Here is a 124,156-nt window from a genome sequence, read left to right as displayed (position 1 = left end):
TGAGAGAGAGAGAGAGAGAGAGAGAGAGAGAGAGAGAGAGAGACACACAGGTCGAGTATCCCGTATCCGAATATCCGTTATCCGAATTATTCCGAAAACCATACATTCCAGAAAGTGAAGAATTTTTTTTTTTTTTTTATAAAAACTCACTGGGGACATATGTAACAGCACTACTGAGGACATGACATGTAACTGGCACTATATATGTACAAGACAATGATTGCTTGCCATTCAAATTCAGTATCTGAGATAGTACACAAATTTTGTTTCATGCTTTGAACAAATAAAATATATTTGTGTGTATTTTATGTGGTAATAAAATATATATGTGTGTGTGTATTTTATGTGTTTATACAGCATAAATGCAAGATACTTCAAAAAACATCATTGAAATATTAAAATATTCCAAAATACGGAATAATCCGTTATCCAAAATTACACACACACACACACACACACACACACACACACACACACACACTAATGCTTGCCCCTTCCAGGGCTGTAAACATTTAAGATGAAAATTGTTAATCCTGGAATCCTAAAAATTCTTACAAAATAAAATGCCACCCAAAATATTTACTTTTGGTAGAGATGGCGTTATCATCACGTGTCATTCTTGTGTGAAAAGCTTTAGCCAATAAATATTTGTGGGTAAGCTAAATAGTACTTATTCTAAACATTTTCTCCAAGTACAGTGCATTGGGTAATAATCACAAGGATAGGGCGTAAACCGAGGGGTCCCAAACAAATATGCAAAAAAAAAAAAAAACAGACAAACAAGCACCCCCTCCCTTTCAGTGGATATGGATCATTGGCTAGACATCAACTAGGTCGACATGCATGAAGGTGGACAGGGTCATTAGGTCAACAGACAAAAGGTCGACATGGGGTTTACAGTTTTTTAGCCCGAAAGTCGAAATGGACACTAAAACATAGCACTGTGTGCACTTGCCAGGATGGTAGGGCATGAAATACCGCCTGTCGGCACATGTTGGCTCAAAAAGAAAAACTGCTTATGCTTACGATAATTCATTTTCTTCGGAATACTTCACAGCAGCCTTTACAATGTGTTTAACCCCTTCTTCCTCAAGTATAGACAGGTAGATTTTTCCTAGGATCTTCCTCCTTCCTACATAAGCCAGCTCCTCCCTCTCCTCCCTTAGTCTTTGACTGTCTCCGCTATAGATCCTAGGAAAAAACGACAAATAAGGGAGGGATAATTATGGGCTGCCATGAAGTATTCCGAAGAAAAGGAATTATCGTAAGCATAATCCGTTGTTTTCTTCTTCCTACTTCATGGCAGCCTTTACAATGGGATGTACCAAAGCATGAATGGGAGGGAATACTATACCTAGGCCATAGCCTGACTTAGGACCTTTCCACGTCCAGTGCATAGTGTCTGGAAAACGTGTGAATAGATGACCAGGTTGCTGCCTGACATATGTCTCTCACTGACACGTTCACCTCTCTTGCCCATGATACTGACATTGCTCTAGCCGAGTTGATGTTCGGAACTTGACGACCAACCTTTTTATATGCAAATGTAATGGTTTCCTTCAACCACCTAGAAATGGTCTGTTTTGATGGTGTGATTCCTTTCCTTGCACCCAAAAGGGACCACGAACAATGAACTAGTCGACCTGAAATCCTTCGTCCTGTCCAAATATATTTTCATGGATCTGACGACATCCAACATATGAAGATTCCTCTCTCTATTTCTCATTTGTTGGGCTTGGAAAAAAACATGGTAGGATAATTTCCTGATTAAGGTGAAAAAATGATACTATTTTAGGCAGAAACGCTGGATTTGTTCTGAGCACCAAATGGTCATGAAATTTTTTTTAAGTAAGGTTCTTTTGCCCACAGAGCTTGAAGTTCTCCTACTCTTCTTGCTGATGTGACAGCCACCAGGAAGACAATTTTCCATGTTAGAAATTTTAATTTGCATCTATCCATAGGCTCGAATGGGGGTAACATGAGGGCATTCAACACCAAATTGAGATCCCATTGAGGGACAATTGATTTGATTCTTGGACGTAGTCTCCTGATAGCTTGACAGAACCGTCTTATTAACCCGTGATCTGCAAGTCTCATGTCCAATAGGTTGCTTAGCGCAGAGATATGAACCTTTAATGTAGCCACTGCCAAGCCCCTGTGAAAACCATCACAAAGGAATCTCAATACCTGAGGAATTCCAGCGTTCATGAAATCACACTTATCTTTTGCCCATTCTGCAAAATTTTTCCAAATTCTATAATAAATACTTGACGACACCTTCCTTGCTTGCAGGAGGATGTTGATTACTGCCGATGACAAATTCTTGTTCTTCAGAATCTGCCTCTCAATTTCCAAGCCATTAAATGTAATTCCTCCGGTTCTTGATAATACACTGGTCCCTGCTTCAGGAGGTTGGGTATCAGGGGTAAAACAAATGGGGATGTCACCGACATGCTCTCCACTACTGGAAACCAAGCCCGTCTCGGCCAGTACGGAAGGACAATAATGACTTCTGCTTGTTCTTCCCTGACTTTCTTTAATATTCTATGGATTAATGCAAACGGGGGGGGGGGGGGGGGGGGACGACACATAACCCAGACTGCACTGCCAACTCTGTGACAGGGCATCCACTCCTGATGAGCCCCATGCCGGGTATCTTGAAAAGAATTTGGGAAGTTTCTTGTTCATGGAAGTTGCCATTAGATCTATTTCGGGTTGTCCGAATTGATCCACTATGGTCTGAAAAACTACATCGTCCAATTCCCATTCTCCTGGAATGATGCAGTTTCGACTTAGGAAGTCCGCTACCTGATTCTTCTTCCCTGAGACATGAAGAGCTGATCGAGAGTAAGTTGTCCTCGGCCCAATCCATGATGTTCTTTACTTCTAACATTAGTGATGCACTCTTCGTACCCCCTTGATGGTTGATGCACGTTACCATGGTAACATTGTCTGAGAAGATACGAAGATGTGCCCCACTGATTTCTTTCTGAAAACTTTCGATCGCACGGGATACTGCCCTTAATTCTCTTAGATTGGACGAACATTCTGCTTCTTGTGGGGACCACAATCCTTGGCAGTTTTTGTTCAAGAAATGCGCTCCCCATCCTCTTGCGCTCGCATCCGTTGTGATGACTTTGAACTGCGGACTTAATAGCGAAGAAGTTCTTTGACGCAGGCGATCGCTTTCCCACCATAGAAGTGATTCTTTTACTGAACAAGGAATTTCTATTATTTTGTCCATGGCGCATTGACCTCTTGAATACTTTAGAAGAGCCCACTGGTACGGTCTCATTTTCCACCTTGCCCAAGGTACGATGTCGATGGCTGAAACCATCATTCCTAACAGGCTTAGTGCCACTCCTAATGGGACGTATCTTCTTGAATGGACCACTTAAAGCAATTCCTGCATTCTCTCACACCTTCTTTCGGATAACGATATTTCGACTTTTATTGTGTCTATTTTTATCTCCCAGAAACTGTATACTTTGTGACGGTGTTAAATGACTTTTGTCCCAATTTATGAGCCAACCGTGATCTTGCAGAAATTGTATCACTTGTTCTGATGCTTTTACTGCTTCTTCTTTTGATCGACCTGCTATTAGCAAGTCGTCCAGATAGGTCCAAATCATGATGCCTTTCCTTCTGAGACATGCTATTAAGGTTACCAGAACTTTCGTGAACACTCTTGGTGACGACGTTAGGCCGAACGGCAAACATGTGAATTGGAAGTGCTCTTCTTTGATACAAAATCTCAGATATCTTCGGTCTGCTTCTCGAATGGGAACATGGAAATAGGCATCCCTTAGATCTATGGATACTAGATAGTCTTTTTGCCTTAGACACATAAGGATTGTTTTTGACGTTTCCATATGGAATTTTTTCTTCCACATGTTTGTTGAGTTTTCTCAAATCTAGAATGGTTCGGAATCCTCCGGACAACTTCTTTATTACGAATAACCGGGAATAGAACCCTGAACCTTCTTCTGACAGAGGGACTTTTTCTACTGCTATTAATCCCTTTAAAGCTTATTTCTCCTCTCTGGATACTGGAAGTCTTGAAACCAAAAATTGACTAATTCTTGGCCTTGTAAGGAATTCTAAACTATATCCGTCTTTTATTATGTTTATAACCCATTTGTCTTGAACCGACTGGGTTCACATTTTTACAAATCCTTGTAATCTCCCCGCTACTGGCACAGATTCCATGGGGGCTGGACAGTCATTGCCTCTGAAAACCTCTCCTAGCTGACTGACGAAAAAATGCTCTGGAGGTTGCTGGAGCATATCTGAATACACATGTATTCGACCGCTATTTGTATGTGCGTTAACTTTTTACGGATTTGATCCCTAGGAGTTTTCTCCTGAAGATCATCCTGTAACGCTCCACACCACAACCTAAGAGCTCTGGATATAGATGCAACCGCAACTCCAGACTTCATGGATATGGAGCTTGCTATATGCAACCTTTTGAATGCATTCTCCATTCTTTTATCCATAGGGTCTTTCAGCGATGCTCCGTCTACTAATGGAATAGTTGTTCGATTAGACAGCTCAGCTACTGCTGCGTCTACCTTTGGGATGGCACACCATTTCAGAAATTCCTCATCTTGTACCAGATACATACGATCTTACCTTTTAAACGTACCCACTCTTTTATCCGTATTGAGCCATTCTTTCATTATAATGTCTTTAACAACCTTGTGCACTGGAAAACACCTTTTCTTCTTTCCTCTATCTTCAAACAACGCTTCACTCTGATTTGCTAGGTTCTTTATAATTTAATGCTTTATATAAGTTCTTCAGAACTAATTCTACCACTTCTAAATCAAAATGACGGTCCTCCTCGACCAATTCTCCAGATTCCACACTTGAAACACATGATCCATGATCATCAGAAAAATTCTGTGCTATAGCTTCATCATAGCTAAGGCTAGTCTGGGATCTAGACCTCTTGCTATTAAACTCATCTTTAGACACAAAATTCTTTTTCATCCAATCCATCATGTCATTTAACTGATCTGAAACTGATGGTTCTGCATCTCCCTGCTTTGAACACTCCACACATAATGCTTCTTCTGTATCTCCAGATAACGCCTTATCACATGCTATACACGATTTATTCACATTCCTCTTCTTGCACAGCTTCTTCCTAGGTGCAGGAGGCACACTATAATAAAAGACAAATAGAAAACCCTTACTAACTACCATAGAAAAAAACTCTTGCTATAACCAGTTCTCTGTGAGGACCTACCTGGGCAGCAATGTAGATAATTTCTGAGAGGCTTCCTCCATAATGTCCAGCGCAGCGATTACTCCAGACCACACTCCTGTGAGAACCGCCATGCTGGTTTGAACACAGCGATTTTTATAGCCGCTGCTAGCCCCAGCGTGCGCTATACTTCCAGCTTCCATACAGCCCTGCCGGAAGTGGTCATAGGACACTGACTGCGGTGGAACGCATCGCCCATCCGACGTGCGCGTCATAGCGCTGCTGCTGGAACGCATCGTGACCTCACTATCTGGCGCCGCATGAGCCCGGCCGAACGCCACGTCTCCGTGCTGACCTGCGGGATGCCACCACACTCCCAGCCAGCAAACAGTAACCAGTAGTGCTTATATGAGGCTCTATCACTCTTTCCTTCGGTATCGCCGCCGGCCCATACCAGATGAAGGGAATACAAGGCTCCGCCATTCCCCATGCTGCCCAGGACGACTGCAAACTAGCCAGCAGTAAGTACAAAAAATAACAAACCTATGCTACACTATCTGCCTAGACAGAGGAGACAGGAAAAAGACTAAGGGAGGAGAGGGAGGAGCTGGCTTATGTAGGAAGGAGGAAGAGGAGGAGGATCCTAGTAAAAATCTACCTGTCTATACTTAAGGAAGAAGGGGTTAAACCCATTGTAAAAGGCTGCCATTAAGTAGGAAGAAGAAATAAAAAGTGAAAAAGCCCATGCTGACCTAAAGCATGTGTCGACCTAATGACCCAGTCGCCCTTCATGCAAGTCGACTAATGCTTGTAGACCTAGGGACCTTATCACCTTTCAAAACCTAGAGCAGCCTTTATTAAAACGGTAGGTGCATCCGGCACTCTCCAAAAGAGTGCTAATGCTCTTGTGCCCGCAGTGGGAAAAACAGCGGCACTCTGAGTCTTAAGCCCTATGTCTGTGACCACCATTTGAACACATCTATACAAATAGATAGATATTAAAGAAAGAGAGATTATAAATAGGTCTTTCTGATAATGTTTTAGATTTGTGAAGACCGATGACCATATCCAATAAGTGCAACGGAATATGCTACCCTATATAAGAAACTGTAAATAAATATACATATAATCACAGCAGGTTACAGGGGTTTAAAAGGTTACAATTTATTGCAGCAAATGAGAACAAAGGACATAAGACACTGGATAAAAGTCCATATTCAATTCCTATTTTAAAAAGCCACTGCAGTATTGTACAATTTACAGCATAAATAAAAAGGCTCTGCAGCCCGATAATGACCCCACACCAAACAGAGCGCACCAGTGAACATTTATCCCTGCGGTTTCCTACAGAAACATACTGCTATTGCCGTGTGAGAATTTGGTGTTCAGCTCTTTAGATTTCCGGAGCAAAGCTTTTTTCTGTGCATCGTCAAAGCGATTAACTTGTAAGTCTTGTTCTCTGTCGAATGCTCTTCTTTCCTTAGGTTTGTTTTTATCTTCGTCTGCTTTCCTCTTTAGCTTCTTACGATGCAGATCTATGAGAGATTCTGATCTTTTGGAATCCTGCAGACAAAAGAAGCTATTTATATGCACTGCAGAAGCAATTTCATTATTTTATTTCAAATACAATGGGCACCCTTATGAAATACATCACCAACAGGGACCAATCGGTCATGCGTGTCGCCATTGCCCGCAGTGAAAGCCAGTGCTTCCTGCTAGATTGTGGGGCTTTGCCTTTAAACAATAGGAAAAGCCCCACTCAGCACACATCGCAGGTGTACCGCAATGTTAGCTGAGAGTCGGGTCGCCCTGTGTGTACGGGGCTTTACTCAGAAGGTTGACGTTCAACCATTGTGCATCCTCCTACACCAGCCCTCCAGATGTTGATGAACTACACATCCCAGCATGCCTTGCATCAGTTTCAGCATGGCCACATAGCAAAACTAATGCAAAGCATCCTGGGATTTGTAGTTCATTAACATCTGAAGGGCCGGTGTTGCCCAGCCCTGCCCTACACAAACAGTGGCTCGGAGGTGCCACAGAGTGGGAGTGTCAGCACAATTCTGGTGACTGTGATGCTTACATATATCTGCACAACTGCTGAGCACGGGATCACAGCTACGATTTCATTTGACGTGGTCAGTGAATCAGGCTCTATTTGTGGTGGTTCTTTACTTGCACAATTTGCTCCTTAGTGCATGTAGTTCTAAAACTACTTTACAGTTTTGAAAAATCTATTGCTGTACCCAGACATAATAAAGACGCTGACAGCAACAACTATGGAGAAGGTGTTGAATGGTTTAACAAAAAAGAAAATACATGTATTCAAAAATGTTGTTAAAATATTATATGTTGGGTATTACCTAATTACAGATACTATGGGGGATATTCAATTAGTTTCATTTTTTTTCGTTTAGGAATTTTTTTTTTTTTAACTTATGACAGCTTTCACCGCTATTGAAGGCATTTTTCACCTTTTTTTTTTTAGCAAAATAGTGGTGAAAACGTATGGAACGGCGGTTAATTCGCTGGCCGAGGTGTTTCACCACTTACGAATCGGCACTGCAATTGAGTAGGGAGAATCCCATTTAGACCCAAAAAAAAAAAGATTAAAAAAATATAAGATTTTTCACCTAGGCAAAAAAAAAAAAAAAAATGGCACGAACAGAATATCCCTGTATGTTTTGAGATTATGAATTCTCTTATTTAGAATGAAAATGAAGTTAAGATTTCCAATGAAGACAATATTAGTTGAATAACGTTAACACACTTCCTATACATGCATCATATTTTTCCACAATTACTTACGTTATAGGTGGACACTTGGTCTGTCAATCGTTTATCTCTTTCCGATACGTGTACTTTTTCTTCAGCTTTACTGCTCGAAACTTTGGCTTCTTGTTTTTCCTTAAAGAAATTAGCAGTAGTATATTAGAACTAGAACCATTTAAATATTCTGTTTTAAGATATAATCTTGGATTTTATGGTAAAAGACAGACACTATGTCAGTGTTTTTCAACCTTTCAACTTGCGACACACCAATCAAGATTTAAAATTGCCAAGGCACACGAACAGACCACCACACGGAAAACACACTGGTTCCCACAGGAAAAAAAAATACAATACAATACAATACAATGGCCCTCACATGAAAAAAAAAACAAAAAAACATTCAATCACATTGTGTTTTTCCTTTTTGTGTTCTATGAGGACATGACCCCCAGATGAACACAGTACAGTCTGTTACAGGCTCAGCTTATTGCGGAACACAGGAGACTCCTTATGCCAATTGTTGTAAGTGCCCTCATATGAATACCATACAAGTCACTGCCTAGCTGCCATTATGTTCTCCTAGGGAGCTTGCGGGGACAGTATAACAAAACACCTGAGCAGCTCCTCACCTTAGCCCAGTCACTCGTCTTCTCTAAATTCGATTCATGTCCCATGCAGTTTCCGGCCAGCTTCTCAAGCAATGTGTTTTTAAACAAGGACATACTAACACCATTGCTATGTGAGAGGGAGCAACAACAGCCGCTGCCAACCAATAAGGATTAGCAGACAAAAGGAGTAAGGGCCAGCAGACAGATTTGTGCCTACTGAATTGGGTTGTCCCATATGCCCAGGATACAGGGACAGGACTGGAGCAGGAAGGGAGCAGTGAATAACAGTTGAACTGGTGTGGATATCTCTAAATCTGGAGGAACACTTGAGAAAAGATCAAAGCAAACTAGTGGGCCACAGCAGAGTGGCTGAAAAACGCTGCTCTAGATCACCAATTCCTATTGGGGGACTAGTATGGTTCTGTAAGCATGCTCTTTTGTGCTCCCATTCTTTTATTTGGAGTGTTCCCTAATATATGGTATACAAAACTATGGAGGACCCTTTGTTCAACGAATTGTTAGTCACAGTTCGTTTATCTGCAGAGAAGAGGTCAAGGAAATATAGTTTATCATATATTGAAAATAGTCACACAATTACATAAAAGCAGTGTTTTTAATTACAATTTTCATAAATAAAAACTGTACAGAGGTGTCCTCATAACCAAGCCTCAATACCACACACGACGCCCAGAGATACGGAGTCTACCCGAACAGTATAACGTGCTGAATTTGAATCTTATTCACACTGGACTAACTCAGAGATACACCACCCAATCTGTACCACAGACAATTGGGCTCTGACTTTAACTGCAAAGGAATTAGTTTTAAATATGTACAAATTCAGAGTGGAACTTGGGGTGAAAAAGAGCAGTCACTGCTGCACTGTCAAGATTCAAACTCATTTGCCAAAAATTCACACATCGGATTGGTGAGTGCAGTCTAGCCAAGTAGTTGTCTCATATCAGTTATTTTTTAAGGCGAGTCAGATGTACAAATTAAGGCCCATACAGACTGGGCGACTGAGCTGAAAGTCGCTCAAAAACAGCAGGTTTGAGCGGCTTTCAGCTCAAAGCCGCCCAATGTGTATGGCCCGGCGATGAGCGCTCCCGCAACATCGATGGGAAAGCCTTTCATCTGCTGGTTATACCAGCAGATGAGTGGCTTTCAGGACAGTTTTGCATAGCGCTCCGCTAGGCAACGCCGTCCTCCCTCAGTCGGCGCCGGGCAGGGGGAAAGTCGCTCAGTGTGTATGCATTGAGCGGCTTTCCCTGCAGCGATGAATGCCATCATCGCTGTTCATACACACTGGGAATAGTCGCCCAGTGTGTATGGACCTTAAAACTTTTGGGTCCTGGCACGACGAGAGAGGCTGCTTGGCATGATTGCAGCCACAGAGTATGATGACACACCTGTACCTGTATGTTACGAAGCGTTGTTCTTAAAAAGGATTTTTAAGAGCTCTGTACCTCCATAAAGTTTTATTTGGATACAGACTTCAATTACTTTGTTCCCTACATTAAATTAGATATACATTAAAAGCCTTACAGTCACATTCATCTTTTTAGACCTTGGAATGATGAAAAGAGGACCAGCGTATTGATTTAATTTTAGATCTATTGCTTACAAAAAAAAAAAAAAAAAAAAATTTGTCTCCAATTTGGGATTATGCTCATCTTGAATATTGCCCCTATTCAGTGCAGAGCAGATGGTTGTGTATAAAAGTTAGAGCACACAAGAAAAACAGAGGATGCAGGAGTATTAACAAGGTCTGTCCAGTACAGTTGCATACTTTGGTTCTTCTTCAGGCTTATATACCCGGAGAAACAATAACTAGAGCAGTTATAGCAAGCCCTGACAAAGCCACACGCGGACTACGTCCGATGCTTCAGACTAGCTGGGAAAGTGGACACAATGACAAAAGCATTTGTTCTATGTACTGAGGAGTAGCCTGTAACATAATGGGCAGTATTCAATGAAAATATTCATGGCGTGCAGCGAATCCTGTTTAGGATTCGCTGCACAGTCGCCGTGTTCCGGAGCCTTGCTGTCCCCCTATTCAACGTCGCAGGGGCTCGCTGCCCCAGACAGCGAGTGTGAACCGGAGCCTGAGGACGGTGGCAGGCAGGGAGATGGAAGTCTCCCTGCCTGCCCCAGAATGTATGTGGGGGGGGGGGGGGGGGGGGGGAGGTGGGCACAAGCTGCCCACCGGGATAGCCAGCAGGGGACCAGGTATTCACTGCACCCGATCGTACATATGTAATGATCGGGAGCAGTGAATATATGAATATCTAATGAGCGGCTCTCGGCCCCCTGTTGGCTGCTATGTGTAAAAAAAAAAATTTTTTAAATATGTATTCATGTGCTATAAAAATAGCATGCCCCTTCTCAGAATAAAATTCCTGATTTTTTTACACCAAATGTAAAACAACAACTTTATTTTCAAAGTTCACTTTCCACTTCACCATGAAAAGATGGCGATTTGCTACACGGCGAAAATCACTTAGAAAGACGGCGAGTAGTGCACGTTGAATAGGGTGATTCGCTTTCTGACCCCCCAAAAAATCACCTTCCAACGCGAAAATAGCACAAATTTGCCGTGAAACAGGGCGAATTATCCTCATTGAATACTGCCCTATGACATAACATACAGTATATCGTATAGTAGCATAGTGAATAATTAGCTACTCACTCTTGTTTTGCGCTCTCTGTCAGCAGGGGTGTCTGTCCAATCAGATCGGTCACCAGACTTGTCATTAGCCTTCCTCTTGAATGTTCTTGGCCCCAGGCCAATTTTTGTCATTTCTGGGGGAAGCTCAGTCATCCATGACTCTCTTGCAACATTCTTGGGCCCATCCTTTGAAACAAAGTAAATACCATTTATATACATTTTACAGGAAGCTAAATCAATGGCTTCCTATTCGGAATAGAAAACAAGTTTTAGTAAGATTTAAACAGTGATAGAGATATATGGGCCAAATGTGGCCCGTCACCTGCTAAAGTACACCCCCCCCCCCCCCCCATTCTTCTGGACAGATGTGTCAGGAATTGAGATATGGATTTTACTTGATACATAACTGCAGAGTCACATGATGAGCAAGTAATGAAATCACAGGAGCAGCACTGCATGGACAGACCACAGACATTTGGCAGAAGGCTTATTTTTAAATACACAAAAGGAGTCCTGTGCATGCATACATACATACATACATACATACAAGGGGTGCTCTGCTAAAATATAAATATATCAAATGGAAAAATAACCCTTATTTACTTCCTGAAAGGCAAACTGTGGCCACCCATTTAAAATAATTTTGTTAATCTGGCACACAAAACAAAAGTTTGGACACCCCTTATGTCATACTAGTGGCGGTTGCCATATTATTCCATGGAACCGAGGACTATTCACTGAGAACATAAGCAGAACTGTTCTCAATGTCTTGCTTTGAATAGTTTGAAGCAATGCGTAAATCAATGTTAGAACTACTGATTAAATGACACAGAAAAGGAACAGATCCTTTAGCAGATTCACCTTACGTAGGACTTATCTAGGAGTCAATTAAAGCAAGCAGTCCTATCGGCCCAAAACCGTAAACGGAATGGCATAGCAGGTAAACAAATAAAAATGTCATGACTGCGGAAGGAATATTGTAGCATAATATAGTAAAACTTACATCTTTTGCAGTAAGTTTTTGTTTCATTTTCAAGGCGCGACGCTCAAAGTCGTCTGCAACGCTGGATTGCACAGGACCTTTTGCAGGAACTGGGCCAATAATGTGGTCTTCCTCCTCATCATCATCATCATCCAGATCGGATAGCTGGGGAGAAAAAATTATATGAGAACAAATATCTTATTCGTACAATTAACGAGAAATGCAAATACATATTAGAATAATTTCCCAAGCCAAAAAAACAGCCACAGGCAGCAGTAACTATTGTTTTTTTCCCTACATTTAACATGAACTGTAATAATTAATGGGTACTTGTGGACAATCACGGCTCCCACGATGTGCATCGCATAGCAAAAAATCGCATCGCATGCGATTTGATCGCATGCGTTTTTTAACAGAAAAGCATCCAAATGCATTGAAATTAGTATCAAACATGTTCAATGGCCCCCAAATGTCATTTTTGAGGCTGTACCACCCCCACTATCAACGCAAACCCGAAGCGTGGCGAGCGCAGCGAGCCCACGAGGGGCGGCGGTACGCGTCCTACGACCTTTTTCATACCCCCACTATCCACGTCGGCGTGGAGTCGAGAACAGAAAGTGTGGCGAGCGCAGCGAGCCCCACGAGGGGACACGGATACCATCACAGGTATACACAACCCCTCGCGGGCTTCACAGGTGTCCGCGTGCGCGGGCCACGCTTCGGGCTCGGTGGCTCGCCTCACTTTCTATTCTCAACTCCACGCCGACGTGGATAGTGGGGGTAATCAAATCGCATGAAATGCGTTTTTGTAAAAAAAATGGTTAAAAACTGCAAAAATCGCATGCCACTATATGGCATGCGATGGCAGCCGTGATAATCCACAAGTACCAATTAATGTTCTTGCTATTCGCTCCTCAACCACACTCACCCAAATGAAGGAATATAAACTTACTGACAATAGCAGGGCATGGCAGATTTTCTACCTCCTGATTGGCTTGATGCCATCCAAGTGTATTTTATGCCACAGACTCGTGTCAATTTTAGTGTGATGTGGCTTAAACACAATCCATGAATACAAAATCATGGAATAAAAGATTCAATTTTTATATTAATAAAAGATGCATAACTAGCAGTGTGTTATGCGTTGATCCCTGGGGTGTCAAGCATACTGAACGTGGAAAACAACAGAATAGGGGAAAAAAAAAAAAAAAGGGTGGGTCCACAGGACATCCCCCAGTCAAATCAGGAGGACAGTATTTTTTTGCTCTCCCCTCTCTTCCAGTACACACACTGGTCACACAGAGAAAGTGGGAGGAGAGTGAGGGCCTCTTTCCTCTCTGCTCCACTGGACACCGTGCAGCCTGGTACAAACCATGTCCAATACAAACTACTGAATTCTACAAATGGTACTAATTATTATTTAAAATTTATGAAAATTTATGAAATTCATATATTACAATACATTTTGTAGATGGGTATGGGTCAGAAAGTCGACCACAGGAAGGTCAACGTGCATTGGGTCGACATAGGCCTAGGTCGACACCTGAGGAGGTTGACATAGGTTTAGGTCAACACAAACATTAGGTCGACAGTCAAAAGGTCGAGATTTGACTTTGTCCCGAATGTTAACATGGACACCATATCGGTGCGCCGCGTCCCCTTGCATAACTCGCTGCACTCATCATGCTTCGGGCACGGGGCCTAGCTATGCTTAGTACACTATTCTATTCTCCCTCCACATCCTAGTGGATGGTAGGGCATGAAATACCGCCTGTCGCTACATGTCGGTTAAAAAAATAAAAAACACTTTGAAAATCCCAATGTCGACCTTTTGACGGTCGACCTTCCCCATGTCGACCTAATGCTTGTGTCGACCGTTTCAGCCTAGGCCCATGTCGACATTCAATGGTTGACCTAATGCATGTTGGCCCAACGACCGTATACCCTGTAGATTTTTCTTTATAAGCAGCATCTGCTAACTTACAATACAGCAGGGGATGCGGCCAGTAGGTGTGTAGGTCGACACAAGAAAATGGTCAACATTGTTAAAAGGTCGACATGAATCCCCCCCCCCCCCCTCCTTAATTACAGCATGTGGTGTAATACGCAAAAGGCATTACAAGGTGTGGCATAATGTGTAATGGGCATTATGGCATGTGGTATATGTGCAAATTATTGATGCGCGCCTTTGGCACTCATGGTCGCTAATTTTTAGTTTTTCTGGTACCTACAATTTCATCCTGGCTCCTAGAAAGTAGTCGAGCCCTGACAAGCATTAATGTGGACTATTTGTTCACAATACAAATAAGTAAAACTCTAATCTTTATACAAATTTGATGAATGGCGCATTTTTTTGCACGTAACTGACATTTTTATTATTATTTCGTCTCAGCCATTAGTAAGCAATAACTTTAAAGTAGAGGCAATGTTAGGTGTAGACCAGCAGGGCAAAGAGTCTGTTCCGGAGGTAAACTGGCTCCTAATACAAATCACATGGTACAAAACGAAAAACTTGGGGAGACAAATTCTTCAGCAAATGTATCACAGTTGATAAAAACTGAGAAGATCCAATATTGTTCTATTTTCCAGCCTGTAGTCAGAGCAGTCACACTCAATCGCTGGGTCATATTGCAACTTTATAGTACGGATGAGGTGTATCTACTTAGTCTGCAGTCCTGAACACTCAGGTCCGAATTCACCCCGGTCCCAATGGTAGGGTTTGCGCATGTGCAAACCCCAGGAGTAAACGCCTTTGGCGAGTTTCACAACAGTATCGGTGGGAACAGGGAGGGCATGGGGTTGACAGAGGGGAACACCCTGCTTTAAAACCAATTTTTTTTTATTATTTTTAATAGGGTGTGACTACAGGTACAACACTGATATATATATAAAAAAAAAGCATGAATGAGTATTCCACAGGAGATTACTGTAAAAGCTTTTAGTACATGGCAACAATAAAATTGTGCAGAAGCCTCAGTTTTCTACATAAATTTTACAGGAAAAAAAACCCCACAAGAGAACACCAAAGCATATATACACAATGGAACCAACGGTCACACTATATAAGAACAGAGAATTTTGCGTTATAAGAGATGAGTCGTTGTCAACTACAAAGAAAAATAAAAGATTCTCTCAAACACTTTTTTTTTTACAGTGCAAAGGCCCCCATACACCATAACTATATTGGACCCTAACGTCCGATCTCGACGGATCGTCTGCACATGATGCGTATTCTCGTTACGATGCGTGGTTCCGCAGGTCGTGAGGTCGGCCTTAAAAATCAGACAAGCTAGCTTTCATTGCCGTCCTAAACAGATTGTATGTGCTTTTTAAGCACATACGATCGCTCTTTGGACAGATCCACAACCTGATTACGATCAAGTCATATGCAGGACGTCCTTGTGTATGTAATTTTTTTTTCCGTCAGTTGTAGCCCATCCACTTTTTGCAGAAGACACAGCCCAGCAATAATTAGATAACAACCTATAGGCCACATACTCACAGCACATATCCTATTTCATTGTGCACAGATTCTCAATACAGCTTTTCAGGATGGAGTTCTCCTTGACTAAAGATTTAACGGTACTTGTTTCCTAGAACGGCCACAATCGTGAGTGATCGTGGCTCTTAATTAAGGGACACGATCCTCACGATGTGGCCGATTTTTAACAATTTTTTCACTTTGATTGACAGAAATCGGGTCGATCGGTCGGTCGCGACCAATTAAAATCGGCCGCGATGCGACCGACCGATTGACCCGATTTTTCCATAGACTTCAATGTTAAAAAAAATTTTAACATTGAAATCGGGAGGATCGCGTCGGTCTTGTGCCATTATAATGGCACAAGATGAGATGGACTTGATAATGGCACAAGATGAGATGGACTTGATTAAGTCCATCTCACATAGGGTAAAATGATAAAAAAGGTGAAATGGCCAAATATGACCCATTTCACATTTTTTATGTGCCCGCCATTACCCCACGATAGACGTCAACCCGAAGCGTGGCGAGCGCAGCGAGCCCGCGAGGGGCGGCGGTGCGCGTCCTCCGACCTTTTCATTCCCCTACTATCCACTAGGGCGTGGAGTGAGAATATAATAGTGTGGCGAGCGCAGCGAGCCACCGAGCCCAAAGCGTGGCGAGCGCAGCGAGCCCCGCGAGGGGACGCGTATACCTGTGAAGTTAGACGCGTCCCCTCGCGGGGCTCGCTGCGCTCGCCACGCTTCGGGCTCGGTGGCTCGCTGCGCTCGCCACACTATTCTATTCTCACTCCACGCCCTAGTGGATAGTAGGGGAATGAAAAGGTCGGAGGACGCGCACCGCCGCCCCTCGCGGGCTCGCTGCGCTCGCCACGCTTCGGGTTCACGTCTATCGTGGGGTCTAGCCCACTTAGTAACATTTGGGGGGGCAATTTAAAATAATCAGGTGAAAAAAAAAAAAAAAAAATCGGCTGAAAAATCGGTCGATCGGATCGGTCGCATCGTATGCGACCAAATCGCATGCGATGCGATCGATCCGATTTTTTATCTTACGACCACAACGATCTAAATCGTTGTGGCCGTTCTAGGAAACAAGTACCGATTTAACACATTCATCTGCAAAAAACAGTGCACATCTTAAAGGGAATAATTGTGGCAGCCACAGAATGCAATTATACAGGTTATTGTGGCTGTATAACATACGTCAGAAACAGCTGCAAATATAACAGTGTATGCACTAACAGGCTGTATACGGGAGATGGATATTGATGATTAATCCTTCTCTGTATACTCGCACCATCGTAAGCATTAGTAGAGGAGATAAAGCCTTATATTTATCTCCTCCGTACTCCATAAAATGACAATGTACATCTCAATAGGGGTGGGGCCTCACATAGAAGGGGAGTGGTCGCACAATAGTACCCCCAGTTCAAATGACACCACAAAGTAGCGCATTCTTATTCGCATTACACAGGGGTGTAGGATGTCAGGTCTACACCAACTAGGTCGACAGGCAGTAAGGTCTACATGGGTCAAGGGCAACATGTGTCTAGGTCGACAGGACATTAGGTCGACAAGCATTAGGTTGACATTGGCAAGGTCGACAGTCAAAAGGTCGACATGGGGGTTTTCACTTTTTTACCCGAATGTCAACACAGTCGACATGGACACAGTTTGAAGTGCACTGCATTGCTCTCTATGCTTTCGGGCACGGTGCCTGGCCAAGCTCAGCACACTATTTTATTCTCCCACCATGCCCTGGTGGACGGTAGGGCATGAAATAAACACGTCGGCTCAAAAAAAAAAAAAGTGAAAAACCCCATGTAAACATTTTGACTGTCTACCTAATGTGTCAACCTAGACCCATGTCGACCTAGTGGTGTCGACCCAATGTCAACCTGAATAAAACAATGCAACATCACAGATCTACAAAAAAACAACAACTGGTAAATGACAGTGGCCTCACCAGTTTTTTGTGGATATGTGTTATTTACTGATTTGCCCTGTGATGCACATCTATTAGCCTGCATGTACAGTTGGATTGAAGTCAACCCGTTCCAGGCATTATAGTTGTTACCATCTCTTTTATTACAGCTTTTTGGCTTCCTGGATCTGCTCCTGGTTTATCCATTTGAGTCTACAGCCAACATTGCTTCTCAGGGAGTAGGTGTTGTATGCAGAAGGGAGGAGCCTGCTCTCAAAGAAGTCAGCATAGGTGCCTTGGCTCCTGCGGACCCTCCTACATCCCAATGTCACCAGGATGGACAAAAGAGAAATACAGTTTCTTATATAGATCAGACGATTCGGTTGCGCTTTACAATTGTAGACAGTGATAAAACAAACTGGGTAACAACAGGAGGGCCCAGTTGCAAGCTTACAATCTATAGGGACAAAGGAGGGAAACACAAGGACAGGCACCAGTAATAGCATAGCAGTCCCACCAAGTTACAAGTCCAGAAATACATAAGTGCCTCAGAGGGTTATGTGTGTAGAACTTAAATACGATAGGCTTGCCTGAAGTGGTGAGTTTTCAGGAAACACTTGAAAGTTTGGAGGCTAGTGGAGAGTCTTATTGTGCGTGGAAGGGCATTTCATAGGATGGGAAAAGCCCGATAAAAGTCCTGCATTAGTGAATGTAAGCTAGTGATCCGTGCAGAAGAGAGATGCAGATCTTCCACAGATCTCATATAGCAAGGGTTGGCAATAAGTGGCGCTCCACTTGTTGATGGAACTACACATCCCAGCATGCCTTTCCTTAGCTTTGCTATTTGTATATTCTGCAACTGAAGCAAGGCATGCTGGGATGTGTAGTTCATCAACGGCTGGAGGAACACTTATTGCCCACCACTGCCCTATAGTATGAATTGCAGATTAAGTTTTATAGAGTTAAAACGGCAATTCATAAATGAATGAAAACAGTCGAGATGATAGTAGACATCAGGAGAAAACCAAATGTCAAGGTCCCACTAGTAATTTCCAACAGAGTGGTGTCATGAGTAGAGGCCTTCAAATTCCTTGGGACAAAAATCTCTTGCAACCTCAGATGGGAGCCCATCCTCTATTAGAATCTGGTATAGAGGGGCCAATGAATCTGACAAATAAAGCCTGCAAAGAGTGGTGAGGACAACAGAGAAGATTATTGGGACAGACCTCCCCCTGTAAGGGAAGAATACTTAAGCAGGGTCAAGAAGCGAGCTGGGAAAATCGTGGTGGACAAAACTCCACCCTGGCCATAACTTGTTTGATATTCTCCCACCAGGTAGATGCTTCCGGTCTATCCCTGCCTAGACGTCAAGAACCGCAAAAACCTTCTTCCCGACAGCTATTCAGCTATTGAACAATGTACTCTAAGATACTGTTAATCTAAACACCTAACTGCTCTGTCTAACCTTGCAAATCATAACATGTGAATTGACATTTGTATGCTCAACTGAAACACTGTATGTCCTGTTATACCTCTTGTAACATGCTTAAAGCTGCACTGTATACACAAAAAAAATCCTAGTATACATGGCCAATAAAGTGATTCTGATGATTCAATTACAGGGATTGATGTGTACATTGAGGGCATTACAAAAAACATTTTTTTTACAAAAAAAAAAAAAATTAAAATGGAATGAATAGGCTAATGTGCCGGGTCAGCAGATCATGTTGTGTCATCATCAATAATTCAAAGGACACAATAGAATGCTGTAAAATCTTGACTTCAGTAACATAAAGAAACCACTTATGCTGTAGGCAATGCAGACTTAAGCTATTGGTCCATGCAGGGGACCCAGAGATACTAGGATGTATCAGGCTCCCTGATTTCTGTTGCCTGACCAGTCTATCTAGTGGCAGTCAATTATAATTCATAGCTGAATTTGTGTATTCAAATAATACACAGACTGGCTGCAATCTCTGTAGTCTCCATCTAGAATCAAATGGTCTTTAAACTTCTTGTAAAATTATTTTTTTTGTGGACATTAAGCACGGTTATTATTTGGGTGCAGAATTCCCTTTTGCATTGGGAAACTAGAACTGAGCCACAGTAAAGTAGAATATAATTTATTACGGTTTCTTTTTAAAGGTCAGAGACATAGTGGTTTCTCAGATCCCTGGTGCTTTTCAAACTGACAGATGGGAAATGAAGCTGAACAGTTCTCCAAAACCCAGTGACAGGTGAATTAACATTTCCCTCCCATCCCCACACTGGGAATTAAGGCAGAATTCTGTCAGCGGGAGGCAGTATAAACAGATACATGCAGACCAAAAGTGCTGCAGTTTGTGTGCACACATATGGGCTGTGCAATATGTTGCAAATATGGATTGTGTGATTTTAGCTATCGATATTGACTATATATATATAGCCAAAAATAGATATCAAAATACTTTGAATTGCACCATGTTTAGCTGCATCAGATGTGCAGCCCCAGAATCAAAAGTAGAAATAGACTTTACTGTACAATCTATTTCTACTACCTGCTCAACGCAGCATGGCCCCTGTTCTCCAACGTACACACTCTCTTTTTTAAAGTACATAAACAAGGTTAGAAAGATATAATTTAAACCCCCCCCCCATGGCTCCCAAACTGTGGGCCTAGGAAGCGGGTTGGGATCATTTGGTCTACAGCATAATGGTCGATAGTCATTAGGGCGACATGGTTATAAGTCGAAAGGTCATTAGTTCGACAATATCTAGGTCGACAGTCAAAAGGTTGACATGGGGTTTTTCACTGTTTTTTCTTTTAACCTAAAGGGCATGAAATACCATCTGTCGGTTCAAAAAACTGTGAAAAAACCCATGTCGACCTAGATACTGTCGACCAAATGACCGCATCCCTAGGAAGCCTGGGGTATAATGAGGCACTTGCAGGGGTGCCTGAGGTTGGTGATAAAGCACTAAATCACATTATGTATCACAATTTAGTAGTCAAAGTGCTAGTAGCTGCCAGTGCTAGTAGCTGCCAATCATGAAACATGTGGACAGTCAGAAGCACACTTTAACCCCTTCCCGACATTTGACGTACATTTACGTCATGGTCGGGATGTACTTCCCGACACATGGCATAAATGTACGTCATGCCATTAAACTGTCACCGCGTCTATAGACGCGGTGACAGAGGGACAATGTCTGCTGTCCCTGACAGCAGACATCTTCCCTCATTGCCCAGGGGGGGCAGCGATGCCCCCCCCATCGGCGATCGTTGCAATTGGCTGTTCAAATGTGAACAGCCAATTGCAGCGTTTTATGAGTTATGTGTATAATTTTGACTCTGCTGCCCCCTAGTGTCCAAAAAAAATAAAAGGAGGTTGAAATAATGATTAAAACATAAAGTATACATATGGTCTATGTTAGTTATTAACTATTTTGAGTGGTATGATTATTTGTCTCACAAGCAGAAAATTTAACATTTTGCAAAATGTTCAATTTTTTTACGACATTTTGGTATTTTTCAAAAAAAAAAAAAAAAAAAAAAAAAAAAAAAAAAAGACTGTATCGACCAAAATTTACCACTAGCTTAAAGTACAATGTGTCACGAGAAAACAATCTCAAAATCACTGGGATAAGTAAAAGCAATAAAAAGTTATCCCCACATAAAGTGATACGTCAGATTTGAAAAAAAGGGCTCTGTCAGGAAGGCAAAAACAGGCTGCGGCGGTAAGGGGTTAAGGCCTTTGATTAAACAAAGTTTGGGAACCACTACCCTAGGCTCATGTGAAGGAACAATCACTAGTTCTATATTATTTACTATACAGCATCCGGGTCTCATTCATGACAACAGTTGTAACACAATCTGTGCTGGTTATGTTTTTAAATAAAATATTTATGTGCTGTACTTAAACTACAATGAAAACTAAATAGACGTCGCAAACCAACCTATTGGCATATCCAGCATAAAAAAACATTTTAGTTTATTTCCGTATGCTGCTTGTTGCAAACAGATGGGCACTTGCAAAAAATTTAACATGGGACTTGAACCCATGACCTCAGGGCTTTGAAGCAGTATTGCGAAACATTACAGCAGCCGTACCATAGCATTACTGCTTCAAAACACTGAGGTCAACGGTTCAATTCTCATGTTTTTTTTTTCTAAAAAGCTACACTGTAAACCATGAGTCTTCAACCTATGGCCCTCCAGATGTTGTGAAACTACATGTTCCAACATGCATTGCCACATTTTTCCTATAAGAGCATGCCAAAACTGTCAGGGCATGCTGGGAAATGTAGTTCCACAACATCTGGAGGGCCACAGGTTGAAGACATGTGCGAGTAAACACAATAACATATACTTATGTAAGTATGTAAATTTTGACATATATATATATATATATATTCTATTTTTAAGTAACTGAGGCCCTTATTCTAGTTCTAGTTCACTCTGACAAAATATTTCTAAAGGTGTGTACATACGGGGACTATATTGGGTGAAAATCGCTGGGAATATGGTCGCTGAGCGACCATATTGCCAGGGATTTGGAGTGCTGCTGGCGATCGCCAGCTGCACGCTACCGTGTGCACTCCTTAATGGTCGCTAGAGCATGCTCCTGCGACCAGCGACTTCCCCCGGCGCTGAGCAGGATGTCAGCGCCGGAGAGATCGGCGCTGCTGCTTCTTCCCCCCCTTCCCCGTGACACATACACAGCGGCAGCTGCTGTGTGCACGGAACGTACGGGGGCCATGTCTGACTAAAATAATAACAACCCCGGCAGCAGTGTGTAGCCAATACACCCCGCCCCCAGCATACGTCACAGGGAAGGCGGATCCATACCATGCAAGCTGCCCCCCCCCCCCGCCACGTGCCGCTTCTCCCTCCCTCCTGCCTTAGTCTCTGTCTCGTCTCTGTACCCCCCTGTAGCAGTGTCTCCTTTTCATCGCTGATGAAATGGTGACACTGAGCAATATGATTGCTGGCGATATATTGCTAGCAATATATCGCCAGCAATCATATTGCACCATGTGTACACAGCATTAGATGGACAAAACCATATGCACTGCAGGTGAGGCAGGTGTAAAACCCCACCCAAATCTAATTATCTCTGCACAAGTAACACCTGCCTCACCTGCAGTGCACATGGTTTTGTCCATCTAAGAAATATTTTGTCAGAAAGAGTGAACCAGAATAAGGGCCTCAGTTCCTGCTCAAAATTATATATAGATATATATTTCAGCAGGAACTGAGGCCCTTATTCTAGTATATATTGACAGTATATATATATTAAAAAGGATCTATTGATTTTGAAGATTACCCAGTCGAGAGGGCTCCTGCTTACTAATGTTTGGAACCTTGCATTAATGACAGTTGAAGCTGATGAACTGCACATATTAAAGCAGGTTTCACATTATTCATGCCTCTGAAAATCAGGACAGTTGGGAGGTATGCATTAATACATTCGCGTTGCGGTAGGTCTCTGTTGGAAAGGACTGGAAAATCTGAATGCTGTTCGAGTCACAGGGGGAGATTCTCTAAGAATCTCCGCCCCCCTTCGCCGCCCATCGCATATTTAATTATCGCATATGTTGTAACATATGCGATAATTAAGGCAAAGGACAGCTCTTGCGTTAAGAGCTGTCCTTTGCGGTGAGAGTCGCCGGGTCCCAGCAGGTCCCGGCGGCTCCCCCCTCCCTCACATACCCGGCGCTGCTACTGCTGCGCCGGGCTCTCCTCCCTGCACCGGAAGAGGATCAGGGAGGAGGTCACAGGTCCGGGCAGCACAGCTCTATGCTGCCCGGACACAGGTGAGGGGGCGATGCGGGGCGGCGGAGGGTTGCGGTAGAAGCCCATTGGCTTCTATGGGGCATCGCCAGATTTTTCTGGCGATGCCCCCCACCGCGGTAACCCGGCGGGGGAAGCTTACAGCATCCCAAAATGCGGTAAAAACCCCGATAACGGGGTTTTTACCGCATTTTTCGCTTAGAGAATCTCCCCCACAGTCCTTAAGGTAAAACACTTACTTGCGATGCTTACTTACAATGCATATGAAAGGTTCTTTATAAAGTTCGGTTACATTCCGATAGCATGCATTTTTCAGTAAGGTGCCACGATAGTGGAATGATAGATACAATTTGCAGACTTGAAGAGAAGAGACATTGTCTATCTAGAATATTAAACATTCCCCTAAAGTCCAATCACACACACACACACACACACACACACATATATATCTATCTATATCTATATGTGGAATACGGGGTGTCATCATGGACAATAAATTGTTGATGCAACGTAAGCAAAAACGGAAAAGAGAAAAAGATCAAATAGGACTGAGGTTAATTTACGTGTTGAGTGCCCAAAAATTAAAGAGGCTAATACCATATATACTCGAGTATAAGCCTACTTTTTCAGAACATTTTTTATGCTGAAAAAGCCCCCCTCGGCTTATACTCGAGTGAGGGTCCCACTTGAGTATGAGTTTTCCCAGTTTTTTGTTGTAAAATTAGGTGCCTCGGCTTATAGTCGGGTCGACTTATACTCGAGTATATACGGTAATTTATTAGCAAAACACGGCTGAATTTTTTTTTTTTTTTTAAGTATAAACTTCATATCCACCTCCCAATCTTGTATGGAACCAGAACAGTGTGATCCTTCATGAAAAAAATATATGAGCATGGACATAAAGTAGTAGCAGAAATACTAATTGGACCAAAAGATAGTCAAATTAAAAACAGACTAATTTGCTTCCTACCACAGAACTTATTCTAGTTCACTCTGAGGCAAATTCCTTTTCAAATTGACAAAACCATGTACACTGCAGGGGGGGGGGGGGGGGGCGGCAGATGTAACATGTGCAGAGAGAATTAGATTTGGGTGGGGTTTTACCTCAAAGTGAAATCTATATTGCAGTGTAAAAATAAAGCAGTCAGTATATTCCCTGCACAGAAACAAAATAAGTCGCCCAAATCTAGAAGGAATTTTCCTCAGAGTGAACCGGAATAAGGCCCTAGGTTTCTAAAGCAAGTCTCAGGTGCTCGGTGAGCAAACCTGAATCAGGCCTATTGTTGGCTGCACTGGTTCCAGCACTCAGATTATGTAATTCCTTTTTTTTTTGCCAAGAGCCCACTCCTGCTGAACTCTCTATGGAACACCAGGCACATCCACGGACCCCTTGGACCTGCTGGGCCCTAGATGGATGCCTAGGCTGTCATGCAGGAAATCCAACCCTGATATTAGGTTTGAATCTGCAAAAATGTTTCAAAATAATTTCATTTGTAAATGAAAACAAAAAAACTTTGTAAAGAGAACATTTAAAAAAAAATACCTCATAATTTAATATATAAATAACTGTAGGAAAATATCAACCATTTAACACTTTCTTTTGTATGCCAAGTACCATATCTCAGTAACGCTCAATCCTTATGCTCTGTTCACACTGATTTTATTAAGACCAGCAGCTGTCACTTCTTATTAACCATACAACTCTGTTATTTCCAACAGTTTCCAGACACTGCATCTGGCCATGCCTAGAAAAGGATGCAGTCATATGCCAATAAACATGAAGCGGTTCAGAAAGAGCAGTTTTCTGTGCATTATTTAACCCTTTAAAGTGCCAACATCTCCGTGAAATCTGGAAAATATCCACAAAAAATGCCAGCTTCGCTCACATTTGTTATATAAATTCAAATAAAAATGTTGTGTTAAAAAAAGATATTTCCTATATTTTTCAAAAAGGTAAACATTACAGGTCATTATGATGACTAAAAAATGCTTGCTTACCTTTTTTCACACCTATTTTACAAATTGACTTGGTACTCAAATGGTTAAATTCATTACGGACAGACATAGGCAGCTGTATAGTTGTTATGTTCTAATACATTTTGCAGTCTAAAGTCCCTACTAGACTGCAAGCTGTCCTAATGGTAGTAGCTAGGTAACCGACATCAGTGTGCAAAGAGTTAACAGGATTCAAGTAACTTGTACAGGACACTTTCTGCCAGATGAAGGTCAGTACACAATGAGACCGTACATCATTGTTTCTCATTAGTGCGGGCATGACAACACGCTAAAATCCTAAATGAAATCGAATGATTTATTAGCTACGTGGGACTGATATTTGAGCTAATCAACAGTTACTTTAATGCAGTGTTACCAACTGAACATGAAATACACCAGTACTGTAGATACTTTGGCTATACAGTATGTACATAAAACCATGCAGCTAAGTCACTTTAGAAATCTTGTGCAGATTAGATTTGTATGTGTAGAGATAATGGAAGGAGCCAAAGGGCACGGGCATACTGATGCTTGTGATGTTAAATGGCATAATTAGTACACGTGCATTAGATTTGTATAACTATGCAGATTACCAATAAAAAAAAAATATACAGAATAAAATTGAATGGTAATAGAATAAGGAAAAAAGGAGGGCTGTTTGCCAAGTGATACAGGAGAAACATGGAGAGTATAGAAAATAAATAAATAAAAAAAGCCCTGTAGCATCATTGCCCCCTATGTTACGCCACCAAACCGGTATAAATGAACATACATGTTGTTCATAAATATATTTATAGAATACCTTATGCTTCATGTCTGAAGAGTCTCCATTGTTGGAACCATCCTCTGTATCTGAATTTGGACTTCTAAAACCAGGTGGTAAGGCAGGACCTAGAACGGGCCTTGTACAAAGAATGAGATCTGTTAATCACCATAAATGGCACTAGTGACTGGCAACAATCAGACAGATATAATAGTTATAAGTTATCTGAAGTATTATTTATTACCAGTTATTTATATAGCGCGCACATATTCCGCTTTACAGTTACTATTTGAACATTCACATCCGTTCCTGCCCCAGTGGAGCATACACTCTATGGGAGTCATTCTGGTTTGTTCCGATGGGGCCAGTTCCGTTTACACTACTATTTTTAAGTTACTTGACTATTGTTGTACATTTTATGACTGCCTTGAGCAAGGTTCTTTTCTGACTGAAACGTTGGCAGGTCTTTCTGTATTTACCTCTGAATAAACCTTAGATCCTTTGGTGTTTAGAATACTACTACAAAGTATGGTGAGTGCTGTATCCCCTAGGGGATTTAGTATGTATGTATGTATGTATGTATGTATGTATGTATGTATGTATGTATGTATGTATACACATATAGGCGCAACATAATTAATGCTTTGGAATTAGAGATTGCTCACAATAATAGACTTTGTTTCTGTGTGTGGAGTGAATACATTACTGATATCTTGTGACTGATCCACTATAGGGTGTCAATCTGAATAAAGTTACGCAAAGCACTTTGTTTAGCTATGTAACATTTTTTACACATCTATGTTTCACCCCTGTGACACTCCTGACACATAGCAGCTACTAGCACTAATCTAATACTCTGTGAAACTTCACTTGCTACCTCTCACTAATGTGCTGCCTTATGGTGGTTTGTTTGGGCTCGCTTAGAGGTGTCCTATGCCTTAAGGTGCCCATACACTTGTCTGATTTGGGCCAATTTCACCTGATCCAGACAGATTCGGGCTGAGAAATTGGCCCAAATCGATGTGTTTGACAACCCCTCCGACCCGATGTGTGGTCCCGTGCACATCGCGGAGGTTGGACTGGCGGCACATTAAATCTATCGGATCGGACTCAGTGGCACATTGCGGGTGCTTTTTATTCGCAGGTGTGCCAGCGGTGCTTCGCACACACCCATGTGCAGCAGCAGGGACCGGGCAGTGGCGGCTGGGAAGCAGCGTCCCGGCAGTGGCAATGCGGGCAGCGGCTGTTGAGAGCTTGTAGCACTATTTGCCAGGCGGGAAGCGCTGTTGAATTTGGCATAGCCGCTTTTTACAAAGGGGTATAAAAAAATAAAATAACGTTTCGGCAAGGTGGCTAGTTAGTGCCGCAACACTCACCGCAGGTTACTATTCCCAACTGTAGACCGTAAATTAAGCAAATGTTGCGAATAGATGTATAAAAAAAAAAACACAACACACGTCGACCATGGTCATGTTAACTTTCTGCACCTGTCGACCATATGGAGTCAACCTATTAACTGTTTCCCTAGACACTATCATCCGGATAACATCCACATTGGCTGTATGAATGCCCACCTCTGTATCAGCCACTATGGCGAGTATTCAATCTGCCGATATATTTTGGCCAATGGAAAGATTGTCAATTTAGTATTCAATCCCGGCCGGGACTCGCCTGCTACAGACACGCCTCCCTATGGAGGAGAGTCCGTATGGTCAGAAACCAGCGTCGATTGTCAAATCCATGGCCATTTAGCGACAAGACGGTGCAGTTTTCGCAGAACCACACACTTTCCGACACTTGGAACATTGAATACCGATTGCCGAGATCATGCCTGAAGCTGGCAAAAACAGACGAGATTCTGACTGTCGGGACGTTCTTGACAGTGGGAATCCCAGATAATGATAATGTCTGATAATAGCAAATGTGCACTTTCATTATGAAAAATTAGCAGATCTATACATTTAAAGAACAGAACTACAGTATAGAAGACTATTTATTTATGAAAGTTGAAGGATATGTGCTTGCTTGTTCTTAGACTAGGAAAGCACAATGGGCCACTGAAAAAACGTTAACATAGTCGAAGATGAATTTAAAACATACCTTCCAGGGGAGTCCGATTGCTTTTTAAAACCTGGTGGAAGAGCAGGTCCAAAAAAATCATCATCTTCTGCCTTGTCCAACTTTCTGAAGAGATAGGAGTGTAACAGCAATCAGAGGGAAAAAGTCACAACTCTGCATGTTATCAGTCATAGTAAAAGCCCATACACACTGGGCGACGGAGCTGAAAATCGCTGCACTGCGCTATGCTATGGACCTTTACAGTACTTCTAGACAACTTAGTGCTGCAATAACCAGGTCAGCCACCATTACACCCGTACTTGTCACAAATGACTAAGCTCATTATAAAACTTTTCAGCAGTCAGTGACTACCAAAGTAATTACCAGTATCTGTATTAAGGGGATGAGATTAACATTCCGGCTATCGGCATGCTAACAGTCACAATACCGACACTGGAATCCAGAATCGTGGCCGGTAGACTGGTTCTGGAATCCCGATATCGATGAAGATGCCGATGCTGGAATCTCTATTGATGGCGTCCTGATTGTAAGAATGCAGGGCGGGTTAGCACTAGGCTGAGACATCACTACTAGTTCCAATCTTCTAAGGAACTGGTGGGAAATCAGGGCAGTATGGTTGCCCTGCAATCTTTGTTTCCTAACCTAGAGTACAGTAGAGGCAGACAAGAGAGCAAAAAAAAAAAAAAATCAAAAAAAGGGGGGGGGGGGGGGGGGGGGTTTTGCAGGGTGTATACACTTGTCAAGCAGTGGGGCAAATGTATTAAGCCTGGCAAAGAGATAAAGTGGAAGGAGATAATGCAGCGGCCAATCATCTCCCAACTGTTTCATATTTCAAACACAGCTAGTGCATTATCTCCTTCCACCTTTTCTCCAGTTTATCTCTTCTCCAGGCTTAATACATCTGACCCATTATTTGGCTGCATGACAAGTGCATATGAATAAGGACAGTGTTCTAATTAAGAAAGAAATGAGAATTAACGGTAGGTTGTTTGCTTTACTGGTAGAACGTTACTTTGGAAGATACATTATTTAATAAAGCTTAGACATAAAGGTAAACTACAAGAAGAAAAAAATGGTTACTGGAGATAAGATATATAAACTAACCTTGGTATGGCATCATTCCTCTCCTTATGGTGTGAGTGGCTGGTAGTGATCTCCTCATCACTGTCCTCTGACGAATCAGAGCTGTGGTTGCTCTGATACCCAGGAGGCAGTGCTGGTCCTGCAACTGTAAAGTGCAATCCATGTCAAATTCATTCAAATACAACAATAATGAGCATTCATCTACAGCAGTGGTTCTCAAACTTGGTCCTCATGACCCCACAGTTCACCCGACAGGTGCACTCATTACTGACAGACATTTTGAAAGATCCACAGGTGGAGCTAATTACTCACTTGATTCTGTGAGGAGACCTGTATGGGGTCCTGAGGACTGAATTTGAGAACCTGATATATAGTGCATGCACACAACACAAGGCACAACCCACTCTCTCAAAGTTGGGGCAGGATTTGAACAAACACCAGAGAGAACCATGCAGAAATATACATAAATAAGTAGGACTACTGGAGACTGGTATGAATTGTAATGGCATTTACGCTTACAACTATACACCCATCAGTCATAACATTAAAACCACTGAGAGATGAACAAACGTGTTACCATGGCACCTGTCAAAGCTTGGGATGTGTTAGGCAGCAAATGAACACTCAGGGGTAAATGTATGAAGCTTGAAGAAGTGAAATCTATCCACAAAGAACATCATGTGCAAGGTGATAATGCACCAGCCAATCAGCTCCAGTATGTAAATTGACAGTTAGGGGCTGAGTACATTCTTCTTTATGGGGCTAGACACCACTTCTCCAAGCTTCATACATTTACCCTTCACTTTAAGTTAATGTCAATATCAAGATCTGAGCAAATCTTGGACCAAATTGTGATGGCTGTACAACTAGGTCAGAGCATCTCCCAAAGGTCTTGCGTGGTATTCCTAGTATGCTGTGCCACGTACCTACAAAAAGTGACAGGTTGATGGTTGTGTGATACTCTAGGATGCGCTTGGAGAGCAAAGGCTAGCCTATCTGGTTCTACCCACAAAAGAACTACTGTAGAACAAACTGCTGAAATAATTATTGTTAGCTACTATAGAGAGGTGTCAGACTCCTGTCCACTGCCAAAAGTGCAGACAATGGGCATGTGAGCATTAAGGTGCCCATACACGATGCAATGATTCTTCGGAAAGCACAAGAATATGTGATGCACTGTACTTTTTGAACTAGATCGCATCGCGGGATTCAATGTCCTGCCTGCAGCAGGACGAGAAGGGGTGCGGCTGTACCCTGGAATCGGCGAACTGCAGCCTGGAGCTCGTCACTTCCCGGCAGAACGAGTCCGTCTGCTTGTGAAGTCGGGCTCGTTCTGCGAGATCCCCTGTTCAATGCTGTTGGGGAAGACAGCATTGAATAGAGCCCCGCAGCCATCTCCCCCGTCGAGAGATTGCTGCGGGTGATTGAATAACCCCCTTGGAGTTGCTCTGGGGACATACACAATATGAGGCAGGTCGTTTTCAGGTTATGGCTGAAGGGTGTACCGAATGCAATGCAATGCAGCTGTGGGCTATGCAGATGTGGACTTTAGGGAATTGCATCAGCTACCAAGACAAGTGCACGGGTGTACGGATGAGGAGGACTAATAAGAAACCAAGCGACTACATGAGGTGTACGTACAATGCTACATAAGAATGAACATACACACATTTCAGAAGGACTCTGCATTAGGCCCAGGCTGTCTGCAACATCTGTACATGAAATAAACTATTGTTATACCTATGATAAGAACCTATGCTGCCATCAAGGAGAAAGCTGCTAATACAGAGCAGCGACACGCAATGGTGTATCTGCCTGTACCCTCCCACTGGATTATAAAAATTTACCAAGAGAACCTGAACCAGCCGCCGGATACGGTGGACAAAACGCCAGCCTGCTGTAGTATATGTCAGGTGTATTGCCCTGTTTGGACTGCGCTTAACGCGGATACCGCCATTATCTGAGGATCTCATCAGTGTATCAAGGTGTAAGCCCAGGAGAATATTCCTCTAGCAGTGACTACCTTAGTCCTACCAATAACACATTGTAATTACCTTTGGATACACTGTACACCTACTAAGGTTCAGGAAGTATTACAGGACTGGGTACATGCTAGGATTATAAACTCATTACATTCTTTTGGGTGAGGAATTGGCTCTATTAATACATAATTAACTGTTATAATTGCATTTTTAAATTGTTAATTATGTGTCGATGGTTCTTATATAAAGATGTACAAAAAAAAAAAAAATATATATATATATATATAATGTTGGGTTTAGTACTGAAGCTGTGATAGAATTGCATTGTGCCCATTTTCACACATCTTGTCTAGGTAAAGCAGCTGCCGCTTATGGGATCTTCATTACCTGACAGATTGGCTATTCCTCTTCAGGTATCGCACAATTAAAAGGCATCGGTAGAACTCATCCTGTGACTCATGGATTAGCATTCCTTCTCGTGGCAGATTGTGAATACAAAAGGGACTCTTAACATCCAGGTGCTATTAGTTCAATTATCTTTATACATTATGTGTCTGACAGACAGCATTTAAATATCTGCTCTCAGTTGTCAGAAGATGCTCTAACAAACAGGATCCAAAATATGGAATACGACCACTGAAGGTCAACACCCTCAATATCAACATGGCTTTAGGTCGACACAAGCATTAGGTCACCAGCTGAAAGGTCGACGTGTTTTCAGATAGCACATGCTATTTGCTGAAAGATACAGTAGGCCATCTACCACAGCAAGTAATCCAGGCTAAGCCAGTATGACCATCATTATGTGCTATTGGTGTCATGACAATCAGACAATGCTTGAGGCAGCAAAATATGAAGTACAAGCCATATCAACACTGATATATGCAGTCACAATGTTGGCTGCTGAATCCAAAGGTTTGCAGCAGTTATGGGCAGTGGGAAGATGAAGGTCTAAATCAGGACAAGCCAACCTGTGGCTCTCGAGATGTTGTGAAATTACAAATCCCAGCATGCCTTGCCACAGTTTTAACACTCCCTTATTAGCAAAACGGTGGCAAGGCATGATGGGATTTGTAGTTTGACAACATCTTGAGAGCCACAGGTTGACCAGGCCTGGTCTAAATGATTGACATGGACCACTCTTGTGATAACTTACAATAAACATAAAAATGTCATAATAGATCACCCACATGTCATCAGTGGGACAGTACTGATGTCCCACCTGCGGTCTGTTGTGTCTGGCGGGTGGTTAGGGAGCACTCGGGTGGTTAGGGAGCACTCGGGGGTCACTGTGTGTTGGTAAACCATGAGTATCATGGCCACAATTGAGTCAGATTTATTTTCTACTTTGTTTCATTATTAGCAGGCAGGAAACCATGCCTTGGAAATGATTGTCGCCATCCAGCACCTCCAGCAACACTCAACTCTTTTACATTTCCCGTAGAGTAGAGACTTCTTGGTGGTTTTCCAAAGGTTGACATTGTGGCAAGCAAAGTTTGTTTGTGATCCCCCAGTTGTAGCTTAATATTCATTCTGTACAATTAATATTCATTCTAGATTTTTTTTTTAGCAACGCACCATGCTCTGCCTGTTCTTTTTAACAGGCAAAACACCAGCAGATGACTGGCCGGGCCAGCGATGATGCGGGAGCATGCGTAAGCACTCATCACTGCCCCGTACACACACGGGGTGGTTTTCTAGCTGACAACAACTCAAACGTATAAACTGAGCTGCAAAGTTACTTACTTCAAAAGGAAGGTAATTTTACACTGGTCATTAACTGCCCAAACATATAACCAGTGGATTCTTCTGGCCCCTACAGACCTTTCTTAAGAAGCAATGACATAGATTTACCTTTTGTACAATTCTCTACTTCTTAACGAGAATTGCCTATGTCTTCCATCACCTATTTACAGGGTGCCAGATGGCAGTCGCGATCTCAATGGTCAGTATACCAACACCGAAATCCCAATTGTTAACCTGTCCGACAGTCGCAACTCTAAGCAAAAGGGGCTATTCTCTTGCCAAGGATTTCAAGGTGTTCCCTGAAGAACCACATTGCCATGATCCTAGTAGTACGTTTATTTATAAGGCGCCGCAAAGTGTCCGCAGCGCTGTACATAGCAAACAAAAAAAACAAATTACAAGGTAACGTACAGGGTGTGTTGAAAGATACAGTATAAATAGGGGTATAGCTGGTAGAACTAAAATCAGCATCAGTTCAGGTAGGTGCAAGTAGGTGTCAAAATTGTCAAGGAGACTGAAGATGAAGTAGAGGAAGGGAAGAACAGGACAGGAGCACAGGTGAGGTAATGAGGTAGGGTGAGTACGTGAGGAAGGAGGGCCCTGCTCATAAGAGTTAACATACTAAAAATAGGTGGGTGGACGAACGAAATACAATAGGATAAGTAGGAACGGAGGGGAACGGAGGCAGGATAGGAGGATCAAAAGAGGTTAGAAGGAGGGATAGGCTAGTCGAAAAAAGTGGGTTTTGAGGGAGCGCTTGAAGGAGGTAAGGGAATCAGATAGCCTGATGGGTGGCGGGAGGTTGTTCCAGTGCAGGGGGGCAGCGCGAGAGAAATCTTGGACACGGGAGTGGGAGGAGGTGATTAGGTGAGAGGTCAGTCGGCGGTCAGCGATGGAGCGAAGAGGACGGGAGGGAGTGTGGATAGAGATCAGTGAAGAGAGGTAAGGAGCGGTGGAGCTGTGTCTCTCAGAGGACCCCATTTTCTAGTGGATTAGTAAATCTAGCAGACAGGCTAGTTGTGGTTGCATCTAGTTTAGGAAGCCAACTTTATTTCAGTATCTCTTCATCATCAATACACCATACTTTCTCATGTTAGCATTTGACGGACAGTTTTCCCCTCATTTGCAAGGTTTACGGATGAAATAAATCTACAGATGTGCTGGTAAAAACTAATTTTTCAAGCTGTGCTCTTTAAAAACAGCTTTCTGTGCTGATGTTTCTGTATATGTTATTAACCAAGATTACACATTAGCATAGTCACATTTTCCAGAGATTTCTTAAATTTCAAGGTTGCGCATTCAGGGAAATTCAGTTTGCTTTTGTAAATGTGCAAGCTGTACAATGTATTCTACTGAGAACCATGCTCTCTGAGCGGTCAATGGTTTTTGGAAACCCTATTACCCCTGGACCAGTGCAGGATGAGACCTCATAAGATCTCAATCTGCACCACCCATAAGCTGGAGAATAACAACATGTACGGCGCACTGTGTAGAGTGCAAAATGCTCTCCTCCTACCACCTGGAGGTGGGCAAGAGCATTCGCCATGAGTTTGGAGGGCACCATACAACACCCTGTATCGATGCAGTCTTATGAAGCTGTGCAAACTGCACAAGTTAATAGAAGACACAATGTAATGATCTTTGGGATGGGGGAAGCTCTTACAGCAGGCATGTCCAAAGTCAGGCCCGGGGGCCAATTGCGGCCCGTGCTGTCATTTTAAGTGGCCCGCAGCCTCCATCTGGAAGCAGGCAGAGCATCAGATGTGGGAAGCACAACACAGGACACTTAAGGTGGGGCCCCGGCGAGCGCACCTTTACCTTGCTGTCTGCTGCAGTGAGGAGGTACCGGCCACCACAGTCAGATGTGTTTCGCGTCCTACCCCTGCTGCTGCAATTGTATATCACCCTACTCCACAATCACAGTGACAGCAGTGTTTGGGGAGAGGGGCAGCAAGGGGGAAGCTTGCTCCAGTAACATGCAGAGCAGAGGAGGGCAGCAGCAGGAGCCCAAACATCTCCTGTCCTTGCAGTTTCTGCTTTGGCTCTCCTTCCTCTGGCTCACACAAGGGGCTGGGAAACATACAGAGAAGGGAGGGGGCAGAGTGGGGGACATACAGTGAAGGAGGGTCAGGGCTGGGGGACATACAGTGAATGGAGGCAGTGATGGCCATTCAGAGAAGGGGGGGCAGGGTGGGGTACATAGTGAATGGGGGGTCATACAGTTAAGGAGGGTCAGGCTTGGGGACATACAATGAATGAAGGCACTGATGGACATTAAGAGAAGAGGGGTTGGCTGGGGTACAGAGTGAATGGGTGCAGAGTGGGGGACATACAGTGAAGGAGGGGCAGACTGGGGGGACATACAGTGAAGGGGCAGGCTGGGGGACAGAGTGAATGGGGGCAGAGTGGGGGACCATTCTGATGTGATTAATGATTCAAAGAATGTCAGGCTGAATGGTCGGCCCCCCACACATTTGCACTTCATCCAATCTGTCCCTTGTCGCAAAAAGTTTGGACACTCCTGTCTTACAGCATCTTATATAGAAAAGATTGATAATGCAGGGAGACTCTGCTTAGACAAAGTATAGATATATAATTAGAGCACTCGTTTGTATTCTACAATGCAATTACGAGATTCCCGGTTACAGATATTTTCACTTCAAAAACAAAATTGCTACCTGTCATAAAAACAAGGAAGACACAGGGGTAGAGGAGGAATTTTATAATATACCATTTGTAGACTAATTTTGAAATAAAAGGTATTAACATCCATTAATATTGAGCAAAGATTAATTTATCACAATACCATGGACAATGAGGATATTATAAATCAATGTTCAATGCTGTCCATGGTGCTGGAATTATAGAAAAAAAAAAAAAAAAAAAAATTATATATATATATATATATATATATATATATATATATATATATATATATATATATATATATATATATATATATATATATATATATATATATATATATATATATATATATATATATAAATAATATACACACGTATATACAAATATGCTATGGTAACACAAAGAGCCGTTACCATGCAAAAAATTGGGCATGGCCTTTCTCCCACAAGGCCATGCCCCATTTTTAAATGGGTTGTGGCCTAGCTACAAGCAGCACATTTATGCTATGTGAAACCATCTTGTGACACCTCAGCTTCAAACTAGCAGCACATTTATGCTTTTTATAATCTTTATTTTAAACCAGCAGCCCATTTAATGTATTTATAACACTTTGTAACAAATTTATTTTAAACTTTGCAACCCATTTAAGCATTACAAAACACCAAATGATACATTATTCAATCTCCACCGATGTTTATGACAGTGGAAACATCAGCAGTAGTTCAGTTATTATTCCCAAACCGGAAAGCATAACCCAGCCCTCCTGTCTCACTAGAGAATTCAGCGGTGTGTCAGCATGGCGGGGGCAGGTGATGTCATCAGACCCTATGGGACATACCATTTCCCCTGCAACGGAAATTACGAGCAAGGTCACTCAGTGGGGTACTAGTTTAACTAGCCACATCACCATAACCTGGTGGCAACTTTGAGTTCCATGTCCTTCACCTGACTAAAGGTGGCCATACATCAGAAAGACCGGTCTTAAGCCCCGTACACATGGGGGAGATATATTGCTCAGCCATATATTGCTAGCAATATATTGCTCAGTGTCCCCTTTTCATCAGCGACCAGAGATGGTCGCTGATGAAAAGGAACCTCAGCCGGCGGTGCCGTAGAGGTAATCAGCTAGTCGCAGGAGCAAGCTCCTGCGACCAGCGATTAGAATGGGGCAGAAAACGGGAGCGCGCACCCGGCAATTTATCGCCAGGGCACACTCCCATCACTGGCAATATGGTCGCCAGCGACCATATTCCCAGCGATATCAGCCCCTATCGCCCCCGTGTGTACACAGCATTACAATCACGATTGTGTCCAACTTTCCCTTCAACTCCCTGGCAGTCATTGGTGGTTTTTGGACACACAACGTACTCACAATCAGTCATACAACCAGTTGAAATTGTACGATTGGGTACAATATCTTTGTGATGTATTGGGGCCTTTAGCTATGGTTCATGTGGTTTAAATACCCAAGGCTAGGTTAACTGAAGGTGATACAGACACAACATCAGTATCCTATATAATAAATACCTTACGCTGCTCCTCACCGCCCATACACAATACTACTGCATATAAGGGTTGATGACCCACCCTAGGCAAAAAGGCCTCGGTAACGTAGACTAGGGGGCAGCACACATGTGGTAGTTCTGTAATAGTCGCCCCTCACCTTCGTCTGCCTCTTCTTTGTCGTTACCGCAGCAAAATCCTGGCGGTAGAGCGGGACCGATCACATCCCGGGACATCTTGAACAATTTTTAGTTCATATATATGTGACGTCTCTTTAAAGCGTCGGCATTTCCGGCCCACGTATGTGACGTTTTGAAGCCGGCCCGTTACTGCAACTTTATCTAACGCGCTGCGCACGGTGGGATGACAGTCCGCTGAAACCGCTGGAATCAGCGAGGCCTCATCCTAATAAGAAAACAGAGTAGTATAAGACAATAGTTCCTTACTTGCTTTACGGCCACTGCCTCCCACGTGATCTTGTCTGCACTATCAAGGCGGCCATCTTTAGAAAGGGCTGCCCGGCTCTTCCAGCGATAAAACCGTTTAAAATATTATTAATTATGATGTAGTGGGGAATGCGGGTGTCATGTGTGATTGTAATTGATTGTGTGCGCCTGTGCGGGCCACACGTCACCCGTAGTGTGGATGTACCTCTAGCCATAGCTGTATATGGACGCAGTGTCCTAGCTGCTGTTGCTGCAGGACCCCGGAAGTGATCTCTAGATAGTCACACACGCCGCTAATTTCACAGCACGCACGTTGCTCATTGTAGCCTGGTACATACTACTACAGCAGCGGCATGGAGGGAAGCACTCACTACCCACCCCCTGTGCTGCGACCACCGGTGTTCAACGCCTGCCAGGGCCCCGGCCCGTGGCCAGCAACACCCCCAGCTCCTGCCTCTGGATTTCTCGGACATTGGCCGCCAGCACCTCATCAGAACCCCTGGTATGGAGGATGGAATCAGTGGAGCCCCCAGTACGATCAGCAGCCGTTCCCCAGCATGCAGCCGGGTGAGTAAGAAGAGAATAGCAGCATGGCACACGCAATGATATGTTAGGCGAGTGTCAACCCTTTTAAAACCTCTGTTATGATGGGGTACCCGAGGACTGGAGCTGGGAAAACACTGGAGTGTATTATAGTAGTATGCGAAGTGCAATTGGAACCTAGGATAAGCCTAATAGTGGGTATGGATAATACTTATTTTCATGGTATACTAGCTATACCAGGGATTGTGGAGATGGGGGGGAGTGCTCGCGCTGAATACTATCTGTTTCGAGGGGGCTGCTGGGCTGGAGTGGTCCAGGCTCCTAAACGTAAGTTATATAGTGGGTAGTTAACCTCGCGCTCAACCTCTTATAAATCACAATGGTGTAAGGTGGGTATAATGAGATAATGACACGTGAATTTCCTTAAAGGGATTTATTCTGCTGTACAATATAGTATGTATCAGAACCGATGAAAAAGTAAAATAAAGTAAAAATAAAAATAAAATACAGTGAACTGCAATATATCCTGAGTCCGTCTGGCCAAACCAATAGATACTGCACGGTGGTAAGACTTGTATCCTGGAGGGCAGATGGGCTACGATATAGCAGTGTGGATGGAAGGGGGTATGGGGGTAAACCTCTGTTGTAGTCACAGAGTGAATGAGGGTTGGAAGGTGGATTGTAGATGGTCAGCCGTTATGCACACACAGTTCTGGGAGATGGACTAACCACAGTGGTGAGAGCGGGCTGGCAATAAAGTTTGCAGAGTGGTGAAGTTACTGTGTATATCACAGAGTATATGTCCGATGGAAAGTAGGAGAACACAGTCTGTGGGGGGGGGTCAAGGTAAGAGGGTGAGTGTCGCCGGGGGCTGGCGTCCCTAACCACCCGGTGATACACCCAGCTCTTACCCGATACCTGTAGTTGTACGATGTTCTGGTCCCTCGCCGCAGTTCTGTCAGAAGTCAGCCGTCGGTTTTCATCGGTTCTGATACATACTATATTGTACAGCAGAATAAATCCCTTATACCAGGGATTCTCAATCGCAGTACTCGTCACACATTAACAGTGCATGTTTTCCAGGTCTCCTCACAGAAGCACAAGTGAAATAAGAACATTTTGTGGACATTTTAAAATTTGTTCGTAATGAATATATATGTGCACCAGTAAGGATTGGAGATATGGAACAGACATGCCCTGCTATTGTGTCACCACTTCTGAGCACTGGATTGGACTATAGGGATTATGTTAGAACTGTGTATTTAAATATTTATTGTAATGACTTCATTGGGCAGTTGTTGTTGTTTGTTTGACTTTCTAAATCTCTGCTTTTGTCTACCCTCTTCCTGTGACGTAAATGCCACACAACTACAGTAATGTGGTCCATACACCATCAGTAATTCAGCCAACCACTATTGGGTGACAGGCAAAAGGTCGACATACGAAAAAGGTGACCTGTATTGGGTCAACGTGATCAAAAGTTCGACATGAGTTTTTTCCATTTTTTTTTTCTATAAAAGTGTTTTTTTTCATACTTGCAAGGGGTCTTGGTACACTTATACGGTATCCATATCCACATGGACACAAAAAAAAAAAAAAACTCATGCCGACCAATAGTGGTTGCCCTATTGATTTGTCCTCCTAATTACTGTTGACCCTATGACCCATACCGAATGTCACAGCTAGACATCAATATGTAAGGGCCTGCATGTACATGACATTGTTATAGCACCTGATTGCTCAGCAAGTGACAAGCTGTGATCACCTACCCACTACTCCAGTTCTTGCTCTGGGTCCATCTAGTTCAGTGGTTCTCAATCTCTGTCCTCAGAACCCCACACAGTTCACGTTTTTCCAGGTCACCCAACAGGTGCACCCATTACTGACTGACACATTATTATAGATCCCAAGGTGGAGCTTATTATTTCACTTGATTCTGTGAGGAGACCTGCAAAACATGCACTGTGTGCATACCCTCCAACATGACCCATTCCATAATGTACAAAATACTCTGTACCTGGATTTCCCTGCCAGTGGCAGTTAGAGGTTTGACTCCAGCACAGTCCAAAATTGAAGGGGGGGGGGGGGACACATCAACTGTCAGTGAGTCCAAGACAGTGATGTTTGGGGTGGCAGTAGGTGTGGCTCCCCTTTTTGTATATTGGACATTGGACTGTGCTGCAGCCTCACCTCTGCAACTGCCACTGGCAGGGAAGGCCAGGAACAGAGCGTTTTGTACCTAATGGAATGGGTGATGTTGGGAGGTATGTGTGTGGGGTCCTGAGGACCGACTTTGAGAACCTGTATTGTAGTTAAATGTGGTCATATCCACTGTGGCTACAGTGTCTGTTGATTGAAAGCATTGAAAGTATAATTATATTGAGAAGAGTGGAATAAAAATATAGCAAAGTGAATTTGATATCTGTAAAATGCAAAATGTTGGTTTTGAATGCTAAACAGAACATTTCCATATGTACATTAGAGTTCTATAGGTGCCTATACACGTACCAATTACCCGGTACTTTTTGTGCTAAAAAAGCATTGTTGTGCATGCGAGGCAATGCTATTTTAGCACAAAAAGTACTGGGTAATTGGTACGTGTATGTGCACCTTAAGTTAATAATTCAATTGTTTTAATAGCCACAATAATTAATGGGCTCCCAATGGAGCAATTCTATTGGTCTGGCACCCATTTATACCCCTTTTACACCGCCGAAAAATCCGGGTCAGCGGCGGGTCAGACCCGGATCTTCGGCGGTGTAAATCCCTAACGCCGTGTCCCTTTACACGGGACTTCTACCCAGGTCCTGACCTGGGTAGAACACGGCTAGGACCTGGGTAGAGGGCGGTGTAAATGGGAACGCCGGGTCGGATGACCTGGCTCCCATTTACATGAATGGGGAACGTCCAACCTGCGGTCCGCAGGTTGGACGGATTGTCAGTCTGACACTGACAGCCGGCGCTGCTGTCTGCAGACAGCGGCGGGGGAGGGAGGTGAACGGATGCCTGTGTGCGGCATCCATTCACCTCCTGTCCAATGGCGTGGGGGGTGCGCGCGGGGACTGGGGGCAGCCTAGCAGCTTACCTTAGTGCTGGGCTGCCCCCAGCAGCGTTCCGGGTACGGCGGCGTCGATCGGCGCTTGAAGATATCGCGCTGTCATCTTCAAGCGCCAGGGAGGGGGGTGCGGGCGTTTTAAGCCCGTTAGGTGTAAATGCCCCTAAACGCTGGGTCGCACCCGGCTTCAACCAGGGTCCAAAAAGCCGGGTGCGACCCGGCGTTTTGGTCTAAAAGGGGTATTATTCTCTTGCTTGTCCTGCCTATTTAGACTAGGTTTAGTCACGTATAGCAGCTAAACCTGTCTAAACCCCTGGTATGGGCGACCAAACAGCAGAGTTTTTGCAAATTTCTGCATTCCACATCAGGCTGTGAACGTGAATCTGTAGAATTGGGTTTACAGAGAACGTGAATCTTTCCCACCTCAGTGATTTTTTTTTTTTTTTTTTGTTATGTACAATAGCATTTAAAACTGATTTATATTTTCCTCAGCATCCATGCTATAGTATTGCAATAATTTAATTTATAAACAAAATTATCACTTCTTTAGGTGTTGTAATGTGCCACAAAATAATAGAAGTTTATACAGTATACAAATGGTTCCGTACTCATGTTCTGGTTAGACAGGGAGGAGGGTTGTAATGCTGGGCCAAATGTAATAGGGTGAGAGTTTCAGAAAGTGAGAGATTTTGGGAGAGTTTTCCCATGTTTTTTATAGCAGCAATCAATTACACTGCAAAACCAGGTTAATTTTGCCATGTAGTTGATTGCTGCTTTAAAAAACATGGGAAAACTCTCCCAAAATCTCTCACTTTTCTGAAACTCTCACCCTATTACATTTGGCCCGCTGTCTACACATGGTGCAATAGCCTTGCTTTTCCATCGGAATCGAATTGCATAGTAAGCCACAACACGTGCATTCAATTTTGACTATATAGTACAGATCTGTACTATATGGTCACTGCTGCACTGTCGATTTGTATATTCGATTTTCTGCTGAACGGGAGCGTGCATCGGGATCGAAAGGTTAAAAACATGTTCCATCTCCATTCGATGTCTATGATATCCCGCTTCAATTTTGCCTATATAGTGAAAATCGAATGCCAAATTGTACAGTGTGTACACACCATAACATTGATGCTAAACAGATACAATGGATATGTGAATCTGGTTTGTGGCCCATTGTCAGATTCTTAATGGTATGCGTTCACCGTGTCTCTGTTCAAAATGTAACTTCAGGCATTACCTATATGTGCTTCAAAATGAATAAGAGAGGGGATAGTCTAGCATTTATTAATTTAGTCGGTACTCTTTACCTAGAATGGCGCCCGCGATTGGCATCGCGGGCGTCGGGGGTAAAAAATCGCGGGCACATAAAAAACGGGTGCGACGCGATGCCCGCGATTTTCCTGTGAAATGGCCCCCACAATTGTTAACGCCACCCCACGATCAACGTCAACCCGAAGCGTGGTGAGCGCAGCGGTACGCGTCCTCCGACCTTTTCATACCCCCACTATCCACGTCGGCGTGGAGTTGAGAATAGAATAGTGTGGCGAGCGCAGCGAGCCACAGAGTCCGAAGCGTGGCGAGCGGACGCGGATACCTTCATAGGTAAACGCGTCCCTTTGCGGGCTTCACAGGTGTCCGCGTCGCCATGGACACCTGGGAAGCCCGCGAGGAGACGCGTATAACTGTGAAGGTATCCGCGTCCCCTCGCGGGGCTCTGTGGCTCGCTGTGCTCGCCACACTATTCTATTCTAAATTCCACGCCGACGTGGATGGTGGGGGTATGAAAAGGTCGGAGGACGCGTGCCGCCGCCCCTCGCGGGCTCGCTGCGCTCGCCACGCTTCGGGTTGACGTTGATCGTGGGGTGGCGTTAACAATTGTGGGGGCCATTTCAGACTTGACGGTGACTATTTGGGCTCTGTGGCCCATTTAACATTGTTTCCTATGTAAAAATTGCGGGCATTGAACACTAAAATCGCGTCCAATCTCACTTTTAACATTGATCCCTATGGGAAATCGCGGGCATCGCACCCGTTTTTTAGTGCATTCGATGGTCGCGATGGGCGCCGTTCTAGGTAAAGAGTACCATTTAGTCTTCTCGTGTGTAATGGAAGGCTAATGCTGCTCCTCACCTCAATGGGATGGTGGGGCATTGTAAGTGTTTTGATGGTGCCCGTTGAAGCAAGTCGTTATGTGCCATGCGGGTGCGCACAGCTGTCATCGCTGACATTACTGTTGATGATGATGATCCAAGTACAATTAATGTCCTAGTTTATCAGAATTGTGTAATGTGGGTATGTGGTTCTGTAAGCTATATAATGTGCTTGCCCAAATGGTATAATTATCTTTCCGTCTAGAAGTATATCCCATTAATTTATAGTATAATTGTTAAGCCTGGCAGCAAAACCTAATATTAATTAAATCTGATGAAACTTGCTGTGTTTATGGAATTGGTCTCCAAGTTACAAGCCCATTTTGTTTCTTTTCAGCAGCATATGTATGTTTTATGTCAAACACTTGCTGTTTTACTGAAGACAAAACTGCAGTATCCAAGATATTTGTGGATTTAAAATGTCATCCAAATGACCTGAACAAATCTAATGAGAAATGCCATGGTGGCTTGTAACACTTCAGTAGCAGGGTTCTTATTGTGCTGTGAAACGATTGTGTTACTATAGAAACAGTGAGGGGAGTTTATGAAGAAGCTATTGTTACTATTAGGCATCTAATGTAATGTAACACCATTAATGTATTTCCAGAATCAGGTGGGCCTAGGTATTACGGCCAAGGCCATCACATGCAGGAAGGAAATGGTTGTCATGGGAACAGAGGACCAAAGGTATGTCATAGGAAGATACTGGATAAACCACGCCTCTCTGATGGCTCTACTTCTGAATAAAACTTTGTTCTTAACCCTTGTAGTGCCAGCATCTCTGTGAGAGAGAAGCAAAATATCTGCTAAAATGCATCGCTCAAATTTGTCATATAATTTCAAATTAAAAAAATGGGTACTTGTGTATTATCTTGGCGCCCGATTTTTTTAATGTCATTGTACAACAAAAAATCGGCCACAGTGCATGCGATGCGATTGGACCCGATTTTTTTTTAATGACTGTCAAATGCCACCCCACGATCAACGCCAACCCGAAGCGTGGCGAGCACATCGCTATGTGTCCTCCGACCTTTTCATACCCCCAGTATCCACGTTGGCGTGGAGATGATTTTATATAGTGTGGCGAGCCACTGAGCCCGAAGCGTGGTGAGTTGACGCGCATTACTTCACATGTATTCCGCGTCCCCTCGCCACGCTTTGGGCTCGGTGGCTCGCTGCGCTCGCCACACTATATAAAATCATCTCCACGCCGTTGTGGATAGTGGGGGTATGAAAAGGTCGGAGGACGCGTACCGCCGCCCCTCGCATGCTCGCTGCTCTCGCCACGCTTCGGGTTTGCGTTGATCGTGGCGTTGCTTTAACAAAGCATTTTACCTAATAAATAACCATCATGGTGGGTATACAATTAAAAATCTGGTCTGAGGGGCCATTTAACATTGGGTACAATGTAAAAATCGGGTCGTCGCATCGCATTGCATGCCATTGTAATGGCATGCGATGTGACCGATTTTTACATTGTACAAGGAACATCTAAAAAGCCCGAAAATCTGGTCCCATCGCATCTCATCGCATGCCTTAACTAGTGGCATGCGATGAAAAAATCGGGCGCCCAGATATTACACCAAGTACCAAAAGTATAAAAAAAAAAAAAAAGATTATAGTTCCCATATAAGGTAACAATTACAGATCATGATGAATAAAAATGTTTGCTTGCCAAGTTTCACACCTATTTTGACAAATTTACTTGGCACTCAAAGGATTAACATTACAATTTATATAGCATTGCATAATTTTTTTACAAATATTTTAACATTATATTTAAAAAATTGTATTCGGAAATGTATAACTCCTGTGCGAAGAGAAACAAATTCTTCTTCCTGATGATACCAAGGTGTATGTGAAATGTTATTGAGCCCGTGGTTTTTCAAGTACTTAGATGGTATACTGCATGCGCAAAGAGCTCTGTGTTTAAAATGTGTTTTTATTTAATTTTTCCCAACAGCGAAAGAACCGGAAAGAGCCCATTTTCACACACTTTTGTGACACCTGTGACCGAGGCTTTAAGAACCAGGAAAAATATGATGACCATGTCGCACAACATGTCAAAGTAAGACCTGAAGATCACAAATTCAGCCAGATAACGTTAGCTGTGAGTGCCAGCGGCTTTGTGGGATGTCTCAGCTGTTTTTTGTTTGAAGCCTACAGAGGTACAAGTGTGTGTCAGCTTATCCTCTTATAAGCACTGTGCAGACCATAGAGGCAATAATAGACCTGCAACCCATTCTTTGTACAGTATTCGTTGCCAGCATGTGCCAGCTAGGGCAATTGTTTCTGAACGTTTGATCTACTGTTACTATAGTGACTGTTGGATATCTATCTAGGAATAGCGTAAGTATGACTTTAATAAGTGACCTCTTTCTAGAATGTTGTTGCTTGCACATGGTTTGTCTTATTCCAAATGAAAGTTCTTTGCCCAGAAATTGGTTTCTTTGTTTGGCGTTATATACAAAAATGTCTGTCTGCCATTTACAGTGCATCACCAATGTGCTCTGGAAAATGTGACAGTTGGAGAGCTCTCCCTGTGCACACGCTGGTAGCCTGGAAATTGCAACAGTTGTTTGCAGCCACCACCAAGCAGGGTTTTTTATTAATTTGATTGGGGATTAAATGTTTTGCCCAGGACATATCTAGTAATAATCGAATACCTTAATTTGTCATTTATGTGCCTTAACTAAATGCAGTATTGTGTAATTGTCAGTATGTATGGCCTCAAAAAGATTATAATGTTAGATCACAATCTAGCTAAACTTAAGTTGATTAAGGTGTGTTGTCAATGGGGGTTATATTAAATGCAGTTTTGGCGAGCAGTGCCTATTGCTCACCATCATAGCCGCCTTCAGTATTCCACCCACCCCCCTGCACTCGCCATTCCCACCTCGCTGTTTGACAACCAGGCCCATGTACAGCTGTCAGACCTGCACAAGTAGCCTGACTGCCACTTGGTTTAGACAATGTTACAAGTTTGACCAAAGTTTGGTGCTAGGGGTTCAGTTTAAATAATACCCCTTTCCCACTGCAGGCTTTACACGTGTAAATGCCGTTTTTTTAGCCTTTTTAAACGGCTAGAGCTGCAGTGGGAAAGCTCCAGGTTGCTTTACACGGGTAACAAATACCGTTTTTTGTTACCCGTGTAAAAAGCAGTGTTTGTAACGTGTAGGAGCCGTTTTTTCGGCAGTGGGAAAGGGGTAGCCCTTTACCCGTTAAAAAAAAAACCGGCATGGGGTCCCCCCCCACTGCCGTAACCAGCACCAGGCTGGTATTAAAAAAATCAGGAAACCCGACAAATAGGGGTTCCCTGATTTTTTACAACCAGCCCCAGGCTCCAGGTCCGGGGCTGGTTCCCAAAATACGGGGGACAAAATGACTAGGGGTCCCCCGTATTTTAAGAACCAGCCCCAGGCACAACCAGCCAGCAGGGTAATGCCACAGCCGGGGGACACTTATTATATAAGTTCCCGCGGCCAAAGCATTAACCCTACCGACCAGTCAGCCTGGCCAGGGGCCCTGGGGGAGTGGGGACCCCCCCAATAAAGGGGTCCCCCCCCCCCTCCAGGACTTACCTGACCAGGCTGAAGCCTGGTGCTGTCCTCGATGCCCCTGGGCGGTGGGCATCGAGCTGATGGTATGGTGTAAAAAATAGAATAAAAACCATTGTCTTTTACTGGTGAACTATGAGTCCCAGCAAGCCTCCCCCGCAAGCTGGGACTTGGAGAACCACAAGTCCCAGCCTGCGGGGCATTAAAGGGCCCGCTGGGTCTTGTAGTTCCACAGTAAAAGAAAGAGTTAAATAAACACACTGACACACGTGAAAAATAAAAGTTTAATACATACATAACACATACATACTGATACTTACCTATCTTGAGCCCGTAGGTAGCCCTGGTCCTGATGTCCTGGTCCGTGTCGGCGTCTGTATCCATGTCGGCATCCCTGTCGGCGTCGGCGGTCCGGAGTCCGAAGAAATCCATTTGGGAAGCTGTGGAAGGAAACTATACTCACCTGTCCCAGCGCGACGTAGTCCAGGTAAGGTCTTTGCAAAAAAAACAAACCGAACACCCGAACCAAGCGGACAGCTGAGAGCCGCACGGTGTTTACATCGTGCGGCTCCGCCTCCCGAATGTCGCTATTGGCCGCCTTGCGGCCTAGCGGCTCCTGATTGGCCGCAAGGCGGCCAATAGCGGCATTCGGGAGGCGGAGCCGCACGATGTAAACAAACACCGTGCGTCTCCGTGTCCGCTTGGTTCGGGTGTTCGGTTTGTTTTTTTTGCAAAGACCTTACCTGGACTACGTCGCGCTGGGACAGGTGAGTATAGTTTCCTTCCACAGCTTCCCAAATGGATTTCTTCGGACTCCGGACCGCCGACGCCGTCGCTGACAGGGATGCCGACATGGATACAGACGCCGACACGGACCAGGACATCAGGACCAGGGCTACCTACGGGCTCAAGATAGGTAAGTATCAGTATGTATGTGTTATGTATGTATTAAACTTTTATTTTTCACGTGTGTCAGTGTGTTTATTTAACTTTCTTTTACTGTGGAACTACAAGACCCAGCGGGCCCTTTAATGCCCCGCAGGCTGGGACTTGTGGTTCTCCAAGTCCCAGCTTGCGGGGGAGGCTTGCTGGGACTCATAGTTCACCAGTAAAAGACAATGGTTTTTATTCTATTTTTTACACCATACCATCAGCTCGATGCCCACCGCCCAGGGGCATCGAGGACAGCACCAGGCTTCAGCCTGGTCAGGTAAGTCCTGGAGGGGGGGGACCCCTTTATTGGGGGGGTCCCCACTCCCCCAGGGCCCCTGGCCAGGCTGACTGGTCGGTAGGGTTAATGCTTTGGCCGCGGGAACTTATATAATAAGTGTCCCCCGGCTGTGGCATTACCCTGCTGGCTGGTTGTGCCTGGGGCTGGTTCTTAAAATACGGGGGACCCCTAGTCATTTTGTCCCCCGTATTTTGGGAACCAGCCCCGGACCTGGAGCCTGGGGCTGGTTGTAAAAAATCAGGGAACCCCTATTTGTCGGGTTTCCTGATTTTTTTTTAATACCAGCCCCGGCTCTTTCAGCCTGGTGCTGGTTACGGCAGTGGGGGGGACCCCACGCCGTTTTTTTTTTTTTTTAATTCCCCCCCCCCCCCTATCTTTACACTGCTTAAACGGGTTTTTAAACGGGTAAGTGTGAATGTGACAAAAACAGCTTTTAAACGGTAATTTACCGTTTAAAAGCTGCAGTGGGAAAGAGTCTTTATGGCTCTTACCCGTTTAAAGACCCGTTTAAAAAAAACGGGTCATTACCCGTGTAGGCAGTGGGAAAGCAGCATTAATCACAGTAGATGCAATAATGCCTGAAATTATAGGACTGAAATATACAATGATACAATAGAAATGTAATATAGATGGTATCAAACCCATTTCTAATTGTTACTTCTATCCTTAGAAAGTCTTTTACAGGTTAGTTTATCCTAAAATGACTGCAGCTGCTGTGTAATGTTGAGCTCACAGCAAGCAGTACTTACCATCCAGGTCAGATCCTTTCTGCGCTTGTGTTACCAGGTCACAATTTCAGACTGAATTGGAAGCGTGTTACCAATACTGCCACTACAATCGCTAGCTTACTAATGCTGGGAATGGAGAAGTTATTACCACAGATGGCTACTGCCAACGATTCTTAAGCCCCATACACACGGGAGAGATATATTGCTAGCAATACATTGCTGAGTAATATATTGCCCAGTGTCTCCTTTTCATCAGCGACCAGAGATGGTCGCTGATGAAAGGGAACCTCTGCCGGGGGTGCCGCAGAGGTAATTAGCTGGTCGCAGGAGCAAGCTCCTGCGACCAGCGATTTACAATGGGGCTGAAAACGGGAGCGCGCACCCGGCGATTTATCGCCAGGGCACACTTCCATCACTGGCAATATGGTCGCCTGCGACAATATTCCCAGTGATTATAGCCCCTATCGCCCCCATGTGTACATAGCATAAGTGCTAGAAGCAGCTGGCCAATAATAAATCCAGTAATTCTGATGCACTTTTTTTTTTTTATTCAGATCTATAAATTCACTTCTTTCCTCCATGTCAGCCACTAACAAAGGTTAGTAGCCCATTTTTATAAGTTTAGCCACCATTTTTTCCCCAAAATGGCTGTCCATTTGGATATCTATCATAGCTGCTCCTCTACTCCTCTAGGGGTGTGCAGAGAGGGTTAAATTTGGGTGAGTCTTTTTGTTTCTGTGCAGGGCTGCACATGTTACATTTGCCCCACTTGCAGTGCAACATAGAGAAAAATGTGCTTTGTGGTGAAGTCTGCCACAGGCGCTTAGTTAGGTGGATGTTGGGTCTGAGGTAATGACTATTATAGTGTTTGATTTGCATTGTCTTGCATATGTCAACATGTGTCATCATTTTAAAATCCTAAAGATATCCTATAACAAATTTTTATTTTACAACCCTACTGAACTAGTGACCTTTTGACTTACAGTGTCACATAGAAGGCTGCAATTTCAGAGCCCATGAGAAACTGGTACAATTTCACTGGAAAAATGTAAGTCCCAACAATTCCCTGTATGTTCTCGCCTTCGCTATATTCAGTACATAGCACCATGTACACATCACCTGCTTGTCATACAAGACTAATGGTCTAATGGACAGCAAGTGAATGTAAAGGTTACATATCCAGTTACGGACACACATGAAAGTTACAATCTCTTCATTAAAGGACGCGGTGCATGCTCTCATTGTTATACACATTTATCATGCTTTTTGCTGCACAATGTGCTGATATAACTTTAGATATAGCGGACATCGACTGTGTTGCACATCCAATACAATAATCCTGTAAACTATGCCGTTCAGACACATTGCTGGTACACACTGACCCATGTTCCTTGGATTTATCGTCCGTTCAGTCGAATGGCCAATCAATCAACCAGTGTAGATGCACCTGGACTGTGCAGGTTTTAAGGATAACCATACTTAAGCACAGATGACAATAAGTACCTCTGGTATTTTGATTGAGCAATCTGGGTTCTAGCTGTCATCACTGTACTTCGTGTGCCTTAAGGCTCACTATTTTACATATACAGTACTAAATGCATTGTAAACATCAATGCATAAGTAAAGGTAGTTTAGTCAGCGGTCAAATTTCCTAGATCAGTTTCCCAAACTATGCATGCTTGAGCACAGATAATCAGTACCTCAGTCAGTTTGATTGAACCAACTGGCCTCAACCATAGGGATCCTTAAAACCTGGACTGTAATGGAGGCATTTGGGAAACTGGCCTAGATCATTGTGTATTGCAGTTAATAAATGCATGTATGGTTTTAACTTAACTGCAGTGTGTCATTGTAGTAGTCTTCAATGTACAATATATTTTCTTCTATACCAGGCAGAAACCCCAGCAGCTTACTATCAGATGATCAGTGATCTTGTAGAGTTCTGTGAGGCTCATGCAATGTGTCACCTGCTGTTAAGCAAAGACTAAACTTTTTTTGTTACATTGATCTAATCATAAGTCAGTTCTAATATTGGGGCAGATGTATTAAGCTTTAACAAGAGATAAATCCAAGTGTGAAAAGGAGAGATAAACATCCAGCCAATCACCTGCTAACTGCCGTGTTACAGGCTGTGTTTGAAAAATGTCAGTAAGGAGCTGATTGGCTGGACGTTTATCTCTCCTTATCACACTTGCATTTATCTCTTGTTAAGGCTTAATACATCTTCAGGATTTCATATTATTGTAGGCCTACAAATGTGCTATAACCATGTAGGTGGAGTGCATTGTATTGCCTTGTTTTGAATGTGAAAAAAAATCTATTTTTAACCCCTTCCCGACATATGACGTACATGTACGTCATATGACGGTTGCGGGGGAATCAAGCCAGCTCACGGAGTGAGCTAGCTTGAAAGAGAGCAGGTAATGGCTGTATATTACAGCCAGGTACCTGCTCTCACGGCCACGAGCGGCGAGTTCGCAGATCGTGGCCGTTTAAACCTTTAAGCACCGCGGGCAACGCGCCCGCAGTGCTTAAATAGCTGATCGGAGGGGGGGCGCCCTGAGGCAGGATGTAATAGGAAGTGCTGAAAATCACTATGTTCAGCCATAGAGCTCTATGGCTGAACCTAGTACAGGCGATCACGCCCCCTAGTGGTCAAGTACACTAGGGGGCCTTGTAGTAAAAGTAAAAAAAAAAAAAAAAAATATTAAAAGTTCAAATCACCCCCCTTTCCCCATTTTACAAATAAAAATAAATAAAAAATAAAAAAATAAACATATTTGGTATCGCCGCGTTCCTAAAAGTCCGATCTATTAAAATATAACATTAGTTATCCCGCACGGTTAAAGGCGTAAACGGAAAGAAATTCCCAACGCCAAAACTACGTTTTTTGGTCGCATCGCCTACCCAAAAAAATGTAAATAAAAGAGATCAGAAAGTCGCACATATCCCATAATGGTATTAATTAAAAAGTACACTTCAGCCCGCAAAAATTGAGCTCTCACCCTGGTCCGTACGTGGAAAAATAAAAAACTTATAAGCCGCAGAACATGGCGACGCAAATTAGAAAAACCGTAAAATTTTCTATTTTTTTTTTTTAGTGGTAAAACGTAATGAAAACTATATAAGTTTGGTATCACCGGAATCGTAACGACCCATAGAATAAAGATAACCCATCATTTTAAACGAACTATGAACTCCAAAAAAACCGTAACCAGCGCAAAATTGTGGAATTGCGTTTTTTTTCCTTTTTACCCCACATTGAATTATTTCCTGATTCCCCAGAATATTATACGGTATAGTAAATGGTACCATTAAAAAGTACAACTTGTCCTGCAAAAAAAAGCCCTCATGTGTCTATATAGCCGGAAAATTAAAAAAGTTACGCTTATTTGAACGCGAGGAGAAAAAAAAAAAGAAAAGTTAACAAAAAACGCCCCGTCGGGAAGGGGTTAAGAACAAAAAATAAACAGTTAATTTGTCAACTTTGGGAAGTCACATTTCTAGGAAAGATATGTAGTCTAATGGGTCCCATACATCAGCAATTAATTGTGATCGCAGGTGTATGGGGCCCTTTATAATTCATGAACAAACTACCCTACTGTTTACAGTATAGCACCATTTTGTATTTCTTTTTAATACCTTATGTCACGGTTTCAATTGAACTTTAGGGAAGAGTTCAAAAGATTTCTAGTGTCACCTGTGGTAACGGTGATCTCTGCAGGCTAATCTTAGGTACTACAATTTATAAAATATATGCTCAAGTACATTCTCAAACAAATGTTTTATATGAGCTCAAAGACTCAATGCATTGTATGAGCAGTTCATCAATTTAGTCACAGATACATATAAAATATAGCAATATTAAGTATATTATTAGGGACAATATTTTATGGCCATAGAATTTGTTTTACATCTGTTATGGGCCTGTAGCCAGGGTATAAATAATAATGATATTGATATAGCACTTTTCTCCCAATTTGACTCAGTGCTTTACAGCTCAAAATACAAAACAAGCTTAACAGTAGATGTCAGTGAAATGCTTGAGTAAATAGGAACGTCTTCAGTCTATTTTTAAAGGATTCTATAGTGGGGGCTTCTCGCACTGTGCGAGGAAGAGAGTTCCATAGAGTTGGAGCAACAAAGTTGAAAGTTCGACCCCCAGATGAATTCAGGGAGATTTTAGGTACTGTTAGAAGTCCTTCTTCAGTGGATCGTAGTAATCGAGTAGGACAGTAAGGAATCAGAAGCTGCTGCAGGTACCTTGGGCTCTGGTCATGTAGGGCCTTGAAAGTGAGTAAGCCAATCTTGAAAACAATTCGCCATTTTACAGGTAGCCAGTGAAGGGAGTAGAGAATGGGAGTTATGTGGCAGGTGTGGGGCTGATTGGTTAATAGCCTGTCGGCTGCAATTTGTGCCAGCTGCAAGCAGTGCAATTCTTTTGATGGGAGACCCAGGTAGAGAGCATTGCATTAGCCTAGGCATGATGATATAAATGCATGTATGACTTTAGGCAGGTCTTCTGAGGGAATTAAGTGCTTGATTCTGGCTATGTTTCTCAGATGAAAGAATGAGGATTTGATTGTGGCTGACACTTGATATTTAAGTGTCAGGCCCCTATTCAAAACCCAGATTCCGCAAATGATCAGTTTTGTTTTTTTTTGGAATATAGGTACTTGTGTATTATCACGGCGCCCACGATATTCAGTCGTATGGCATTGTATTCCATTTAAAATTGTATACCATTGTATATGGCATACAATGCAATGAGATTAAATTGTGTATAAACAATCTTTAATTGTATAAGCACTATCAACGCCAACCCGAAGCGTGGCAAGCTCAGTGGTACGCATCCTCCGGCCTTTTCATACCCCCACTATCCACGTCGGCGTGGAGTTTATTTTATATAGTGTGGCGAGCGCAGCGAGGGGCCGCGCATTACTTCACATGTATTCCACGGGGCTCGCCACGCTTCGGGCTCGGTGTCTCGCTGCGCTCGCCACACTATATAAAGTCAACTCCGCGCCAACGAGGATAGTGGGGGTATGAAAAGGTCGGAGGACGCGTACCGCTGCGCTCGCCACGCTTCGGGTTGGCGTTGATAGCACGGGTGGCGTGGGGGTGCTTTTAACATTGTAAGCACCTATTACGGTGCTTATACAATTATTTATCTTATAGGGGCACATTTAACATTGAAAACACCCATTAGGGTGCTTATACAATTTAAAATCTTATAACCTTGTATATGCCATACAATGGCATACAATTTGAAATTGTATAACATCTGCTAACATTGCATCGCATCGCATACCATCGTATGCCTTATGGTATGCGATGCGATGGGCGCCGTGATAATACACAAGTACCGGAATATAAAAAAATACATTGTCTTAATAGAGCAGGGATAGAGATTATTTTTTTTTTTTATTATTATTTTTTTTCATCTAAGCTTTTCATTTTACGGTTACAGATGGGTTTAGAAATACAGATCTCTCCAATGTGTTAATGTAGTGTTTTCCTGCATAGTGTGTTACACCACAGTACACCAGCTTCTCTATAAAATGCCAATGTGGGTTTTTCCTTTTAAATGATTGCCACATCTGGCAGTTTCACTGGGATCTTACTGATGTCTGAAAGTTCCAGGCTACTAAATCTCCCCAAATGCCCCAGCTTGTGAGCATTATTTATTTATTTATTTATTTATTTATTAACAGTTTATTATATTGCGCAGCATATTATGTTGCGCCTTGCAATAGGAGATAATGATAAAACAAACTGGGGTATTAACAGACAGTCAAAGGTATGAGGGCCCTGCTCGCAAGCTGAGCATCATTGAGGAAGTCACATATCATTTTGCTCCAGAGCTGTACTTGGTTAACAATGGGTAAACAAGTCATTATAAATAAAGTTTTTCACATTCAAAGGGGGGAAAAAAGTTTGGCCTGCCATGACGATGTGAAATGTCAATATAAATTACTATCATGCCTCCTTTTCCAGAAGAGGTTTCTTTACAGCTAGAAATGCATTATTGAACACCTATATTTATTCTAGATGCATGGACCTAGAGCAAAGGTAATAAAACTGGACACACCAGACGAAATTGTAAAGTGGAGGGAAGAAAGACGCAAGTAAGTGTTCACTGCTTTTCCATCTGTGCTAGGGAAATTAAATTACCTAGGTAACAAACACAGAATATGAAAAACTAAACGTTGATGATTATTACTTTGGCTGGATTACACTAGCAATTATTTAACATTTGCAGATACAGGGTTTTTGTGACTGGTTATTAGTTGCTTCTCCCAGTGTGCACAGCTAGTGTTACTTGGTCAGCAACATGGTATGTTCTGTAGGAAGAGCAGTGGGACAGAAGACATATGGTTTATAACGGTGTGACTCATCCGTCTTTATATAGTCACAGAACTTATGCTTTTATTTTCTTACATTAAGAATGCATATGAGTCTTATAAATACCTAGCATCTATATTGTTTTGCGGTATAACTTTGTAATTGACAAGTGAGAACTTATTTGTTTAACAAAGTTAATTTTCTTATTTTTACAGTGCCAAGCTAATGTGGCAATAGACAGCTCTCTGTACATGATCTGAGAATAGCTTTCAAAACATAATTAGGGGCTGTCAAATACCGAACAGCAGTAGCCCCAAATTGGCTGTTAGTGCCAGCCCTGGCAGCTGTAAAACGCAAGAGCTACAGACTGTGGCCACATTCCAGCTGCATGCATTGTAACTAGTGCACAACTAGCAGGCATCTTACCCAGCTGTAGCAGTGGTTGAAGTGGTGGTGACTGACTAAAATAATAACATTAAAATCCATTCTTTCATTTTTATTCATATACATTCCTCCTCATTATAACCAATATGGTATGGCATTACATGTGCTCAAAGTGCAGTCTTACCTTAAACTATTCTACATCGATAGATGTACCTGTAATGTCTTGTTACACAGAAGTTCTAAGCGTAGTAGAAGGTTCAGCTGATCTCTAGTACTGTTAAATCCAGGCCCCTTCCTTCACCATAGGATCTCTTCTTTTTTTTTAATTTTTTTTTTTTTTTTGGCACCCCTAGGCCCCAAAAAAAGGTAGAAAAAAAATATTTTTAAATAGTTAGTTATATTGTGTTTCTATGTGATCCTGATGTTTTGTTATGTGGTAAAGGGCATGATTTGCTTCTGTTGGATGCTGCTGGCGGTTCGCGATCCGACCACCAGGCCCGCTGAATGAAGGCGCTCCATCTGTATTAGCTCAAACTCTACTAGATGTGGAAATGACTAATTACTATATATTGTAGGTTCCTGACATTCCTGTTTTTGTCATGAAGACCAGGCTGTTCTTAGAACCAAAAAAAAAAAAAAAAATATCGGCGCTAAACCCAACCACCACACTATGTTCTAATTGTCATACAATTATTGGGTATGGACTCTATACACTGCTGCACACAGATACTAATATAATATATGTACAGGTTTGCAACCGGTTCCTGCAGCGTTTATATATGGAAATGCTTATTTCCAAAGATACAGAAAAACAAAGAAAGAAGTCACATAGAACGTGCTGGAAACATTGTATATAAAAAAGAAAACATATTTATTACACTAATATTCACTGGCCAGTGATATGGTACACAATTAAAAGTGAAATTTAATTAAATTTACAATATAAAAAAACAAGCAGATAATCTGACACAGCATATAATTTTCAAGTGTCCCAGCGGGGATAGATGGTGTTTATAACAAGCACTGTTGCTGTTCCCAACTCTATGGTGTCCTCCTGGGGAGTGGCTCAATGATGATAATTCCACTATAAGGAAGACCGAGGCATGGGGCTCTCTGTTAGTTTGTCTGGCCAGATGCAAAAATTGTGATTGAAAAAGAAAGGGAGGTACCTCCCTGTACCTGCACTTTATACACCGGGTGGCTATATTCATCAGTAGTCCAGTTCTGGAAGCCCGGGCTCCTACTTTACAGCAGAGATATTGATCCTTTATGAGCTTAGGTGACAGAGGGATGGTACTTCAATATTCCAGAGATGAAAAGGATTGCTCAATGTAACAATTACATTGAGCAATCCTTTTCATCTCTAGAATATTGAAGTAAATTTAATTCAATTTCACTTTTAATTGTGTGCCATATCACTGGCCAGTGATATTTTAGTGTAATAGGTTTTCTTTTTTATATACAATGTTTCCAGCGCGTTCTATGTGACTTCCTCCTTTGTTCTTAGAACCAACCATCCCTTTAATCCCCAAGGTTGCTTTTTAGTGCCATCTGAATCTGAGCATTGTGAGTCTGACCTTGATAAACCTCTGAAGAAAAAGTACTCTCTCCATTCGCTGAACATTGTTTGCGCACTGCAAATTTATTTCCAGATGACCAGCGTATTGCATATTATTTGTCTATAAAGTCCCACACACTGGATGACTTTCAGCTGAAAGCTGTTCAGTTTACTTGTTTGAGCAGCTTTTAGCATGAAAGCCACCCAGTGTGTACGGGGCAGCGGTGAGCACTGATACGCTCAGCCGCTTGTCTGCTGGTATTACCAGCAGATGAGCAAGGGAATGGGCGACTTTCCATAGCGTCCTGCTATGGAAAGCTGTCCACCCCAGTGAAAATCACTAAAATGGGAGAAAAACGCTCAGTGTGTATGTGTGGTTTTCAGCCCAACAATTTTCCCCATAATCGTTATCCAATCACACAGGCAAAAAATACCCGGTGTGTGTGGAGTGGACCTTTATGGACCTCTGATGGCCACCAGAGACTTTAGCAAGTATCTAGAGAGGGCACATACCACCAGATCAGCGACTACTTCTTGAGCCACACGGCATGGGGCATCGGAAAAACAGTGCTGTGTAGCCACTTGGTCTTTGAAGAACACTGCCAGACAAGGGTGTAGAGGTAGCTTTAGGCTTCTTTTAATGTTCCAGCTTTCACAATAGATTAAATAATTGTTTTTGTGTAAAATCCTTTGCTCTAAATCCAGTGGGGGCATTTTATTATTTTTGTTTGGTTTTCAGTTCTTTTGGTTTGAAAGTTTTTATTTATTTTAATTAAGATTTTTAAGGGTCTATGTACTACGCCTTGGAGAGACATAAAGTGGGCTTAGATAAAGTACAAAACAATCTGTTCCTTACTACCAAGGGGGGTATTCAATGTCAGGGGAACGGCTGTTGAGCAAGCTCGACAGCCGTGCCCCTGTTCCGTTCTCGCTTTGCTCAACTTGAGCTCGGTGGTCGGGATTCAATGTCCCAAGCGGCGAGAAAGGGGGGTGGCCGCGAGTTAAGGAAGGAAATAGACGAGCTCCGGCCAGAAGCTCGCCTATTTCCGGCTTTTCTCGGCAGAACGAGCCTTGACAGCTTGTGATGTCGGGCTTGTTCTGCAGAGAACCCCTGTTTAATGCTGTCGGGGAAGACAGCATTGAATAGGGCCCCGCAGCCATCTTCCCCCATCGGGAGATGGCTGCGGGAGCACAACAAAGATTGAATACCCCCCCAAGTCTTAGTACATATTCCCCTTACTGTGACCTGGGAAGACTCCTGTCCCCTTTGTTTTTCTGGTTCTGTCGTTTGAGGCTCTGAAAGAATAACACTGAAATCCCAGTTGGCTTTCGGAGTTAAATTTAAAGTGAAAAACATGCAGTTATGTGCTCCATACCCCACTGTTGGCTTGTCCCATATTGTATTCAGAGAAAAGGTTTAACTTGAGTACAAAATCCTTTTATTTATATTTTTTCCTCCTTGATCATCTTATTTCTATGGATTGACGCACCTACATGTTTCTCCCCATGTGTGAATTATGTATGCTTTGCAGAAAATGTATGGCTTTGATAGGAATACTGAAGGCAATGGATTATTGTGGGCAATAGTTTTTTATAGAATGCTTAAATATTGGCTCTTATTGTACAACTGTCTCTTTAATGCATATGAAATTAATTCTTAATATTTTTATATACACATTGTACTACGGTCCTCAAGCCGCGGTTGTCATAGTGATGTGTAGTGCAAGCTACAAAATGACCTTTTACTCACCCATTCTCTGGGATAAGTGTCTACTTCAAGCCCTTAACAAGCCTTTGCGGTTTTTGGTTAATTTAACAGAAGGCTTTTCTATCAGGGGGAATAAAAGGTCTAGGTAATTGCATGTCTCCTATTTGTTATACTATAAATATATCATTTTTTTTTTTTGTGTTGTACCTTAGCCCCACAGCAGTTATTTATAGAGAAACTATTGTGTAGAACCTTGATACTTCATTCCTAAATAGCACAGTGTAATCTGAAAAACCTAACTTTCTCCAGTAAGCCAAATGATCTCCTATAAAGTGTATTGTGGAATGCATTGTCATATGAATGTGTCCTCATTCACCTATAGACATAGTCAATCCAAGAGGCAGGTGCGATTCTGCACTAGTCTAGAGAGTAGTGGAATGGCCCAATAATGGAACAATATATGATGGTTGTATCGTCTCCATATATCAGTCCGTAATTGTGAACATGACACAAAAGGACTTGTACCGCATTTTTACCTTTTTATTAGCCAGGGATGCAGACCTTGAGCATTTCACGAATGGCCTTGCATAAAATACAGGTTGGATAAAGCTGTTTACACCTTTTTGGGGGGTAATTGGCTACAGGGTAAGGACTACCTGCAAGAGGGAACATATATAGGATTTTGTGCTTTTGTTCCCTCAAATCCTGGATTTTATTATGGTTTTAGACTCAAATGTAGCTCTGAAATAGGTTGTTGCTTAGATAGGATTCACAAAGACGGTCTGGGTTTTTGTAGGTATAATCCACAAGTACTCTTCATACAGATAGAGCCATCCTCATCTAGCCCTTTAATTAAGTGAGCCAGAACTGTCGGACGTAATCCTATGCTTAATCCTCTAATGTATTGTATTGCAGCTGAGTACAATAGGCCTAGGTGAGCCATGGCTCTCCAGAGAAGGCTAGTTGAAGAAGGCTCCATCTGTATGTGACCTAGTACAGTAAATGGATGGCTTAAGTGTGAACAACCTAATGTTCATCTAGCACCTTTCAAAATCCATGCAGTTCCTCAGGATGTGGTCACTAAGTCTACAAGCAATACCTAGTTCACAAAGGTCATTAGATCGGCATGAGTGTTTTTTTTTTTTTTTGTAAGGTGTTTTTTCATACTTTACTATCCAACTGGACATAGATTGAGAAGCATGGCGAGCGAAGCACTACACTTATATGGTGTCCATGTCGACTTAGACTATATAGACAGGAAAACTCATGTCAACCTTTTTAATGTCGACCTAGTGACTGTCAGTCTGTTCTGTCGACCCTATGACTCACATCCAGTCCTCTTTCTTTCCTGCGGTGTTACTCTACTGTGGTGCTTCTAGCGCATTCTAATTGGTCTCTCTGCTGAAATACAAATCGGACTGCTAGGAGCACCGCAGCAGAATGATATCACAGGCAGGAACGTGGAACTGCATGGATTTTGAAGGGTGCAGAGTGCTAGACTAACCACTACAACCTATTACTGACGATGGAGAAAGAAAAAGTGGTGAATACACTGTCAATGTTAGGGGGGGGGGGAATTTACTACGGTGTGTATTCTACTTCACATGTGATGTTGCTATGGGCAGCCAATCAGAAACTACTTATTTAACATCCTCTAGAATAGGGCTGGCCAAACCGGTCCTCGAGATCTACCAACGGTCCACGTTTTCCAGTTCACCTAGCTGGTGCACAGCTGTAGTCATTAGTAACTGTCACATTCTCAAACATGCTGCATTGATTCCTACTATAGATCCACCGGGTGCCTGAAAAACATGAACTGTTAGTAGATCTTGAGGACAGGTTTGGCCACCCCTGTTTAAGAACATGGTAGACTGGATATGATTTGTTGCCCATAGCATCATCATTTGTAAAGTAGAATACACATCTTAGTAAATGTTCCCCACAGCATCTTAATTGCCTAGAGAACCCACAGCACCCGGCATTCCCAGGTGGTCTCCCAGCCAAGTACTGCCCAGGTCAAACACTGTATAGCTTCCAAGGCTAAATGAGATTGGACACATTCCATGTTGTATGTGAACTGGGTTATCTAGTTGGCATTCTCTGGAATCACTAAAGAGTTCCCAAGAATTGAGAGCGCTGTACTGGAGCGGTTTCTTTACTCCTACCACTGGAAAAGGAAAGCAGTGGATCTGCTGACAGCATTAAATGTTACAATGCCCTGTTATCGAAATTGCCATTGTAGGATTTTCATTCTTTATGAATCATTGATGAGAGGTGTGTTACAGTAATGCTGTATGTGTTATCTGTGTATTCTCAATTCTGTTTATACAAGTGGATAATGTAGCATGAGAATGCTATCGGTGTCCGTTCTGGAATCAAAGTTGTTTGCCTTCCTGGGGAAATACACTGTGGTTTGTAGATTACATATCAAAATTGTGGGGAAAAGTATTAAATTCATGAAATGATACATTTGCCGCTTCCACTGATCTAGGCTAGTAAAAGTAGTATTTGTAACTGATTAATGTTACATGTTATTGATAACCAGCTGTAAATATAGTAAAAAGTAGGGTACTTGTTTAGTTTCCCTTCCGGGTATGGCGCTCACCAAACTATCTAAAATAAACAAAATTAACTCTATGCCAAAGTAGATAGTTCATACCCCTGCTATCCACGTTGGCATAGATTTTAGATAGTGTGGCGAGCCACCGAGCCCACAGCGTGGGCGAGCGAAGCGAGCCCCGCAAGGGGACTCAGACGCATGGCCGCTGCCACCGTGAAACAAAACTAGTACCAAAAGTAGACTTCATTATATTTCCTATTAACATTCCATACCCGCTATGAAAATGAAATACATGTTATATCTAAGAGGTCAATCGATGTGTTATGCCAGTGGTTTTGGAAGCATACAGTTATAGCGAATACCAAAACTTGCTGATGGAGGTTTGCTGTGCTGGTAGGGTCCTTAGAGCCAGTTATCTGTAGTGATGTCTGGCCTCCTGTTCATGGATGGTGAGCGGCGAGCTGCATGGAAGATGCGTTTTACCCATAAAGTCAGGCTTGATCAATTCCTATACCAGGAATTCTTATTAAATTTTTTCTTTTTAAATTCAAAATTTTGTGTTTAATTATAAAAGTGGTTAACCCCACGGCATGCTGAGCTGATTCAATTAGCATGGATTAACTTGCTTGTTTATGCCAGAGGCTGTATTGTAGCTTCAGAAATTCCATGATAAAAAAGGCACCATTGGTGATTACTGCTAGGGGAAAACAAATGCAGAATCCAGCACCCAGGACGGCAATATGTCGATCAACTATATACTTTGGGGTCACTTGGCTGGAATAGAGTTTTAAGCACTACAAAGCTGTAGTTGAAGTACAATGGAACTTGGGGGTTTTACTGCACCCTCTGAGCAAACGGGATATTTAAATTTTTCCTCAAGTTCTGTTATCTTTGGAACATAGTAAATATGGGGGTAGATATATGAAGCAGTGATACGGGAGAAGTGATAAAAGGCCTGGTACTTTATTACCAGCCAATCAGCTCCTGACTGTTAAGTAATAGGCTGGGTTTTAAAAGGGACAGTTAGGAGGGTTATGGTATACTAGATGTCTAGATATACAGTCATGTAGTCGACAGGGTCCAAAGGTTTTTTTATATGTCTAGGTCAACATGGACACCGTCTAAGGGGGGTATTCAATCTTCGGGTCACGGCAGACGAGCTTGCTCGCCTGCCGTGACCCAGTCCCGTTCTCGATCAGCTCGACCGAGAACATGCAGGCGGGATTCAATGTCCCGCCTGCAGCGGGACGAGAAGGGGGCGTGGCCGCGAGTTGCGGCCGGGAAGTGACGAGATGCAGCCGGCAGCTCGTCACTTCCCGGCTGTTCTCGGCAGAACGAGCCCGACAGCTAGAGATGTCGGGCTCATTCTGCCAGGAAACCCTGTTCAATGCTGTCGGGGAAGACAGCATTGAATAGGGCCCGTCGAGCATCTCCCCCACGGGAGATGCTCGACGGCGATTGAATATCCCCCTAAGTGTACCTTTTTTTAATGTTGACCTTTGGACCCTGTCGACCGTTTGACTGTCGACCTAGAGTCAATCTGTTATGAGTATGGATACCGTTAGGAGCTGATTGTCCAGTGATAAAGTACCGGGCACTTTATCACTTCTCCTCCCTTTATCACTGCTTCATATATCTCCCCCAGATTTCCATTGCACTACTGCTTCCAAGTAAAGTTCTATATATACTGCCACAGTCATTTCTTTAACTTTATTTTTTTTAATCCTTTTTAGAAACTTTCCAACACTACAAAACATAGCCAGGAAGCAACAGCTACATAAAGATAGAGAACAACGTGGAGAAGTGCTGAAAACAGCTCAGTTTAGGTTTGTATGACAATTTGTAGCCGTGCAGTCTCCATGTGCATTGCATCTTGGGGCATGAAAGTATGCACATCAGTCCTGCAGACACAAGTGACTTCTAGTTTACAGATACTGACAGTGAATTGTATTTATGCTTTCTTTTAGGTTTTTTATTTTTTTTCCGCCCCTTTCACTTCACTTTAGCTAGAGAATTTTGGAATATAACACAATTTTACCTAGAAGGTACATCCTACATGTGGATACATTTCAGTCTATGCACTGTTGGAATAGTGTGATTGTGTGACTGGCCTAGCTGGTTGCTGATTTGTAGCTTCTATTTTTATCAATACATATTTTTTAATATTAGTTACCTAGTTTGTGAGGTTGAAAAACCTCCAGTCCATAGAGTACAACCTATTTTTAAATGTATGCTATATTTTTCCCCATCTAAGACAATTATACCTAGTTCACAAAGCAAATGCCGGATCGCTTATGGAATTTGGACCCAGTTCTGGGCAATAAATCATGCCCTGTCAGCACAAGCCAGGTGCTGAAGTCTGGCGGGGAGGAGCAGTGGGGCGGCGGAGGAGGAGGAGGCAGCACTGACACTAATGCCTTCTCCATAGCAGTGAACGGGATCAACCCGGGTTTCCCATTCAGACTGCCTAGCAACCCGGTTCGGACCTGCGTAAAAGACTTCTTTTACCCCAAGTCGGGTTACTGGACCCAAGGTATTGAAAATGGCCCTTTCACACCACATGCTCACTCGGGTGGACTAGGCAAAATCCCGGGGTCCGCCCAGGATATTTGTCTGAAATGGGTATTATTGGTCAGGGCCATATTGTGGCCACAATCTATTTTTTAGTTTAAGGTTGTTATTTGTCTTTCCGGACATAATTATTGGTTGTAGCTCTGGATATATATATATTTTTTTCCTTTCCTTTAAAAATGTGTCTAAACCCTTTTCAAATATATTAATTGAATCAGCCATTACAACCTGTTGTAGAATCTGTTATAAAATGTGTTGAAAATAACTTTTTACTCTGGTATATTAAAATGATCATTGTTGAATGATATATGGATTTCCTTCTGAGTAAAGGCTGCCATACATCTACAGATCGATTGTCAGATTGGGCTGGTTGGAACAAAAACCTGGTAATGGATGAATGACCATTTTTGGCAGTTTTCCAGCATTTTAAAGCAAATGATCAACTGTCATTTGTTCTCATCCATTACCAGGATTTTGGGTACTTGTTTCCTAGCAGAGCACCCACATTTCCTACGTACGCTCAGTAGTTAATTTATTCACTGCACCCTGAGTGAAATCGCATTGCATGGCCCTTTTTTGTTGCGTGAGATGCGATCTCAGTAGTTAATATGGTAAAACACCTAAAACAACAGCACTCTCCACGTCACCCCGAAGCGTGGCGAGCGCTGCGGAACGCGTCCTCCGACCTTTTCATACTCCCAGTATCCACGCCGGCGTTGAGTTGATTTTATATAGTGTGGCGAGCCATCGAGCCCCGCGGAATACATGTAAAGTAATCCGGGTACCCTTGTGGGGCTCGCCACACTTCGGGCTCGGCGGCTCGCCACACTATATAAAGTCAACTCCACGCCAAGGTGGATATTGGGGGTATGAAAAGGTCGGAGGACGCATTCCGACACCCCTCGCGGGGCTTGCTACACTCGCCACGCTTCGGGCTCAGCGGCTCGCCACACTATATAAAATCAACTCCACGCCAACGTGGATAGTGGGGGTATGAAAAGGTCGGAGGACGCATTCCGCCACCCCTCGCGGGGCTTGCTGCGCTTGCCACGCTTTGGGGTGACGTGGAGAGTGGTGCTGTTTTAAGTGTTTTACCATATGAACTACTGAGATAGCATCTCACACGATGTGCTATGCGATTTCACTCAGGGTGCAGTGAATAAATTAACTACTGTGATTGCATCGCACACATCGCAAGGCACAAAAAGCCATGTGATGCGATGTGCGATGCGATTTCACTATCAGAATAGCCCACTAAGCAGATAGCTTAGTGGGCGCCCTGCTAGGAAACAAGTACCAGATTTTGTTCCAACCAGCCCAATCTGACAATCGATCTGTAGATGTATGGCCACCTTAAGTCATTCATGTCTGAGGTTACAAAAAAATGAGAATTGTCCTGCGAAAACAGCCATTCTCCAACACTGATATAAAACCTAGAATGATCTGATAAATGAAAACATACCCACTGATTGTATAAAGTAGCATTGACACTGACAAAAATGGCTGTGCCACATGGAAATGTCAAAAGATAAACAAAGCAGTGATGCTTTTAAACTTCTTGTCTTAAGCCCCTTTACATTCTCTTTAATGATATTGTCTGTGACCGGAAATGAGCGATATAGTGCATAAACCCTAAACTATATCGTTCACTGACGTCACCCAGCCCCCGCTTTATACAGGTCGTTGATACATAGCCAAAATTGACCCACATGTGCAGATGAGGAGGAGGGTGGGGGATGTCATTAATGATATTGTGCATATAAGCTAGATGAGCTTATAAGATATATCAGCTATATATTTTAAAGTCTCATCTAGTGTCTTATGGGGCTTTCGATTTTTAATGTAGTGATATAATCAAGCAGTGCCTTGCCATGGTTTTATTGTTTTGGGATCACACCCAATAACCCTGTATTCTGCGAAATAATACAATCTCAGTTGGTTCCACTAGAACCCTGAAAGATTGCATAGGCGGGATACATACTGCATCCCAGTCTTTGGTATACCGGCATCCCAATGGCAAAAATGCAGACAGGCTTTTAGGCACCTTAACCCCTAACAATAACCCTTCCTTCTAGCAGCCTAAGCCCCTCCCTTCTACAGTTGAACCTAACTCTCCCCACGTGTGCCGAATACACTTGTAGGTGCACACACACACACACCCTTTTCAAGCTTCGTTCAGTGACTTGAGTTTATCGGTCTGCTTATGTTATAATGTCAGGTGCTTCATAGTCACTTTGTCCTTATTAGATATGCACTGATCTGAGACTTTGCTTGTGTGTTTGCAGTAAAATGAAGGGAATGAGGAATGGTACAGAAGGCAGTTCCAAAAATAATAAAAGGAAAAATTACAAACACCAAAGGAACCTCAGAAACAAACTGAGGAAAAATGAGTCTGTGGGACAACCAGACTCTCTGGGAGCAGAAGGAAAAAATGCAGGTGCTCCCGAGAAAACACTGACCAGTCAGGTTAAAGAGAAGCCTGTGAACCCGTTAGATATACTGGCTGGAAGCGATCCAGGTAAGAGGGTTTCTTTAATTAGTGAAAATGTATCAAACCTGAGAGAAAGTATCAGCTAATCTGCTCCTAGCTGCCATGACACTTCTTCCTTCTAGCCAGTACTGCAAGTTTTTATACATTGGGCGGTATTCAATGTGAATACCGGCGACGTGCAGCGAATCCTGTTTAGGATTCGCTGCACATTCGCCACTGGTCGCCGCGTTCCGGAGCCTCGCCGGCTCCGGTATTCAACGAGTCAGGGGCTCGCTGCCCCTGACCGGCGAATATGAGCTCCTGCGGCGAACGCCACAGGGAGCCTGAGGACAGTGGCAGGCAGGGAGATGGAAGTCTCCCTGCCTGCCCCACAACGTTTGTGGGGGGGAGGTGGGCTCCCCGGGTGCCAGGCAGCACAGGCTGCCCCCCGGGGGTGCCAGCAGGGGACCGGGCATATTCACTACACCCGATCATGAATATGTAATGATCGGGTGAAGTGAATATATGAATATCTAATGAGCGGCTCGGCTCCGGCCCCCTGCTGGCTGGTCTGTGTAAAAAAAAATATATATATATATTATTTTGTTTAATTAAATATATATTCATGTGCTTACAGCACATGAATAAAAATAGCATGCCCCTCCTCAGAATAAAATTCCAGATTTTTTTACACCAATTGTAAAAAACAAAACACTTTATTTTAAAAGTTCACCTTCCACTTTACCATAAAAAGATAGCGATTGCTACTCGGTGAATCATGGCGAAAAAAACCTTGAAATGTATTCGCCATCTGGTCATTGAATAGGGTGATTCACCGTTTTAGTCAGAAATTCGCCTTACAGCACAAAATCGCCATAAAAACATGGCGAATCAGCCTCATTGAATACCGCCCATTATGTCCTCTGTAACTGTTATTGTGTTGCTTATATGGAAAATAAAGGGTCTAGGCTGCCTGTATGCAGAGTAATGCAAACACTTTTTATTTCATAGACATCGTAAGTGTGAACTTACAACAACCCTATTACTGATGGAAAAGACCTGCTATTACACGTATCCTACAAGTCCATCTGTGCACCCTGTATGAACTCTGGGTGTCAACAGAAAAGCTGCATGTAAACAGTCATGCACCTTCAGACACCTATGGACCTTCAGTGGTCGACCAAATGTATGTCGACTTTAATTTGGTCAACCCAATGTCACATACCCAAGGCTTCTTGTTTGATTGTTATCTGCATTCCATGGAATCTGCGGTCTTCAATTAGGTTTAAGGTTCTTCAATTAGTTATACATGCGCCTCCTCAGTTATACCGTGCTGTCACCAACTATTTTGAGCATGGGTACTATGGTTTAGTTTAGGTAGAAGTCCTTAACTCCTTTCTACAAAATGCTTTTTCTTGAGCTTGACCCCCTGGTACAGATGTGTACTCGCACGACTAGCCTCTCAAATATTGGATACTGTCTTACTGGCGGTATATACTGTGATGTATCGTCTGATTTCTTCCCTCCCAGAATCTGACAGTGGCGGAGAACAGAAGAACACCGGCGTAACTGTTATTCCAATTCAAGTAACGTCTGGCCTCAGCAGACTCATTGCCAGCTACGAATCTGACAGCGGCAGTGAACCTGAGGGTGAGTTGGCTTTTATGCCTACCAGCTAGAAAGAGTGGTGCCCTGCCATTAATTTACATGTCCCTGTCTTTTTCGCCTAAATGTAAATCTTATAAATGACTCTTCGGTGTCCCGATATATATTACAATTTAGCCTAGGAATTTGATTTTATTATATTTTCTCTTTCCATCACCCTGCATGCATTAGCTCCCTCTGCTGCAAGTTCTAGGCTACAAAATAGCAGTGTTTACAAAAAATTAAATGCTTTTTATTAGGTGGAACCGTTTTACAGTGTTTAGAAGAATAACCTGTTCAGTTATTCTAATCTACTTTATATTCAACCCTTTGACATTTCAGAACTTCCCATTAAGAAAGTAGCAAAGGTTTTAGAAGAAAATCGAAAGCTCCTTGAAAGCCCAGCACAGAACGTGGCCACTAATTCAGCAATTGTGAAGCCAGAACTGGCCACGGATGCTCCACGAAGAGACCCATCGGGGAGAGCAGTGCCTGGCTCTCGTGATAATCTCCAGAATAAAAATCACAGGAACATGGGGAAGAAACAGTTTAGTAGCAAGAGGCGACCTACCCTGCTGGAGATGGTAATGTGTTCTCTGCTCGTTCTACTACAATGCATGCATTCTTACAGCTGATCATGTCCGGCAGGTACTATAAGTGACATGATGCTGACTGGCCCTCTATCAGCACGTAAAATCCCTTATAAATGGATATATATGTGTACTGATTTGTAATATCTACAGTATCGGGCCTTGAGAACTAGGGACAGCCAAAGAATCTTTCCACACTGTGTTGTGGTTTTCTTTTTTCACCCATGTACTAATTGGGAAGCAACGGCTGCTATAAGTGCAAGATTGTCTTTCATCTTTGAGCTTTTATGTATGGTACTGTAGCATAAACACATTCTTCCATTAATTGAATGGAGTTCAGTGTAGTACTACATTATAAGGTACCATCATATCTTGTGCAGTAACATCAAATATCTTGAACTCCATAGACGTGCATGAAAAATTGCGATGTTGAGCCTAATTTACTAGGTCAATGATGGCTAACCTTGACACTCCAGCTGTTGCTGAACTACACATCCCAGCATGCCCTGCTACAATTTTACTATTTGGCCATGCTAAAACTGTTGCTGGGATGTGTAGTTAAACAACAGCTGGAGTGTCAAGGTTAGCCATCACTGCCCTATAGGTGGATATATAGGCAGCTGAAAATCGTGGCTACTTGAATCTGCCCCTAGAGCCGATATACCACAAGGTCCTCTGTCCTATTTAGGTTTCTAGTTTAATTGGTCCCCAGCACATTTGCACAGGGGACAGATTTCCTGCGCATGTGCAGACGCTAGGTGTGGGTGGGCACGGCAAACTGCGTGCTCGCCATCTTGCTTGCACCTGGGAGGGGCACAGCCAATGGGAACGCCTAAAGTTGAATGGGCGTTACCATGAAAACGCTGGGTGTTCCCATGGTAATGGCCCGATGGGGTGTTTGTGGCAGGCAGCTGACGTCAGCTGCCCGCCCGCTTCCCGCACAAGGCACTCAGAGATCGACCTGTGAGCGCTGGAGAAATCATTCGATGGTCGCCAACCATCTTTTAATTGGTCCTTAAATAGCTAATGGGGGGGGAACAATTATCTGTACAGCTTGTATGGTCATATGTGATGTAACTAATTACATCACATATGATAACTAATATAACTAATTACATACATATGTACAGATAAAGCTGTATCTTTTGCTTTTGGTTGGGTTATGCCTCTCCTGGTATTCCACCTGAGTTACCTGCTCGGACATTCAAGGATGACATTAAGCTTCATGTGAAGATAAATGCTCCCGGACCTTTTTGGCTTTCTGAAAAGTTGTGGAGCCTAAAATTCACACAAACCTAGATATGTGTACCCACTGCACAACATTTCTGGGACGAATATACTAATGTTTCTATACTGCTTTTACGGTACTCTTTACTTAGAAGGGCGCCCACGATTTTGATCGTGGGCATCGTAAGTAAAAAATCTCGGGCATTGAATGCACTAAAAAATCGGGTGCGATCAACCGACGAGATGCCCGAGATTTCCCATAGGGAACAATGTTAAATGTCTCAATTGACCCAATTTTCCTGTTCAATGCCTCAATTGACCCGATTTTTCCATAGGAAACAATGTTAAATGGGCCACAGAGGCCAAATAGGCACCCTGAAGTGTATAATGGCCACCCGAATTGTTAACGCCACCCCACGATCAACGTCAACCCGATGCGTGGCGAGCGCAGCGGTACGCGTCCTACGACCTTTTCATACCCCCACTATCCACGTCGGCGTGGAGTTGAGAATAGAAAGTGTGGCGAGCGCAGCGAGCCACCGAGCCCGAAGCGTGGCGAGCGCACGCGGACAGCTGTGAAGCCCGCGAGGGGACGCGGATACCTGTGAAGGTATCCGCGTCCCCTCGCGGGGCTCGCTGCGCTCGCCACGCTTCGGGTTGACGTTGATCGTGGGGTGGCATTAACAATTCGGGTGGCCATTATTCACTTCAGGGTGCCTATTTGGCCTCTGTGGCCCATTTAACATTGTTTCCTATGGAAAAATTGGGTCAATTGAGGCATTGAACAGGAAAATCGGGTCAATTGAGACATTTAACATTGTTCCCTATGGGAAATCTCGGGCATCTCGTCTGTCGCATCGCACCTGATTTTTTAGTGCATTCAATGCCCGAGATGGCCGAGATGGGCGCCCTTCTAAGTAAAGAGTACCGCTTTTACTGTACTGTATATAAAAAAAAAAATTATATATATATATCTATTTCCATATTTCCACTGGAGAAACCTGCACTCTGCTCTTAGGGGTAAAATTTCCCTGGTGCCATCAAAGAAGTAGAGGGTATATGTCAATGGGAGTTGCGGCACTCAGATTAAAGAAATAATCACGCTGTACAAACAAGTTTGATCAACGTTTCAATCTATTATGATTTTCGTCAGGATAAAATACATTACAGACAGTCAGCTTACCTTATACCCCAACACACCCACGTGCAAATGTTCAGACAGCGCTGGCCAGCTCCTGGCCTGGCGCTGAAGTGTAACGTCATTGAGTATCCACTCAATGCACGTCAAACAAGTGATTAAAAGTCATGGCAACAGTATAATGACATAACATCATAGCAACAAGACAAAACAGGGAAAGAACATCATAGCAATAGGAAGCAACATCTCGGTACACAATAACAAATAGCAAAGTATGCACAGCAGATATCAGTAAACCGTTATCTATAGTAAAAACAGATAGTAATGCATATAATTGCAAATAAACGGTAGACATACAAAAATGATGCACCTTAGAAATATAGATAAGGGGTTTGTGGCAACGAGATCCAGTGGTAAGCGAACCGACTGGTGCCTGCTCTAAGAGTATTAGAACATGGACAAAGAAAGGCTTTCGTTTAATCCTTTTGGTGCAATTACTTGAAGTCGGAAGATCCACTCGGCTTCACGTTTAAGTAACATAAGACCTCCTGATGGTCCTGATGACAAAACAATAAAGTTTTGAAACGTTGATCGAACCTCTGTGGCAGCATATCGTTTATTGTTTGACTGATCGTGAGTGCCGCACCTTCGTTTGTATATCACAGCAAGTCTCTGCAGTGAAGGCACCGATCGCTGAGAGGTACTGTTACTGGGAGTGCCGGACCGTCTTCTATATATATATATATATATATATATATATATATATATATATATATATATATATATATATATATATATATATATATATACAAGGTAAGTAGGTGCGGCACTCAGCTTTCTCATCCAAATAAAGAAATGACGACAGGACCAAGTCGACTTTTTGGACCATTTCTTTATTTGGATGAGAAAGCTGAGTGCCGCACCTACTTACCTTGTGAACATGCTTACTTGAAGCTGTGGGGCACCAGTGAAAGCTTCTAGTGCAACAGGAGTGCCGGTCCACCTGGATATATATATATATATATATATATATATATATATATATATATATATATATATATATATATATATATATATATATATATATATATATATATATATATATATATATATATATATATATATAATTATATAATATCTGGGCTCCCGTTTTTTCTTATGAGACCGCGTCCCCTCGCGGGGCTCGCCACGCTTCGGGCACGGTGGCTCGCTGCGCTCGCCACACTATATAAAATCAACTCCATGCGTAGTTGGATAGTAGGGGTATGAAAAAATGGGGTGCATTTAACATGGGAGTCCAGATAATACATAAGTACATATATATATATAAGTACATATATATATATATATATATATATATATATATATATATATATATATATGCAAAGAAGCAGACAGCGGGACTCTGGGAATTTTCAAAAACGTATATTAGTGCAAAAATAGCATACCAACGTTTCGGGGCATAAGGTACCCCTTTGTGAAGGTGAACAGTGCAGTAACCTTGACAAAGGGGTACCTTATGCCCCTAAACGTTGGTATGCTATTTTTGCACTAATATACGTTTTTGAAAATTCCCAGAGTGCCGCTTTCTGCTTCTTTGCCTACTCCTGCACAACTGTTCCAGAAGGCACCTGGGTCCCTGACCAGCTGGGGGAGTGCCAGGTCAACACACACCTTGATTGATAGTTAGATAGATAGATATATATTCTCTGTTACTTAATGGTTATTTTTGCAGTTGAGGTTTTCTTTGTTTGCGATTATAGCACTGAACAATAACTGTACAATATTTTCCCCTAGTTGCTAGCACAGGACGTACGACATGAGAGGAACGTGATCTTGCAGTGCGTCAGATACATTGTCCAAAATGACTTTTTTGACCGCCCAACGAACACCAAACAATGTGATAAAAGTGATTTTTCACCTGGAAATGGTGAAATTTTGATTACCAAAGAAATCAATCCTGAACAGGAACGTGGACGGGATGATGATGATACAACTAATCAAAAGGATGCTCCTTGTTCGTTCTTTAGGCCATTGGAGCCGCTGGATGATGAGATCTGGGAGACTAATGCTAGCTGTATTGAGACCTTTTGTGACTGATATGTTTTCTGGAAAGACTTTCTTCTTTTTTTTCTTTTTTTTTTTAAATGCCATTCACACTGCATTCAAAATGTGTTGTAATATGTAAACTGAGTACATATTATACCTTTTTTCTATATGATCACTGTTCTGATTTACATTAAGGCTTTTTCAGTTACTGTTAAAGCTTTGACTGACAACACTTTTTGTTAGATCATACCACTCAAACTTTATGTAATCACATTTCATCCCGATGTCAATTACTTCTAGAGAATAGTATCCTGTTCAGACCTGTGCCACTGGCCCTCCCTCACATGTGTGGCATATTTGCTAACTGGTCCGATTTACGTTTTTGTGATCTGTAAATATTTTGTGTGTGTCGAGCGTTAACTACTGTATGTTGTGTGTTGGCGTGAAGCTTGCTCAATAGAAGGGGTGGATCTTTCAGATTAGATGTGAGTACTGCAATCTGCAGCAGAAGGGTCTCTACCCAGCTGCTTTCTTGAAGTGGTCAAGTTCATTTTACAACCTCCCTATTCTAGAAAAGCCAGCAATGAATAATGCACAAAATAAACAGAATATATGCATTTTTTTTTTTTTATATCTAGAAAAATATATAAGTATGTGGCTTGTTTGTGTCACATTAATATAGTTCTCCAGAATGGAGTACAGAATATTCAATCAGCATCTTTTGCATGCTGTCTAATCTTTCCTCTAACCAAAGTACTGCTCAGTTGATTTCAGATTATTATTAAGATGAGAGCATTTTAGTCTCTGATGTATTGAGTTAACCTTTTGCTTATTAAAAAAGGTGCTCTTTAAATAGCGGTCTTCGGTTTTTGTTGTTTCTTATATAGCGCACACATATTCCACAGCGCTTTACAGAGAATATTTTCACATTCACAGTCCCTGTGGAGTTTACAATCTATATTCCCTAGCACATTTACGCACACAGATATTCTAGGGTTAATTTGTTGGTAGCCAATTAACCTACCAGTATATTTTTGGATTGTGGGAGGAAACCGGAGTACCCGGAGGTAACCCACGTAAGCACGGGGAGAATATACAAACTCTGCACAGTCAGGGCCATGGTGGGAATCGAACCGATGACCTCAGTGCTGTGAGGCAGTAATGCTAACCATTACACCAGCCGTAGACATTCTCATTGTGATGAAATCCAATATTACATCAATATTTTATACGTTCAGTAATGGATTGCATTTTTGTCAGTGAGTACTCCTTCCATCCTGTGTACTCTGAGGGTTACTCAGATGGCCAATGTTCATTCAGTGTTCTGATGTTGCAGCAGATCACATGTGCTGGCCCAAGGTGTAAATTTACATAACTCTTCCTAAGGATACATACGGATGACCGGCAGTCAGGATACAGATGCCAGTATCTCGAAGGAGGGAATCCTGACTGCGGTCGGGTAAATGGATAAGCGGGCTACATCAACTAAACAACAATAATTTCGAAATACAAAATAATAGCTCCACATATGTATTTGCATAGGTACTCAGGAGCTGGCTCTTGTGGTAAATTTAGCTAGATAACCGAGTAAAGCATATCATGTACAAAGATGAAGTATGGGTCCAGCTCCTAAAAAGCCCTTCTTGAGCTGCAGATGTGTTGCTGTTTGTTTTCTTTACCAACCCACTGTTGCTGCTTTAGTAATTGTCATCTTTCATGTTCTAATAAGCTCATCTGGACTCCAAATACCTACTGCCTTAGTAACAATGCACCGCCTGTCCTCCCACATTGGAGTACACTTAGCTGTACCCTGCACTATTTACTTGTATTGTACTGTCTTCAATGATCGTTCTCTGCTGCTCCTCTGCCCTAGTGGCGCCTTATCCAAACAGCCATACCAGCTGGGCTACACTGCCCCTTTCCCCTTTCCCTTACAGGGAATGCTGAGTTTTACTTATTTCAAATTGTTTTAAACTGCATTCGTTCAGTACTAAAATCGGTCCAGGCAAGTGACGGTTCTGTACAATCTCCTACTTACTGTCATCCACTCCGAAGCATAATACCTGCTATTCTATTTCCAGGATTTCAATGAGCATTGTAAGGAGGTGGACAGTACTTTAGATTGCAGGCACATGTATTATGTTTTCAGGATGTGCTGAACCTAAGCATCCTATCCAAGAAGAATGTTGCTTAAAGCAGTAAAGGTAGAATAGTATATGGAAATACACACAGTGGCATTTATGAATGGCAAGATCCTAAGGCTCAAGGCGCCTGGATTACATCTAGAACATGATCAGTAGAATATTATTGCACATGGCAGTTCTGTGCTTTTAAATGTCACCATTGTATTTTTATATATGTTTGGTACTGATTCTAGTGACCTTTATCAGAGAACGGTCTATAGCAGGGGTGGCCAAACCTGTCCTCAAGATCTAACAACGGTGCATGTTTTCCAGTCATCCTGTGGATCTATAGTAGGAATGAATGCAGCAGGTTTGAAAATGTGACCGTTAGTATTAACTACAGCTGTGCACCAGCTAGGTGATCTGGAAAACATGGACCGTTTGGTAGATCTCGAGGACTGGTTTGGCCACCCCTGGTCTATGGGAACTACAGTTTCTTTATTTTAATAAATTAGCAGCCATTCAAAGTGTTTACCGTCTGCGTTCAGCCTCGATTCTTTTTACTCGGACTTTGCATTTTAATATTTGGAAATGTTATCAAAAAAAGTTAATTAAGAAAAAAAAACCTTACTAATAGGATAAAACATTTGGTACTTATATACAATAATTTCTAAATTTCTTTATGCATAATTTATACCATAGGGTACCAAATGAAGAAGCAGTGTACAGTATATGGAATCCTTTTATATCTGCGGTTCTCAAACTGTGGGTCCTGACCATCTCAGCATGGGGCCGCGACTCCATGTTGCAGACCATCAGGCTGATGACTTTTTTAATCTCAGTCAGTGATTCAAGGAGTCTGAAAAATCAGTTGAATTGTCTGTTACTTCAGGCTCCGCCCATCATTTTATGTCTCCACAATGCTGCCATGTGTGTGGTGTCTGCTGACTACACGTGTGATGTGATGACCTTCTGCAGGGGTCCTGTAATTTTTATTTTTATTGTCTGATGGGGTCCCAGAGCAAAATAGTTTGAGGACCCCTGCTTTATAATCTCCTTATATTGTGAAGTATTGCATTATAACTACAGTGGACGCCAAAATTGTGGAAACCTGGAAAAAATGTGTTTTTAGGGTATAGTTGCATGAGTACTGCTTTATTTATTTTTTAAATATGCTGTGATGGTACATATCACTGGAAATGTAATTGTGTGCACAATATAGTGCAGTTCACTGCAATGAATACTCTTTATTTTATAAAATGGTATAGCTAAATAAATGGACATTTCTTCACCTCAAAACTGATCAATAGGAGCAATTGTTGTAAGGGCCAATCAGGTGTTGCAACGTCACAACATGGATCCAATAAGGGGTTAGCATGATTAAGCTTACAAAAAAAGGGAACACTTAAATAACACAATGTAATTACAAGTCAATCACACTTTTCTAAAAATCAAACTGTCCACTTAGGAAGCAACACTGATTGACAATTAATTTTGCATGCTGTTGTGCAAATGGAATAGACAGGTGGAAATTATAGGCAATTAGCAAGACACCCCAAATAAAGGAGTTGTTCTGCAGGTGGTGACCACAGACCACTTCTCAGCTCCTATGCTTTCTGGCTGAAGTTTTGATCACTTTTGAAAGCTGGCGGTGCTTTCACTCTAGTGGTAGCATGAGACGGAGTTTACAACCCACACAAGTGGCTCAGGTAGTGCAGCTCATCCAGGATGGCACATCAATGTGAGCTGTGGTAAGAAGGTTTGCTGTGTCTGTCAGCGTAGTGTCCAGAGCGGGTCAGGATTCCGACAGTCATTACTCCAACATCTGAATCCCGACTGCTCCCTCGTGGGGGTCCACGACCACCATAGAGGGAGAATAAAATAGGTGGCGCTACCCCCGCTGTGCATTCGGGATTCCGACGTCTGACTAATGACTGTCGGAATCCCGACCATCAGGGATTTATACCACACCCGTCCAGAGCATAGAGGAGCTACAGGATACAGGCCAGAATATCAGGAGGCCGTAGGAGGGCAACAACCCAGCAGCAGGACCACTACCTCTGCCTTTGGATTGGCACATTTGCCACTGGTGCCCTGTGCTCTTCACAGATGAAAGCAGGTTCACACTGAGCATGTGGCAGAGTCTGGAGATGCCAAGGAGAACGTTCTGCTGCCTGCTACATCCTCCAGCATGGCCGGTTTGGCAGTGGGTCAGTAATGGTGTGGGGTGGCATTTCTTTGGGGGGGGGCCTCCCAGCCCTCCGTGTGCTCACCAGAGGTAGCCTGACTGCCATTAGGTACCGAGATGAGATCCTCAGACCCCTTGTGATACCATATGCTGGTGAGGTTGGCCCTGGGTTCCTCCTAATGCAAGACAATGCTAGACCTCATGTGGCTGGATTGTGTCAGCAGTTCCTGCAAGATGAAGGCATCGATGCTATGGACTGGCCCGCCCGTTCCCCAGACCTCAATTTAATTCAATTGAGCACATCTGTCTCGCTCCATCCACCAACTGCCCAACAGACTTTCCAGAGGTTGGTGGATGCTTTAGTCCAGGTCTGGGAGGAGATCCCTCAGGAGACCTTCCGCCACCTCATCAGGAGCATGCCCAGGCATTGTAGGGAGGTCATACAGGCACGTGGAGGCCACACACACTACTGAGCATCATTTTGACTTGCTTTAAGGGTAATACATCAAAGTTGGGTCCGCCTGCAGTGCGTTTTTCCACTTTAATTTTGGTTGACTCCAGATCCAGACCTACATGCGTTAATAAATTTGATTTCCATTGATAATTTTTGTGTGATTTTGTTGTCAGCACATTCAACTATGTAAAGAACAAAGTATTTAATAAGAATATTTCATTGATTCAGATCTAGGATTTGTTATGTTGGTGTTCCCTTTATTGTTTTGAGCAGTGTATATTGCAGTAGCAAGAGTAACCAGATCTTTACTATTAGCAAAACACTTCGGCAGTGGAGGTGGGTTTCCATATGGGAATACAGAAGCAGTGTGACTATGGTATTGGATAGTAAAACCTGTGAGAAAGGAGCTTTTGTATTTGAGTACTGACAAATGAATATTGACTTACTCATTTCAGCAGTTGCAGAGGTGTACTGTGGTGTATTTAAACAGATATAAGTTGTATTTCAAAGCTTGAGGATGTGATAGGAATGCATTACACTACATTGGTATTGGGGTACATGTACAGAACCCTAATAATATATGCTTATCACACAGTGTAGACTTATTTGTTAACTATCATAGGTATGCTTCCAGTTTTTTTTCATGTTGTCAAGTCTATAAAAAGCTTGCCTGATTATGCATGTTTCCATAGCATCAGGTGATGTCTCCTTCATCTGAGTCATGATTCAGTAAAATAAAAAAACCACTATGCACCCCCATTCCTTCTGTAGTGTGTTTAGGCTAGCTGTGTTGGCGAATCAAGGAAAAGGTAATCCTGCAGGCCGTGTTTGTCATAAGAAGGAACAAACTCTGGAAAAGACCACAAAGTACTGAAAGCTTCCACCTTCTCATTGATATAGCTATTGCTGTTTTTAATGAGAACTACAACAGCTCATCAGCCTTGGAGACATCATAGTATAGCTCTGCTGTACATCTTATGTTGGGCAGTACTTTATGTATTTAATGTATTTTGTGGAGAAGCCAACCCATACCACCTAATTCCCATTTCATTAGATAAGAGCTTTGTCTTCCCAGCAAAAAAGTAGATCGGACATATTGTCATAAATAATGTGTTTTTACTTTTCCTGATTTGTCTGATGCCTGACATTAGATTCTACAGTGATGAGCACAACTACTACAGCAATCATTTATTTCTATGGCTCTTTTCTAACCGCATTAGTTTTGTGGCATTTGAGGCTAGGTGTATGAGGACACATCTGTAGATGTGCAGTGAGAGCACACGTTTTTTGCTCCTCCTCACCAATGGCTTTCACTTCCACAACAGGAGGAGAACCGGCAAGGTGAGCACTGCTCTCATAGGTATTACAGCCAGGCTGTGGTGACCTGGCATATGCCAAGTCTAATATATGCTTCCAGCTGTTGGCATATACAGTGTTTTATCATTCTTGTTCAAGTCTTTTATTTGTTGTTATTTTTAAGGTGGAGCAGTATTACAGAATAGAACATACTTTGAATGTATAGACTTTGTTTGTAATATCCCAGAATCCATAGCCTTTACTTTCTTGGCAGTATCCAAGTATGATACATTCCATTGACTTGTGATCCAGCTTAAGTCTTTTTTTTTTCTCCCCTTTGGGTATAGGAACATATGTTTTGCATCCAAAAGCTAATCATGATTGATGCTTGGCTTGCTTACAGTCTATGCTTCTAGAGATATTTTGCCTTTTACAGCGATTGTGTACGCGATTCATTAAGTATTCCGCTGTAGACATTGCTTTTGCACAAAAACTGTATTTTTAGGCCCAAGTCACTCTTCACAACAGTGCTGTTGACACACTCGCTAATGATGGGCACACACTGTCCGATCTGCATGAACGATATTTATAACAATATCGTTAATGTTATCATTGTGCATATCGTTCAGTGTGTACCCTGTTACCAATGTGCGCTCCCACGGATCAGTAACTATATGCCAGATCGTCTGAACATGCAGTCCAATCTGCCGATATTGTCAGTAACTGCATGTTTGGAGGGGTCCTGGTGACTGTACTGAGCATTATCATTAACACTATCGTTCAGTGTTTACCCACAGATCGGCCATTTTGAGGCACCATTGAGGATTTTAAAGATATCGGAGTTGTCGCATATCATACAGTGTGTAAGAACCATTAGTGTATATGTAGCTTAACCTTTGCAGTCCAAATTTTTTTTTTTCAATTCAAACTGGTTTAAATGAATTGTAATATATATATTTTTTTATTTAAAAATGGCCTACATCAGGCATGTCCAAACTATGGCCCTCCAGCTGTCCCATCATGCCTTGCCACAGTTTTGCTATAAGGGAATGTTAAAACTATGGCAAGGCCTGCTGGGATGTGTAGTTTCAGAACAGCTAGCGGGCCAAAGTTTGGACATGCCTGGTCTATGTTAAATGATGAACAATGTAAATGTTCTTATTTTAAAGTGGCTCAACATTGGATTTCCTACTAGGCTTAGGTATGTTGAGCCTGACTAGACATTGGACCTGAAAGGGTTAAGATCACATTTGGCAACTGAATCTCTTGACAATGTATACATTTTTATAGGTTCACTTGCATTAATGAGCAACTTTACAGGTCTATGTAAAGAAGCTAAGGGTATACATCAAAATAGTTGATTATAGATTTTTTTAATTATGATATATTTTACTATAGCCTATAAGCTTTTACTTGCAGTATGTGTATTGTGAGATCTTGGCTCCAAGATACAGGTAGGCCCAAATGAAGTAGGTTGCAGCAAGACAGGGTTTATTAATAAACAAATTAACATCTGTCAGTCGGAGTACTGCAAGGCTCAGTCTTCGGTCCTCTGCTTTTTTCAATCTATACTTTCTCTCTTGGCAAACTAATCAGCTCTTTTGGATTTCAGTATATCTTATATGCGGATGATACTCAAATCTATCTATCAACCCCAGAGTTGTCACCAGTGGTTTTGGGCTGAGTCTCTGAATGTCTCTCTGAAATCTCATCTTGGATGTCTTCCCTCCATCTCAAACTCAATATTTCCAAAACAGAATTACTTATATTCCCACCAGCTAAGAACAGTTACCATCCTGATATCGCCATCACTGTTGATAACTCGACAATCTACCCTACCCCACTGTAACTTGGTGGGACTGCTGTGCCTGTCCTTGAGTTTCCCTCCTATATCCCTATTAATTGTAAGCTTGCAGCAGGGCCGTCTGTTGTTACCCAGTTTGTTTTATCACTGTCTACTATTGTAAAGCGCAATGGAATCTGCTGCGCTATATAAGAAACTATAAATAATAAACAGGAGGCTCATCAGCAGCACATAAAGTTCAAAACAGGCTTTTCTTCAGCAGTAATTGGTAAACTTAGTTCCATTCAATTTGAACACAAAAGTCACTGCAATTTTAGCTTCAGAACAGGCAGGCATAGACCAAGGCACTCACCCTGTCTCTGTATTGACAGGTCCCAGACAGACTCTAGCAACACCAGCTCTCTCTAGTCTGCTTTCTTCAATACATACAATACCCACACTACTCACAGGCAGTTTCCCCTTTTCATCATTTTCAGAACTGTACCCAGCGGCGTAACTATAGCACCGCAGGCCCCCCCCCCCCCCAATCCCCCGCAGACTTGCCTATCTCGCTGGTCCCGGCGGCTCCGTTCTTCTGCTGAGGACCACCACAAAATGGCCGCCCCCATATAGCACAGAGTTCTCTGAAACTGTCTGCTGTATGGGGGCGGCCATTTTGTGGTGGTCCTCAGCAGAAGAACGGAGCCGCCGGGACCAGCGCGATAGGTAAGGCTGCGGGGGATTGGGGGGGGGGGGGGGGGGCAAAACTTAGCTGCGCCACTGACTGTACCTGATCTCCCAGTTCAGGAGATGATTAATCTGGTGTGCAGTATGGGAATGGCCTAGTACCAAACCCCTACAACCGTACCAACCATTTCAAACCGGTCTGGGATTTACACCAGTGGCGTAACTATAAATATTGCTCCCCCCTGCTAAAAAAAATTGTGGCGCCCCCCCCCCTCCCCCCACACACAAATATATATATATATATTTTGCCAGGATGCATGCACTCACTAAGAGAGTGGAGAGAGACAAAAGGACAACAGAAAGAGAAAAGACATGGGAGAGCGGGACAGCAGAAAGAGCGGAGAGAGAGAGAGAGGACAGCAGAGAGAGGACAGTGGAGAGAGAGATAAGGACAGCCGAGAGAGAGATAAAGACAGCCGAGAGAGAGATAAAGACAGCCGAGAGAGAGATAAAGACAGCCGAGAGAGAGATAAAGACAGCAGAGAGAGATGAGGACATCAGAGAGAGATAAAGACAGCAGAGAGAGAGATAAATACAGCAGAGAGAGAGAAAGACAGCAGAGATAAAGACAGCAGAGAGAGAGATAAGGACAGCAGAGAGAGATAAGGACAGCAGAGAGAGATAAAGACAGCAGAGAGATATAAGGACAGCAGAGAGAGATATAAGGACAGCAATCATCATTTAGACAATCAGTGTACCGTAAAGGCAGCGGCCATTGTCCAGTGGAGGCTGCAGTGGGAAGCAGGGCATCACATTAGGGAGTGCAGGGCAGCAGCGATGGTGGGTAATGTGGACGGTGGAGGCATCAGCGGTGGGTTACACGGAGGCTGCAGCGGCAGGTCCAGAGCTGGGGAGCGGGCGAGCAGACCTTCCGGCGCCCTCCCTACGCCCCTGCTCCTGTGCCCCCTTCTCCTTCAGCAAGTGGCTGTGGGTCCCGGCTGCATCTTCTCCTGCCTCCTGTACTCTGCCGGCTCGGCATGTGACGTGCTGGCATCACACCGCGCTCTCCCCCGCCCTGCGCTGTACTGACTCAGGAGGAGTACAGCGCAGGGCGGGGGAGAGCATGGTGTGACGCCAGCACGTCACATCGTGAGCCGGCCAGAGCATTGATATGGGTGGGCTGAGCCAGCCACCAGCTGACTCGACGGGCGGTGGGTGCGCAAGATTTTCCGTTAAAGAAAGTGCTGGATGCCGGCGCCCACACAGACAGCGCTGCCACTCGCTCCCCCAAGCGGTGGCGGTGGCTGCCTTAGTGTAGTTACGCCCCTGATTTACACCATCAGCACATACCTGCCATCAAGCAATTTTCCTACAGTGTGTATATATAATGTGTTTCTCTTGTTCTTAGAAAATTTACAATTTATTTGAGTGCTAAGTGAATTTTGTCAAAAATAGATGCCAAGCAAACATTTTTATTCATCACAGTAACCTGTAATATTTACCTTTTTAGTTAAGAAATATAATCTTTTTTTACACAACATTTTTTTATTTGAATTTATATAGCAAAAATGAGCAACACTGGCATTTTTTGCAGATATTTTGCACATCTTTCACAAATGCTGGCACTCAAAGGGTTAATCTAGTAATATGGTTGTATGATCACAAGATTACTGATTAATAGACTTGTTTGGCACCAATCTCCCATAACTGAATGCATAATTTCCTTACAATAACAAGCAACATGTTGAAAAAACAGTAGGTTGTAATTTGGAGATTTTTCTCAGAATCAAATATTTTCTGTTACTAATAAAAACAAATAGTTTTATGGTGTGTACACACGGTGAGATTCCCTTGCTATTCGAGTGCTAAGCAATCTCTGCTATCTCTGTACTTTTTACATACAATTCATACAATCTGCATTACATTTGCACTATATAGTCATTGCTGCCCTGTCTATCTGGGTTTCGATTTGTGATGTCACGGGAGCGCGCATCGGGATCACAAGGTAAAAAACCTGTGCAATCTGCATGCAATCCCGATGCGATTTTGACTATATAGTCAAAATCTCATGCTGATTGTACCAGTGTGTACACAGCATAACATAGATTTATGTTATAATCTTGGGTCATTGTCGCATAACTAATCTATGCAGAATATGCATCATTGTTCTATGATTCATAAAGATGCGTGGCCATTTTTTATAAAAATATAAAAGGAGCATAATAGCAAATTTTAAGGAAAAAAATGTGCTATTTTAACTGCACTAATCTGATGTGATCTGAGTTGTGGCTCAATCACGCCATCTAATGGACAGTCTGCATCCATACAGTAAAGCACAATTAAATTTAATTTTAAAGACCAGTGGAAAACAATTATATAGCCTTTGATGTACAGAGGAGAAAGAAAGAGAAAAAGCAGAAAGTATATAATAAGCAAATGTTGAAGCAATTGTGACTATTACATTATTATTTAAAAAAAAAAAAATTTGGGGGGGGGGGGGGTGTTGTTGGGGCTTAGCGGAGGATCAAAATTACTGAGAATTTATAGAAATCACTGAATTGATATTATTATAGTGGAATCAGGAAATGAAAGTAAAGCCCCATACACATGAGAAGATTTGAAATACAAAAGATATTGGTGAACAATTTCCCTTGAGCTGATCATAAAATGTATTGTGCATACACACTGAATGATTTTATGAAGACAAAAGATATTGGCTAAAATCTAGGGTGTGAGGTAAGAGTGGGTGAGTGTGGTGACAGTGGGAGTATTGTGACTGCGGTCAGGGGGGGAGACAGGGACGTGCGGTGAGGTAAATGGCTCATGAGTCCCTGGCAAGTACCAGAGCCAGATTTGCACACAATATATGAGCCCAGGGGTACATGCCGGCATTATACACATGTGCAGCAGTGTACACTGCTGGAGATTCACTGAGATGTGAAGAAAAGGTAGCCAGGTGAGGCACTGCCTCACATGCCATAGACTTTTAACTCCAGCGTTTTGACAATAAAAATGATTAGAATAATAAAAATAAGAATTTTTGAAATAAATTTTTTGTATTTTTTACATAATTTATCAATTCAAAACGCCGTCATATATGCTAGTATGACAGGAAAGGCTGTGCCTCACCCCACCGCATGCCACTGGGGGGTGATGAGGATTTGGGGTGACAAGGGGGATCAAAAGTGGGTGTTGTGGGGTAACTGTGGAAAGAGGGGGAGGGGTGAGAGGGTGTAAGGCAGTGGTTCCCAAACTTTTTGAATCACGGCACCCTACAGTATAAGAATATTTTTCACGGCACCCCTAGGCCAATAGTTTGTTACTGAGAATTTCAGAAAAAAAATATTAAATTAAACAAGTGATTAAATTGTATCCTTAGGTCCATTTATGTGGTGAGGAACATGATTCACTTCTGTTTACCCACATATTTTATAATTGGAAGCCACAAGCACTGATTTTACCTATTTCATTGACCATAAATAATTTGTATTGGTTCTGGACCACCAACCTGAGGCACCCCTGCAAGTGCTCCAGGGCACCCCAGGGAGCCTAGGCACACAGTTTGGGAACCACTGGTGTAAGGTGAAGAGAGTGAGTTGATGAGGTGATGGGGAAAAGGAGAGGCTAGGGAGAGGAGGCAGGTCCCATTTTGCCACACACGGCTCTCCTGCAGCTTACTCTCTTTCTTCCCGGCACCCCTGTGAGTCTCCACCTCCAAGGACTACTGTAGGTGTTCCTCTCCCCGGTACTGCTGCAGGTCTCCACAGTACTGGTCGCCGCTGCAGTTGTTCTATCTCTGGTGCTGCTGTTCCTCTCTCCAGCGCAGCTACAGGTTTCAGTAGCGCACGCAGGGAGGGTTTCTGAGTACCCAAACCCCCCCCCCAGGAATCTAAGTGTCCTCGTCTGAAAGCTGAGGGTCCCCTCTTTCCATGGGTATAAGAATTTTAAAAATCGGCCCTGGGGAACCGGAGATATCTGACTTCAAAGCAGTGGTCCCCATCCAAGCCTGTTAATTGCTCTCCCCAGTCAGATATTTCAGTTTCTGTCTGACTAGAGTTTTTCTGAGGATATATTCCAAAAGCTGGGACTCTTCCTCTTAGATGGACACTAGTAGCTTGTCTCTACTATTCACAAAACCAGAGATATCAGCCTTCCAGCAGCTGGTTACTGCTCCAGCTCCACACACCTGGTATGTAGTTTTATATTCTCATTGGCAGATTGCTCTGCCACCTGAACTCTCATCCCCTAGTCCCCAGTACCATTTGGTAGATGAGATTCTTTAGTTTTTAATTCCATTCCAAAAGCTAAGAAATCTAGTTCCAGGAACTGGAGATATCTGCAGTCAAGCAAGCTGTCCTCCCACCAGAAAATTATGAATAATAAGCTCACTCCACTATACACCCCTCCTCTGCATAATAAACATCCTCTACCACTCTGGAAGTTATGTATCAGGGCCCCTTCATTCAGCCCAATGCCCCCTTCTCCCACCTTATCTCCCACCATCTGTGCAGTAAAGGGGTAATTAGTGGAAATTACTGATCCAGGCCCTACATGCTGAGCTGTTGATATAATACCTCCTACCCCCTGTGGGACATCAAAGCTTCCCCCACCCCTACCACTGGAGGATCGGTAGGGGCCCCAATACATTGCTATGCCCAGGGGTCTACACTGCTGTTATGTATGTATATATATATATATATATAATTATTATTTATATACATTTGGTCTATCTATAATACTTTAACTGACCCGGCATATACTGGGTCACCTAAGTGTCCATCTCCATGCTTTACTCCACCCCTCTCTGGAAACCCCCTTCTGAAAATCCTGCGTTTGCCCCTGTGTGTCCACAGTTGCTGCTGAAGTTGTACTCTCCACGGCTGAAAAATTTGCAAGAATGTGAATTTTGTAAATGTGTGGTGTAAAAGGTGTGATGATAAAGCTGTACTATTCTGTGTGTCTGTGTATTTATTGTAACATTATTTTACAGGTAAACTACAAGTCTAAGAGAAGTCATTAATACCATGCATGCTGTAACTTGTGGCTCGCCAAGTCCCAGCATGCGGGGGAAGGCTTTTCACCCTTTAATTTTCAGCCCAGCCCCCACATGCCAGGGGGGCTGGGGACAGCTCCGGGCTTCAGCCCTGGATGGGGGAAGCCTGGGTGGGTCCCTTTATTGAGGAGTCCCCACTCCCCCAAGTACCCCGTCCAGGGCTGACCAGCCATGGTCATCATGTTTCAGCCTGGGGACCTTATGTAGAAAGTGTCCCCCCGCTGTGGCATGACACTGCAGGCCGTTGGAACCCAATGCCTGTTTCAAAACTACGGGGGAACCCTATGTATTTTGTCCACCATATTTTTGGAACCAGGACTGGTCCAAGAGCCTGATGCTGGTTTCATAAATATGGGGGAAACACATGCATTTTTTCCCCCCAGTATTTGGGGACCAGGACCGTCTCAATGAGCCGGGGCTGGCCTTTGCTTGGGAGGGGGGACCACATGCCATTTTTTAACACAGATCCACACTCCTATGTGTAAATAAGTCGCACATGATCATTACTTAAAATCAAACATGTCTTAACAAATCACACATTTATTTATGTTACCAAAAATCACCAGAAATCGCATGCAAATTCTGACTTGGTCCAAAAAAAATAAATAAATAGCAATTTGTGATTTGATGCGATTTTGAACCTGTCCCAAAATTCGCACCCTATTATATTTTGCCCCATATTTGGTAACAAAATAAGTATACAAATAAGTAAACAAAATAACATTTCTAAATACGGATAGGTTATAAACATGGTTTTCCATCTTTGTCAAGGTTACCAACACAACAGGGGGAAGATCTCTATTATAATGCCACAACAAAATGAATGCTTAAGCACAAGTTATTACAGACAAAATAACATTTATGTACAAAATAACTTTTTAACACGGAGGAAGGCCAAAAATAGGTTTCTGCCCTTTACCTGCGCTCTTCGCCAGCTTTACAAGTTGCTTTTCCAATTATATTTATTGCCAATTATCCTTCTAATACCAAGGAAACGTCTAAAAATGTTTTTAATTTAAGAGAAAATTATCTGAAAAAATTACTTTTAGGGGCGAAAATTTAAAAATGTCAGGGCTGATGAGGGTCGCCTTGCAGTTGTCTGATTAAGCTAACATTTTGCATTGATTGTTTGATTTTGTATTTTTGTTAATTGGAACAAGATGGGGGTGGGATCTAAACTTCTAGAAAGTTGAAAAAAAAGGGCCACCCTTATGTACTGTGCATATGGCCAACTTCTATGGGCTGCTTCGGCAGCAGCCCATAGACTTAGTCATGGTTCCGGTGCCTATACAATATAAATTACTGCATTTGTGACTGGCAGGTCGGACTTCCAATAGGAAGTCACTGCCAGTAACAGTGAAGCCAGTGCAGTCTCACAGACTCAGGGCCGGTGCAAGCCCTGTCAGCACCCCAGCCGACCCCTCACGCATCCACCCCCCTCTGCTACCCTTCTCCCCTCTGCTCACCTGGTCTGGGGGGTGGAATGCAGACGCCCCACCACTCACCTCCGCTCACCACCAGCTCCAACTTGGTCCAGGGGGGGGGGAGGGCTGGGTTGCTGACACGATCACAGGGGGGAAGGGGCAGGGTGGCGCGGACACCCCACCGCTACCCTCCGCTCAACACCCGCTCCAGACTGCGAGGCGGGGGGGTGCTGACACCAAAAGGGGGAGGGAGGATGCGCGTGATGTATGCCGTGATCCACAAGGGGTTGGGGGTGTGACCGTCCCACTGCGAGTGTAGGGGATGGGGGTGGTCAGGAGGCAGTTGGTCATCTCTGACCCGGTCTCCAGGGGGGGAGGCTGTGGGCGCCGCTAACCTGGCTCCACGGTGGGTGCAGCGGCCGCCGCTTCCATACAAAGCGCCACTCTCCAGTGGCCGGCGCCCTAGGCAAATGCCTAAACCTGCCTAGTGGTGGCGTCGGCCCTGCACAGACTGCATCTGGCTTCACTATAGTGCCCAATTTTACCTGGGGGGCTGCAGCCCTGCAGCCCATAGGTAAAAACCACCACTGGATATAGATATAATCTATATCTAACACACACATACCTAGTGTCTCATGGGAACACTGCTGGCTAGCTCTCTAAAACGCTTTCTCACTTTACCAGCACTGTCTGGACAAATAAGCTCTTTACCTTGATTCACTATGCTCACTTCACTGATCCACAGATTGTACCTGCTTTCAAATATGTAAATAAAATGAATCTTGTATAAACTTTATTGTACAGTATATATAACAACCTGGAATTATCAGTGCAATAAGGATTACACTTTCTGTAATATAGTATTACTTTAGTACAATACGTTTTTGGCATGTAGCCTCATTTCAGTATGAGCTAAACCACTACTCCGCCCTACTTGCATACCTCATCCTTTGTGTAGACACTTTCTGATGTATTCATTTTATTATTTTGAATCACACATTTGCTATCCCCATGTTATGGATTATAATCTGTGTTACTTCTGCCAATTTACATGTCACCATACGCCACAATAAAAGGCCCCACCCACTCCTATGGTATGACTGTAAGTGACAGTAACATTAGCATGCCTAGATATGACTAACTCAATCAACTTGATGATATTGCATTATAACTACCTTGGCTACCCCATTCTAAAGCATAAGCAACAGTAAGTGATTATAGTGAAGTAACTGATCATGAACTATTGTCTTTTCATTATAAGTGTATTTACAGTATAATATATTAAAGATCTAGGAGGAGATTTGCTAAAACTTCGAGATTGAAAAATGGAGAGAGATAAAGTACCAACCACTTTTATGTTACAGACCATTTCAAAGATGAGTCTAGAGCTGATTGGTCGTTTATCTCTCTGCACTTTATCACTCTCCAAGGCTTAGTACATCTGCCCCTCGGAGGTAAATAATTACATTTGCTCATCAACTGTGTCATATAATATTTTTATTTCATTCAATCTGTCAATATTAGAGATAAGCTGGTCCCTGGGAACCGAACCCCCTGAACCTACCTGATTGCTCGCGGACGGCTCCGTCCTTTGCACCATTTTCCAGAATGAGGCTGAATGTCATCATCTCCCCGCTTTCGGATCCTCGCGAGACTTGGACCTTATATAAATTCCGGCAATCAGCACTATGGCCCTTATTCTGGTTCACTCGGAAAGGCAAATTGCTTCTCAAATGGACAAAACCATGTGCACTGCAGGTGGGGCAGATGTAACTTGTGCAGAGAGAGTTAGATTTGGGTGGAGTTTTACTCCAAAGTGAGATCTATATTGCAGTGTTAAAATAAAGGAGCCAGTATTTACTCTGCACAGAAACAAAAATACTCACCCAAATCTAATTCTCTCTGCACATGTTACATCTGCCCCACCTGCAGTGCACATGGTTTTGTCCGCCACATCATTCAATGGTCGGCAACCAATGAATGATGTGGGTGTCGCCCCATTGGCTGGAAATTTATGTTATTAAGGTTATTCATACTATAGGAACAATTTTAAGAAAATCTGTCATTTTAGCTGTTTTTATGACTTTTTCCCAAAACAGATCCAGATCCAAAAACCAAAACCCGGAAGGGTGGTTTTGGCAAAACCAATCTAGATCCAAAACACGAACGGAGATCCAGATCCAAAAACCAAAACTCAAAACCCGAAAAGTGTCCCGTGCACATGCCTAGTCAATATTAACAATATGCAAAGCAATGACTTCAGTGCAGCAGGTTTCTTGGAAGTATTAAATAACTATACAGATACTGATGTCAATTTCATTATAAAAATGTGCTTTCCATTACCGGGCAAGATTAGCATTCCAATTCATACTCCTAATGGCTTTGCTGCGACTCACTGCTGTGTGACTAAGGCAGTTATTGCATGTGCAGTTTTGTAATGAAAAAGTGATTCAGCTTCATCTGCCACCAGTATTTGGCTCACATTAATGTATATATTGAATCAGGGCCTGCAAGAAGCCTTCTATTTTTAATCTGAGCTTTGTGTGGAAAACATGCTCCATCCATTAAACAGAGTATTCTTTTTTATTACAGTAAGAATACTGAAGCAATAAAACTAATCTTTTTAAACTGTATAGTGAAGGGGGCTATTAATGTGACTGTGTTTAAGACATCAGCAGCATTATTGTATCAAGGAGGATTATGGCTGCAATTGAATCTAGTGTCTAGCACTCTACAGCCGACACTTAAAGTTTAATGATTTATCTTTATCTTTTTCTGAATGCACCTTCTAGGTGTTTGATACAGGTACAGTCTGAACCATTCATTTACTTTTTTGCCTGGATGATCTCATTCCCTAATAAAAATCGGTACTCTTTACCTAGAAGGGCGCCCATCGTGGCCATCGCGGGCATTGCATGCACTAAAAAATCGGGTGCAATGCGACCAACGCGATGCCCGCGATTTCCCATAGGGAACAATGTTAAATGTCCCAATTGACCCGATTTTCCTGTTCAATGCCTCAATTGACCCGATTTTTCCATAGGAAACAATGTTAAATGGGCCACAGAGGCCAAATAGGCACCCTGAAGTGTGAAATGGCCCCCACAATTCTTAACGCCACCCCACGATCAACGCCAACCCGAAGCGTGGCGAGCGGCGGCGGTACGCGTCCTACGACCTTTTCATAACCCCACTATCCACGTCGACGTGGAGTTGAGAATAGAAAGTGTGGAAAAATCGGGTCAATTGAGGCATTGAACAGGAAAATCGGGTCAATTGGGACATTTAACATTGTTCCCTATGGGAAATCGCGGGCGTCGGTCGCATCGCATGCGATTTTTTGGTCGCATGCGATGCGACCGACGCAATTTTTTTTTACTAACGATGCCCACGATCAAAATCGTGGGCGCCCTTCTAGGTAAAGAGTACCTAAAAATCCTTCTTAGTTAATAAAGTGAGTTTTTAGCGCTGGACTAAAAAAACAAAAATCACAATACCTTGTCAATCATCATTAATTCTAAAAAGGGCTCTTGATCTGTGGAGAGATGTTCTTTACAAATTTTGTTTTAAAAGCAACCTTATGGGGAGATTTGCTGTGTGTTCTGGGAGATGCTAGATCGCTCAGAATGCTCAGCACGGGTGTGGTATAATACGCCGACAGTCATTACTGAGATGTCGGAATCCCGACTGCACAGCATGGGGAGCGCAATGAAGCCCCTTGCGGGCACGGCTGCGCTCGCTACGTATTTGATTCTCCCTCTATGGGGGTCGTGGACCCCCACGAGGGAGCAGTCGGGATTCCGATGTCGGAGTACGGACTGTCGGAATCCCGACTGGCGGGGAGCCGTCCGGCACCCCTCAGCACACAGTGATGTGTCAGCGCTGTGTGCTGAGCAATCTGTCAGTGCCAGTATTGTCTGGCGAGATCACTGCCCCTGCCTGGTGATTAAATAGATTTATCCAGCATGCTGGATATTAATCAACAGGTGATAGTGATGCGTGGGGCCATGCATCACTATGGCCCCTACACACAGAGCCAGATTAACAATGGGCCTGATGGAGCTATAGCTCCAGGCCCATTTTGTAGCTGAGGGTCAGGGCTTTCCAACGAGACCAGCCCCGCGTCGCTAGCCCCCTGGAAACCAGAGATACCACCAGGCAAACCTGGAACGTTTTCCCTATAGGATAACATGGGACCCGCTAATTCCGACCTCCACCCGGTTCCAACAGCTGCCAGTTCCCCCTACAGCATCACAGAAACTCGAGGTTGATCTCAGTCGAACCCAAATCACTAGGCCTTCAATCTGATATCTGGTCCATATGGGTTCATTGGTTCTAGAGATATTGCAGATAAAACTATATATTTTTTTTCATTTCTGAAATGTAATTTCACGGATGTTTTTTTTTGTTTGAGGGCAGATATCTCTGAAACCAAACGGCCCAGTTTCACGGGACCAAAATCATTCGAAGGCTACATGTAAATGGGTCAGTTGGTTCCGAAGATATAGCTGATTGTTTAAAGGGGGCGGGGGTGGTTTTCTCTTCCCCTCACACCAGAAAATGCAGGGACTAGGCTGGTGTAAAAGGGGCCAGTCCGAGAATGTCCCTGCATGATCCTGGGACCATATTCCCTGCATTTTCTGGTATGAAAGGGGTATTATTTCAAATAGTTCCACAGTATAAGACAATAGTTTATTATTCTATTTAGCAGTGCTCTGAATACAGCCGGGCAGTCCCCTGCTCTCTGCCCGGCTGTTAATGGCTGTCATTTCTGCCCAGCGGCGACTGTCCCCCAGTTACCGCTTGGCAATGAGCATGTAATCCCACATGGCAACGAGCATGGAATAACCTGGCAATGAGCATGGAACCCCTGGCAATGAACATGTAGGTAAGCAACACTTATGTAGCATAATTTTTAATAGGCATTATGGTGTTTGGCATAATACGTAATGGAGATTATGGTGTGAGACTTAACATGTAATGGGCATTATGGTGTAAATTTTTAATGTGAGCCTTTGGCGCGCAATGCCCCTATTTATGAAGCATATTGTGCATTATTGCTCAATCTGTTTGGTATAGTGCAGGCATGTCCAAACTATGGCCCTCCAGCTGTGAAACTACCAGTCCCATCATGCATTGCCACAGTTTTGCAATTAGGGAATGCTAAAACTATGTCAAGGCATGCTGGGACGTGTAGTTTCACAACAGCTGGAGGGCCACTGTTTGGACATGCCTGGTATAGTGTGTATTTTGGCTCAATCCATGTGGCAAAATGTGAATTTTGCCTTAATCTGTGTGGCATAACGTGAATTTTGACTCAATCTGTGTGTAATAGTGTGAATTTTTGCTCAATTTGTGTGAATTTTGTCTCATTCCATGTGGCATAATGTGTAAGAAGCAAGTACAGTATAAGGGGTTACTATTGTGTTGCATAATTTGTATAAGGGGTATATGGTGTGGTAAACTTAGGTGACCACATACAAGGTGCTGACATACTGTCTACCAAGTTTCGGTTTTCAGTATTTTTTTATGACTGGAGTGCTGCCTCACCCCGCAAGTATTTTAGGACATCGGCGTTCTGCGGGTGCACCTTTGGAGTGCACCCGCCAATATGTCTCCCTGCATTTTTATTATGCCAGCCCCCTGCATTTTCCAGGTATATATAATTAGTTGAAAGTATTTACACAAATAGAGACACACCCATGAGCAGACCACCCAAACAGAACACTGGTCACGCCTCCCACATTATTAGGTGCTGGCCGCAACCCCTATTATTGCGCATAATAGGCCCTTGATCATTTTCAGCTCCAGGCCCATTTAGACCTTAATCTAGCTCTGATGTTGAGTCTACTGTCAGCACAGCATATGCTGTAGGTGTGTGCTGCTGCTGAGTTTAGAGTTTTCTTTCACCCTCCTCTAAACATTTTGGGGCGTGGCCTAAGTGTGGGAGGTTGCCACACCTCCCACACTTAGGCCACACCCCAAAATTTTACCAAGGCCCGGCATTTCTCTCGGCTGCCCTGCATACAACATAAATGCAAGATACCTCAAGATATCTCACTGAACTATAAAAATATTCCGAAATATGGAATCATCCGTTATCTAAAATGTTTCTGGTCCAGAGCATTTTGATAAGGGATACTCAACATGTATTTTGATAGTTTTTAGTTCTGCAATCATCCTAAAGGCATTATGTTAGTTAAAAGATGTGTGTTATATGAGTAGTGGTTGGGGGGGGGGGGTTAACATTTAAACACATTTTGTTTTTTGCAATATGTTTAAATGTATTATAAATCATCTAACAAATATTTTCCATTTTAGAAAAGCATTTTCTCGACGGAAAGATAGAGATAACATTCCCAGACCAGACGATGAAGAATCTGTACCCCGATGGGAAGAAAGAGAGCATCTTCCCGGATGGGACCATAATAACGACTCATCTGTAAGTTACTATATCTTTGTATATTCTACATTATGATGAATGTAATTTTAGGCTTTATTACATACTGTAAGTGTTTCTTTGTCTTCCTTTAGCGATGGGACCAAAGTAATACAGTTTGACAATGGGCAGCGAGAACTGCACACAGCGCAGTTTAAGAGGTGAGAATACCCCAATGGAACAGTGAAAACTGTGTATACTAATGGCCAACAGGAAACCAAATATGCATCTGGAAGGGTTAGGGTTAAAGACAAGGATGGAAATGTCATCATGGACACTAAAATGTGATCCCTTATGTTTAAGATGGGCCTGAAGTTAATCTATTTATATCATTATTTTAAATGTTGCTCCCAGCATGTACATAGGTTTTGTAAATACAGAACGTGGATTGATGTACATGTATAGTATATATCAACTGTTCATATTTTATAATAGACATTTATGTAAAATACTTAATGATATATTAATAAAAACAAGACCATGTGTACACAAGTTGTCCAATTTAAAATAAAATGAAACATTTGGAATTTGTTTGGAAATAGAGGTAATGTGACATCCTTCACCCCAAATGCATTTACATAATCACTTTTAAATATTTGAATATTTCAGCATCCGCCATCAGGGTTTGCAAAAACACGCTATAGCGCGTATTTTACCCTAAACCGGTCCCCGGGGACAGGCTGTGCTGAACCTGTGAGCCGCTGCAAGCCAATCACTGCAGCGGCCGCCGGGACCCAATCATTGAACAGTAGCCGCCCGGCAGTCAATCACTATAGGTTTTACAGGTTGCGTTGCTGCCGCTGCGCACCCTGGGGTAGGTGCATGTTTTCTACATCTCCTTCCACATCTTGTAGCGTCCGCGGTAACCAGGCAGCGTCAGTAGCTACCAGCCGGCGCCGGACACCATGGCGAGGTCTCACCGGGACTCCATGCTGGCTGCGGCGTGTGTCCAGACCCCCGTGCACCCCCACACGAGGGGCCCGGTCACCCTGTACGAAAGGCAGGAGGCAGAGCAATAGCAGTTCATCAGCAGCAGCAGGGCGCCCCCAGGAGAGGTGAGAGCCAGGTGTGCTCAGCATTGCCCGCAGTGTGTATTGGCTGATATTGCCCTAAATGCAGCCCCCCGCCATGTAAGTCCAGTAACAGCCTCTCTCAGCAGAGTAGGTGAGCAGGCTGTCAGGGTGGCGGGGGACTGGATGTGGCTAAAACAACTCAGAGCAGCATGTCAGCTATTCCAGTCACATCCAGTCCCCCGCCGCGCTGATAGCCCGCTCACCTACTCTGCTGAGCAGCATGTCGGCTTTTCCAGCCCTTGGGCAACGGACCCCCCTCCGTGGCAACAAGCAAAAAATGCCCCACTCCACTGTGGCAACGAACCTAAAGTGCCCCCCCCTCCCCGCCTCATGGCAACCAGCATAAAACGCCCCCTCCCCTGTGGCAACCAACATAAAATGCCCCCCCAGCATGTAACCCCTGCAAGGAGCATATAACCCCTAGCAACAAGCATGTAGGTAAGCAATTGTCAGTGACAGATACTGAAAATTACACCTACTGGACATGATTGGAGAAGTGGTACTTTGCAATTGTCAGTAACATATACTGTATACTGAGAATTACACCGATTTTACATGATCACAGAAGTAGTACTTCTATTGTAAGCGACATTTGCTGAGAATTACACCCATTGCCCATTATTAAAGAAGTAGTACTGTGCAATTGTAAAGGTGGCCATACACACGCAGATTTATCTTTAGATCTGGTTGGTTGAAACAAAAACATGGTTATGGATGAGAGCAAATGACAGTTGACCATTTGCTTAGAAATGCTGGAAAACTGTCACTCATCCATAACCATGTTTTTGTTCCAACCAGCCAGATCTGAAGATAAATCTTACTAGTGTATGGGCACCTTAAGCGACATATGCTGAGAATTACACCCATTGCACTTAATTACAGAAGTTACACTGTGCAATTGTCGATGATAGATACTAAGGGCAGGACCTTTCTTACAAAAATTAGTTAACTTCCCCCAGTTGTATAATTATAGTAAGAGAATAATATTATTATTTATTAAATAATGATTAATGGACAATGTTATCTTTTATGCTAATGGGGCAATAAAAGTCTTTATGATGGGAGCAACATTTAATATTTTATTATGTGACCGTCATTTATATATTGGTAATATAATAATGATTGCCCACATTAGTAATCTATAAAAATTGCCTCGAAAATCTAATAAAGTATTGCTACCTTTGATTATATATTTATTTTTTCCCCCAATATATGAATTAAATAATATTGCCCCCATGGCATAACTAATAATGTTTGTTGTTTCCTTAGCAGCATATAATTGCGCACAAAAAAGGGGGTGGGGTCACAGCTCATAGGGGTGGGTTCAATGCTCATGGGGTAGTCATGGGTCTACGCCCTCATAGTAAATGTATTGTACCTACTTTTGTGCTGCTTTTACCAATTGTAAAACCGCTACAAATACAGAATCCCAATGTTTTATCAGTATAAAGATGCAGCTGGATGACGGTGTTATGTTATAGTTAGAAGACACTGAGATATATATACTGTAATACCCACTAACACTAACTGACTGCATAGCGGCCATCTTGTCCCATGACATCATTATGACATCACAAATGCTCTGGCAGAGGACATTCTAACGGCATCAGGAGAGGAAGCTGATTTTATCTCTTGTGCTTCAGCTCTAACTTTTTGGAGGTTACCTATTACTACAGGTGATATTATGGGCTGCATGTGCAGTAAACTGTGCATCCCTGCACCCAGCAGGAAGGTAAGTGTGCCGTTATATTTATGGATTGTACTTTGCCCATACAGAGATTTATCATAGGCCGCAATAGGGGGAGCTCAGCTGATATTGGGAGTTTCTGGGCAGATATGGTGGTGATTTGTCCAGTTCTGTAGCCTAAATATGGGGGGATAGGTATATTGTATTGTTATTCTCACTGTTCACACATTTCCACTTTAACTTAATTTTTTTTTTTTTCATGTATTGAACATCCATGTAACAAAAAGGGTAACGCTGCTCTTCAACTCTATGGGGGGGGGGGGGGGGGGGGGGGATTCAAGTGGTTTTAATGCCGATGACCAATTTATGGTTCATTATTGTTATGTAGCATTAGGGGTACACGGGTAGGTGATGCTCCTGTATGTAGTATTAGGGGTACATGGGTAGGTGGTGCTCCCTGTATGTAGCATTAGGGGTACATGGTAGGGGGATGCACCTTCTCCTTTGCACTGTATAGGTGACCCAGGGTCCTGCTCATGTGGGTCTTCTAGTAACAATCATATAGGGACACATAGTGGTATGGGGGTACAGTGCATACGGGTGTCTCAGTAACATGGGCACAGACTCAATGGGGATTTATTACGCTCCCCCAGGTCCTCCCAAGCACAGGGCCTGAGATGTAATACTTACACCATTATGTACATCTCCTATACCCTCCCCGGCACAATGCCTAGGCAGCAGTGTCTCATAATGTGGGCATGTTGTGTAGTAATACTCACATTTCACCATAAGCCTCACATTATCAGTACTGAAGTGTCTCCCTGCAGTGTGCGCTTTTCTCCTGCTAGTAGCTGCCTCCTGCCAGACTATAACTGCCACTAACTGCCCGTGCCTCCTGGTGACCAGTGTTGCCAGATCATCATTTTAATAAGAGCATATATTAATTACACAGGTCCCAGGTGTCAGAGATCATGCCAACAGTCATTATGTCCGATGAGTAGACAAGTTTAGCCCCAGAACCTGTGTTAAAAATATATTGATTGCTCATTGGATGTAATGACAGTTGGTATGAACCACGGGACCTGTGTAATTAATTTGTGCACTTATCAAAGGGATGATCTGGCACCCCTGCTGGTGACCCTCATACCAGGGGAAACGCAGGATGTAAGATGGGGGTTTCTCCCAACATGACCCATTCCAGGAGGGACACAATGCTCTGCTCCTGGGCTTCCCTCTGATATTATAATTGCTGCCACCTGTGTTGAACTAGTTACTTGTTAAGGTGATAGCAATCCTAAAATAAGTAGGCATGGCCAACAACCATCGATGATTCATAGTCATTGATGGTTTCTGGCTGATGTTGAATAAAACTTTTTTGCCATCAATGGGGGAGAATCAGATGTTTGCCTTCATCGATGGTGCAACATAACACCTGTGATGCCCTGCCCCTGGAACTGATTGGCCCATGAGCCAGTCTGCCACATAAAAGGGATGACCATCGGTTGGTGAAGCCACAATTACACTCTGTAGATGGCTACCATCGATGACTACATGCAATATCACCATCGATGGCAACCACACCGATGGTCATCCCTAATTAAGAGAGAAGTCTTAGAAATGAGCATTTTGTCCATTCTGGAGTAAGTCAAGTTGGAAGGGATGTAATATTATATATATGTGGATGTTTCGGTGCTGCGAGCTGGCACTCTAGTCGATAAGGCAGACACCAGTTAAAGTTAAAGTTCTCCAGACAGACTAGCTCGTGGGCCAATCAGATCCAGGGACAGGGCATGACACGTGTTATGTTGCACCATCGATGAAGGCAAACATCTGATTCCCCCCCCCCCAATTGATGGAAGTATATATATATATATATATATATATATATATCGAAAACTTTACTGAAGTGCAGCGGCCAACGCCGTTTCGGAATTACTCCGTCCTCAGGGCCAACACAAGTGATAAGTGACAAAACAAAAATATTTATAACTTACAGAGTCAGATGTTCCCGCGTGCGGCGTTCTCCTCCGATCGGCCCACACCGATGACCACTCCTGACGTCATCAGGAAGCGTCCTGCCGGCTAGTACTGGCAGCGGAAGATGCCCATACACTGAAACAATATACATACAGTCAAATTTATATTCTGATATTGGTGCTATGATATAAACATTGTGCATATGATAACCATCGTGCTATTGAATAAATAATGTGCTTAAATAGAACCAAATAAAAAAATTGTTTAAAAACAAGTTCATTGCGTAGTCATATACCTATACAAACAATGGAGGGTGTTATGTTGTATATCCACCACAAGATGTCACTAAAGTAAATCAATAAGAAATTACCTGTCAACCCTATTAGATTAAATATAATGAAGTGACTTGTCTGTATAGGGTGCACGTGCTTAGATTATTAAAAAATGTTTATTTAATTAACCCTAGAATGTTGGTAGATTTAATGGGGTGATAGGTATGTAATTGAATTGAAAAAATACTAGATAGTGGGCCACCACATATAACTGTTAGGCTAACCCCTATTCATCAAAGTTTTAGATTCTATGTCTACCACCTCAATATTGTGTCCACAAACCGAACCATTCAGTACTTTTCTGTGTTCATAGAAAACAGCCCAAGCTTAAACATTCATTAAGCCCTCCTGGGGAGATGGTGCCCAATCTATGGATCCATTTATTTTCAAGTTGCAAGAGACGCTTGCCCCTATCTCCTCCTCTAGGGCTCTCCTTAACATGGTCAATGAGTTGGAATCGTAAGCATGACATGTTATGGCGGGCTTGTACAAAATGTCGGGCCACTGTTTGTTCACTGTGGCCCTTCTCCAACGCAGAGCGAATAGCTGCTCTATGATTGGCCATGCGTTCCTTTATAGTGCAGATGGTTTTGCCTATATAACTAAGCCCACATGGGCATGTTATCATGTATATGACAAAACGAGTAGAACAAGATAAGATGTGCTTAATAGGAATACATTTTCCTGAATGGGGATGCTTGAAGGATGTACCCGTGATCATATACCCACAGGTAGTGCATCCTGTGCACTTATAGCACCCATTAGGTCTGGAAAGAAAGTGTGAGGGAGGACTGGGTTTACTGGGTGATTTGGACGCCCCAATATGATTGCCAATGGTTGATCCTCTTACATACGCTGTTTGTAATTTAGTATCCTTTAAACTAGGTAATGTGGGATCTGAGGCTATAATGGGCCAGTATCTTTTAGTCTGTTTGACAATCTGTGGGCTAGATTCAGTATAATGTGTAACCCAAGTGAAGGTGTTATTCTGTACGGGCTTATCCACCTTATTAGGGTCCTTCCCCAGAAGCTTATCCCTAGGAATGGTTTTGGCTTTCCGCATGGTGTTAGTCAAAAGGTCATAAGGATACCCCCGCTGTAGAAATTTGTCAAACATCTGTTCCAACTGTGCATCTCTCACCATGATGTCATTGTTGATGCGACAGACCCGCAAAAACTGCGAGTAAGGTAAGCTCCTGATAGTAGCTCTTGGGTGGAAGCTTCTATAATGTAGAAGCATGTTCCTATCTGTGTCTTTCGTGTAAAGTTGAGTTTTGAGTTTAGTACCATCTTTGATGATCCTGACATCCAAGAAATCCAATTGATGTTTATCAATGGTGTAAGTAAATTTGGCCGGGCAGGAGGAGGCATTGTGGTGTGCCAACAACTCCTCCAAGATCTCCCTCTGCCCCGTCCAAAACAAAATCAAATCATCAATATATCTAAAATAAAATAATGCAAATTTCTTGAACATCTCATTATTCAAAAAACACTCAGTTTCGACTTTAAACATGAAAGAATTAGCATAAACAGGCGCGGCTGGAGAACCCATTGCACATCCCGATGTTTGTATAAAGGTCTTGTTGTCAAATAAGAAAATGTTGTGGGTAAGGGTAAACTCCACTAGTTTAAGTAAAAAGTTGGGATCTGGACCAGTATACAAGGGGTTCTGTGCTATGAGTTCTCCAACCGCACGTAATCCAAGTTCATGGGGGATACACGTGTAAAGGCTGGATACATCTATGCCAACCAACCACGTGTGTTCTGGAATTTCCCCCAGGGCCTCTAGTTTAAGTAATAAAGACGTGGTGTCCTTTAAATAAGTGGAAGTTCCTTGGACACTCTGTTGTAAGTGGGCATCAACATATCGGGCAACTGGCTCACATAAAGAACCCCTGGCCGATATAATGGGCCTACCGGGTGGGTTAGAGGGATTCTTGTGTAATTTGGGTAGAATGTAAAAATATGGAATGAGCGTGTCAGATTTTAGCAGGCATTTTTTAATATCCTGTGGGACCACATTGGATTGTATGCCCTCCTCCAGAATGTTTTCTAGCTCCATGTAATGGGATGCAAGAGGGTTTGTGTCCAATTTACTGTAAGTCCCAGGGTCTGAGAGCAGGCGTTCACATTCCTGTGTATAGTCCTTTTTATTCATGACCACGATGGCACCCCCCTTGTCTGCTTTGGATATGATGATAGAGTCTTTTTCTTTCAGACTTTTGAGGGCCGCTTGTTCACGTCGATCCAAATTGGGGCCTGGTCTGTCATAGGTATCTTTTCCCGCATTGTCCAAAAGTCTTGAGAAAGTTCTTAGAGAAGCACTGTTACTGAGAGGATCAAAAGTACTTTTGGGTTTTAAACTCTCCAAAATGGGATCCTTCTGGTTAATCTTGTCTGGTTGTGTGGGGTTTTTATCGAAATACTCCCTTAACCTGAGTTTACGGTTGATCTTGAAGTGGTCAATCTTCCAATCAAAGTTGTCATGTCTTGTATTGGGAACAAAATTGAGGCCTTTATTGAGTATGTTCAGTTCATCCGGGGTGAGGGTAATATCTGAAAGATTAAATACTACCTCCTGTATCCCCCTCTTTGCTGTCGTCTTCCTTTGTCTTTCTTTTTGACCACCTCTGCGTGTTCGCTTCGTATGGTGCTCGCGTCCCTTGCTCGGGTGCCAACCGCTAAAGGGATTTGCACTCTTTGTCTTGGTGGTCTTTGGGATGACGATTGCTCAACCTCACTAGTCGATGTGCTTGATTCATTGCCTGAAAATTGTACTTGTGGTCTACGCTGTCGGCGTGTCGATTGTGGTCCTGGCTTAATTGGTGCCGCTCCTTGTAGCCATCGATATACCCGATGGTGGGCATAATCATCTTTTACTTTGGCCAGTTTCGTTTTTTTAAACTTAATGAGCTCATCTTTATAATGTTGAATTTGCTCCGACAGCTTCTTAATGCGATCCTGATTGGCATCAGATTTAAGTATAGCGGTATGATCAGTCTCAAATTGTACAATCTTTTCTCTTACACCTTGTAATTCTCGATTGGATTCTTCCACCACTAATACCATTAGATCCATCGAGCATTTGTTTAAAATGCTTATCCATTTAGCACAAAAGGTGGGATTGTATCTCCCTATGGTTGGGGTGTTGGATACTCTAAACCCCCTGGGAATGAGTTTGGATCTGTGGTATTCAGAAAGCGTGACACAATGTAACAGAAAGTCCACTTCTCGTTTTTTCAATTTTAGCAGGTCACCAAACGCATCCTCATCTGTCTGTTCTGTGGTATCAAATATAGGTTCAGTATGGAGAATATTGCTGATTTCACTGTCAGAGAAACTGAACAACTCTCTGTTATCACATGATAAGAATTGTGACATTTGTTCTAAGGTAGCCGCATCCATTCTTCCACTAATAAATGAGTAGATTCGTGTGGTAACAAGTGCTCCAGTGTCAAGGATATTGACGCTCCAGAGTATTGATGGTCGGCAGTTAATCAACACCAAAGAGTTGACACGCGCAGTCGGCTGTTACTGCAATGATGGCAGAAACCAGTTATCCCAACTCATAGCACAGAACCCCTTGTATACTGGTCCAGATCCCAACTTTTTACTTAAACTAGTGGAGTTTACCCTTACCCACAACATTTTCTTATTTGACAACAAGACCTTTATACAAACATCGGGATGTGCAATGGGTTCTCCAGCCGCGCCTGTTTATGCTAATTCTTTCATGTTTAAAGTCGAAACTGAGTGTTTTTTGAATAATGAGATGTTCAAGAAATTTGCATTATTTTATTTTAGATATATTGATGATTTGATTTTGTTTTGGACGGGGCAGAGGGAGATCTTGGAGGAGTTGTTGGCACACCACAATGCCTCCTCCTGCCCGGCCAAATTTACTTACACCATTGATAAACATCAATTGGATTTCTTGGATGTCAGGATCATCAAAGATGGTACTAAACTCAAAACTCAACTTTACACGAAAGACACAGATAGGAACATGCTTCTACATTATAGAAGCTTCCACCCAAGAGCTACTATCAGGAGCTTACCTTACTCGCAGTTTTTGCGGGTCTGTCGCATCAACAATGACATCATGGTGAGAGATGCACAGTTGGAACAGATGTTTGACAAATTTCTACAGCGGGGGTATCCTTATGACCTTTTGACTAACACCATGCGGAAAGCCAAAACCATTCCTAGGGATAAGCTTCTGGGGAAGGACCCTAATAAGGTGGATAAGCCCGTACAGAATAACACCTTCACTTGGGTTACACATTATACTGAATCTAGCCCACAGATTGTCAAACAGACTAAAAGATACTGGCCCATTATAGCCTCAGATCCCACATTACCTAGTTTAAAGGATACTAAATTACAAACAGCGTATGTAAGAGGATCAACCATTGGCAATCATATTGGGGCGTCCAAATCACCCAGTAAACCCAGTCCTCCCTCACACTTTCTTTCCAGACCTAATGGGTGCTATAAGTGCACAGGATGCACTACCTGTGGGTATATGATCACGGGTACATCCTTCAAGCATCCCCATTCAGGAAAAGTTATTCCTATTAAGCACATCTTATCTTGTTCTACTCGTTTTGTCATATACATGATAACATGCCCATGTGGGCTTAGTTATATAGGCAAAACCATCTGCACTATAAAGGAACGCATGGCCAATCATAGAGCAGCTATTCGCTCTGCGTTGGAGAAGGGCCACAGTGAACAAACAGTGGCCCGACATTTTGTACAAGCCCGCCATAACATGTCATGCTTACGATTCCAACTCATTGACCATGTTAAGGAGAGCCCTAGAGGAGGAGATAGGGGCAAGCGTCTCTTGCAACTTGAAAATAAATGGATCCATAGATTGGGCACCATCTCCCCAGGAGGGCTTAATGAATGTTTAAGCTTGGGCTGTTTTCTATGAACACAGAAAAGTACTGAATGGTTCGGTTTGTGGACACAATATTGAGGTGGTAGACATAGAATCTAAAACTTTGATGAATAGGGGTTAGCCTAACAGTTATATGTGGTGGCCCACTATCTAGTATTTTTTCAATTCAATTACATACCTATCACCCCATTAAATCTACCAACATTCTAGGGTTAATTAAATAAACATTTTTTAATAATCTAAGCACGTGCACCCTATACAGACAAGTCACTTCATTATATTTAATCTAATAGGGTTGACAGGTAATTTCTTATTGATTTACTTTAGTGACATCTTGTGGTGGATATACAACATAACACCCTCCATTGTTTGTATAGGTATATGACTACGCAATGAACTTGTTTTTAAACAATTTTTTTATTTGGTTCTATTTAAGCACATTATTTATTCAATAGCACGATGGTTATCATATGCACAATGTTTATATCATAGCACCAATATCAGAATATAAATTTGACTGTATGTATATTGTTTCAGTGTATGGGCATCTTCCGCTGCCAGTACTAGCCGGCAGGACGCTTCCTGATGACGTCAGGAGTGGTCATCGGTGTGGGCCGATCGGAGGAGAACGCCGCACGCGGGAACATCTGACTCTGTAAGTTATAAATATTTTTGTTTTGTCACTTATCACTTGTGTTGGCCCTGAGGACGGAGTAATTCCGAAACGGCGTTGGCCGCTGCACTTCAGTAAAGTTTTCTATTGATGAAGCCCCGGAGTGACGCCTATTCATTTCAACTGAACCAGATACATTGGCATAGCCAATCGAGGAAGGCACCCGGGCACCTACCATCTGCACACTGGGAGTGCCGGACCCCATATACAGTACTTATATATATATATATATATATCCCAAATAAATGGCGTCCCTCAACAGTCTGTTTTTCTCAGTCAACAGAGTTTATTCAGGCAGCATGGCAGAGGGTGCAGGGCATCTACGTTTCGGTCCTCCTCCAGGACCTTTGTCAAGATTACATGTGGATGGCATTGCCTCTCTATTTATAGTAGACATGACTCAGAAGTACTGGCTGCATTGTGATTACTGTGTCTCAAGTTAAGAGCCTATACACAGCAGTAAATAATGTATCAGTATTGCCAGTCATATGAAGTATATATATATATATTATATATATATATATATATATATATATATATATAATTTGTGAACATTTGTATTGTGAGACATATGGTTAGAATTGTATGAAAGATGGCCTGTATTGCAACTTGAGTTATAGGTGAAATGTGTTAAATAGAGAGCATATGATTTGGAAGGGGGTGTGCATTGTTTTGTTTAATTAAAAAGCGGTTACAGAGTAATGCTGTGTACACACTTGTACAATCTGCATGAGATCTAGATGAGATTTTGACTATGTATACAATTTAGACTATGTATACAATTTAGACTATCTGCATACATTTTAGACTATATAGTGCAGATCTGCACTATATAGTCTATGCAGCCAAGACTTTCTGCATGAGATCCAGAGGAGATTTTGACTATATAGTCAAAATCTCATCTGGATCTCATGCAGATTGTACAAGTGTGTACACACCATTAGATGTACATTGATAGTGTGGAGGGTACAGTGACTTTTGTGGGTGTGTGGGGGGGGGGGGGGGGAGGTGCGCGTGCATGTTGTTTAGGTGTGTGTGTGTGCAATAGTATAGTAGGGTGTTTTTGAGTCAGCGGCTCCCCACTGGCGGAGGTCACGACACAGGAAAACAGGAGGCTGGGTAGTGATAGTGGTGTGTGGGCATAAGGGGGAGTAAAGAGGAGGGTGGGGGACACTGTGCAGCTTCTGCCAGTGGGTGAGGGTCCAGCGTGGCAGCACAGGAGTACAGGACGGTGGCCCTGAGTCAGCGTCTCCTCCTACTGGATGGGAGTTAGGGTGCATGAGAGCAGGAGGCTGGGCTATGAGTCATAATAGGGGTATGTGGGCAACACAGCATCAGCGACTCCCCAGTGGTGGAAGTTACGGTTCAGGAGAGCAGGAAGCTGGGTAGTGATAGGGATGTGTGGGTATGAGGGGGACCAAAGAGGAGGGTGGGGGACACTGTGCAGCTTCTGCCAGTGGGTGAGGGTCCAGCGTGGCAGCACAGGAGTACAGGACGGTGGCCCTGAGTCAGCGTCTCCTCCTACTGGGTGAGAGTTAGAGTGCATGAGAGCAGGAGGCTGGGCTATGAGGTGTGATAGGGGTATGTAGGCAACACAGCGTCAGTGACTCCCCAGTGGTGGAAGTTACGGTTCAGGAGAGCAGGAAGCTGGGTAGTGATAGGGGTGTGTGGGTATGAGGGGGACTAAAGAGGAGGGTGGGGGACACTGTGCAGCTTCTGCCAGTGGGTGAGAGTCTAGCGTGCCAGCGCAGGAGTACAGGACGGTGGCCCTGATTCAGCGTCTCCTCCTATTGGGTGGGAGTTAGGGTGCATGAGAGCAGGAGGCTGGGCTATGAGGCATGATAGGGGAATGTGGACAACACAAGGTGAGCGGGTCCCCACTGGCAGAAGTTACGGGGCATGAGAACAGGAGGCATTGCAGTGATAGGGGTGTGTGGGTATGAGGGGGACTAAAGCTTTTGTGCTGGTGCAGAGGAGGGTGGGGGACACTGTACAGCTCCAGCCAGTGGGTGAGCATCCAGCGTGGCAGCGCAGGAGTACAGGACGGTGCCCCTGAGTCAGTGTGTTCTCCCACTGTGAGGCCGTAAGGGTGCATGAGAGCAGGATGCTGGGCGGTAAAGCATGATAGGGGAATGTGGGCAACACAGGGTGAGCGGGTCCCCACTGGCGGAAGTTACGGGGCATGAGAACAGGAGGCAGAGCAGTGATAGGGGTGTGTGGGCATGAGGGGTAGTAAAGGTTTTTGGCTGTTGCAGAGTAGGGATGGCCATTGGTGCAGACACCATCGATGGTTGGCATTGATGATGATTTTGCACCATGCCATCGGTAATAGTAAAATATTACTTGGATAACCATCGATTGTTGTAGCTATCGATGGTCATCCATTATATCTGACTGAATAGGGCGTGGGTCAATCAGAACTCGGTGGCGGGACTTCCGGGTATGGGGGGTGGAGCTATGCTCTGTGTCCCGGCTCCTTAAAAAAATTTGAAACTTGATCGGTTCTCCTTTGCCATTGATGTAGGGAAACCATCTGGTCCTCCCACATCGATGGCAAAAGTATTCAACATCGGCCATAAACCATCGATGATTTGAAATCATTGATGGTTGATGGGCATCCCTAGAACTTGAGGAGGGTGGAGGACAGTATGCAGCTCCCTGCAGTGGGTGAGCGTCTCCTCCCACTGGGAGGGAGTGAAGGTGCATGAGAGCAGGAGTCTGTATAATAGTGGTATGTGGGCAAGACATTGATAAAAGTTGTGGTGCTGGTGCAGAGGACCATGGGGACACTTCTGGCAGTGGGGGAATCTGCAGCGTGGCAGCCAGGGCCAGATTTCCCACCTAGGGGTGGCACCTGCTTGTGGCGGTACAGGATGAGCGGGGGAGGTGATGTCAAGGGGGTAGTGGTGTGTATAACATTGGTCTTTTCCCTAGGGGGGGTGGGTTTGTGTAGAATGCTGGGTGGGAACGTTATACACAGAGGGGATGAGTGACAGATTTGGCTAAATATATAAGAGATAGATATTTTGGTGCTGCGAGCTGGCACTCTAGTTTATAAGGCAGATACCTGAGTGCTCTTGATGAAAATGTACAAATGGCAGGTGGGGTCTGGATGAGGTCCACAACACGGCACTCCAAGGGTTTTGCAGAAGGAGAACTTTAATACCAAAGTATTAAAGTTCTCCAGACAGACTAGCTCGTTGGCCAATCAGTTCCAGGGACAGGACATAACAGGAATTATATTGCACCATCGATGAAGGCAAACATCTGATTCTCCCCCATTGATGGCAATATATATATATATATATATATATATATATATATATATATATATATATATATATATATATGTATATACATACAATCCAATGATTCGGCACTCCTGTGGTGTATAGATGTAGGTGTCTGGGTGCCTTCCTAAGTCACACCAAATACATACGAAAGAGCGATGGCGGCACACCCAGGGCACTACAAGCCCTGGGAGTGCCGCTATCGCTCTTTCGTATATATATATATATATATATATATATATATATATATATATATATATATATATATATATATATATATATATATATATATATATACACACACACATCCACAGTATACCGGCACTCACCAAAATAAAACCACAGAAGGTGCCATCCCTCAAAGTAATGTACACAATCCAGCGGTGGGAGGCACAGAAGAAATCACTAAAAGTACATGTGGCCAATAAGAAGTGTGTATTGAAGTGCCAAGCACTTTTGAGGTTACCCCTGTCCTCAGTGCTCAATAACATGGGAGAGAAACGTTTCTCTACCGTGTAATTGTGCCCTGAGGACGGGCACAATAACACGCTCACTGTTACTGTAGATCAGGTGAGGATGAGGTCAGGCCCAGACAGTTTGCATTGTTAGGCTCCACCCCTTCATAGCATAGCAAAAATTTATGGGATTCTTTTGAATTATGTCATATTATACCCTCCCCCTCACCATAGACCCGCTACTCATGAAATGATGCTGTGAGGGGCGGGGCTTTGCTTGTCTGAGTGCAGATATTCAAAAGAAAAACTGGGGGGTTTGAAGTTACTGGGTACCCCCCTTTGTGTGATAGTGCATACCCCCTGGTGCCCAGGGACATGGTCACTTTGTACTCTCCAGTGAGTGTTACACTAACAATGGTTATATGTTACTGACAGTATAAGAAATTTTGTGAAAATACAGCAAACCAAAAAAAAAAACTTAGCGCATCTAATCTCCATCATTATCCATTGCTATAATCTTATTATAACTGCTGACATTGGCACTAATAGTTATAGCAATAACTTATAAGCCACAATGGTGACGCTTCAGCTGATTCCACTGCCATGATCTGTGCTATTGCTTCTATGGTAAAAAGTGACTAAACTGTTATGTAGAGTTATGTAGTCACAGCTCATGGTGTCTCTTCCTCTGCTCCTTATAGACAGGCAAGTCCGCCAAAGTGAGGAGGATCATGGTCCAGCCCATTAGTGCTGTGAAGCCCTCCACCAGCCGTTGCTCCACTCCTCTACATGTGGTGGGCAAACTTCTGGAGCAGGAGGACATGGTCCAGCCCATTACTGTGAAGGTGGGCACACCTCTGGCGCAGGAGGACATCTACCTGCCCAGTGAGGGTAAGCTTCCTCAGGTGTTATGTATGGGCTGGATGTAAGCTTCCCCAGGTGTTATGTACAGGCTGGATGTAAGCTTCCCCATGTGTTATGTACAGGCTGGATGTAATCTTCATCATGTGTTATGTACGGGCTGGATGTAAGTTTCCCCAGGTGTTATGTACGGGCTGGATGTAAGCTTCCCCAGGTGTTATGTACGGGCTGGATTTAAGTTTCCCCAGGTGTTATGTACGGGCTGGATGTAAGCTTCCCCAGGTGTTATGTACGGGCTGGATGTAAGCTTCCCCAAGTGTTATGTACAGGCTGGATGTAAGTTTCCCCAGGTGTTATGTACGGGCTGGATGTAAGTTTCCCCAGGTGTTATGTACGGGCTGGATGTAAGCTTCCCCAGGTGTTATGTACGGGCTGGATGTAAGCCTCCCCAGGTGTTATGTACGGGCTGGATGTAAGCCTCCCCAGGTGTTATGTACGGGCTGGATGTAAACCTCCCCAGGTGTTATGTACAGGCTTGATGTAAGTTTCCCCAGGTGTTATGTACAGGCTGGATGTAAGCTTCCCCAGGTGTTATGTACGGTCTGGATGTAAGCTTCCCCAGGTGTTATCTACGGGCTGGATGTACGTTTCCCCAGGTGTTATGTACGGGCTGAATGTAAGTTTCCCCAGGTGTTATGTACGGGCTGGATGTAAGCTTCCCCAGGTGTTATCTACGGGCTGGATGTAAGTTTCCCCAGGTGTTATGTACGGGCTGGATGTAAGCTTCCCCAGGTGTTATGTACATGCTGGATGTAAGCTTCCCCAGGTATTATGTATGGGCTGGATGTAAGCTTCCCCAGGTATTATGTATGGGCTGGATGTAAGCTTTCCCAGGTATTATGTATGGGCTGGATGTAAGCTTTCCCAGGTGTTATGTACGGGCTGGATGTAAGCTTTCCCAGGTGTTATGTACGGGCTGGATGTAAGCTTCCCCAGGTACGGGCTGGATGTAAGTTTCCCCAGGTGTTATGTACGGGCTGGATGTAAGCTTCCCCAGGTGTTCTGTACGGGCCGGATGTAAGTTTCCCCAGGTGTTATGTATGGGCGGGATGTAAGCTTTCCCAGGTGTTAAGTACGGGCTGGATGTGAGATTTCCCAGGAAGTTGCCTATAACAAGCAATCTGATTCTATCTATCACTTTCTAGAAATGTGTACTGATTCCTCAGACAGCAGCAGCTGTGCTTCTGAATCCAGCAGCAGTGACTCTGACTCCAGCAGCAGCTACACCACAGGGCACCTCACAGAAGCATCACCTCCACCACCAGATGCTGCAGTAGTAGCAGCGGTGAATGCAGTTATATCGGAGAGAGTCGCCTTTTTCCTGTTCGGTGCAGGTAAGCTTCCGCAGGTGTCATGTACGGGCCGGATGTAAGATTCCCCGGGTGTCATGTACGGGCAGGATGCAAGATTCCCCAGGTGTTATGTACGGGCTGGGTGTAAGATTCCCCAGGTGTTATGTACGGGCCGGATGTAAGATTCCCCAGGTGTTATGTACGGGCTGGATGTAAGTTTCCCCAGGTGTTATGTACGGGCCGGATGCAAGATTCCCCAGGTGTTATGTATGGGATGGATGCAAGTTTCCCCAGGTGTTATGTACGGGTCGGATGCAAGTTTCCCCAGGTGTTATGTACGGGCCGGATGCAAGATTCCTCAGGTGTTATGTACGGGCTGGATGTAAGCTTCCCCAGGTGTTATGTACGGGCCGGATGCAAGATTCCCCAGGTGTTATGTACGGGCTGGATGTAAGATTCCCCAGGTGTTATGTACGGGCTGGATGTAAGATTCCCCAGGTGTTATGTACGTGCCGGATGCAAGATTCCCCAGGTGTTATGTACGGGCTGGATGTAAGGTTCCCCATGTGTTATGCAACAGAAGCCACTCGATTTTAGTGGTGAATTAGTTTGAGAAATAACAGAATTATTATATATAAAAGAAAAAAGTTTTTTTTTAAAGAATATAAATGAATTTATAATTCAGCTGCAGTCCTCCTGTGTGTACCAGTGCAGGTACCCTACAACTGTCTATCACCTGAAGCAATGAAGGTGCAGGTCACAAACAGATACAATTGAAAACATAAAAAAAATGGAGTCTCTGCGCTATTATTTTGTTCAAAAATGCACCATAGATGAAGTCACTTCACACACACAGTTTCATTAATTTTAGTTGGTAATTTTATGTATATTTAATTTCTTAAAAAAGAACATATATAAAGACAATACAATTTTATAGGCGGCCACCTACAACTTCACAATATAGTACAACCAAACAGCAAATAAATATTCCTGTTATTTATAAAATAATCATGCAATAAAAAATGATGCAGTAAAACGATTTTGAGCCTTGAAATATATAAAGATACTCAGTCCATTTGTCTATGGAATGGAAACACTTAGTTCTTTTGCAAGAATGTTTTCGTGTGCAGGGCGCTAATAGCCCTTGCCTCCAGATACATTCCCTTTAGTTGAAATATAATGCGGGACCTACAACGTCTGTGGTAAGTTTGTGAGAAATATTTAGTAACTGGTAGTAGCGCACCTGCGCACACTGTGCGCTTTGGTACCAGCCGATATGGAGTGTCCCTCCGGTGAGCGGGTTGTGGGGGGGACACCGTGGAGATGTTAGAGCTGGCGTGTCACTTACCCACGTGGTTGGTTCGGGCGGCTAGCGCTGCTCTCACCTGCACTGTCGTTTCTCCCTAGTCTCACCGGAGTTCTCCTAGAGGCTTTCAGGTGCGTGGTGACATCAGATCTGTTCCGCTCTCTCCCCAGATGTAGTGGTGCCAATGTAGATTATGCTTGGGAGGCTTGTAGATCCGGAATTAATGGTGTCTGGGCAAATAATTCCAAAAAGGCTTTTAGCTGGGTAGACCGCTAACGCGTTTCGCCCTATCAGAGGGCTTTTTCAAAGAGTCCCTATGTTTTATGCATAGGCTGCTTGTTTCTGATCACTTGTATAATTGTAGTGTTGCTTTGTTCAGGCACATGCACAGGTGTTGCTAACATTACTGTTATGTTCCGTCAGTGTGACAGGCTGGTAACTAGTATATATGTACTAAGCTGGGATTTCTGTGACAGGCAGGTAACTAGTATACAGTATGTAATAGGCTGGGATTTCTGTGACAGGCAGGTAACTAGTATATATGTAATAGGCTGGGATTTCTGTGACAGGCAGGTAACTAGTATATATGTAATAAGCTGGGAGTTCTGTGACAGGCTGGTAACTAGTATATATGTAATAAGCTGGGAGTACTGTGACAGGCAGGTAACTAGTATATATGTAATAGGCTGGGAGTTCTGTGACAGGCTGGTAACTAGTATGTATGTACTAAGCTGGGATTTATGTGACAGGCTGGTAACTAGTATGTATGTACTAAGCTGGGATTTCTGTGACAGGCAGGTAACTAGTATATATGTAATAGGCTGGGATTTCTGTGACAGGTTGGTAACTAGTATATATGTACTAAGCTGGAAGTTCTGTGAAAGGCAGGTAACTAGTATATATGTACTAAGCTGGGATTTCTGTGACAGGCCGGTAACTAGTATATATGTAATAAGCTGGGAGTTCTGTGACAGGCAGGTAACTAGTATATATGTAATAGGCTGGGAGTTATGTGACAGGCAGGTAACTAGTATATATGTAATACGCTGGGAGTTCTGTGACAGGCAGGTAACTAGTATTTATGGAATAGGCTGGGAGTTCTGTGACAGGCAGGTAACTAGTATATATGTAATAAGCTGGGAGTTCTGTGACAGGCAGGTAACTAGTATATATGTACTAAGCTGGGATTTCTGTGACAGGCAGGTAACTAGTATATATGTACTAAGCTGGAAGTTCTGTGAAAGGCAGGTAACTAGTATATATGTACTAAGCTGCGAGTTCTGTGAAAGGCAGGTAACTAGTATATATGTAATAGGCTGGGAGTTCTGTGACAGGCAGGTAACTAGTATGTATGTAATAAGCTGGGAGTTCTGTGACAGGCAGGTAACTAGTACATATGCAATACGCTGGGAGTTCTGTGACAGGCAGGTAACTAGTATATATGTACTAAGCTGGAAGTTCTGTGAAAGGCAGGTAACTAGTATATATGTACTAAGCTGGAAGTTCTGTGAAAGGCAGGTAACTAGTATATATGTAATAGGCTGGGAGTTCTGTGACAGGCAGGTAACTAGTATGTATGTAATAAGCTGGGAGTTCTGTGACAGGCAGGTAACTAGTACATATGCAATACACTGGGAGTTCTGTGACAGACCGGTAACTAGTATTCATGTAATAGGCTGTGAGATCCATACCTCCCAACTGTCCCGTGGTTTTTGGTGATGTTCCCGTGTCCCTCCCGTGGCCGGCAGTGTCCCGCTGCAAGGGGGGGCAGTTGGGAGTCTCCCCCAATCTGACAGAATAGACGCTGTGCGCATGCACACAGCGGCTAGTCGTGACCGAAAATGGGGCACGGCCTAATTAGCATATGTCACACCCGTTTGCATATGCCACATCCCCTTTTGAGGTGAGTGTCCTATTCTGACATTCATAAGGTTGGGAGGTATGGAGATCTGTGACAGGCAGGTAACTAGTATATTTGTAATAAGCTGGGAGTTCTGTGACAGGCTGGTAACTAGTATGTATGTACTAAGCTGGGATTTCTGTGCCAGGCTGGTAACTAGTATATATGTAATATGCTGGGAGTTCTGTGACAGGCTCTTAACTAGTATACAGTATATATGTAATAAGCTGGGAGTTCTATGACAGGCTGGTAACTAGTATATATGTAATAGGCTGCGAGTTCTGCGACAGGCTGGTAACAAGTATACAGTATATGTAATAAGATGGTAGTTCTGTGACAGGCTGGTAACTAGTATATATGTAATAAGCTGGGAGTTCTGTGACAGGCAGATAACTAGTATATATGTAATAAGCTGCGAGTTCTGTGACAGGCAGGTAACTAGTATATATGTAATAAGCTGCGAGTTCTGTGACAGGCTGGTAACAAGTATACAGTATATGTAATAAGATGGTAGTTCTGTGACAGGCAGGTAACTAGTATATATGTAATAGGCTGGGAGTTCTGTGACAGGCAGGTAACTAGTATATATGTAATAGGCTGGGAGTTCTGTGACAGGCAGGTAACTAGTACATATGCAATACGCTGGGAGTTCTGTGACAGGCAGGTAACTAGTATATATGTACTAAGCTGGAAGTTCTGTGAAAGGCAGGTAACTAGTATATATGTACTAAGCTGGAAGTTCTGTGAAAGGCAGGTAACTAGTATATATGTAATAGGCTGGGAGTTCTGTGACAGGCAGGTAACTAGTATGTATGTAATAAGCTGGGAGTTATGTGACAGGCAGGTAACTAGTATATATGTAATAAGCTGGGAGTTCTGTGACAGGCTGGTAACTAGTATATATGTAATAGGCTGCGAGTTCTGTGACAGGCTGGTAACAAGTATACAGTAAATGTAATAAGATGGTAGTTCTGTGACAGGCAGGTAACAATAACAAGTATACAGTATATGTAATAAGATGGTAGTTCTGTGACAGGCAGGTAACTAGTATATATGTAATAAGCTGGGAGTTATGTGACAGGCAGGTAACTAGTATATATGTAATAAGCTGGGAGTTCTGTGACAGGCTGGTAACTAGTATATATGTAATAGGCTGCGAGTTCTGTGACAGGCTGGTAACAAGTATACAGTAAATGTAATAAGATGGTAGTTCTGTGACAGGCAGGTAACTAGTATATATGTAATAGGCTGGGAGTTCTGTGACAGGCAGGTAACTAGTATATATGTACATTTACTACAATGAAAAGAGGTGATGTTGCCCATAGCAACCAATTGGATTCTGGCTTTCATTTTCAGATGATACGACGTCTCTGGATTCCTCTGTTAGCGGCAGCAGTGGCTGTTCAGAGCTCTTGGACCTGGTGGAAACCCCATCAGATAACAACAGAGGCTCTTGTGCGAGCAGAGACTCCTCCCCCTGGTAGGTACAGATAAATGTAGTCCGTAAGGGCCATTAACATGGTGCAGGCGCTGGTAGCAGCAGGGCAGGGAATAATGACATGACTTGTACATGGGAAACATTTGTGTCTTCACAATAACAGTCACTGATCAAGGTTTTTATTTATAGGAATGACATCTACTACAAGCCTGTCTCTGTGGGCTTCCTGTGCCAGGATGAGGAGGATGGAATGCCCAAGGTGGATATATAAGACCAGAACCTGGACATCAGACTCACTGAGTCATTTCCATCTTGTGCTGCATGTTCCAGAATTTGGGAACTTGCAGCTTTAAAGTTTATATTGATTGTTATATGCATACAACTTGAATCATTGAAGTTTATGCAACTTTTATAATTAATGTTAAAAAGCATGTCCTGTTGACATGTCCTGTTGTCCTGTTGACATGTCCTGCTGTCCTGTTGACAGCTTATCCCCCTACCCAAGCCTGTCCCGTTGACGGGTAACCCCCTACCCCCAATCTCTGTCTTCACAACTCCCTCTCTCCATATCCAGCAAGTTTGAAACATATCATTTTGCTTACACTTTCTGAGGAGTCATTTGGTCCGTTGAGCGGCCTATTATGTGTAAATATACACTCTCATACAGATTAATGTATACAGTATATGTATCTATCTGCTGTTTCAACAATAAAAAGTAAGACAAATCAATCAGTGTCTGTGTTATTTTCCACTTACTATTGAGCGTGTTTCCCATTGTACTACTGTATTAGTCTGACCCTTACTCGTGTTAGTCTGACCCTTACTCGTATTAGTCTGACCCTTACTCGTATTAGTCTGACCCTTACTCGTGTTAGTCTGACCCTTACTCGTATTAGTCTGACCCTTACTCGTATTAGTCTGACCCTTACTCGTGTTAGTCTGACCCTTACTCGTGTTAGTCTGACCCTTACTCGTGTTAACCATGTGAGTGCCAAGTGAATTTGTCAAAATAGATGTAAAATTGCCAAGCAAACATTTGTATTCATCATAATGACCTGTAATGTTTATAGGACTTATCATCTTTTTTTACTCAACATTTTTTCTTTGAATCTATATAACAAGTGTGAGTGACGCTGATATTTTTTTAAGCCGATATTTTGCCGAGATTTTGGCACTCAAAGGGTTAAATAGTTGTGATATTGTAATTTGCAATAAGAAGAATATGGTAGGTTTGTACAGTACTGTGGGCTATAAGCAGGGGTTAAAGGGAGGTGGAACGGGGTGGAACTGAGTTCCACCACCTCTAATGGTGAGGTGGAACATTGTAACCTCCACATTGGCCCTGCACAGTAATTCTCACAGAAAAGCATTCTAGGGGGATGCCAATAACCGCTGGCCCTGTCTCTGCCTAATGGGGGGGACGGGGTAATTAGGTGACATAGAGAAATAAGTTCCCCCACCTATGGATAACATGCTTGTCTACTTTTCAGAAAAAAGAGGTGGGGGTGGTGTTTCACCATCTGGATGTAAAGGTGTTGTGATGGGGGTGGGGCTTATGGTAATGTTCTGTATGGGGGGTGTGGCCATGGCCATGCTCCTTGCCATGCATGCCTCGCTAGCTATGTGGTAAGTAGCCTTTAGGCTACAATGGGCTACCACCATCAGGGCCGCCAACAGGGGGAGGGGGGTCTGGGGGTACTTTAATCCCGGGCCCCGCTGCTCTGGTAGAGGGTAGGGCCCCAGGCAGCTCTATCCCCAGCAGCACGCCCGTCCCTTTAGTTTCCTCGTACACCGCCTGCCGCCTCACGCTACCCACATTCTTCCGCCGTCCAGTGGCCGTTTACTATGCAGCCGGGCCCGGCAGTGAGCCTGCCCGGCTCCGACTTCATTGCAGGCCACGGCAGGACATTGTGACTGCACACTGCGGCACAGGGGGGTGTCTTCGGATCTCTAGGTTTCGAACCCGCTCATCCCTAGTTAAAAGCCCGTCAAAATGGTGGCTTAGTACCTATCTGCTCCTACCTCCAATCTGGCATACGGTTGTTAGCACAAAGGTCGACATACATCGGGTTGACCAGTGAAGGCCAATATGTACCAGGGTCGACACGTAGGAAGGTCAACATGGGCTTAGGTTGACATGTTACTAGGTCGACGCAAGCATTATGTTGACATGGGGAGTGAAAAACCTCGGTCCTCAGGACCCCCAACAGTGCACGTTTTCCAGGTCACACGGCAGGTGCACAGGTGCACTCACTATTCATTGACACATTTTAAAAGATCACACGTGGAGCTAATTATTTCACCTGTGATTCTGTGTGGAGACCTGGAAAACATGCACTGTTGGGGGGTCCTGAGGACCGAGGTTGAGAATCACTGCCCTTGTAGACAGTAGGGCATGTTAGCTTAAAAAAGTGAAAAACCCCATGTCAACCTTTTGACTGTCGACCTAGCTCATGTCGACCTAATGCTTGTGTCAACCTAATGACACGTTGACCTAAGCCCATGTCGACCTTCCCATGTGTTGACCTTGGCTCATGTCGACCTTCAGTGGTCGACCCTAGGACACATACCCCTCCAATCTCTGGGGGAGATTCTCTAAAGCAGCCCATACACGCTGCTTTGTGGGCGTGCTGTACTAGCACAGATCACATTGCATTGCATTGCATGTGCATCCGTTGTGCATGCAATGCGATGCAATTTGATGAAGCCTAAGTACAAAAAGTATGTGCAAGCACATACTTTTTGTACTTAGGTTTCATCAAATTGCATTGCATGCACAACGGATGCACATGGAATGCAATGTGATCTGTGCTAGTACAGCACGGAAAGCACGCCCTCATAGCAGCGTGTATGGGCTGCTTTAGAATCTCCGCCCCCCTTCGCCGCCCATCGCAATTATAATTATCGCATATGTTCTAACATATGCGATAATTATAGCAAAGGACAGCTCTTGCGTTAAGAGCTGTCCTTTGCGGTGAGAGTCGCCGGGTCCCAGCAGGTCCCGGCGGCTCCCCCCTCCCTCCCACACCCGGCGCTGCTGCTGCGCCAGGCTCTCCTCCTCCCTGCACCCGGAAGAGGATCGGTGCAGGGAGGATGTCACAGGTCCGGGCAGCACAGCTCTGTGCTGCCCGGACACAGGTGAGGGGGGAGGGAGCGATATGGGGCGGCGGGGGTCCGTGCGGGGCAGCGGGTGGTCGTTGCGGGGCGGCGGTGGGATGCAGTAGAAGCCCATTGGCTTCTATTTTTCTGGCGATGCCCCCCGCCACGGTAACCTGGCGGGGGATGCTTGCAGCATCCAAAAATGCTGTAAAAACCCCGATAACTGGGTTTTTACCGCATTTTTAGCTTAGAGAATCTCCCCATCTCTCTTCACAGTTCCCTGGTATCACTCTCTGTTAAGGAGTAATTTGGTTTGTCAAGTGACCTCTAGTGGTCAATGTTGGTACTTCACCTCAGAGGTGAGTATTTAGTCTTTTATATATATAGATATGCAGCAGATGCCAGGTTCCCTGAGACTAGTACAGGGGGAACAATGCCAAAGTTTACTGCATCGCAGAGAGGAGAGGTCCCAGCACATACTGCACATTGGTTCCTCCCCTTTACCCCTGGCTAAAATAAACATATTTATTATAGAACATGTGTGGGATATCCCTGTAAAACACCCAGTGTGCATATGTTGTGCAAATCAGTGGACCCAATTCTGCAGCTAGAAAGGGTGGTTTCTATTGGTTATTATGGCAGCAGCATTAGCTATCTGGAGATACCGCCAGGCAAACCTGGAACGTTTTCCCCATAGGATAACATGGAACCCGCTAATTCCAACCCCACCCAGTTCCAATGGCTGCCAGTTCCCCCTCTGGCATCACAGAAGCTTGAGGTTGATCTCAAATCGCTGGACCTTCAATCTGATACAAGGCTGGTCCATATGGGTTCATTGGTTCTAGAGATATTGCGGGTAAACCGTTTTTTTTTTTTTATTTCTGAAATGTAATTTCACGGCTGTTCATGTTGTTTGAGAGCAGATTTCTCTGGAACCAAATGGCCCAGATTTATTTATTTATTTATTATTTATTAACAGTTTCTTATATAGCGCACACAGATTCCGCAGCGCTTTACAGAGCATAGTTATAATCAAAAACACATAACAAATTACAGTACATGAATAGAAAGAAATATAGGGAGGTTGGCGGCGCCAGGGGTTGCAGCCGTATGTATATTAGAGGGGCACTAGCTCCCCTTGGATGAATGCTAAGAACAAAAATTAATATACACTTCGGCGCTACTCCACAAATTCCCAACCATGTGTGTAGATTCGCCTCAACACAAAAACTCTTCTCCAGCATTCCTCCTCTCTGTGCAACGTCTCAAGGGACCGAAATCATTTGAAGCCCACATGAAAATGGTTCAGTTGGTTCCGAAGATATAGCTGGTTGTTTAGAAAATGCAGGGACTAGGCTGGCTGGTATAAAAGGGACCAGCCTGGGAATGACCCTGCATGATCGTGGGACCATATTACTGGGTAAGTCTCTGCATTTTATGGTGTGAAAGGGGTATTATTTCAAATAGCCGGGACCTGCAGTGCTCTGAATACAGCCGGGCAGCCCCCTGTTCTCTGCCCAGCTGTCCTTTCTGCCCGGCGACCGCTGTCCCCCAGTTACCGCGAGCATGTATTCCCCTTTGGTAATGAGCATGTAATCCCACATGGCAATGAGCATGGAACCCCTGGCAATGAGCATGTAGGTAAGCAGCACTTATGTAGCATAATTTGTAATAGGCATTATGGTGTTTGGCATAATACGTAATGGACATTATGGTGTGTGGCTTTAACATGTAATGGGCATTATGGTGTAAATTTTTAATGCGCGCCTTCGGCGCGCAATGCCCCTGTGCGGTGTTGCTCAATCTCTTTGTTATAGTGTTTATTTTTGGTCTTTGCCTTAATCTGTGTGACATAACGTGAATTATGACTCAATCCATGTGCCATAGTGTGAATTTTGGCTCAGTCCGTGTGATTTTTGGCTCATTCCATGTGGCATATTGTGTAAGAGGCAAGTACAGTATAAGGGGGTTACTATTGTGTTGCATGATTTGTATAAGGGGTATATGGTGTGGTAAACAGAGGTGACCACATAATAGGTGCTGAAATGTTGTCTACCAAGTTTCAGCTTTCAGTATTTTTTTTATGACTGGAGTGCCGCCTCACCCTGCAAGTATTTTAGGACATTGGCATCCTGCGGGTGCACCTGTGGAGGGCACTCGCCAATATATCTCCCTGCATTTTTCTTATGCCAGCCCCCTGCCTTTTCCAGGCATATATAATTAGTTGAAAGTATTTAGACAAATACAGACACACCCATGAGCAGACCACCCAACCAGAACACTGGTCACGCCCCCTACATTATTAGGTGCTGGCCACAACCCCTATCATTGCGCATAATAGGCCCTTGATAATTTTCAGCTCCAGGTCCATTTAGACCTTAATCTGGCTCTGCCTACACACGATTTTGGGGCATTTTTTAAGCTATTTATTTAGATTGCTTAGAAAGAGATTACTTTAGGAGGCTGGAGTAATGTGGGTCTGATGTGTTATTTGTACACGATCCATAGGAAACAGAAACCACTCATAGAGGTTGATATGACCCAGAACAGGTTTACAGAATCCTACATGCTGGGGGTGTTCCTTAGGACCCTGCAAGGAGGTATGGACATCTGTGGCACTCCTGACATGCAATTTGCGCCCCCCTGCATGGATCCTCTTTGCTAGCTCTGATTCTAGGAGACAATATACAAGATCGCTGGACCAGAACCCGGAACCAGTGTTACCAGATGAAGTAGATCATATATCAAAAGAACTAAAGAATACATGGAACCAGACAATTACCAGAAAGACTGGACTGGATTATTGAAGAATTGAAGAATACTGTACTTGGAACGGGAGAGTTACCAAATGGTCTGGACCGAGTGACTGAAGAACTAAAAGACTGAAGAATATGTGAAACTGGAGAATTACCAGATGCACTGGACCAGATAGCTGGAGAACTGGAAAAAAGCTTGGACCTGAAAAAAAAAACAGATGCAAGAATCACAGGGAATAGGAGCTCAGAACACTTGCACACAGGATGGCTGTGAAAAGTATGGCTCTGGTGTCTGGGCTTCCCGGGAAGAAACCTTTTAAACATTTAGACATAACACGATTGGCCAGATCGTAATTGCTTCACTCCGATTGTCCAATCTGTAGTCACCTTGCTGAATTAATATGGTGGACAGGAGATGCCCTGGCAACCACCAGGAACTGGAGAGAAAGGTCCTGCTGGTTGACTGTGGAACCAAGCGGAGGGAGCCTGTCAACACGTGGACAGAACTGGAACAATCCACAGGAGACGCAGAACTGGTTCTGACTGCAGAACACTTAGGACTAGAGGCCATTATGAGTGTGCTTGGTAGGTGCTGGTATAACCATCACCTAGGACCATCACCTAAGACCATAGAGTCAGGAGCAGTGTTCCCTCTAAGCTGTGCGCGCGCACACAACTCGCAGAGCATGCGCACAGACATTACAACAGAGCGCACAAAGCAGCAGTGGTCAACTTTTTGCTGTTGCGGACTAAATTAATGTATGTTTCACCCATTAACTACATCATGTGCTGTGTTTTGAATGTGTAATATAATTTTGAAGAAAAGGTAACACAAATGCTGAACGTTGTTTTCCAGTTATATATGTGACGCACAAAAATAAAAATTTCCTTCCAAAGTTGCACAGCCAAAATCTTTTTCCGCACATAGCCTTCGTAAAATTAGAGGGAACATTGGTCAGGAGGTGATGCGGGCTGGAAATAATATAGGCCAGAAGCAGGGAGTAAGCTGCATGGAGCACGTTGGCAAATAAGGTGTCACTTTTTTTCTTGTGCATTTAGGTGGGGCTATAGCATGAGGTATAGTGATTTTAGAGGAATGAAGATTGTGGTCCGAAAGTGAAAAGGCCAAGTTGGAGAAATTTGAGATGGAGCAGAAACTGGGGAAGACAAGGTCAAGGAAGCATGCATTTAAGTGGCTGCCAGATGAACTCCACTGGAAGCAACAGAAGGGAAAAATTTGAGACAACAAAAATGAGGTTGTCAATGAAGATTATGGGGGTGATTCTGGTTGACTCCATAAACTGCAAAGCTCACAGCTTACTGAGTCCTTGTAACATCCTCCCGATGAATGAACACATCCCACTGCCGTTTCCCCTCGCAAACATGCGAGAGATGTGTCACGGAGACACATCCCTTTGTATGTGCCCACAGCAGGAGAAATCATTCGATGGTTGGCAACCATCGAATGATTTCCCCTACCTTTACAGATTTAAGTCAGTGGAGACTTTTACAAAATGAGAGCAGTCCAACATTTGTGCTTTAATGTAGAGCTGCCAATTCTATACAGAATAATGGTGTCCTAACGCAACATTATCTAGAGCTCTCAAAATGCCTCTGTGTCTGGTTCTGTACCAGAGGAACATTGGGAGCTTCACTGGGGCTTCAGCAGTGTTATTGACAGGCAAATGCTTGTTTGGCTGCAAAGCATAGGGGTATGCATGTGTAGGGCTGGAAATCTTGGCCACATTATATAGATTTGATTTACAAGTATCCTAAAATTGGAGTGAGCTGAATGCCACATTACCAGCTTACTAGGTTATGGATCCTGTGTTTAGCCATTACATAAATTCACCATACTCTAGGAACAGATTGCCTTTGGTTATGCTAATGGTTATGATTAAGAAGTTTAGATTAAGATAATTAATTCAAATAATTATCTGCGATACACAAATAAAATTGCAAATATTTGGCAGATATGTGGCACTAGAAAAATCCACAATTTATACTTTATTAAAATGTGTAAGTAAAGGGCATTATGATAATTTAGGAGGCAGAAATGTGCACAATGGTAAGCTGAATGATTGCCTTCTCAGTATCCTATATGCAAACACCAAATTCTGCTGAATAGACTTTTTTTTTACTATTAGCTGAATTTGCTCACAGAGTCCAACTCTCAGGGCTAGAGGCAAGAAATATGAATGAAGAGTAGCCAAGGTCAGATGATACGTAGTCAGGGAGCAGATCAATAATATAATGGAGTGGTGTAATACTATAACTGTCAGAGTACAAATTCAGCAGAGAATTACAATGTCAAAACTGGGATGAAGGCCAGTACAAGGAGCAAGGGACAATGGTCAGTAATAAAGCAAAGGTCAGAGGTCTATTGCTGTCAGCATTGACATTACTAGTTTTAGAAATTTCAGCT

At 43.4% G+C, this 124,156-nt stretch overlaps 3 protein-coding genes across 4 annotated transcripts; 2 read left to right on the top strand and 1 right to left on the bottom strand.

Moving 5' to 3' along the window:
• Window positions 1-6,351: 6,351 nt before the first annotated feature.
• GPALPP1 (GPALPP motifs containing 1) lies at window positions 6,352-37,790 on the bottom strand. The gene is made up of 8 exons (XM_083168958.1): window positions 37,377-37,790; window positions 29,361-29,484; window positions 28,278-28,361; window positions 26,217-26,316; window positions 12,264-12,407; window positions 11,282-11,446; window positions 8,021-8,119; window positions 6,352-6,775 (listed from the first exon to the last, which is right to left on the bottom strand). Exons 1-8 carry the CDS (start codon window positions 37,450-37,452, stop codon window positions 6,557-6,559), a joined length of 1,011 nt encoding a protein of 336 aa, XP_083025084.1. The 5' UTR covers window positions 37,453-37,790; the 3' UTR covers window positions 6,352-6,556.
• A 64-nt stretch (window positions 37,791-37,854) lies between these two features.
• Window positions 37,855-74,032, top strand: NUFIP1 (nuclear FMR1 interacting protein 1). Its single transcript, XM_083168957.1, has 10 exons — window positions 37,855-38,229; window positions 44,027-44,106; window positions 45,383-45,487; window positions 49,921-49,983; window positions 54,987-55,063; window positions 63,224-63,316; window positions 66,347-66,579; window positions 68,062-68,181; window positions 68,518-68,759; window positions 72,928-74,032. The coding sequence occupies exons 1-10, from the start codon at window positions 38,016-38,018 to the stop codon at window positions 73,228-73,230; spliced, it is 1,530 nt and encodes a 509-aa protein (XP_083025083.1). The 5' UTR covers window positions 37,855-38,015; the 3' UTR covers window positions 73,231-74,032.
• Window positions 74,033-94,512: 20,480 nt separating this feature from the next.
• On the top strand, window positions 94,513-116,537 carry LOC146059091 (uncharacterized). Of its 2 annotated transcripts, XM_083171215.1 has the most exons (6): window positions 94,513-94,629; window positions 94,722-94,787; window positions 109,721-109,910; window positions 111,086-111,274; window positions 115,795-115,918; window positions 116,066-116,537. In XM_083171215.1, exons 3-6 carry the CDS (start codon window positions 109,751-109,753, stop codon window positions 116,145-116,147), a joined length of 555 nt encoding a protein of 184 aa, XP_083027341.1. In that variant the 5' UTR covers window positions 94,513-94,629; window positions 94,722-94,787; window positions 109,721-109,750; the 3' UTR covers window positions 116,148-116,537. The 2 variants fall into 2 exon arrangements, with proteins under 2 accessions (XP_083027341.1, XP_083027342.1); XM_083171216.1 differs by lacking the exons at window positions 94,513-94,629; window positions 94,722-94,787 and having other exon boundaries at window positions 108,883-109,910.
• Window positions 116,538-124,156: the final 7,619 nt, after the last annotated feature.

Source organism: Crinia signifera, chromosome 2 (genome assembly GCF_055691185.1).
Source record: "Crinia signifera chromosome 2, ASM5569118v1, whole genome shotgun sequence".
NCBI classification, from domain to species: Eukaryota; Metazoa; Chordata; class Amphibia; order Anura; family Myobatrachidae; genus Crinia; species Crinia signifera.
The sequence above is the reverse complement of the archived record's forward strand: the minus strand, read 5'-3'. Positions and strand labels throughout refer to the sequence as shown.

Bases quoted from the DNA above. Each gene is read 5' to 3' on its own strand.
- NUFIP1 (XM_083168957.1), top strand. From the start codon at position 38,016: ATGGAGGGAAGCACTCACTACCCACCCCCTGTGCTGCGACCACCGGTG. The intron at 68,182-68,517 runs GTGAGTTGGCTT...TTGACATTTCAG, and splicing joins CAGCGGCAGTGAACCTGAGG to AACTTCCCATTAAGAAAGTA. The intron at 68,760-72,927 runs GTAATGTGTTCT...ATTTTCCCCTAG, and splicing joins GACCTACCCTGCTGGAGATG to TTGCTAGCACAGGACGTACG.
- GPALPP1 (XM_083168958.1), bottom strand. From the start codon at position 37,452: ATGTCCCGGGATGTGATCGGTCCCGCTCTACCGCCAGGATTTTGCTGC. The intron at 26,317-28,277 runs GTATGTTTTAAA...TCTTTGTACAAG, and splicing joins CAATCGGACTCCCCTGGAAG to GCCCGTTCTAGGTCCTGCCT. The intron at 6,776-8,020 runs GTAAGTAATTGT...TTTTGTCTGCAG, and splicing joins ACCAAGTGTCCACCTATAAC to GATTCCAAAAGATCAGAATC.
- LOC146059091 (XM_083171215.1), top strand. From the start codon at position 109,751: ATGGTCCAGCCCATTAGTGCTGTGAAGCCCTCCACCAGCCGTTGCTCC. The intron at 111,275-115,794 runs GTAAGCTTCCGC...TTTCATTTTCAG, and splicing joins CTTTTTCCTGTTCGGTGCAG to ATGATACGACGTCTCTGGAT. The intron at 115,919-116,065 runs GTAGGTACAGAT...TTTTATTTATAG, and splicing joins AGCAGAGACTCCTCCCCCTG to GAATGACATCTACTACAAGC.